The sequence below is a fragment of the Artibeus jamaicensis genome, unplaced genomic scaffold, assembly GCF_021234435.1.
Source record: "Artibeus jamaicensis isolate MK-2021 breed Jamaican fruit bat unplaced genomic scaffold, CSHL_Jam_final scaffold_286, whole genome shotgun sequence".
Lineage (NCBI taxonomy): Eukaryota > Metazoa > Chordata > Mammalia > Chiroptera > Phyllostomidae > Artibeus > Artibeus jamaicensis.
This window is the reverse complement of record NW_026522034.1, coordinates 2884717-3021154: the sequence shown is the minus strand read 5'-3', so window position 1 is coordinate 3021154 and position 136438 is coordinate 2884717. Positions and strand designations below refer to the sequence as shown.

Genomic DNA, 136438 nt, shown 5'->3' with positions numbered 1-136438 from the left:
CCTTTCTGACCACGCCCCCACAAACAGCGTCACAACCCAGCGACCTGGGAGTCCGAGGCTCCGCTCCTCACACTTAAAGGGCTCAAACAGACCAAAAATGGCTCAAGAAGATCTCAAAGCCCCAGAGCCTATAAATCTAAGCCATGAAGAAATAGCAAAACTCTCAGACGCAGTTTAAAACACTGGTGTAGATGATTTAAACAACACTGGTGATCAGGATCCTCACAGAACTGGTTGATTATAGCCACAAATTAGAGAAACGTATGAAGGCTAAACTAATTGAAATGAATGGAATTGCGCAGGAAACCAATAGTGATGAAAAGGAAACTGGGACTCAAATCAGTGGAGTGGACCAGAAGAAAGCAAATAATGGCCAAACAGAAAAGAGTCAAGAACCAAGAATTCAAAGAAATGAGAGTCTGAGGAACCTCCAGGACATCTTTAAACACTCCAACATCCGAATTATAGGGGTACCAGGAGGGGGAAAGGCACAGCCACCAGTGGAAAAATTATTTGAACAAATAATAAAGGAGAATTTCCCCAATCTGGCAAAGGCAATAGACTTCCAGGAAATCCAGAAAGCTCAGAGAGTCCCAAAGAAGTTGGACCCAAGAAGGAACACACCAAGGCACATCATAATTACATTAGCCAAGATTAAAATGAAGAGAATCCTAGAAGCAGCAAGAGCTAAGGGGACAGTCACCTACAAAGGAGTTCCCATCAGACTGTCAGCAGATTTCTCAAAAGAGACCTTACAGGCAAGAAGGGGCTGGAAAGAGGTATTCCAAGTCATGAAATCCAAAGATCTACAACCAAGATTGCTCTATCTAGCAAAACTTTCATTTAGAATGGAAGGACAGGTAAAGTCTTCTCAGATAAGATCAAATTCAAGGAGTTCATCATCACCAAGCCCTTATTATATGAAATGTTAAAGGGACTTACCTAAGAAAAAGAAGTTAAAGAAACATGAACAGTGAAAGGACAGCAAACTCACAGTTATTAACAACCACACCTAAAACAAAAGCAAACTAAAAGGACAGCTAGATCAGGAGTGGAAACATAGAAATGAAGATCTCAAGGAGGGTTAGCAACAGGGGAGTGGAAGGAGGAGAAGGGGGGAGAAGGTACAGAAAATAAGTAGCATAGAGAGTAGATAGAAAATAGATGGGGGGCAAGAATAGTATGGGAAATATAGAATCTAAAGAACTTGAGACACATGGACATAAACTAAAGGGGGGTTAGTGGTGGGGACGGGGGGTAGGGTGGAGGGGAATAGAACAACTGTAATGGCATAATCAATAAAAAATAAATTAAAAAAATTAAAAAATAAAATAAAATAAAATAGTAGGTATAAATCCAACTATATCAATATACTATTAAAGGTGAGTCTGATCAAAAGGCAGAGATGGCCATACTGGATGAAAAAAACAAGATCCACTCTGCTGACTACAAGAGACACTTTATATTCAAAGATACAAATTGATTATGCATTCACTGGTTGAATCTTGTATGTGCCCTCACTGGGGATTGAACCTACACTCTTGGCATATCAGGTTGATGCTCTGACCAACTGAGCTACCCGACTAGGGCCACTTTATAGTGATAGAAGGGCCAATCCATTAGGAAGATTTAACTATTATAAACATATATGTGCCTGAAACCCGAGTACCTGCATACATTAAGCACAAACTAACAGTTGAAGGGATAAATAGACAAGTCAGCAATAATAGTCAAGAACTTTAATGTTCCACTTAAAATAATGGATAGAACAAGTAGGTAGAGGATCAACAATAAAACAAGGGTTGAACAACAAACACTATAAAACTAAATAGGGCTAACAGACATTTAAGAAACTCCCCACTCAAACAGAAAAATATATATTATTTTCAAATTCACATGAAACATTCTCTGATATAAACCATATGCTAGGACATAAAATAAACCTCAATAAATGTTAAAGAATTTAAATTGTGGGAAGTATTTTCTCTTACCACAATAGAAGGCAATTAGAAACTAATGACAGAAAGTTGAGAATTTTACAAATACATGGAAAATAAGAACATATTCCTAAAAAACTGGGAACCAAAAGAGAAATCACAAGGGAAATTAGAGGTGGTTCCAGTCAAGATGGTGGCTTAGCTAAATGTGATACTTGAAACGTCCCACAACCGCATCAAAATTACAGCTAAACTACAAAATAACCATTATTCAGAACTGCCTGAAATCTAGCTAAACAGAGTTCTACAACCTATGATGTAAAGAAGCCACATCCACACTAGTAGAGGGTTGGAGACATGGAACAGGCTGGTCCCACACCCCCATGTGGCAAATAAAAATTAGGTGGGATATCTCAAATGCAGAAGTCCCTCCCTGAGAAGAAAAGGGTACCCTGCCCCACCCCAGGTTCTGCAGCCCAGGAAGAGAAGTCCTCATAACTTCTGAGCTGGAAAAACTGGTGTGGATTGTGGCTGAATGAGACAGAGCTCCAAGCATTCCTCTTAAAGGGCCAATGCATGGAATTACTTGGAATCACTCCTGAGCTCCAGCGCTAAAGCACCAGGGACATATAGGAAAGAACTGAGTTTTCTGACAGCCAGGTAAAAGCTAGAAGGGAAGCTTTCTCCAAGAGAGAAGTGTTGGCAGAGGCCATTGTTTCTTTTCTGGGCCCTTTCCTGAAGAGTTGACAGAAGAACACCATATCTGAGTCTCCATCAACCTGTTCCACTCAACTTGTGAGCCCAAACCAAAGTCTTTCTAGTGGTTTTCCCATAGAAATGGCCTGTCTTGGCTCATGCTTCAGACTTTAAAAAATCTCCCAAACAAGCAGCATCTGGCCTTGGCATGCAGTATACCTCTCACTAAGTGGCCCCAGGCCCGGCACTAGCAAGCAGCTGGCCTTGGTTAACAGCTTGGCCTCCCCTGGGCACCTCCAAGCCCAGCACAAGTAGCAGCCATCCACAGATCACTTTGTAACTCATGCTGGGTGGCCCTTGGCATGGCACAGATGGTGGCTAACCTTGGTCTGTACCTTCAGGGGGGGCCCCGGAACCAGCACATTTGGTGCACAGCTTCGTACCATGTCATAGAATCATGCAACCACCTCCACAAGGGACACACTCTAGGGGAGGACTCAGCAGGCACCACAGCCCCGTTGAAATAAATTCTGCTCTGTGGAGTTGGCCCCTGCACAGCTGATCCTTCATGGTGGTTGCACTCAGCCCTTTTAGCCAGTTGGCCTGGGGGTAGATTCCTCTCACTGACATACCAAAAGCAGTAGAGGCTCAATTACAACAGAAGAGTACACAGCTCACATGGAGGGCTGCACCTGGACTGATCAGCTTGTGTGATCAGGAAGCCTGTGTGACTAGACCCTACTACACAAGGGCACTCTACCTAGCTTGGGAGTATAGCAGCTCTACCTAATTCATAGAAACAAACACAAGGAGGCTGCCAAAATGAAGAGAACATGTCCAAATGAAGGAACAGAACAAAACTCCAGAAAAAAGAAACAAACAAACAAAATGGAGAGTCAATCTACTAGATGCAGAGTTCAAAGCATTGGTTATAAAGATGCCCAATGAACTTATGGGAAGAGTAGAGGAACTTAGTGAGAACTGAAGTTCTCAAAAATGAGGTAGGAAACATAAAAATGAAGGTAGAGGGAGTTCCGGCCAAGATGGATGCATGAGCAGAAATGCTTCACTTCCTCACAAACCAAAAGAAGATAACAGCCAATTTAAAAACAAAGAACAACCAGAACTGCCAGAAAACATTAGCATGGAAGTCCAACAACCAGGGAATTAAAGAAACATTAATCCAGATTGTAGGAGGGGCAGAGACGGGCAGCTGGGGTGGAGAGGACCCATGGCAAGGCTAGGAGGCTGGAGGACCAGGGCAGGCGAGGCAGTGGACTAGCAGACTGAGTGAGGGATCCCACATTCACATGCAGGGAAGCCAAGAAGAATAATATGGGAGTGAGACAGACCATGAAACCCAGGGTTTCAGCACAGGAAACTAAAGACTCAAAATCCAGGGACTTCTGCCAAGATGGAGGTGTAGGTGGAAGCACTGTACCTCCTCCCACAACCAAGTTTAAAAACAACAAAGTTTTAGCAACAAAAACGCAGCCAAAACCACAGAAAATTGAACTATACTGAAGTCTGACAACAATGAACCCTTCAGCAAAACCTGTAAGAGGGGCAGAGCCAGCAGCAGAGCGAGGTCGGGCAGGAAAGATCCACCGGACGACACGGGCGCACGACCCAGGTGTGCCAGCAGCCGTAGGCAGATCCCAGGTGTGGAGAAGCGGGTGAATCCACTGAGGGTGCAAGGCGGCAGACTCACTGAGGGCTGACCACGGTCACACATTTGCGCACAGATACACTGGTGAAGGAGGGAGCGGTGAGACAGACCGTGCAGGCCCCAGTGGCAAGAAGCGGCAGAGGGGACTGCCATTGTCCCTCTCTGACCCTGCGCCCACCTACAGCGTCACAAACCAGCGACCTGGGTGGCCCTGCCCTGGTAAACAACTAAGGCTCTGCTCCTCATACCTAACAGTCACAAACAGATAAAAACATGGCTCAGGAACAACTGAGAGCCCCAGAGCCGATAAATCTAAGCCATGAAAAAATAGCCAAACTTTCAGATGCACAGTTCAAAACACAGGTGATCAGGATGCTCACAGAACTGGTTGATTTTAGTCACAAATTAGAGGAACATATGAAGGCTAAACTAATTGAAATGAAGGGAAATGCACAGGAAACCAATAGTAATGGAAAGGAGACTGGGACTCAAATCAAAGGAGTGGACCAGAAAGAGGAAAAAAATGACCAAACAGAAAAGAATGTAGAAACAAGAATTCAAAAAAATGAGGAGAGTCTTAGGAACCTCCAGGACATCTTTAAACATTCCAACATCCAAATTATAGGGGTACCAGAAGGGGAAGAGGAACAGCAACAAGTGGAAAACTTATTTGAACAAATAATAAAGGAGAATTTTCCCAATCTGGCAAAGGCAATAGACTTCCAGGAAATCCAGGAAGCTCAGAGAGTACCAAAGAAGTTGGACCCAAGAAGGAACACACCAAGGCACATCATAATTACATTAGCCAAGATTAAAATAAAGGAGAGAGTCCTAGAAGCAGCAAGAGACTTCTGCCAAGATGGAGGCATAGGTGGATGTGCCGTGCCTTCTCCCACAACCAAGATTAGAGAAAACTAAATATTAGCAACAGAAAACATAGCCAGAACACGGAAAATTGAACTTTTCGGAAGTCCTTTAACAACAAATTCTTCAGCCTGACCGGTAAGGGGCGAAACCAGCGGCTGTCGGAGCAGGGTTGCACAGGAGGACTCGGCCAGACACACTCAGGCCCGCGGAATCCAGACGCAGGGTCAGACCTAGTGAGCGACCCAGCGAGCAACCAGGCGAGCGACCTCGGGGGAGACAGTCGGGCCGGGGCTGCGTGTTGACTGAGGTCGCGCATTTGTGCGAGGGTGGACAGGCGAGGAAGTGGGCGGTTGGACCAGGCCGGCAGGTCCCCACGGCAAGCGGCTGTGGAGGGCGCCGCCATTTCCCTGCTCTGACCCCACCTCCACATACAGCGTCATAACCCAGCGACTCTGAGTGGCCCGGCCCAGGTGAACCACCTACGGCACTGCTCCTCCGCACCCAGCTGTGAGAAGCAGCAGAGGGGTCGCCATTTCCCCGCTCTGGCCACGCCCCCACATACAGCGTCACAACCCAGCGACCTGGGAATCCAAGCTGCCGGCTTCTCACACTTAAAGGGCCAGAACAGACCAAGAATGGCGCAGGAGGATCTCAGAGCCCCAGAAATAAATCTAAGCGATGAAGAAATAGCAAAACTCACAGACGCACAGTTTAAAAAATTGGTGATCAGGATCCTCACAGAACTGGTTGATTATACGGACAAATTAGACAAATATATGAAGGCGAAACTCATTGAAATGAATGGAATTGCACAGGACACCAATAGCAATGAAAAGGAAACTGGGACTCAAATCAATGGAGTGGACCAGAAGAAAGCAAATAATGGCCAAACAGAAAAGAGTCAAGAACCAAGAATTCAAAGAAATGAGGAGAGTCTTAGGAACCTCCAGGACATCTTTAAATGCTCCAACATCCGAATTATAGGGGTACCAGAAGGGGGGAAAGGCACAGCCACCAGTGGAAAACTTATTTGAACAAATAATAAAGGAGAATTTCCCCAATCTGGCAAAGGAAATAGACTTCCAGGAAATCCAGGAAGCTCAGAGAGTACCAAAGAAGTTGGACCCAAGAAGAAACACACCAAGGCACATCGTAATTACATTAGCCAAGATTAAAATGAAGGAGAGAATCCTAGAAGCAGCAAGAGCTAAGGGGACAGTCACCTACAAAGGAGTGCCCATCAGACTGCCAGCAGATTTCTCAAAAGAGACCTTACAGGCAAGAAGGGGCTGGAAAGAAGTATTGCAAGTCATGAAATCCGAAGACCTACATCCAAGATTGCTCTATCCAGCAAAGCTTTCATTTAGAATGGAAAGGCAGATAAAGTGCTTCTCAGATAAGATCAAATTCAAGGGGTTCATCATCACCAAGCCCTTATTATATGAAATGTTAAAGGGACTTACCTAAGAAAAAGAAGATAAAAAAGATGAACAGTGAAAGGACAGCAAACTCACAGTTATTAACAACCACACCTAAAACAAAAACAAACTAAGAGGATAGCTAAATCAGGAGCAAAACCATAGAAATGAAAATCACATGGAGGGTTAGCAACAGGGGAGTGGGAGGAGAAGGGGGGAGAAGGTACAGAAAATAAGTAGCATAGATGGTAGGTAGAAAATAGATAGGGGGGTAGGGCAAGAATAGTAGGGGAGACATAGAATCTAAAGAACTTGAAACATGTGGTCATAAACTTCAGGGGGGAACGGTGGGGGAGGGGATGTGCAGGGTGGAGGGGAATGAAAGGGGGGAATAGAACAACTGTAATGGCATAATTAATAAAATATATTTTTAAGGGTGGGGGGGTGGGATGGGAGAAATAGATTAAAAAATGTACTTGAAAAGTAACTAAATAAAATTTATTATAAAAAAATATATATATTTTAAAAAGAAATAAAAATAAACTTAATTGGAAAAAAAAACCAGGCTGTAAAAAAATCTGTGGGTGTTGTGGTGGTGGGAGAAACTTCCATCCTCAGGAGAGTTCCTTGGAGAGACCCACAGGGTCCTAAAACATACACAAACCCACCCACCTGTGAATCAGCAACTCAAAGGGCACACTCTGCTTGTGGGGAGTGAGGGAAGTGGAGGGAAGTGACAGAAAACTTGTGGGATGAGAGCAGAGCAAGTGGCATTGTTCTCTGACCCCTCCCCCATAGACAGTGCCACAATGCAGCAAAGAGGGTCGCCCTGCCCTGGTGAACTTCTAAGACTCTGCCCCTTACCATGTAACAGGTGTGCCAAGACAAAGAAATATGGCCCAAATGAAAGAACAGATCAAAAGTCCAGAAAAAGGACTAAGTGATGAGGAGAGAGCCAACATATCAGGTGCAGAGTTCAAAACACTGGTAATCAGGATGTTCACAGAAGTGATTGAGCTCAGTTGCATAATGAAGGAAGAAATGAAAGCTATACAAAGTGAAATAAAGGAAAAAACACAGGGAACCAGCAGTGAAGGGAAGGAAACCAGGATTCAAATCAACAATTTGGATCAGAAGGAAGAAATAAATACCCAGCTGGAATAGAATTAGGAAACAAGAATTCAAAAAAATGAGGAGAGGCTTAGGAAGTTCTGGGACAACTTTAAAAATGCTCCAACATCCAAATCATGGGAGTGCTAGAAGGATATGAGCAAGAAATTTAAAACTTACATGAAAGAATAGTGAAGAAGAAGTTTTCCAATCTGGTGAAGGATATAGGATTCCAGAAAGTACAGGAAGCTCAGAGTCCCAAAGATATTGGACCCAAGGAGTAACACACTAAGACACATCATAATTAAGTTACCCAAGACTAAAGATGAGAGGATCTTAAAAGCAAAAAGAGAAAAGGAGACAGTTACATACAAAGGAGTGCCCATAAGACTAAAAGCTGATTTCTCAAGAGAAATCTTGTAGGCAAGAATCGGCTGGAAAGAAGTATTTGAAGTCATGAAAGGCAAAGACCTACATCCAAGATTAATCTATTCAGCAAAGCTATCATTTAGAATGGAAGGGCAGATAAAACGCTTCCCAGATAAGGTCAAGTTAAAGGAGTTCATCATCACCAATCCCTTATTTTATGAAATGTTCAAGGAACTTATCTAAGAAAAAGAAGATGATAAAAAATATGAACAGTAAAATGTTGACAAACTCACAACTATCAACAACTGAACCTAAAAAACAAAAACTAAGCAAACAACCATAACAGCAACAGAATCAAAGTAGTGACAATCACATGGAGGGTTATTGGTGGGGAGGGAGAGGGGGAGAGTAGGGGAAAAGATACAGGGAATAAGAAACATAGTTGGTAGGCACAAAATAGACAGGGGAGAGAGGTTAAGAATAGTATGGGAAATGGAGAAGCCAAAGAACTTACACGTACAACCCATTGACATGAACTATGGTGGGGGATGCTTGATGGAGGGGTGGTGCAGGGAAGAGGGGGATAAAGGGGAGAAAAAATGGGACAACTGTAATAGCATAATCAATAAAATATACTTTAAAAAAATGAAGGTAGAAAACATAAAAAATACCAGTCAGAAATGAAAAATACACTAACTAAAATGAATAATACACTACAGAGCATCAACGGTGGAGTAGATGAAGCAGAGGATAAAATGAAATTTAGAAGATAAGGAAGCTGAAAACATCCAAGTAGAAAAGCAAAAATAATAAAGAATCCAAAAAGAAAGAGGATAGTATAAAAAGCCTCTGTGACAACTTCAAGCATACCACATTTGCATCATGTGGTGCTGAAAGAAGAGAGAGATCAAGGAATTAAAAACCTATGTGAAAAAAAATAATGACAGAAAATTTCCCTAACCTGATGAAGGAAATAGACACACATGTCTAGGAAGTGCAGAGAGTCTCAAACAAGATGAACTCAAAGAGCTTCAACTAAGACCCATCATAATTATAATGCTAAAGGTTAAAGATAAAGAAAGAATCTTAAAAGCAGCGAGATAAAAGAAATTAGTTACCTATAAGGGAGCTCCCATAAGATTGTCAGCTGATTTCTCAACAGAAACTTTGCAGGTCAAAGGGAGTAGCAAGAAATATTCAAAATGATGAAAAGCAAGGACCTACAACTAAGATTACTCTACTCAGCAAAGCCATCATTTAGAATTGAAGGACAGAGAGAGATTCCCAGGCAAGAAAAACTACTGAAACTGATTTAAGATGAATAGAGGATATGAATAGACCTATAATGATAAAGAAATTGAATTAGTAATTTTTAAACTTCCCACAAGAAGAACCCAGGCCCAGATTTCCCTGGTGTATTTGACCAAACATTTGAAAAAAATCCAAAATTTTCACACAGCCTTCCAAAAAGATAAGTGGGAAAACATCCCAACTCATTTTATGAGGTCAGTATTACCCAAAGTCCATACCATACAAAGACATCACAAGAAAATAAAAATTGTTAACCAATGTATCTTTTGAATATAGATGCAAAAAAAAAATTGCCGTTGATATATTGGAAAGAGTCCTGCAACATGAAAAAGATTTTGAATTTCTACCAGAAATGCAAAATTGGCTCACATACTGCCCACCCCCCCCCAAAAAAAAAATCAATCACTTTAATGTACCATCTAATGGGAAAAGAATAGTTTTCTCAGCAAATGGTTCTGGTTCAACCTGTGAAGAATGAAGTTGAATACTTACCTCACACCACAAACATTAACTCAAAATGAATACCTAAGAGTAAAAGCTATCAGTAACAGCCCTAGATGGTGTGCCTCAGTGGATTGAGTGCTGGCCTGTGAACCAAAGGGTCATTGGTTCAATTCCCAGTAAGGGTACATGCCTGGGGTGTAGGCCAGGCCTCCAGTAGGTGGCACTCAAGAGGCAACCACACACTGATGTTTCTCTCCCTCTGTTTTTCCCTCCCTTTCCCTCTCTCTTAAAATAAATAAATGAAATTAAAAAAAAAAACTATCAATAACAAACTTTTAGAAGAAAATATAGAGTAAAACTCATGACACTAGAATTTGGTAAAGGATTATTACATATGATACTAAAGCATGAGCAACAAAACAAAAAGTAAATACATTGGACTTCATCAAAATTGAAAATCTTTTTGCTTCAAAGAATACTATATTCATTTCCCACGACTGCCATAACAAATACCACAAACTGGGTATTTGTTATGGCATAACAAATACCACAAACATAAAACAACAGAAACTTATTGTCTCACATTCTGGAGGCTAGAAGTCCAAAATCAAGATGTTGACAGAATCATACCCCTTCTGAACTGTACAGAAGAGAGTCCTTCCTTGCCACTTCTAGATTGTGGTGGTAGCTACCAATTCTTGGAATTCTTAGGCTTGCAGTGGTATAATTCCAATCTCTGCCTCTATCATCATGTGTTGCCCTCCATGTGTGTCTTCGCATCAGCTTTTTATAAAAACATGAGTTATATTGCATTAAGGCCCACTTTACTCCACTTTGATTTGAGCTTAACTAATTATATCTGCAAAAATCCTATTTCCAAAAAGGTCACATTTTAAGGTACTTGGAGGTTTGGACTTCAACTTATCTTTTTCTTTAAAAAAATGAGTGACCTATTCTGTAACTTAAAAAAATTTTAATTACACTTGATATTCAATATTAAATTGGTTTCAGATATATAGCACAGTGTTAGAAAATTACAGGGTGGTGCAAAAGTAGGTTTATAGTTGTCTGTATGAAAAATAATAAAATAATAAATAATAATTGAAGAATAAACTGTATTTCGTGTACTCACAACTGTAAGCCTACTTTTATCCCACCCTGTATATAATCTGCAAAGTGATCCCCCTGATAAGTCTTGCACCAACCTAACACCATACATAGTTACTACAATATTACTATATTTCCTAAACTCTATTTTATATCCCCATGACTATTTTGTAACTGCCAATGTGTACTTCCTAACACTTTCACTTTTTTAACTCAGCCCCCCAGCCCCATTCCCACCTGGTAACCACCAGTTTGTTCTCTGAGTCTGTTTCTGTTCTGCATGGCTTTTTTTGTTGTTGTTGTTCTTTAGATTCCACATAAAAGTGAAATCATATGGTATCTCTAGGTCCATATCTCTAGGTCCACCCATGCTGTTGAAAATGGTAATTCTTTTTATGGCTGAGTAATGTTCCATTGTATGTTTTTATCACATCTTCTTCATCCATTCCTCTTTTGATTGATGCATTTAACCCATTTACATTTAAAGTAATTATTGATAGATATATAGTTATTTTTTAAATTGTTTCATTGTTTTTATAGTTCTCTGTTCCTTTTTATTCTCTTGCTCTCTTCTCTTGTAGATGGCTTTCTATAGCATTGTGTTTGGATTCCTTTCTGTTTATTTTTATATTTTGTAGATATTGGATTTGTGATTAACATGTGCTTAATATATACAAAACTATATTTATAGCAGTCTATTTTAAGTTGATGACTGCCTGAGTTTGAACACATTCTAAAATTATTACCATTTTTAGGCACCCACTCCATGTTCATATTTTGTCTTTTTTTTTTTTTACTTCTTGTTTGTGCACATCCTTTCATTTACTGTTGTAATTACACATGATCTTCCTACTTTTGCCTTTTAACCTCTCTACTCACTGTAGTGTTGGTTGATCCTCTGCTTTTATTAGGTCTTTGCCATCGTCAGTGAGAATATTTTTTTCTATGTGATATTTTCTTTTTTTAAGTATATTTTATTGCTTATGCTATTATAGTTTTTCCAATTTTTTCCCATTTATCACCCTTCCGCCCTGCATCCCAACCCTCCAGCATTCCCCCACCTTAGTTCACGTCCATGGATTGTATATATAAGTTCCTTGAGTTTTCTGTTTCCTATATCATTTTTGACCTCTCCCCATCTGTTTTATACCTACCAATTATGCTTCTTTTTCTCTGTACTTTTTCCCTCCTATTCCTCCCTTTCCCCTCCCCACTGAAAATCCTCCATGTGATATCCATTTCTCTGATTCTGTTCCTGTTCTAGTTGTCTACTTAGTTTTTGTTTTCATTGTTTTTCTTTCTTTTATTTTCTTAGGTTCATTTGTTGATAGTTGTCATTTTAGTGTTCATATTTTTTATCTTCCTTTTCTTAGATAAATCCCTTTAACATTTCATATAATAAGGGCTTGGTGATGATGAACTCCTTTAACTTGGCCTTATCTGAGAAGCACTTTATCTGCCCTTCCATTCTAAATGAAAGCTTTGCTGGATAGAGCAATCTTGGATGTGGGTCCTTGCCTTTCATGACTTTGAATACTTCTTCCCAGCCCCTTCTTGCTTGTAAGGTTTCTTTTGAGAAATCAGCTGATAGCCTTATGGGAACTTCTTTGTAGGTAATTCTTTCCTTTCCTCTTCCTGTTTTTAAGATTTTCTTTGTCTTTAATCTTGGGTAATGTAATTATGATGTGCCTTGGTGTGTTCCTCTTTGGGTCCAACTTCTTTGGGACTCTCTGAGCTTCCTGGATTTCCTGGAAGTCTATTTCCTTTGCCAGATTGAGGAAGTTCTCCTTCATTATTTGTTCAAATAAGTTTTCCGCTGGTGGCTGTTTCTCTTCCCCTTCTGGTACCCCTATGATTCTAATGTTGGAATGTTTAAAGATGTCCTGGAGGTTCCTAAGTCTCCTCATTTTTTTTTAAATTCTTGTTTCTTCATTCTTTTCTGTTTGGTTGTGTCTTTCTTCCTTCTGGTCCACTCCCTTGATTTGAGTCCCAGTTTTCTTCCCACCCCTATTGGTTTCCTGTACATTTTCCTTTATTTCATTTAGTGTAGCCTTCATTTTTTCATCTAGTTTGCAACCAAATTCAACCAATTCTGTGAGCATCCTGATCACCAGTGTTTTGAACTGTGCATCTGGGTTCTAGCCCAGGGAAATAAAGCCTCAAAACCTGTGGCTGCAAAAACCTGTGAGGATTGCAGCTGCAAAGAAACTCCCAGCCTCACAGGAGAGTTCACTGGACAGACCCACAGGGTCCTAGAACGTGCACAAATCCAATTTCTGTTATTCAGTTCCTGTTCTAGTTGTTTACTTAGTTTGTGTTTGTTTTTAGGTTCAGCTGCTGATAATTGTGAGTTTGTTATTTTGCTGTTCATATTTTTGATCATCTTCTTTTTCTTAGATAAGTCCCTTTAACATTTCATTTGATGAGGGCTTGGTGATGATGAAATTCTTTAACTTGAGCTCTCTGGGAAGCACTTTATCTGCCCTTCCATTCTAAATGATAGCTTTGCTGGATAGCGTATTCTTGAATGTAGGTCCTTGCCTTTCATGACCTTGAATACTTCTTTCCAGCCCCTTCTTGTCTGCAAAGTTTCTTTGGAGAAATCAGCTGATAATCTTATGGGAACTGCTTTGTAGGTAACTGTCTCCTTTTCTCTTGCTGCTTTTTAAAAAAATATTTCAATTATTTATTTTTAGAGAGAAGGGAAGGGAGGGAGAAAGGGAGAGAAACAGCAATGTGTGGTTGCCTCTCATGTGCCCCCTTCTGGGGACCTGGCCTGCAACCCAGGCCTGTGTCCTGACTGGGAGTCGAACTGGCAACCATTTGCTTCTCAGGCCCACGCTTAATCCACTGAGCTATACCAACCAGTACCCTCTCTTGCTGCTTTTAATATTCTCTCCTTATCTTTAATCTTGGGTAATGTACTTATAATGTACCTTGGTGTGTGCTTCCTTGGCTCCAAGTTCTTTGGGCCTCTCTGGGCTTCCTGTACTTCCTGGAAGTCTATTTCCTTTGCCAGATTGGGGAAGTTCTCCTTTATTATTTTTTCAAATCACTTTTCAATTTCTTGCTTTCCTCTTCTCCTTCTGGCACCCTTATGATTCAGGGTGCCAAAATCAGGGTGGTTTCTTTAATTATGTAGTTATGAAAGCTGTCCTGGAGGTTCCTAAGCCTCTCATTTTTTTTTTTTTTTTTTAGTTCTTGTTTCTTCATTCTGTTCTGGTTGAATGTTTATTTCTTCCTTCTGCACCAAATCTTTTATTTGGTTTCTTTCCCTTCAGGGGAAGGAACTGTTGGTTCCGGTATATTTTTCTTTATTCCACTTTGGGTAGCCTTCACTTCTTCCTCTATTTTGCAATCATGCTCAGCCATTTCTGTGAGCATCCTGATTTCCACTGTTTTGAACTCTGCATCTGATAGGTTGGCTGTCTCTCATTGCTTAGTTCTGTTTTTGGAGCTTTGATGTGTTCTTTCATTTGGGCCATGTTTTTTGGTCTCAGTATGCCTATTACATTGTAAGCAGCAGAGTGTTAGATATTTGCCAGAGTGGGGCAACCCAGGTTGCTGCACTTTGACACTGTATGTCAGGGAAGGATCCATGAGGGAACAATTCTGCTTGCTCAGCTCTATGTTAGCTGCTAGTCACTTTTCCCACTATCTGCAAGCAAATTGTGCTTTCCGGTGCTGATTCTTAGGTGGGAGGGTTTGTGTACGTTCTAGGACACTATGAGTCTCTCCAGCAAATTCTCCTGTGAGGCTGAGAGTTTTTCTCATAGCCACCACAGCCAATACAGGTTTTTTTAAGGCAGAGGTTTTGAGGCTTTCTTTTCCCTGTGCTAGAACCCTGGTTTGTATGCTCTGTCTTGCTCCTCAGCTTTTCCTCCTGGTTTATCCGCATGGAAATGTGGGACTTCTCCATCCACCACCTGCCACCTCGCCTGCTCTGGTCCTCCAGCTGCCACCTTGCCAAGAATCCTCTATACCCTGGCTGCCCATTGCCACCCCTCCTACCAGTCTGAGTGAATGTTTCTTTTTTAACTCCTTGATTGTCAGACTTCCATACAGGTTGATTCTGTGGCAGTTCTGATTATGTCTTTGTTTTTAATTTGTTGTTGTCCTTTTGGCTGTGCGAGGAGGCAAAACATATCTACCTATGCCTCCATCTTGGCTGGAAGTTGCTGGTTCATTCTTTTCCTACTAAAAAGAGCCAGGTACAAAGTACTGAGGATCACTTTGGTATAAACGCAGAATGTAGAAAAGGAAGTGTAAGTATTGGCCACAATGGTTGTCTTTGGAGAAGAACTAGCTATAGGCTGAGATTTTGGAATGAGATGAAGGCTTATTCACTCCATCTGTTTTACAGTGGTTCTCCAACTTTTGGGTTTTGAGAATCCTTTATACTCCTAAAACTCATTGAGGACCACAAAGCACATTTGTTAATGAGGGCTATTAGAAACTAAAACTAAGAAATTTAAGAAATATTTATATCTTAATTTATTATAAGTAACTATAATAAACCAGTTGCATGTTAATATAAAGAACATATGTTTATGAAAAGTAACCATTTTATAGCAAATAAAGAAAACTAACCATATTTTCCAAAATAAAAATAAATTAGTGAAAAACATGGCTTTGTTTTGCATTTTTGAAAATTTCTGCACTTCTGCCAAGATGGAGGTGTAGGTGGAAACACCTTGTGTCCATGCACAACCAAATCTAAAAACAACAAAGTTTTAACAACAATAAATGCAACCAAACCACACCAAATCGATGGAGTCCAAAAACAACGAAATGCTCAACTAAACCGATAAGAGGGGCGAAGCCAGCAGCGGAGCGGGTTGGCCAAAAAGATCCCCGACTGGGTGGTGCACAAGCAGCCGAAGGCGCGGATCCCAGGTGCTGGCTAGCTACGGGCGGGCACAGGGAAGAGGCACGGCTGGCTGTTCTGTGGTCGGTCGAGCATTTGCGTGCAGATAAACCAGTGAATGGAGAGCACTGAGACCGCATGGCGCAGGGCAACAGGCTTGCATATTTCCGCTCAGATAAACAGGCGGGGGCGAATAGTGGGACGGACTGGGTGAGTGGAGAGGACCGCCATTGCTCCCTCTCTGACCCCGCCCCCACATACAGTGTCACAGTCCAGTGACCTGGGTGTCCCCGCCCTGGTAAACAACTAAGGCTCCTCTCCTCATACCTAACAGGCACAAACAGATAAAAACATGGCTCAAGAACAACTCAGAGCCCCAGAGCTGATAAATCTAAGCCATGAAAAAATAGCCAAACTTTCAGATGCATAGTTCAAAACACTGGTGATCAGGATCCTCACAGAACTGGTTGATTATAGCCACAAATTAGAGGAACATATGAAGACTAAACTAATTGAAATTAATTGTAATGCATTCATTACCATTCACAGGAAACCAATAGTAATGGAAAGGAGACTGGGACTCAAATCAAGGGAGTAGACCAGAAGGAAGGAAAAAATAACCAAACAGAAAAGAATGAAGAATGAAGAATGCAAAAAAATGAGGAGAGTCTTAGGAACCTCCAGGACATCTTTAAATGTTCCAACATCCAAATTATAGGGGTACCAGAAGGGGAAGAGGAACAGTCACGAGTGGAAACCTTATTTGAACAAATAATAAAAGAGAACTTCCCCAATCTGCCAAAGGAAATAGACTTCCAGGAAGTCCAGGAAGCCCAGAGAGCCCCAAAGAAGTTGGACCCAAGAAGGAACACACCAAGGCACATCATCATTGTATTAGCCAAGATTAAAATGAAGGAGAGAATCCTAGAAGCAGCAAGAGCTAAGGGGACAGTCACCTACAAAGGAGTGCCCATCAGACTGTCAGCTGATTTCTCAAAAGAGACCTTACAGGCAAGAAGGGGCTGGAAAGAGGTATTCCAAGTCTTGAAAACCAAAGATCTACAACCAAGATTGCTCTATCCAGCAAAGTTTTCATTTAGAATGGAAGGACAGGTAAAGTGCTTCTCAGATAAGACCAAATTCAAGGAGTTCATCATCACCAAGCCCTTATTATATGAAATGTTAAAGGGACTTACCTAAGAAAAAGAAGTTAAAAAAACATGAACAGTGAAAGGACAGCAAACTCACAGTTATTAAGAACCACACCTAAACAAAAACAAATTAAGAGGACAGCTAGATCAGGAGTGAACCATAGAAATGAAGATCAAGTGGAGGGTTAGCAACAGGGGAGTGGGAGAAGGAGAAGAGGGGAGAAGGTACAGAAAATAAGTAGCATAGACAGTAGATAGAAAATAGATAGGGGGAGGGTAAGAATAGTAGGGGAAATACAGAATCTAAAGAACCTGAGACATGTGTTCATGAACTAAAGGGGGGAATGATGGGGAGGGGTGTGCAGGGTGGAGGGGAATGGGGGGGAATAGAACAAATGTAATGGCATAATCAATTAAAAAATGTCAAAAAAAGAAAATTTCTTTAATGTCTGGCTTGATAGAAAACACCTTGATTATTGAAGGGAAAATGAAAAAATAAATAGAATCAAGCTGCTAAATCACTAAAATTTAGTATGCTTAACCATGAGGAAATGTTTCTACTCCTCCTTTAACTAGCCTGGAAACTTAAACTTTTGAACTCTCCAGTTATGCCTCAGGATATACATATGAATTTTGTAGATAACCCTCTTATTACTCCCTGAAAGACTTCAGAAAGAATGTTCAGGTATCCAGACTGCCTGACATCCATTATCCAAACCACTAACTGGGGTTCCTACAATTCAATTTTGACACTAACTACTTGGAGTTAGAACAGACCCCACAGGATAAGGACTTAGTCCCATTGATAGGGGACTCAAGACTTGGAAAATTTTAGCTTAAGGTAAAAAGTTATAAGTCCAGCAAGTAATGTGTATGGTAAAGCTTTCGTTTCAGAAACTACAGATAAGGCCTGTCCTGGCTCCTGGGAATACAGCTGACCTCCTGGGGCACTGCTACAGATGACCACCTGGGGACAAGTAGAAGCATGCAGGCCTTTGTGTTCCAGGGAGAGACAGATGACCACCCTCCCCTGGGAACAGCTAACTGCCCAGGACAGGAATATTGCAGTTTCTTTTACCTAGTCCTTCCTGAATCTCAAAACCCTCACTGCACCTTGTTTATTACCCCCCACCCCCACCCCGATATAGAAAGTCTGGCTTGGAAAGAGAAGACAAGATGGTCTGTTAGGGTACAAACCCACCATCTTCTCAGATCGTCGGCCATTTAAATAAAGTGCCCATAAAGATTCAATCGCTGTCATTGCTCATTGGGTTTGGTAGTGACAGGCAGCCTGAATGCTGGTGTCTTTTCTGGTTTTGTCACAGGTGGGCACAGGTAACCAGGTTCTTGGTGGTCAGAACAAAGAATTGAACCGAACACCCAGAGTTTATAGCAGAGAATGTGGGAGCAGGCCAACTCCAAGTAGAGATTGACCTCATGGGCTGGAGGGACTCTATTCTTATAGGGCGGATTCTTCCTGGCTAGTTTTGGCAGGCTTTTCCTGTGACAAGTAGTTGTAAAGCTACTGCACATGTGGTCTCCCATGGTTTTCCCGGATTGGCCACCAGAGAAGGGGGTCCCACAATGTTACCTAGTTGACCCTCCTTCTCCTGGGGTCCCCCTGTACTAGGTTCACCTTTCCTTTCACCAGAGAATTATAGTTCTCCATGTTAGAGATTGGTGAAAAGGAAAGGAATTACTTATTCAAGTTATAAAGACTTAAGAGTAATGACTTAATGTCTTCATCAAAATCCAAAAGTCCCTTAAAACACCCACAAACACACACAGTCCTTCTTTCCCCCTTTGCCCAGTACAAGGTACCATATCTCAGGAAAGGAAATAGAAAGCTGTGTGGTGGTTCTCCGCTAAAGCTGCATGATGATTCTTCTCATGGCTGCGGGAGGAGGGGTCCCCCCACTCTGGCCAAAGCCATGTGTTCTCTCTGCTAAAGCTACATGGTGATTCTCTCTCACATGGCTGCGAGAGTCCCCATTCTGGCCAAAAGCACATGGTTCTCTCTTCAATGGCTGCTGTGTCTGCGTTTAAATCTCCGGGCCAGTCTTCCTCTGCAGTTCCATTTCCAACTCCTCCTACAATTGACTATACCCGCCAGGACTCCCATATCCTCCCAGCTTTACTGGGCTTCCATAGTGAGTCTGGGCAGGCGTGGCCCCATGGCATGGAGCCAGCTGTCTCCAAGCTCTCACGCAGGTGCTGTAACAGGGGCTGGGGAGGTACTGCCCAGTTACATCTTGAGTGGAAGTCATTCACCTCTCCCTGGCTCAAAGCACGGGCCACAGCCATTTAACATATCTATGAAACCAGTTAAAGGTTATAGATATGTTAAATGACCATGTCAGAGATAATATCTGTAAACCTGTTGCTATGCAAAACAACTCAATGGCCCTGCTCCATCTATCCCATCCCCCCAGCTCAGACTTGTGGGGGTGAGGACATCCCATATTTGTTAGTATTTCCTGGACACCCTGAGTTCTGGACCCCACTGCAAATTCTTCTTTTGGGGGTCCCATGGCTGCACCCTCCTACAGTTTCACCATGAAGCTGCCCCCCACTTCAGATGCCAGTCTCAAGTTCCAGGTATTTCTGACTCATCAGCTCTAAATCCGGTATTCCCATTACACCCTTTTCAGTTTTGATAATTTGCTAGAATAGCTCACATAACTCTGGGAACCAGTTACATTTATTGGCTTATTACACTGGATAAAATAAAAGATACAGATGAACAGCCAGATGAAGAGGTACACAGGGCAAGGTCTGGAAGTGTGTCGAGTACAAGAGCTTTTATCCCCATGGAGCTGGGTTGGGCCATCTCCAGTACATGGATATTTTCACCAAACCAGAAACTCTCTGAACACTTTCGCTTAGGGTTTTCTATGGAGGTTTTCATTATGCGAGCATTATTGATTAAACTATTGGCTACTGGTGATTAAATCAATCTCCAGTCCATCTCCCTTCACAGAGGTGGAGGATGGGACCAAAAGTTCTGTCCTGACTGGTTCCTCTGGCAACCAGGTCCGTTCCTTCTAAAGTCACCTCATCAGCATAAACTCAGGTAAAGCTGAAAGGGGCTTGTTATGAATAACAAAAGACATTCCGTTGACCCTACCACGCAGGAATTTTCAAGGGTTTTAGGGGCTCAAGAACTCGGAGGAAGGACTTCTGCCAAGATGGAGGCATAGGTGGATAAGCCGTGCCTTCTCACACAACCAAGTTTAGAGACAACTAAATATTAGCAACAGAAAACACAGCCAGAACCCAGAAAATTGAACTTTTCGGAAGTCTGTTAACAACAAATTCTTCAGCCTGTAAGGGGCGAAACCAGCAGCTGGTGGAGCGGGGTTGCAAGGAAAACTCGGTCAGATGGACTCAGGCGCACAGAATCCAGGCACAGGGTTGGACCTAGTGAGCGACCGAGCGAGCGACCAAGCGAGCAACCGCGGGGAAGCAGCGAGGGAGCAGGGCTGCGGGTTGACTGTGGTCGCACATTGGTGCGCGGATAGACAAGCGAGGGAGTGGGTGATTGGACCGGGACCCAGCCAGTCCCCAAGGCAAGCAGCAGCAGAGGGCGCCACCATTTCCCTGCTCTAACCCCACCTCCACATACAGCGTCATAACCCAGCGACTCTGACTGGCCTGGCCCAGGTGAACCACCTAAGCCTCTGCTCCTCACCCAGCTGTGAGAAACAGCAGAGGGGACCGCCATTTCCCCGCTGTGACCACGCCCCCACATATAGTGTCACAACCCAGCGACCTGGGAGTCCAAGGCTCTGCTCCTCACACTTAAAGGGCGCGAACAGACCAAAAATGGCTCAAGAAGATCTCAAAGCCCCAGAGCCGATAAATCTAAGCAATGAAGAAGTAGCAAAACTCTTAGATGCACAGTTTAAAACACTGGTCATCAGGATCCTCACAGAACTGGTTGATTATAGCCACAAATTAGACAAATGTATGAAGGCGAAACTAATTGAAATGAATGGAATTGCACAGGACACCAATAGCAATGAAAAGGAAACGGGGACTCAAATCAATGGAGTGGACCAGAAGAAAGCAAATAATGGCCAAACAGAAAAGAGTCAAGAACCAAGAATTCAAAGAAATGAGGAGAGTCTTAGGAACCTCCAGGACATCTTTAAACGCTCCAACATCCGAATTATAGGGGTACCAGAAGGGGGAAAGGCACAGCCACCAGTGGAAAACTTATTTGAACAAATAATAAAGGAGAATTTCCCCAATCTGGCAAAGGAAATAGACTTCCAGGAAGTCCAGGAAGCTCAGAGAGTACCAAAGAAGTTGGACCCAAGAAGGAACACACCAAGGCACATCATAATTACATTAGCCAAAATTAAAATGAAGGAGAGAATCCTAGAAGCAGCAAGAGCTAAGGGGACAGTCACCTACAAAGGAGTTCCCATCAGACTGTCAGCAGATTTCTCAAAAGAGACCTTACAGGCAAGAAGGGGCTGGAAAGAGGTATTCCAAGTCATGAAATCCAAAGACCTACAACCAAGATTGCTCTATCTAGCAAAACTTTCATTTAGAATGGAAGGACGGGTAAAGTCTTCTCAGATAAGACCAAATTCAAGGAGTTCATCATCACCAAGCCCTTATTATATGAAATGTTAAAGGGACTTACCTAAGAAAAAGAAGTTAAAGAAACACGAACAGTGAAAGGACAGCAAACTCACAGTTATTAACAACCACACCTAAAACAAAAGCAAACTAAAAGGACAGCTAGATCAGGAGTGGAAACATAGAAATGAAGGTCTCAAGGAGGGTTAGCAACAGGGGAGTGGGAGATGGAGAAAGGGGGAGAAGGTACAGAAAATAAGTAGCATAGACAGTAGATAGAAAATAGAAGGGGAGGCAAGAATAGCATGGGAAATATAGAATCTAAAGAACTTGAGACACATGGACATAAACTAAAGGGGGGTAATGGTGGGGATGGGGGCGTAGGGTGGAGGGGAATGAAGGGGGGAATAGAACAACTGTAACATCATAATCAATAAAAAAAATTAAAAAAAAAAGAACTCGGAGGAAGACCAAATACATATTTCTTATTATATCAAAATATTGCAACTAGGAAGCTGTTGAGCGTATAGTGGTGGATGCAAGTGTTCCAAAATTCTAACTTTTGCCTGAAAACTCAAATGTTTGTTTTTCATGGAGTGACAGGTTCACTTCATTTATATTTGAGAAAATATTGTCCAAATATCAGAGTCTGAATCACCATTTTTAGTTTTTCTTTCAAGTAAAATGGAATTCCATAAAAAAGGGAGCTAATTCTGCCGGCACCTCAGAGACACACACAAATGCTTTTTCTGAGACAACAAACATCCTTTGGTACCAGCAGAAGTTCTGCTCCCTCTTTCACACAGAATGTTAAAAACAAATGTATTACTGATGAAAGGAGAAGTCCTAGGAGACTTTGACTCACCTAGCACCCCCGCTGGGAAAGCAGATAGCTGGATAGTCAGTAGGGCTGGGACTAGCACCCCCGCTGATAGAACAATTATCACATTCTGCTTCTGTATTCCACGTTTGCCACGTAGACAGGAAGACCCATAATCTATATATTCCCCAAGAATCCTTTGTTCGGGGCTCAGAATTTGGAGACTGACTCCTCTGGGCCTGTGCACATTAAGGAATAAACCTCGTACTCCAGAATCCCTCGGTGTCTGTTCGCTTCATTTTCCCGTAACACTGACAGATTGAAAATTAATAAAAGTAATGCTTTTTACTGCTCCATCAAGGACACTCATCAGGTAAACTTTTTTAAAAATTGCAAATAGATGTCAATAAAGAATACAATGACTATGTGTACAGTTTGGTGTGTCAAGGACACATAAAACACTTCTTCTCCCCTTTTAGGTTCAGAATCTGGGCAACTGAATTAAACTAACAAAAGGTAGATTAACATGAGAAAAGATACACAATTTTTATTAATATTTGCATGCATGTTCACAGAAAGAAGTGAAACTCAAAGAAGTTGTTATACTTAGGATGTCTTATATGACATTCTAACGGAGTAAGGGGGTTTGAGCTTTGAGGGACAATAAACTGTGGGAAAGTGGAAATAAATGAGGGAAGTAATGGAAGATAAGGGTTGTTTTAGTAAGATCTATTTGTGCAGGCTTATCTTGTTGTTCACTCTCCATCTGCAGTGGTAAGAGTTGCTCTCTCTTCCTATTACTGGGGGAAACATCTTTGTGAAGGGAAATTGATAACGAGAAGGCAAAGAACTCTTCCTGAATCTCTTGATTCTCAGTTGCCTTCAGGTCAAAATAGTCCTTATGCCAAAGAGGCCTACTTTAAGGGGACATCCCTTCAGGGGATCCCTTTCTGATCCCTTCAGGTGCCACCACCTTAATTTGCTAATAGTTTTATCTACCATTATTTATGAATTATCAGTCAAATGATAACATAGTGAAAATGCAATTAACATCTTCATGTTACTATAAAAATAATTTTGATCCTATAGATGATCTTCTGAAAATATATGAGAGACCTTGAGGACCCACAGGCCACACCCTGAACACTGCCTTTTGATACGGTGTTTCTTGCTTGTTTACCTTTCACTTCAACAAAGGTATCACTTATTTTTATCCTATACCCCTGCTCCCACCAGCATTCCCCCACCCTTAGTTCAAGTCCATGGGTCATACATATAAATTCTTTAGCTTCTCCATTTCCTATACTATTCTTAACCTCCTCCTGTCTATTTTGTACCTACCATTTATGCTTCTTATTCCCTGTACCTTTTCCCCCATTCTTTCCCCACCCCCGCGCCATTAGTTCCCACTAATAGCCCTCTATGTGATCTCTATTTCTATGAATCTGTTCCTATTCCAGTTAGTTGCTTAGTTGGGTTTTTTGTTATTCTAAGTGTGGTTGTTAATAATTGTGAGTTTGCTATTATTTTACTGTGCACGTTTTTTATCTTCTTTTCTTAGATAAATCCCTTTAACATTTTACGTAATAAGGGTGTGGTGATGGTGAACTCCTTTAACTTGACCTTATCTGAGAAGCACTTTATCTGCCCTTCCATTCTAAATGATAGCTTTGCTTGATAGAGCAATCTTGGATTTGGTCCTTGCCTTTCATGACTTTTACTGCTTCTTTCCAGCCCCTTCTTGCATGCAAGGTCTCTTTTGAGGAATCAGCGGATAGCTTTATGGGAACTCCTTTGTAGGTAATGGTCTCCTTTTCTCTTGTTGCTTTTAATATTTTCTCCTTATCCTTAATCTTGGGTGATGTACTTATGATGTGCCTTGGTGTGTGCTTCCTTGGCTCCAAGTTCTTTGGGACTCTTTGAGCTTCCTGGACTTCCTGGAAGTCTATTTCCTTTGCCAGATTGGGGTAGTTCCCCTTCATTATTTTTTCAAATAACTTTTTAATTTCTTGCTGTTGTTCTTCTCCTTCTGTCACCCTTATGATTCAGACATTGAAAGCTGTCCTGGAGGTCCCTAAGCCTCTCCTCTTTTTTTTTTTTTTTTTTTTGAATTCTTGTTTCTTCATTCTGTTCTGGTTGAATGTTTATTTCTTCCTTCTGCACCAAATCTTTTATTTGGTTTCCTTCCCTTCACTGTTGGTTCCCGGTATATTTTTCTTTATTCCACTTTGGGTAGCCTTCACTTCTTCCTCTATTTTGCAACCATACTCAGCCATTTCTGCGAGTATCCTGATTACCACTGTTTTGAACTCTGCATCTGATAGGTTGGCTGTCTCTCCATTGCTTAGTTCTATTTTTGGAGCTTTGATGTGTTCTTTCATTTGAGGCATGTTTTTGGGGGCTCAGCATGTCTATTACATTGTAAGAGACAGAGTGTTAGGTATTTGCCAGAGTGGGGCAACCCAGGTTGCTGCACTTTGACACTGTATGTCAGGGAAGGATCCATGAGGGAACAATTCTGCTTGCTCAGCTCTATGTTAGCTGCTAGTCACTTCTCCCACTACCCACAACCATATTGGGCCCTTCTGGTGCTGATTCCCTGGTGGGTGAGTTTATGTACATTTTATGACCCTGTGAGTCTCTCCACTGAACTCTCCTGTGAGGCTGGGAGTTTATCCCACCGCCACAACTCCCACAGGTTTTTTGAGCCAGAGTTTTGAGGCTTTCTTTTTCCTGTGCTGGAGCCCTGGGTTGTGCAGTCTGTCTTGCACCCCAGTCATTCCTTCCAGTTTATCTTCATGCAAATGTGGGGCCACACAGTCCACCATCTGCTACCTCACTGCAGGTCCTCTCCACCCCAGCTGCCTGTCTCCACCCCTCCTACCAGTCTGAGTGAATGTTTCTTCTTTAACTCCTTGGTTGTTGGACTTCCATACAGTTAGATTTTCTGGAAGTTCTGGTTATTTTTTGTTTTTAAATTTGTTGTTCTTCCTTTGGTTGTGGGAGGAAGCAAAGTGTATCTACCTGCACCTCTATCTTGGCCAGTTGTTATTTTAAAGCATTCCTTCCATGGCTCCCACTGTGAGGATAAAGCACACGGTGGGGCAAAAGTAGGTTTACAGGTGTGAGTATGAAAAACAGAGTTTTTCTTGTATTATTATTTATTAATAAATGTGTTATTTTCCATGTGAGCAAGTGTAATCCTACTTTCGCCCCACCCTGTATAAACACTTTGGCACAAGATCTAAAGCCCTATTTGACTGGCCTCTGACTCATAGGCTCCTGTAGATCCCCCCTCATATCAGAACACAGCCATGCAAAAGAAATTTCTTGGAATTCTTGGAATGTCTTGGAATGTGTTACTTTCCTCCTGTCCAGCTCCATTTTCTCCCAAGTATTCTTTAATCTGCAGTTCCACAATCATCCCCCAATTCCTCTAAGATAAGGCTGGTGCCACAGTGGCCAGTGAATGGCCGTGGATGCCCAAGTGGGATAGGATGGAGTGGCATCAGTTAAGCATCTTCCCGAGCCTAGTCAGCCATAGGATCTCTGGTGTCAGTGCTAAAAATCTGAGCAAAGGAACGGGTCAGGTGCCTGGGGGAGGGGAAGCCTGTTGGGAACTCTGGAGCACAGTGGAGGAAGTCCATTCCTTCCTGTGCCAAGGTCCTGACTCTGTGCTTTAAGGGGTAGTTGTTGGGGATGGTCTTTGTGAGAGGCCACAAGGGAACCTAATGGGACTGGCCTAGGGCAGCGAAATAAAATATAGAATGTCAAGTTAAAATCAAATTTCAGGTAAACAATGAATTTTTTTGTATAAGGATATCCCAAATATTGCATGGAACATACAGGGTCCAGCAGAACCCTGTATGTCCCATGTGTGGTTGTTCTGGTAATAATATGGGTATAATAATTTATAGTTTTAATTTGAATATTTCATTTAAGTGTCATATGGTGTGCTTGAGTGTGATATTGTTATGTTACAGAGCTACACACTTATGATTTTGTAATAAAAGACTTTGTGAAAAGAAGGGGTGTTATTTGTGCCGGACCCTGTACTTAGGCTAAAAAAATCTACTAAGTGTTTTTCTGAAATTCAAGTTTAACTAGGAGTCCTGTATTTTTATTAGTTAAATTTGGCAACCCCAGGCTGACCATTACTATTCAGTGCCTCAAGCAAAGTAAGCCCATGTCCTCTGTCTTTACTGGACCCAGTCCTTGTTGCCTTGATGGGAAGCTTAAAGAGCTTAATGAAATGAATCCTTTCAGTCCCAAAGCTGCCCAGAACCAGGAGACAGAGGCAAACTGGGCTGGAATTGCCTGGTAAAGCAATGCCTTTGGATAACTACTCCTGCAAAAGGGGATTCTCCCTTACAGCTTGGGCCTTCTCAGGGTGCCTACAGGGACACACCCCTTTCCTTAACATGTTTCTTCTCCCCACCCTCCTCTTAGTCCTCTCTCTAACTTTCTAGGGCTGGTGTCTCTGCAAACTCGGCCCCCACAGGACTGGCCATCACTCCCCAGAGAGCACCGAAACCTGGTACTAGCCTCCCGGAGGACCAGGGTGTCCGGCATCCCCAGGTGTGGTGGTCTTTGACCTGAGGTTGGGAGTTCGCTCTCCACCAGCCACAGCTGTCTTGGGTTTTCTCCTTTTAAGGACCTGAGGCAAACTCTTTTCCCTGTAGGAGGCCTTTCTTTCTTCCAAAGATTGCAGAGTGAGGCTGGGGGGTATACCTTCCAACTTGCTTGAGACCCTGATTTTCCTTCTATTAACATGACCTTGACTGTCTTCCCTGTGGAAAGAACAGCACGCACATTATGCTGAAGATGCCTCTTTCTCCTTCAGGCTGGCATTCCCAGGATCGCCGCAGAAATTGAAAATGCCTCCTGCTGAAACATTTGATTGAATGGTGCAAATCCGCCCTCTCCTCTAGCCCAGGCTCCTCTCTGAGAAGAAGGCCATAGCAGAAGAGGTTTGGACAGGGCAGTTCCAGCTGTGGGCCAGTGCCTGGAAGAGGCTGTGTAGAGACCGACCTGAGACCAGTTAAACTGCCCCAGGCTGTAAAGTCAGCCTGAGGAAACATGTTGGACACTGGTCTGGAGAAATAGCAGCCATCAAAAACCAGCACAGGTCTGCCCCTGTGGAGGCAGGGATGGTATATTCTGAAAGGGTGATGCGTTCTTCTACGGAAGGAGAGCTGAGGCTGGTTTGAGGCCATGCGGTCACTGTTGCTGAGTGTGGAGGGGTGAGCAGAGGTTGTAGGGCCAGCCCTAGTCCCAACCCACCCATTCACAGCTGAAGAGTGAGTGAGGCCCAGAAGAAAGTTGAGTTGCCCAAGGTCGCACAGTGAGTGGGTCAGGCCTAGAACCCAGGCATCTGGGCTCTCAGTCAGCATAGGAGGCTTCGTGGCCATGTGGCTGACTCCCTCTGTTCCTGGAGGGAAGAGTGGGACTTCCTGGTGAGTCCTGTGCCGGAAAGAACTCTGAGTGGCTAATTCAAATATCCCTTTCTTCAGAGCCAGTGACCCTTGCTGCTGCTGTTGCGTTCACAAGGTTAGTGCTCAAAGATTGGCTAAGAGGTCTGGCTGGATGCCTCCTGGTTTACATAGACCAGTTTCCCACAGGTGTGGGCACCCAGATCAGAGGGATCTGGAAGGCACCAGGCTGCCACCGCCTTGTCACGTGTAGGCCTGGGGACGGAGTCCACCTGAAGGCTGCTCCCCATGGCTGGAGCTCCTTCCCTTCTGTGGCGTATTGTATATTTCAAAGCAATATGTCCCAGTCCCTGTGCGCTTCTTACAATGTACTTTGACACTTGTCCCTTTGAGAGGTGGAACCCATGTACCCTGCCCTCTTGTTTGAGCAGCCTGTGAGTACAGCAGAAATGATGCTATATGATTTCTGCTTCATCCTTCTAGGGACTCCTATTCTTGGACCCCAGCTTCCTGAGGTTAGAACATCCAGGTCTACACCAGCCAGCATGCAAATCAGCAACTGTTGAACTGACTTTTACCCAGCCGCTATCTGACTGCCACCACATGAGACCCCAAAAGAAACTCATCCCGCTGACCCTGGTTGAACTACAGAACCATGAAGTGTCATAAAACAACTGTTCTTATTTTATGTCACTAAGTGGTAGGATGGTTTGCTGTACAATAGTGACTGAAATGCATCCTGGCATAGGCTCCTCCCCAGCCCTGCCCTACTGTTCTCCCTGTCTTCGCACAGAAGTCAGTCACAGGGCAAGGCCAGGCCCTCCCCCTCACACCGCACTGATGCCAAGGCCTTGGCTTGGAGACACTTGATTGAGCATTTCTTAGAAATATAATCTGTATAGCTTTGTTTTAAAACAAAACTGTAACAGCTTTAGACTAAAAGGGGAGGCCTAGGGAACCAGAACTAGAAGGACCCAGCCTTGACCCAGCCTTGATGCGTGAGGTCAGCACTCAGTGGGCTGTAGGCCAGCCAGGAGCCCAGTCCTGCTGGAGCTCACCAAACCGGCTGCCAGAGACTCACTTATCTCCTTAGCTCCCTACCACTCTTCATGGGAGCCCCATGTCCACCCACGAAGGGGGGTCTTTTATAACCAGCCGGCCTTGAGAGAGGTGGTCTGCTCCTCATCACTCTCTTTTGTTCTGTGTAGGTTTCCTGGCCCGTTATCAGGGGAGCCTTTGGTTTCTCTCTCTCCCACTGTCTCCCTTCTGGGTTTCAAAGCTGCCCTCCTAGCAGCTCCTGGCCTGAGCTGGTGCCTTACCCTGCAGAGACTAGACAGCAGGAACAGAGAGCTTTCCCTCCTGTTCGTTTCCTAACTGCAGATTCCACTCTCCTGAAATTGCCTGTCCCTTGCCCACCAGCCTCGGCTCTTAGTAGGACTGTCTGGGTTTCACCTGTGGCTTCTCCAGACACAGACAAAGGAATGGCAAGAGGGAGGGCCCCACAAATCTAGGCAAATCTAGTCCGCCTAGATTTGGGGATTTCACGGAGCAGCCATTTTTATTTTAATTAGGAAAACCAACATAGTTTTCTCTCTTTACTTTTGTGTGTTTATTTATTTGCCAAACACGTTACAAAAAACAACTTATTTTATTTCTTAAGAGAGAAAGAATGTTCTGAATGCTCCCCTCCCAGGAGCATGCCCACGCCTTTCCCTTCCCCCAACACGCGTGCATCCCCTAAACTCTAAGGGTTCCCACAAGACTTGCAACCAGAGGAGCAGAGGGCAGTGGCCCCTGGTCCCCAGCTAACACCCTGAAGATGTCTCCAAGGTCCCTCTTCTCTGACTTTTCAGTGATCTGACAGAAGCCGTGCCTTGGCTCACTTAGAATAAAAGGGGAGGCCTAGGGAGCCAGGCCTAGAATAACCTCACGTTATTCTACAGAGAAGAGCACCACCTGGGCTGCCTCCTGTTGCTTCCTCTGTTTTAGGCCCTTCCTTGTTTCACTGCCCTCAGCTTTAGTAAACGTCATCTCAAAACCAAAATGAAGGAGGGGGGAAGAAGTAAAGGATGTTTTATCTGCCAGTGATGGGAAGGCTCTCAGAGTAAAATGATGCGATCCCACTCTCAGCCCACCCTGCCTCCTGCACAAAAGCACAACCAGCAGCCTGACGCGGTCCCTGGGGTCTGGGGAAACCTTGTCTGGGCCGCTCCAGCCCCTGGACAGGTATTAAGGCCCAGGTCTGAGGAACGGAGGCTCTGGGGATTCCACAGGGCTGCCAGGTCCCAGCACGCACTGGGCTGTGTGACAGCCGCCACCGTTGCTCGTGATGCTCACGCCCATCCTCCATACAAGCTCAGGGGTCCCCTCCTGTGGGCAAGGCGGTCTTCATGGGTATGTGATCTGCATGGTCACACAGGGCCCCAGCTCGGGGCCAGGGGAGAAGGGCCCGGTGCTTGCTTCGGTGCTCTGCTACTTCCTCCTGCCGTCTGGAAATCTGAACAAGGGGCCTGCACCTCCATTTTGCACTGGGCCATACAAATTATGTGGCCGGTCCTGCCTACCTGACATCTTCCTGCTGTCCCCCTCACCCTAAGCTGAGTCCATTGCCTCCCCCAGGCTCGCACAGCCCCTGCGCTCACTCCCCTCCCATTGCTCTGCACTGAGGGCCACTCCTCACTGACCTGTCTCCCCACTAGACCATGATCCCCTGAGGGCTGGGTCACAGTGTACGTGTGCCCCACCCTGTACTTAGCACACAGGAGGGGTGTTGGAATGAGTAGCCCAGGTGGGTGAAAGCCCGGCCAAGCTCCCTACCTCATTCTGGCCAGAGCTGGGCTTCAACCCATTTCTCTTGCTTTGGAGCAAAGACAGTCCTCCCTGCCTTCTTGCTCTCCTGACCAGTGGCTAGAGGCCAAAACCAACCCAGACTAAAGCCAAACATAAATTTGTTTTTCTTACCAAGTACCCAAGTGAATATATTTTGTTTTTCCCAAAGGTACTCTACCATTTTCTAGAGAAGTTAAAGCCAACTAATCCAGAACGTCAGAGCATCCTCAACTATCTGGTGGAGTTGGGGGTTAGAACCGAAATCTGATCTCAGGAGGCCTGGAGGTCCTGCTGGGTCATGAGAGACTCAAACTGGATCTCAGGCATGAGAAAGTGAAGATCTGGGGTCAGTCCACACTCTTGTATGTGTGCAGGTGTGGGGAGTGGAAAATGCTGAGGCTCAACTTGACAGGAGCAAGGAAAGGAAGGGTTTGACTCATGTCAGTTCTGCCAAATCCACCACACAGCCTTTCATCCATCCATCCACTCATCCATCTATCCACTCATCTATCCACTCATCCATCCATCCATCCACTCATCCATCTATCCATCCATCCATCCACTCATCCATCTATCCACTCATCTATCCACTCATCCATCCATCCATCCACTCACTCATCCATCCATTCATCCATCCACTCATCCATCCATCCACTCATCCATCTATCCATCCATCCACTCATCCATCCATCCATCCACTCATCCACCCATCCATGCACATCATGTGCTGCGTGTAAGAGAGACTGACAGTGCCTTATCCTGGGGTCCTCCACCTCTGACAGGTTCCAATCTTCTTGATGCTTAGGTTTCTCCTCTTTGGAACAAAGAGGGGAAACACGCTGTTGGTGCCCTCTTGGCTCCCTGTACTGAACGGAGGTTCCACATAAACACCCTCCGGGCTCCCACTGTCTTTAATGGCAGCCTTCTCCTTGCTCTGGGACCCAGGCCCAAATGCAGAAGCTGGATCAGAGCCTGTGATTATCGGAGTGTGCAACAGTGTCACAAGCACCCTCATCCCTAAATGGTCCTTAAGACAGGGTTGTGTTATAGTCTTTCTTATAAGTGGGCTGAGTGATCGCTTGGCAAACTGCCTACAGAGCAACCCAGCACCAAGGAATAGACAAGAGTCATGTGAGGTAACTATGCTATTTACTTAGCTTTTATTAAGTGCAGGTTCACTCAAGGTAGGACATTAACAGACATTAATATTCTACCCACTCTAACAATTTAGGAGGAATATAATACACGGCAATCAATAGGGGATAACGAACCCAAGTCCCAGAGTCTCAGCCATTGGGTCCAGGAGACAGCACGGTGGGCAAGGGAGCTGTCAGCGTCTTGCAAGGCAGTCTTGAGGAGCTGGGCTGGCAGTGGGGCAAAGTCCCTGGTTCAGCAGGGACTCTGGCAGCCGGGCTGCTGTGAGATCAGCGTGACCTGGAGCAGCACCTCCGTGTGTGAAGCCCGGCTGTCTCAGCAGCGGAGCGAGCTCCCCCCTTCTTATGCCTGTGAGGGTCATGTACTCCACCCTTCTAAGTCTCTCCATAAATGTCTTGAGACACTTGATAAGTTGTCAGGGAATTCCCAGGTGCCTTATCCTGGGGTCCTCCACCTCTACAGACATGTCTGTTCAGGTCATGTGTGCAAATATCTCGAACACCCCACCCTACCAGGCATGACTTAGGTGGTTTCCTTCTTGAACCAGACTCCCCTGCACATGCTCTAAGCATGGCTGATGTGGCGGCTATCTTGTTTGGCAGGACTGATGTTGTTTTATACAGTCCTGTATAAAAATAAACCACTTTCTTTTACACCAGCATCTGCCTCTCGAGTATTGGCTTTTGTAGCAGCAGGCAGCTAGTCCTGCGTTCAGTTACGACACCCCTCTCAGCAGCTTCCCTTCCTGTCAGAGCCTCAGTCTCCCCTTTGTGCAGTGGGTGCAGCAGACACCCAGGCCCCCTCCCTTCAGTCTGGCCACTAGGGCTCCATCCTTCATCTCCCGCCCCAGCCCTCATCCCACGCAAATGTCTGAGAGGCCGATTTGCATTACATTTTGCCTGTTTGCCTGGCGTCTCCTCTTTCCTTTTAGAGCCTGCAGGGAGCTCCTCCTTCTGGCCCCAAGGAGTTCTACTCCCCCTCCTCCACCTGCCTGCCTGAGGTCTAGTTTAGTCAGCCCTTCTCCCTGGAGGCTAGGCTGGGAGCACAGTAAGGCCAGCAGGGCACCTACAGCAAAAAACAACTTAAGGCAGCACACACTCTTAGGTGCCAACTGTGTGCGTGCAAGACCCTGAGAGTGAGTGCCTCCTTAATTTGGCTTCCTAGGTGCCTTACTTGCCTTACTCTGCTGAGAGTGTTCTGGCCTCTGGGGTCTGAAATCAAATGTCATCTAATATGCCTGTCCCTGAGCTGACATAGACTCCCCCTTTCCCTGGTGCTGAAGCTCTTGAAGGGGAAGCTAGAAGAGGTAAGAAGGACTCAGGTGGGTGGGACTGTAAAATCAAGGATCAGAGGGGAAAATCCAAGGAACAAAAACCAGGCTGAAAAAACCGCAAACCACGCTGAAGGAACTGGAAGGGCGACCTGCTGCAGAGGGAACCCAGCAGTCCAGGCCGTGATCACAAATTCTGAGGTGAAACCAGAACCCTGAGCTGAACTTGACCCCACCATGGCCTATCCAGGGGATTACCTTGCCTTTTCCAGAGAGATCTAACGAGCTCTTGGAAAGGCCACGTTACCGAACGAGAGGTCCAAGGGAGGGGCAATACAATATTTGGCCCACCTAGGGATGCCCAAAACTGCTATACAACAGGGACCCCTCCCAAAAACAAAATACTAATATCTACTGGGCCCTTCTGTCCGCCGCCAATTGGAAAGACATCTCTCAATGCCAGAGATTTGTGAAAAGGAAACAAAATGTTTATTTAATGCTATTTAGGCTTAATGCCACTACTAAAATATCAAAATCCTTTAGGATATACACCTACACCCACACAGCGCTCCCTTCTCCCACTGTCCCAACTCTGGGTACCATAAATCAGGAAAAGAGCACACGTCTGTGTTGCAGGTCGCTGGCACCGTCAGCTGTGTCACTGTGCAGGATCTCGAGTTAATCCAAAGTACTGTGGTACCCTCTCATGGTCCACTGGCAAGAGTCCTTTGTATCCAGTTCCAGTCAAAGTCTCTCTTGCTTTCCAGGCCACGCGGCCAAAGGGGGCACCCCAAAGCCGCGTGGACCTCTTCTACCGAAGCTGCAGGGGTTCACACTCCACCAAAAGCATGTGGCTTTCTTCTTCACCTGGCTGCAGGGATCTCCATTCTGGCAAAGCTGCGTGGTTTTCCCTTTCACCTGGGCAGTTCTCCCCTCATGTCCCAGAGCCCATCTTTTCCAAGCGCTCACACAGGCCTTCTCACTCAGGAGCGCAGCCCCTCGTTACATCCTGAGTCCCAGCCACTCCTTTCTCCCTGGCTCCAAACTTGGCCACCGCTATTTAACATATCTATGAAACCAGTTAAAGGTTATAGATATGTTAAATAATCATTCCAGAGGTTAGCTGCAAAACTGTTGCTATGCAAAACAGTTCTCAATGGCCCTGCTCCATTCATTTCTTCCCCTTGGGGGGAGGGGGGAGGACATCTTATATGTCTCTCCAATATTCCTATACACTTTGAATTCTGGACACCATTCCAAATCTTTTTTTGGGGTCCCCACCCTTGGCTGCACCCTGTATCAGCCAGGCAGAAGCAGGTGGGTTAAACATCAGCTCCCTGATAGGAATTAGCTGTGAAAATTAGCACTGTTGCGAGACCAAGACTGACAAGGCCGTAAAGGGTTCTCTCTGCATACACGTGGGTGAGGTGGGGTTCAGTGGGCGTGAGTCCCCATCTCCACGCGTAGGTCTCAGTACCAGGGTGGGCACTGCTGCGACCATGCCCCCTCGGCCCTGCTCATTCTCCACTTTGCAGATAGCTTTGTAGGGCTTGGGCCCTGAGGCTTCAGTCCTACTCCCAAAGCTCATCCCAAGCCTGGAACCCACTCTGCCCGAGTCATTGTTTGTGGCCTTGGGAGTGTTTTCTTGAGTCTAGCTGATGGGTGTGTACCCCTGATCACTGGCATCTTCTACTGTCTGGGTGGGGGTGGTCTGCAGGCCCCAGTAGGCAGGACAGAGGTAAACCAAGGCAGGGTGAGTATCCTCCTATGTCTGGGGAAAGCAGAGCCAAAGCTGGGTGTGGGCATGTGTGTGGGAGGAGATGGTCCTGGATTATTCCAGGCTGGGCCTTCTGCATTCCCTGCCCGTCTGGGAGGCCTGAGCTCAATGGCCAAACACCCCAGGGCAGCTAGCAGGCAGGGCATGTTTTCAGGAGGTCTTTTCTCCTTCCATTAGGAAAAGGTAGCAACAACTTAGTTGGCTGTTGGTCCTGAGTGAGCCTCACCTTCCGGAATGTGATCCCGAACTCTAGCCTCCCCTGTCTCTCCTCCCACCTCTCCCAGGGCTCAGGAACGCCCAGGAGGGTCTACATCCAGTTACCACCTGACACTTGTCAGACCTCTGGTAGTCTGGCCTCTAGCCTTGGCTTGTGTCCCTCCAGTGACAGGGAGCTCATTGACCTCCAGTGAATATGAGGTGATGAAAAACCAGAACTGACTTTGGAGACTGGGGAGGCTGGGAGGACCTGACCATGAACCAGAACTGGTAGGGCAGACCCCACACCACCGGCCCCATAGCTCTGACGGTGAAGGGGAGCCGAATACGCCACCCCAGAGTGTGGTTTGTATTTGTTTGTTTCAGAGAGAGGGGAAGGGAGGAAGAGAGGGGGAGAAACATCAACAGGTTGCCCCTCACACGTGCCCCTGCCAGGGATTGAACCTGCGACCTAGGTATGTGCCCTGACTGGGAATCAAGCCCTTGGGTCTATGGGACAATGCTTAACCAACTGAGCCACACCGGCCAGGGCAGAATGAACCACTTTGGCATGTGGATTATTTTGAACTGAAGACAGTTGGGGCCCAGCAGACTCAAGAAGAGCTTTTAAAATCCCCTTAACGGCCTAAAAGAATTTAGTTAGGGGGCCAGTACCAGGAAGAGAGCTATTGGCAGAAGTAACTTCTTGTACCTTATCTGTAAGGCAAGCCTTATCTGTATGGCAGGGCAAACATTTCTTTACCGAACATCTGCTCTTTTCACCTTCCTTGTCTCCCTCCCCTCTGAAGCGCCAGGCCCTGGCCCCCTTCTCCTTGGCTCAGGATGCTACATAAGCCTCAACTACCTGACTGTGGGGTTCTCATATTTTTATTGGACTCCCATAGTACAAAACTTGTTTTTCTCCTGTTAATCTGTGTTAATGTCCATCTAGTTACTAGATCAGCCAGAACACCTAAAAGGAAAGAAGGAAAAGTTTTCTGCCTCTGCAACAGCCTCTGGGGCCGTGCTGGCCAATGGAGTGAGTTCCAGGGAGAGAGGTTCCAGCTCAAAAAAAAGAAGGACCTCTCTCAGCAGAGCTAGGGGCCAGTGATATGCTTTTGGGAGCGAATGAGCTTTCTGCCAGTGAGGCAGTGCAAGTAGACTAACCCATCAGCAGGGCAGGGCTGTGAGTTTTTGGAAGGGCCCAGAGGGGCCCCAGCTGAGGAGACAGGACCCTACTCTGGGAGGATGGCCACGAAGGATATCGTTTCCCCAGATCCTGGCTGGCCTGTCTGACGGAGGGCCAGGAACTGGAGGGATGGGGCAGGGGTCCTGGCATGGCCCGGATATCCCACTCTCAGGACAGGCCTCTCATCTGGCCATCGGCAGTAGGCCCTTGGCTTGCTCTTCCCCCAGCTCTATTTCTGTTTCAGCCCCTGTCATCTGACTTCTCAATCTTACAACAAGGTGAAGGCAGGACTGGTATCTACAGTCCCCTCAGACTCTTCTGGGCTGAGCCTCACCTCCGTCTAGTGCCTCTTGGACTGAGGTGAGTAAAGAGCGTCCATTTTCAAAGCCCGCACCTGCTGCTCAGGTGAGGTGTCTGGGGTCTGACCAACAGACCTGGCCCCTCTCGTGCTGCGGCCTCACCTTCCCCTGGGAGAACTGCTTCATAACCAGGCTCCAGAAGGGCACGGCTGCTTCCTGCACAGGCACTGGGCGGGAATGGGGTTCTGTGATCAGCGGAGCTTGTGCGTGCCAGAAGAGATCTTCCTGTGTCCTGTCCTATAGGTGAGGCCACTCTGGATTTAACTCAGCAGGGGCCTCTTATAAGTTGCAAATCAACCCCGCCTGCCCCAGCCCCTACTCCCTGGCCTCCCTTCCCCTCCTGCCTGACCGCTGGCTGGATCTCAGCAGTCACAGGGGCTTGGAGCTGGTCAGGCTCCTGCCCCAGCTTCATCCCCAGGAAAAGTCCCTCCCCTCTAGCAGCCTTAGTTTCCCCACTTGAACCATCTCCAAGAGCTTATCTGAAGTCAACTGTTGGCTAGGCCAAGGGGTGGAGTGGAGTCAGGGTGGGGAAGTCTTGAAGGCCAGAGGAAGCAGGAAGCAGTGTCTGCCTTAGGGCTGGTGTCCCAGCGATGTGGCCGGCCATCTTCTGAGTCAAGGGCGACAGGTGATGGGCCTGGGGTGGAAGCGAGGTTGGGGACAGCTTGTGCTAATGGCATATGAAGGTCAGGATGGTGGGTATGATATGCAGAGAATTTAAAAATAATCAGATAGAATAAAGTCTATCAGCTTTTTATTCTCACCACTTGCTGGCAGTTCTAAACCATGTCAGTGATAAAATACTGCTCTGAAAAAGCCTTTTATTAGCCAAAGTTCTAAACAATTGCACAATTATTGTTGAACTTTTATGGTAAATAAAATAAGCTTCAAATTAGTACCCTCTTACTGCTTATTCACGAGGAAATATCATACTCTACATGAACTTGTATTCAGATAGTGCTGCTACCTACGTGCAGAGAGAGCCACAGAGCGCGTTCTGTTTGTCGTTCCCAACCGTCCCCCTGTGCTCTCAGGGCCACTCCCGTCCCTGTCCTTGTGGCACCTGTTCCTCTGTTTACACAGCGGGCTCTACACATACACAGAGAGGGCAGTGATTGTAAAGACAAACGGAACTTGAATACTTCAGTGCTGCCACCCTGTGTGACAACTTAGAGATTTTATTCGTGTTTAAGCCTTAAAATAGTTGGATAGGAACTTTATTTCTTTACAAAACACATTTATGTCATCTCACGACTGCTACAGTGTGGTCATGTAGCAGAGAGCAGCTTTCCAGATCAGCGTAGCCTCCGCTCCCCTCCCCCACCCCAGCTTCATTCGCTTGTGCGTGAGGCTCCCAGGGCGGCCTGCTGTCAGGCGGTTACACAACACAGGAGGGGCTGGGGGAGGTGGTGGACTGGTTCCAGCTTAGCCCTGAGCAAGGCTGATAAGGAGCAGGGCCCTCCGTGCCCCAACCTCAGCCAAGGAGGTCAACCTGGAAGAATGTCTAGAAAACCAACAGCTGCCCTCTGGCCGTGGCCTACGTCTCCTGTCCAAACCCCCCCACCCCCGCCCCTGTAATGACTGGAGAGGTTCAAAACATGCCACCGTGTTATAAGGATTATTGTGAACTGAAGATATTTGAGAATTGACAGATGCAGGAAGAGGTTTTTGCTGAACTTCCCCTTATCTGCCTAAAAACAGAGCCTCCAAAAAGAATTCAAATGTCATAAATCCTCTCCCTGGGAGTTTCACAACCAGAGAAGTTTGACTCCCTCCACGTGAGCCCAGGATAAGAAATCGCCTAAACTGATGTCGCAAACTAACATGTCTCCCATCCGCTCTCCTAACGGCTTATTTATCTTTCCTCAGAGTCATTTGTTTTCCCATCAGTGTCCTTTTCCTCCTTCCCTTATTAAGATGGTACATAATATCTGATAAGGGCTAAATCTTCAAAATATTTTAAAAACTCATGCAGTCCTGGTTGGTGTGGCTCAGTGGATTGAGAGCTGGCCTGTGAACCAAAGGGTCGCCGGTTCGATTCCCAGTCAGGGCACATGCCTGGGTTGCAGACCAGGTCCCCAGTAGGGGACACATGAGAGGCAACCACACATTGATGTTTCTCTCCCTCTCCTTCCCTTCCCCTGTCTCTAAAAATAAATAAATAAAATCTTTACCAAAAAAATAAACAACCAACACGTGCTGATGACATGGAGAAAAGGGAAGCCTTGTGCACTGCTGCTGGGAATGCAAACTGGTGCGGCCGTGTGGGAAACAATGCAACTACCTTATGACCCAGTGATTCCAATTCTGGGACTATATCTGAGAGTGTGTGAGCCCATCAGTTCACTCTTTAGTAGCCAAGATTTAGAAAAGCCAAAGTGCTCCTCAGTGGATGAGTGGGTGAAAGGCTGTGGGCTGTTTACACAGTAAAACACTGCTTGGCTGTAAGAAGGAAGGAAATTTTAGCACTCGTGACAGCACGGATCAACCTAGGGAGTATCATGCTAAGTGAAGCCAGTCAGGGAAAGACAAATACCATATGATCTCACTTATATGAAGAATGTAATGAACACTATAAAAACCAAACAAAATAGAAAAAAAAAGAATGTCTCCTGTTATGCTTGTCGAATTCCTTTGATTATACCTGAGTTTATGCTAATGAGGTGGCTCAGGTAGAACCCATAGATAATCTCAGGATGGGACTGGACACCAGAAAGACCAAAGACTTGACCAAAGGGTGGGGCTTTTCAGCTCCACCCCCAAAAACCACCCTCACCTCTAGTGATGAGAGTGGAAGACCTGAAAGTTGGATTATAAAAACTCCTCCACAGTGAGGCTCAGAGACCTTCCCAGTTGGTTTACACATCAAGGCGCTCGGAGGGCAGGGCAGAGGGACAGGCGAGCTCCGTGCCCACCCGCCCCCGCCCCACATCTTGCCCTGTGCGTCTCGTCCATTAGGCTGTTTGTTTGTATTTTGTAGGATAAACCAGTAAACACAGGTGAAGTATTTTTCTTAGGTCTGTGTTGCGTTCTAGCAGATTACCGAACTTGGGGGAGGGGCTGTGGGGATCCCCGAGTCTGCAGGCAGTGCAGCAGAAGTGCGGGCCGTGGCCCAGACGCTCCCTTTTCAACTGGTGTCTGAAGCGGGAGCAGTCCTGGGGGGCAGAGCCCTCTCACTCACAGGATCTGACCTTAACTCCAGGTAGATCGTGTCGGAACTGAATTAAGTCGTCGGACACCCAGCTGGTGTTGGAAAGTTAGTTGTTGGTGTGGAAAACAAACCTCCTCGCAGGAACGAATTATGGAAAGAATTCCTCGCTGCAGAGTACAACAACCCTCAGCTTTCTCAGCAACGTGCACAATACATTTGAAATAAAGGGCAAATCTCTGGCAGGAGGCTCTGAGTATTGCTATGAAGAGCTTTAAGTCAGACATGAGGCAGAATAACGTGCATTCCAGGTAGCACTGTGGGCAAGAGAGAGAACCCACACCTGCAAACCGGACCCCCCCCATCCACCTACAGCTTCCGGTGCAGTGACTCCTGCCCCAGAGGAACGTGCATGTGTGGTCGTGAATTTGGAAACTGTTGTCTACATGGATGGGAATGTGAGCTATGAGATCTTTTATGTTGTAAATCCTGTTATAAATTTGAATAATTTGGAAATGTTATACCCTGGGTCCTCTGAAAAAAAGATCGATGCAAGAATTAACGTAGTCCCCATTACTTGTGGTTTCCCTTCTAGCAGCCTAGTGACCCTTGGCTAACCAAGATCTAAAACTGTTAAATGAAAAAGTCCAGATATAAATAATTCATGAATTTTAAATTGCACAGTTATTTCACTTAGCAGAATGCCCTCTTGCTCCATCCATGCTATTGCAAAAGGAGATTTCCTTCTTTTTTTCACAGCCAAGTAGTATTCCACTGTGTAAATGTACCACAGCTTTTTTATCCACTCATCTACTGATTGGCACTCGGGCTGCTTCCAAATCTTTGTAATTATAAATAACACTGCAATGAACATAGGGGTTCTTTATGTTCATATATTCTTTAAAAAGAATATACTGTTTAGAATTTCTTTGGATATATTCCCCAAGTGAAATCATTGGGTCAGAGAGCAGCTCCACTTTTAATTTTTTGAGGAAACTCCACACTATTTTCCACAGTGGCTGCACCAGTCTGCATTCCCACCAACAGTGCACTCGGGTTCCCTTTTCTCCACATCCTCACCAGCACTTGTTATGTGTTGATTTATTGACCATAGTCATTATGACATTTGTGAGGTGATATCTCATTGTGGTTTTCATTTATATTTCTCTGATGATTAGTGATGTTTAGCATCTTTTCACATATCTATTGGCCATCTGTATGTCCTCTTTGGAAAAGTATCTATTTGGGTCCTTTGCCAATTTTTAAAAATATTTTATTTATCTATTTTTATTTTTTATTTTTTAAATATTTTCTTTATTTATTTTTCGAGAGAGGGGAAGGGAAGGAGAAAGAGTGGGAGAGAAACATCAATGTGTGGTTGCCTTTCATGCGTCCCCTGCCGGGAACTGGCCTGCAACCCAGGCATGTGCCCTGACTGGGAATCGAACCGCGATACTCTGGTTCGCAGGCCCGCACTCAATCCACTGAGCTACGCCAGCCAGGGCTATTTATTTATTTTTAGAGAGAGGGGAAGGGAGGGAGAAAGAGAGGGAGAGAAACACTGATGTGTGAGAGAAACATTGATTGGTTGCCTCCTGTGCATACCCTAGCAATCAGGCACGTGCCCTGAGTGGGAATCAAACCATCGACCTTTTGCTTTACAGTGTGATGCCCAGGCAAGTGAGCCACACCAGTCAGAGCCTTTGCCCATTTTTCAATTGGATTGTCTGTTTTCTTGGTGTCGGGTTATATCAGCTTTTTATACATTTTGGAAATTAACCATTTATCAGATGTATCATTGGTGAATATGCTCTCCCATACAGTGGGTTGTATTTTCATTTTGTTGATGATTTCCCTTGCTGTGCAAAAAACTTTTTAGTTTGGTATAGTCCCATTAGTTTATTTTTTCTTGTTTCCCTTGGATGAGGAGATGAGAAAAAAATATTGCTATGAGAAATGTCCGAGATTTTACTGCCTATGTTTTCTTCTAGGATTTTTATGGGTTTGACTCTAACATTGAATGAAGTCTTTAATCCATTCTGAGTTTATTCTTGTGTATGTTGTAAAAAGGTGGTCTAGTGTCATTGTTTTGCACATATCTGTCCAATTTTCCCACTACTGTTTTGAATAGGTTGTCTATACCCCACATATGTTCTTGCATCCTCTTGTCAAATATTAATTGACCATTTGAGCGCGGGTCTATCTCTGGACTCTCTATTCTGTTTTTATGCCAGTACTGTGCTGTTTGGATCGCCATGGCCACGTGGTATGGTTTGATATCCATGTAGCACAATTCCTCCAACTTCGTTCTTTCTCATGATTGCTGAGGCTATGTGGTGTCTTTTGTGGTTCCATAAACATTTTTGGAATATTTGGTCTAGTTCTGTGAGATATGCCATTGGTGTTTTAATAGGAATTGCGTTGAATCTATAGATTGCTTTGGGTAACAGGGAAATTTTAACGATGCTAATTCTTCCTACCCATGAGCGTGGTATGTGCATCCACTTACTTGTATCTTCTTCAGTTTCTTTCTTTAGTGTCCTACAATTATGCTAAGTGAAATAAAACAGTTGAAGAAGGAAAAATACCATACGATTTCACTTGTTTGTGGAATCTAATGAACAAAATAAACTAACAAACAAAATAGAAACAGACTCATAGATACAGAAACACACTGACAGCTGTCAGAGGGGAGGGAGATTGAAAGGCCGGATGAGAAAGGTGAAGGAAGTAAGGAAGGAAGGAAGAAGAAAGGAAGGGAGGAAGGAAGGAAGGAAGGAAGGAAGGAAGGAAGGAAGGAAGGAAGGAAGGAAGGAAGGGAGGAAGGGAGGAAGGGAGGAAGGGAGGGAGGAAGGAAGAACAGACGCAGATCACAGTGTGGTGCTCACCGGAGGGAAAGGAGGGCAGGGGCGGTGGAAGGGGAGATAAATATAATGGAAGGAGACTCGACTTTGGGTGGTGTGTGCAGATGGTATGTTATAGAATTGTACACTTGTAACCTGTATGGTTTTACTAACCTAAGTCACCCTAATACATTCAATTTTTAAAAACTGTGCACAGTTCCAAGTAGAGTGATGACACACATCATGCTGCTCCACCCCTCCCAGGACGCGGAGCATCCCACGTCCACGCTGCACGCGCCGCCTGCCTGCAGCCACTCAGCAGCCTTCGCTGTGCCCAGGTCGGTGCTGGGGCACCACAGCGCCATATTCCAGTCACTCTTATTTACTAAACAATGGCCCCAGAGCACAAAAACAGTGATGCTGGCAATTTAGATATGCCACAGAGAAGCCTTTGAGTGAAAAGGTAAGTACAGTACAGTAAGGTATTTTGAGAGAGAGACCACATACATACAGCTTTTATTATAGTATGTTGTTATTTTATTATTAGTTATTATTGTTAATCTCTTACTGTGCCTAATTTATAAATTAAACTTTATCATAGGTACGTGTATACAGGGAAAAAAAAAAACAACAGTATGCTGGTGTGTGGAACTCGGTGGTCTGACTCATTCCTGGGTCCCTGGTGTACAGCAGGTGGTGTGAGGGAATGTGAATTCGCCTGCTGGGCCTTGGCTGGACCTATGCGGGCGGGACTAACTTGGTTTCAGGCATCCATTGCGATGTATCCCCTTCAGATAAAGGATGAATTATGTCCTTTATGTGCGAGGTGCCAGCCCAGGTCAGTGAAGGTAAAGAAAAGAAAAGTAAGGCCAGAAAAGGTGAAATGCAATGTATCAAATGTGCCAGCTACAACGTCAAAAGCCTTCAAGTGTCGCTCTGGGTGGGGGTGTGGCCAGAGGAATGCACCTCGGAGCAGTCCAAGAAGGGGAAAAGGAGGGAGAATTTATCTGCCCAGTGGCTTCCTGTCTTCTGTTTCCAACTGGCCAAGTTTCACTCCAGGAAACGAACTTACCCATGCTTTGGGGTTCATCAACCCCAAGGTTTCTGTCCTCAGATGCTATTCTGGCTGTGTTCCAAAATGACTTGGAAGCCAATAGAATTAATGTAATGCATTCAGAACAGGTCGACACACAATTTCTGCATTCGTGAAACGAGAGGGCTGGCCGAGGGCTCCCATCCCTTCCCCTTATGGCACCTGCTCCACTTCTGACTGTCTCTCAGAGAGGAAGGCTCCGGGGCACACCGCAGCCTAATCACACTGCCACTGATGCTGCCTGTGGTCACGTCCCCACAAGCTATTCTCACAGCGGCCCAGTAGGTGAAGTCACATTCCCCCACACCACCTGCTGTACACCAGGGACCCAGAAATGAGTTGGACCCTGTTTTATGCAATTGCTAATAATAGTAATAGCCACCTATTACCATCTTTTATTGTAGTACCAGCTTTGTGTCTGACATAAAACCATACACATGCATTTTGTTTGATTCTGGCTACAACCTTGAAGCTGTGCGTCATTTGCACCTTTACAGATGGAGAAATGGAGTTCGGATATGCTCTGGGACTGGCCTAAGATCGCCAGAGTAAGGTGGGCCTGGTTTAGACTCAAAACACTGTAGCTGAATTTCTATGAGGAAGCCAATGAACAAACATGCTAGAGGGACGTACATTGTTCCTTAATCGGACAAGTTTTCTCGATCTTTCACAAAAGTGGTTTGCGGCCAGTGCACCCACGCACTCTCCAGGCTACGGTTCCTGGGCAGCTTCCTGTCTAGATAGCTGTGTGCTCCGGGGAGCACTGGCCGGGGCAGAGGCCCCTCCCCTGTCGTGAGCGCAGCCTGCTGCCTCCTAGGCTGAGTCCCGGCTCCCACAGTAGCTCATCATCCAGACAGAGCCCAGGGAAACGGAGAGTGGGGGTCCTCCCGTCCTTTGCCCATACTTTATGGCCTCTTCCCTAGTGAGACACCTCTCCTGCAGCTGCCAGAGCCTCAGCCACTCCTGAAAAATTAAAAAACAATTTCACCCTGGCCTGGCCTAGATGCCTGGGACACTACGGTCATTTCTCTCAAGGGAACAACCATTCTTGATAAGTAGAATTACTGTTTTTTAAGCCAAGAAGCTACTGTTATAAAGTTGCTAAAACTGGGTCAACATTTGGCTCCAATCCCTAGGATAAATATCAGTATGGAGAAAACTTGCCGTTGTAGATGCTCTGTAGAGTGATGAATGCAACCCGTTACACGCTGTGCAGCTCGGCAGTGAATTGGGGGTTGGAAAATGTTATCTCTCACTCGTTTAGAAGCAAGAAACACATTGTTAGGTAGTATTTCCTTGGGGTTTTTTTAGAGAGAAAGGAAGGGAGGAAGACATCAATCGGTTGCCTCTAGCACACCCCCAACTGGGGACCTGGCCTGCATCCCGGGTATGTGCCCTGAGTGGGAATATGGAATCGAACCAGAGACCTTCTGGTTTGCAGGCCACTGCTCAATCCACTGAGCCACACCAGCCAGGGCAGTGGTGTTTTCAAAGAGAGAAAAGTGGCACAAGGCAAATATAAACTGAGAGATGATACTGCTGATTAGTGATAAATGTTCCAGGACAAGGCTCTATTCTGTAGCTGTTTAAGAAGTTTTTGTTAAGTTGCAATGTCCTGTAAATGCTTCCCCCAATTTAAATATTTCTCAGGGTGTTGGTGGAAGGGTAGTGCTGTGGAATGAGTCTCTTTGACCTTTCCTGCCCCCAGGATCTTCAGGTATCTCTGATATGAAGACTGAAGTTCCTCAGGGAGGATATTATGGGGCCACTCTTCTCTGGCTTGGACGACACATACTGTTAGGGCCAGCTTTCTGGGTCTGGGAACAGGGTGGCCCTGTCCTCAGAAGGGCCCTGAGTTTTGTTTAATGCACTGGGATGAATTAGAATTTTATCACTTAATTTGTGACTTGTAAGTAAAGTCCAGTGGGCTTGGAGCCTCTTGCTCCCAGTGTGGTCTTGGTCTTACCTCTCTGCTTCCTTGGTACAAGTTCTTGGCTGCCAGCTCCCTCATCTTCTGACATCAGATTCACCTGATCTCCTCCTCCCCACCCTGCAGAGTGTTAGGTCGAATAAATAGCAAAGCAAGGCAGGGAGGAGGAGGGAGACACTCTCACCGGCTAACTCAGCAGTCCTGAGCCTCGCCAGATAAGATTGCCAGGTGTTCCAACATCACAAACACCATGTTAGCCCTGGAGGAGGGGAACCCTTGAAGTTCTATGTATCTTTTCCACTCACTATCTGGGAAAGGAAGCCTTTGAAACTGTGTATTCATCCCAAGGGTTATAAGGGGGAGAGGGGGGGGTCCACAGCACCCAGAGAAGAAGGTCCATAAAACAACTTTGGTTAATTGTCTGTTTCCAGTCACTATCAGTTTTACAAGGAGGTCCCTAGTGCTTACAGAAAGAGCCCATTAATAACCTTGGGTAATGCCTCAACTTTAATTAACTGCCTCCTGTCACGAATGTTTTACAAGATAGACAAGTGTGGTCTGGAGCAAGATAAGAGTTCTGGGCTAACAACCCCCGCACCACCTTTACCCACCAATCAATATGCAACGTCCTCATCCCCATCCCACCAACCATACAGGTCTTCAAGACAAAGGACCTGATGCTCTTGCCTCCCCTGCTTTTGCAGCCCTTGCTTTTGGCCATCCAAGCCTATGCCTTTCACCCCCACCTTGGCAAGGCCCAGTCTCTTCCATGAGATTTATCTCTAATAAATCCTGCTTGCATGCTAATAGACTTGCTGATCTGTAATTTTTTTCTTTTAAAAATATACTTTATTGATTATGCCATTACAGTTGTTCTATTCCCCCCTCATTCCCCTCCACCCTGCACACCCCCTCCTCCACCATTCCCCCCCTTTAGTTTATGACCACATGTCTCAAGTTCTTTAGATACTATATTTCCCCTACTATTCTTCCCCTTTTCCTATTTTCTACCTATCATCTGTGCTACTTATTTTATGTACCTTCTCCCGCCTTCTCCTTCTCCCACTCCCCTGTTGCTAACCCTCCATGTGATCTTCATTTCTATGGTTCTGCTCCTGACCTAGCTGTCCTCTTAGTTTGCTTTTGTTTTAGGTGTGGTTCTTAATAACTCTGAGTTTGCTGTCCTTTCACTGTGCATCTTTTTTATCTTCTTTTTCTTAGATAAGTCCCTTTAACATTTCATATAATAAGGGCTTGGTGATGATTAATTCCTTGAATTTGATCTTATCTGAGATCTGATAAGGACTTTATCTGCCCTTCCATTCTAAATGAAAGCTTTGCTGCATAGAGCAATCTTGGATATAGATTGGATTTCATGACTTGGAATACTTCTTTCCAGCCCCTTCTTGCCTGCAAGGTCTCTTTTGAGAAATCCTCTGACAGTCTGATGGGAACTCCTTTGTAGGTTACTGTCCCCTTATCTCTTGCTGCTTCTAGGATTCTCTCCTTCATTTAAATCTTGGCTAATGTAATTATGATATGCCTTGGTGTGTTCCTTCTTGGGTCCAACTTCTTTGGGACTCTCTGAGCTTCCTGTATTTCCTAGAAGTCTATTGCTTTTGCAGATTGGGGAAGTTCTCCTTTATTATTGGTTCAAATAACTTTTCCACCTGTTCCTCTTCCTCTTCCCCTTCTGGTACCCCTATAATTCGGATGTTGGAACATTTAAAGATGTCCTGGAGTTTCCTAAGCCTCTCTCATTCTTTTGAATTCTTGTTTCTTCATTCTTTTCTGTTTTGTCATTTTTTTCCTTCCTTCTGGTCCACTCCCTTGATTTGAGTCCCAGCTTCCTTTCCATCACTATTGGTTTCCTGTGTATTTCCCTTCATTTCAATTAGTTTAGCCTTCATTTGTTCCTCTAATTTGTGACTAAAATCAACCAGTTCTGTGAGGATCCTGATCACCAGTGTTTTGAACTGTGCATCTGATAGGTTGGCTATCTCTTGGTCGCTTAGAGTTATTGGCTCTGGGGCTTTGAGTTCTTCTTGAGCCATAATGTTTTGGTCTGTTTGCGCCTGTTACTTATGAGGGACAGAGCCCTAGATGTTCACCAGGGTGGGGCAACTCAGGTGGCTGGGTTGTGATGCTGTATGTGGGGGCGGGGTCAAAGAGGGGTAATGGCGGTCCCCTCTGCTGCTTCCCGCCGCTGGGGCCTGCACAGTCTGTCTCACTACTCGCTCCTTTACCTGGTTTATCTGCGCGTGAATGTGTGATCGCAGTCAGCCTGCCGCCTTGCACCCCCACTGGGTCTGCCCATCACAACCCCATGCCTGGGATCTGCCAACCACGGCCCACATGCCTTGGTCAGTCTGGCTGAGTTTTCCTGAGCAACCCCGCTCTGCCAGTCGCTGCCTCTGCCCCTCTTACCTGTCTGGCTGAACAGTTCGTTGTTGTCGGACTTCCATATAGTTCAATTTTCTGTGTTTGGGTTGCATTTTTGTTACTAAAACTTTGTTGTCTTTAAACTTGGTTGTGCAAGGAGGTACAGTGTTTCCACCTAGGCCTCCATCTTGGCCGGAAGTCTGATTTGTAATTCTTTACTGCATTGGCAAGAAGAACAGAGTTTCTCCCGTAACACAACCACTGGCCATCTTTCCCTTGACTGGCAGCAAATGTGGCATGTTCAGCGGGGCAACTTGGACAGAGCAAGCCCCTCTCCCACTCCCATCTGGATGCTGAGCATATCCTGGCGTGTAGGTTGGGACTGCAGGCCTGTGGGAATAGAGTGAGCCCCATATGTGCACGCCAAGTCTTGGGGCTTGTCCACCCCTGCCCCAACCCTACATGTCAGGTTCTGCACTTGCCCTGAGAGTATTTGGGATCACTTTGCAGGAAGGAGTGTGACATGAAATAAATAAAACGAGGCACTTTTTCTTTCCACCAATAACTGAACACAGCCTCTCCCAGGTTGGAGCAGAAATACCAAAGTGAAACATCAAAGATGTCTCACTGGAGCAGAGTGGAGCTGCTCAGGGCAGAGCAGGCCAGCCCAGAGCAGAGCAAACCTGTCTGGCCGGCTAGCCTGAGAGGAACATGGCCCCAGGGCCACCCAACCCCAGGGCCACCTCACTCAGCGCTGTTTTCATGGCTGTGTTGTAACTAATTGAGCTGTTCCACAGCCACACTGTATCACCAGTGAGCTGTTTTGCACTTAAAGTTTCCTTCTTCATCACACATTCTATAAATAAATAAATAAATAAAACATCATCACAGAATAAGAGAATAATCCAGAATCAAGGAAACAGCTGCCCCCTGCTCTTCAAACAAGGGACCCTGTGATTTCATTCTGCACTGGGCCTGGCCAGTTCTGTAGCCAGTCCTATCTGCAGTGCCCTGCTGGAGCCAGCTCACTGGCTCTTGACTCCGCACTCAGTCACATCATGGCAAAAGCTTGAAAGGGCCACATGGTAATTTTAACGACACAGAAATCAGGCAAATGCTGCAAAATAAGACTTTCTTTTAGGGCTAATTGTTAAACATTTGCCAGCATGTTATTGTGCAGAGTAGTCAATAACACCGGAAACTCCTTACTCTCGTTATTTTTATTGGCTAAACTGAGCAGGCCCAAACTGCTAGGGGTCCAGTGCAGAGCCGTGTTAGTAAGGCTAGGGAAGGAAGCAGTTACTAAGTTCCAGGCACTGAACCAAACCACTTCGCCATCATTTCAGGGATGAGGAAACTAGTTCAAAGAGGTAATGAGACTCATCCAAGACCACACAGCAGCACGTCTGCTGAGCTCACATTTGGACCCACAGTCTTGACTCTTAGAAGAGGCTCTTTTTTGAAAAATTAAATGTATTGATTTTGGAGAGAGAAGGGAGTGGGGAGAGAGGGACAGAGAGAAACATCGATCTGTTGTTCCACTTATTTTTGCATTCACTGGTTCCTTCTTGTATGTGCTCTGACCTGATCGAACCCACAACCCTAGCCCATCGGGACGATGCTCTAACCAATGGAGCCACGGAGCCAGGGCAGAAGAGGCTCTTTCGGCCACGTGTCCCTTGTCTCTGCACAGTGCCTAGCACAGGGTTCTGAACTTCAGGAACAAATTGGGACAATGGGGCTCAGGAGGAGTAGGCAGAGGGTGGGAACTGGGGGGAACTGGAGGAAAGAACCCAGGAGCCCTAACCCTGTACTTTTGTCTCCTTCCTGGATCTTCACAGCCTGAGACAGCAGGGTGGAAAAATGGGCAGCAGGACAGCACATTCCAGCAGCCACTGACTAAATCAGAAGCACAAATATTTGCTAAGCCCAGGGGTGTCCCAGACATGCCTGCAGGGTTGGGGGGGGGCAGTGCATAGGTTTCTTCCTCTGGGGCCAGGGAATTAGGGGAGGGAGAAGCCCCTCCAAGAGGTTTCCCCTGACACCAGTCTGTTTGTCACATTTATATGTGAGCCTCTCACACACTCAAGATGTAAAGCCCAGTCACAAAGCACCTTCTCAGTTATACACAGAACAGGGAGCTGACCCCATTTCACACATGAGGAAACTGAACCCCACAGAACAAAAGAACATGCCCAAGGGCTGGGAAATGGGGGCCTGAAATGGAGGCAGGACCAAAAAGCTTAGTTTCGACATCAACGGTACTTGATCCTGCATCTGGTCTGTTATTTATTTATTTATATTGAGAAAGGGGAAGGGAGGGAGAAAGAGCGGGAGAGAAACATCACAAGCCCCCAAGGGGGGACCTGGCCATCAAGCCAGTTTTCAGTTCGCAGGCCAGGGCTCAGCCCACTGAGCCGCACCAGCCAGGGTCATCTGTTGGCCAGACCTGCCGCGCCCTCCCTTCTTACAGCTCCCCCAGGCTGTTTTCTCCCCAAGGCACCTTTCCATCTTTTTACCTCCCAGCTCAGGTGGCCCTCCCCACCCCACACCCTCTCCAAATCTAGACCCTTCAGTCTTGCCTAGCTCAGACCTGACCTGCTCTTGCTCACAGGGCTCTTGCCCTCTCAGGAGTGAAAGTGTGAGTGACTGGGAAGCAGGGGTTTGAGTTCTGTCCCCCGGGGTGACCTGGGGCTATCCTGATCTCTGTTGGTCTCAGATCCCTTATCTGGACTCAGCTCAACGGCCTCCCAGGGTACTGAGACTCTAGAAGAAAAAACTCTTGACAGTGGGCACAGGGCACAGCATTGTCCGAACCGCTGTGCTCCATTCAGACCAGTTGTCATCCCGCCACACACTGTTTTGACTTCTGCCTCTCCCCTGGGGTTGGGAAGCCTGTGTCTGGCCTGAGGCTCAGCCAGGATGAGTATAGGCCCCCGGCTCTCCTCCACTGGCTCCGTGAGAAGCCCGGATGGGGTGAGGAAATGCAGAGATTGGAGGTTACCTTAAGCCCGGGCCCCCAGGCAGTTCTGCTCTTCAACCCTCTAGAGCCCAGCTGGCAAACACAAGGCCCTCGCAGAATCTGGCCCTCTACCTTGTTTTATCCCCCTGGCACCTTGCTTCTACCCCCCCACAGTGCCCAGCTCCTTCCCCCCAGTTAAGGAGTAGTTACATTTATACAGTAGTAAAATTACATTGGGCCCTTTGAAGGCAACCATGGAGGCTGATGTGGCCCCAGAGGAAAATGAGTTTAAATGGTGTTTTGAGTTGCTTTGGGGGACCAAGTCCTTTCGGACTCACCCCTTGGCACTGCCCCTGCTTTGGGTCATAAAACGTCTATGGTTGAAAAAGGACCAGTACCGGAGTACCAGCCGTGCCTTGAGACCCCTGAAGAGCTCCTGACCCTCGGATCCTGGGAACCCTGTCAGCCGGCCCAGAGCGAGAGAGAGGCGGGAGGCTCAGCGGGAGGGGCAGGGCCGGGAAGGTGGTGGCTAGGGCTCCCCTTCTGTCACCTTACCCCTACGTAAACAGGCCGGGGCTCTGGGGGCTTCTCCTGCAAGCCGGGCGCTGAGTTACATCAGGGTTCCCGGGAGCTTCCTGCCCCGGCGGCCAGGTCCCCGCGGTCTTCACCTGATGCCTTGGCCAAGGAGCAGAGGCTGGCCAGGCACCTCCCTCCCCAGGCCACTGGGACAGGAAGGTCTCCAAGATTTCTCCGGAGGCCCCTGGGACTTGGTTGGAGCCGGTTCGATCGAGAGTGGGAGCCGTAACACAGCCACGCAGGAAAGGCCCCTCCCACCCGGGGGAGGAGATCTCCCAGAGCCCTGACCGGGTGGCAGAGGTGGACTGGAAGTCCGACCCGGGCTCTCCATTCTGGAGGGGTGGTGAGTGCTCGCAAAGGTTGTCCCCCAAACGCTGGCTCTCCCTCCCGAGGCCTCGGAGAAGACACCGCCTTGCAGAGCAAGCAGGACCTTGTACAGTGCGCAAGCAGCCCCTCCCCCCACGCTCTGTGGGACACCGACCCTCTGGGCGAAAGGAAACACAGTTCCTGCCTGCTCCCGCCCTGCACCAGCGGGTTGGAAAAGGTATTGAGAAACGCAGCCAGGAGGGCGATTTCCGCTCAAGATGACAGCTTCCACCCTACAGGTTGCTTGCAGGAAGCTGAGCACCCTGTGCCTGGGAGACCCTCAGAGTGCAAGCCAACACTGGTCAGAGAGGCAGCTGGGACCTCCAGGGCTGTGCAGCCTAGGACTCCAGGATCTGGTGATTCTGCACCTGCGCAATCCAGTACGATGGCCACTGTTGGGCACTCGAAATGTAGTGTGAGGACGTCCTCCTAATGCCAGAGTTGGCATAGAGATTATTTTAAACTGGAGACATTTGAGATTTAACAAATGCGGAGAAAAGACTCCTGGGAGCTTCCCTTATCTGACGAAAGGCAGCAACTCCTAGGAAATGAGGCTGCCATGAATGCCCTCTCCAGGGGAGTTTTAATGCTTGAAGAAGAAAAACCATTCCTCCTTTACAGACAAACATTATCCCAAGTCTTATCTTAAGTCTGTGCACTCACCAGGCCATTTGTCTTCCTAAAAAAATCTATTTGTTTTCTTCATAGAAACCATTTCTTTCCCCTCCCTTTTCCTAATTTAGGAATGTAAGCCTTTGACTTTAATAATTAAATGAGCCAGCTACTTCCTTTGTTGATTCTTGTATACATATGAAATACACTTTTTTCTCCTGTTAATCAGTCTTTTGTCAGTTTAATTCACAGGCCCCAGTAACTGAATCTAAAAGAAAAAGGTTTTTTCCTCCCCTACAGTAGCTAGTGGTTGTTGGTATGTGCAAGAAACATACAATACACACAGGATTTCAAAGACTTAAAATGAAAGATAATAACTTCATATTTGACTACATGTGAAATAATATTTTAAATAAATTGGGTTAAATGAAATGTATTACTACAATTAATTTCATTTGTTTCGTGTCTACTAAAATTTTTATATATATTTTATTGATTATGCTATTACAGTTGTCCCATTCTTTTCTCCCCTTTATTCCCTTCCACCCTGTATCCCCTTCGGACCAACATTCCCCACCCCCTTAGTTCAGATCCATGGTCGTACATATGAATTCTTTGGCTCCTACATTTCCCATACTATTCTCGCCCTCCCCGTCTATTTTCTACCTACCATTTATGCTTCTTATTCCCTGCACCTTTTCCCCCATTCTGTCCCTCCTCATCCCTGCTGATAACCCTCCATGTGATCTCCATTTCCATGATTCTGTTCCAGTTGTTTGCTTAGTTTGTTTGTTTTTTAGGTTCAGTTGTTGATAGTTGTGAGTTTGTTGTCATTTTAGTGTCCATATTTTTTCTTATCTTCTTTTGTTCAGACAAGTCCCTTTAACACTTCATATAATAAGGGCTTGGTGATCATGAACTCCTTTAACTTGACCTTCTCTGGGTAGCACTTTATCTGCCCTTCTACTCAAAATGATAGCTTTGCTGGATAGAGCAATCTTGGATGTAGGTCCTTGCCTTTCATGATTTGGAATACTTCTTTCCAGCCCCTTCTTGCCTGCAAGGTTTCTTTTGAGAAGTCAGCTGATAGCTTTATGGGGAATCCTTGGTAGGTAATTGTCTCCTTTTTTCTTGTTGCTTTTAAGATTCTCTCCTTATCTTTAATCTTGAATAATGTAATTATGATGTGTTGTGATGTGTTCCTCCTTGGGTCCAAGTTCTTTGAACTCTCTGGGCTTCCTGGACTTTCTGGAAGTCTATTTCCTTTGCCAGATTGGGGAAGTTCTCCTTCGTTATGTTTTCAAATAAGTTTTCAATTTCTTGCTCTTTCTCTTCTCCTTCTGGCACCCTTATGATTTGGATGTTTGAAGGTTTAAAGTTGTCCCGAAGGTTCCTAAGCCTCTCCTCACTTACTTGAATTCTTGTTTCTTCATTCTGTTCTGGTTGAATGTTTATTTCTTCCTTCTGGTCCAAACCATTGATTTGAGTCCCATTGATTTGAACCATCTCTGTTGGTTCCCTGTACATTTTTCCTTATTTCACTTTGTATAGCTTTCAATTTTTCCTCTATTTTGTGACCATACTCAATCATTGCTGTAAGCATCCTGATTACTGGTGTTTTGAATTCTGCATCGGATAGGTTGGCTATCTCTCCGTTTCTTGGTTGTAATTTTTCTGAAGTTTTGATCTGTTCTTTCATTTGAACCTTTTTTTTTTGGGGGGGGTCTCCCAGGGTCTGTTAGGTGATAAGGGGTGGAGCCTTAGATATTCCCCAGGGCGAGGCAACTCGCATCACTCACTGCATTGTGGTGCTGTGGGGAGGGGGGCGGGGAGGGGTCAGAGAGGGAACGATGCTGCTTGCTCAGCTCTAGGCTGGCTTTCAGTCACTTCTCCCACCACCCACAAGGGAACTGGGCCCTTCTGGTGCTGATTCCCAGTGGGTGGTTTTTTGTACATTCTAGGACCCTGTGGAAACTCTCCTGTGAGGCTGGGAGTTTCTCCCACCACAGCCACAACCCCCACACGTTTTTTCATTCAGGGGTTTTGAGTCTTTAGTTCCTGCACTTGAACCCTACCTGGGTTGCAAAGTCTGTCTTATGCTCCAGTTGTTCCTCCCGGTTCATCTGCAGGAGAATGTGGGACCGCCTGCTCCACCAGCCACCACCTTGCCCCCAGTCCTCTCCACCCTGGCCGCCTGTCTCCGTCGCTCCTACTGGTCTGGATGAATGTTTCTTCTTTAACTCCTTGGTTGTCAGACTTTGATTTTTCTGGCAGTTCTGGTTATTTTTTGTTCTTAAACTTGTTGTTGTCCTTCTTTCGTTGTGCAAGGAGGCAAAGTGTATCTCCCTGCACCTCCATCTTAGCCAGAAGTCTTGTGTCTACTAAAAAATTAAAATAAAAAAGAAACGTATGGTAGCCCTGGCCATAGAATATCATCCTGATATGCTTAGGTTGCAGTTTTGATCTCTGGTCAGGGCACATACAAGAAGCATCCAATAAATGCATCAATAAGTGGAACAATAAGTCAATGTTTTCTCTCTTGCTCTAAAAATCAATAAAAATGTAAAAAAATTTAAAGCAGCAAAGGATTTAGCAATTTTGTCTGGGAATTATTTTTCTTTTGTAATAAACTAATAAAAATAAATAAAATAAAAAATAAAATGTGCCTGGTGTTATATGCCTATTGGATAGAACTACTAAATGTCAGGTGACTTTGTATCTTTGGCTTTATTTCTACCAGGCAACATCCACGCAGCTCTATTAACTGAATGCTCTGTGCCAGGTCTTGAGCAGCTTGGCCACTTGCAGGTGGAGAAGGAGGAGGCACTGTGCCAGCCCTTGGGACGCTGCCCAGCCCCTCCTGGCTTCCAGCTCAGCCTGGCTGAGTTCTCCTGAAGTCCTGCTTCCCCTCCCCCACAGGACACTCAGGCCAGAAGAAGGCTGGGCTGGGGGTTTTGGAGCTTCCTATGGCTCTGGCACTCAAGTCACTCATCCTCTGCCACCTCCCGTTCCCTAGGATCTGCTTAATTAGAAGATGCTCCTGAAAATCATTCAGGGATACAGGCTGGAGTCTGGGAAAGAAAGCTATCCCAGGCTCAAAATTAAACCAAACAAAACAACAAAAATCTTCTGCAACTGGTGTTTCTGATGAACTGAGCCAATACATGGCCATTTGGAAGGATGGCCCTGGTTGGTATGATGCAGGTTTAACTCACACAGCTGTTACAAAAATGACATAAACAACTATATCTAACATACCTTTTCCTTCTCTTATATAAACTTGCTCAAAATATCTAACATTCTTACTATGCTTACTGTATGCCAGACACTGTACTAACAGCTTACATCAATTCATTCATTTCCCATGAATTCAATTGGATTTCAGGCACAACAATAACAACCCTATGAGGTAAGTGCTACTACTATCCATTGTCCATGGGTGAGAAAACAGAGGCACAGAGAGGTTAAGTAAACTTGCTCAAGGTCACACAGCAAGAAAGGAGCAAAACTGGGAATGAAACCAGATAGCCTGGCTTTAGTGTTTATGCTCCAAATCACTTCATTACACAGCTTCGCCCAAAGTTCTGAAGGAAGCTATTATGTTGTTCTCCTTGACTGGTTCCTTTGCTAACCAGCTTATGATAAACCTGCGACATGTGCTCACAACTAAAATATGTCTGAGATTGGCTTTAACATTAAAAATGGTGAGGTGAGAATATGACCAAACGCATGGGGAGAAGAAAAAAATCCCAGAATATATTTTCTCGTCATTCTTTGTCCATTTCTCTGTGTGGGTGGGCAAGGGGGCATGTCTACACGTAGGTACAGCTTGTTAAAAAATCAACTGCTGCTGAAGGTTGTTGTGGCCTGGGTTGATAGGTACCTGGGAGGGATCAGAAATGTGGACACACATCTGGTCTGCAGGGGTGGGGTGGAGGGCAAAATTGCTACAAATGTGAATGGAAACAAGCATTTCAGATGAGGGTGGGGGCTGGAATCCAAGAAGAAGATCGAGGTATGGCAGGACAGGAAATAGCTGATGGCCAGTGTTTAATTTTGTGCATCGTTTGTGCTGAGCTGGAATGATGTTCTTCATCCTGACCTTAGGCCACAACCTAACCCCAACACTGCTTTGTGCCAGTCAGCTAAGGGGCTAAAGGGCTGGGGATTAAGGAGGTGAGTATTAGGTTTCTAGCTTGGGAAGGAGTGGGCCTGGAGGCCGTGGGCACAGGGCAAACTACTGGGTGGGAAGTCTGCCCGGAGAAACGGAAGTCACTCAGCCATCCTCAAAGTTACTGGTGGAGGGAGTGGTCAGTGGGTTCCTGCCAGCTGCAGGTTAGGGAATGAACAGGGTATCCAGCCAAAATGGCATCTAGTTCCTGAAATCCAGCACCGCTCACGAGTCAGGCTCTCTGTGGTGCCTCTTCCCAGTCCATGCGGGCTGGCAGCAGCCATGCATGGAACCTCTGCTGAAAGCTGAAGACTTGAGGCCCTTTTGAAACTGGAACAGTTGGCATTCATGCTGCCTATCAGTACCAGAACCAGTAAGTAGAAGCAAGGATTGAATCTTTATGGGTACTTCCTTCAGATGCCAGTGATGTGAGAAAACAGATGGTGGGTTTTTTGCTCTAAAAACCTTTTTAACGTCTCAGCTCAAGCCAATCTTTTTATAAGGAGCAGAAAAGGGTAAGGGGTTTGGAAAAAGGTTAATCAGATAAGAGCTGTAGTCCAGCGGTGACTTTCCTGGTATTTCTTTATCTGCTGATCAACAATTCCTTATCTGCGTCATAGATGTCCCCTCCCTGGAACACACTGGCTCAGATACCAGCTCAATCCCTTGCAGACCCCCTGGGCACAAAGGTTGAACTGCTTGTTGACCTTCTGGAGTCCTATAGGTCATGAATTCCAGTTCCCAGAACAACAAACTTCCACATGCATTAATCGCTTAAGCATGTCAACTATAACTGAAGCTAAAATCTTTAACTTTGGAGTTCTCCTATCGCCTTGGGCATCAGATACTTGGGTCCCACCCATAGTATAAACCTGGGCGGCTGCTCTAGATTTTCCTGAGTCGGAGAAAGCCCCACTGGGCCTCTGTAGGGCTCATCCTGAGTCCTGACGCCGCCTCTGCAAATGTGTCCAGTAGGCGGGACCCAAAAAACAAGGAGGTGGGGCCCATAATTGGGGTCCCAAGTGACATGACATGAGAGATAGAGGATCTGAGTTTGCTAATTAGGGTTTATTTTTGAAAGAAGTTAAAGCAGCCCTGGCTGGTGTGGCTCAATGGACTGAGTACTGGCCCATGAACCAAAAGGTTGCCAGTCTGATTCCCAGTCAGGACACATGCCTGGGTTGTGGGCCAGGTCCCCAGTGAGGGGCATGTGAGAGGCAACCAATCAATGTATCTCTTGAAAAAAAAGAAGTTAGAGCAGACTCAAGAGTTTGTGCATTTGTTTACCTATTCATTCCTACTGTTTATGAAACAGGGTGCAGCCCAGAGGGGGGCCCCAAATAGGGATTTGGAGTAGGGTCCAGAATTCAAGGTGTCCAGGAAATACTAGAAAGACATATAAGATGTCCTCACCCCTTCCCCCCACAGGTGTGAGTTGGGGGAAGGGACATGGAGCAGGAACACGCACAGCTTGTTTTGTACAAGAACAGCTTTGCAGCTAACCTCTGGCATGGTCATTTAACATATCTACAACCTTTAACTGGTTGCATAGATATGTTAAATAGCTGTGGCCAAGCTTTGAGCCAGGGGGATGGAAGGGACTTCCACCCAAGATATAACTGGGGGGCAGGTCCCCCTAGTTACAGCACCTGGGTGAGAGCTTGGAGAAGACTGGCTCCAGGACATGGGGCCACACTTGCCCAGACTCGTGATGGCAGCCCAGTAACCTTGGAATAATACAGGAATGCTGGCAGGTGTAACTGACTGTAGGAGGAGTCGGCACTGGGGCTGCAGAAGAAAATTGGTACAGGGATTTAAACACAGACATGGCACCCGTTGAGAGGAGAACCACACAGTTTTGGCAGAGTGGGGACCCCCGCAGCTTTGGTAGGAGAAGACTGCGGATTTGGGGTGCTCCCTTTGGCCACGTGGCCTAGGAAGCAGGACTTTGCCTGGAAGAAGGGTGCAAAGACTTTTGTTGGTGGGCCATGAGAAGGTGCCACATGACTTTGGATTAGTTGGAGATCCTGCCTGGACAGCAACACAGATGATGGTGCCAAGAGCCTGAATCCTGGACATCTACTTCTTTTCCTGAGATACGGTCCCCAGACTAGGGCAGAGGGAGAAGGAAGGACTGTGGGCATCTGTGGGTATCCTAAAGGACTTTGATATTTTAATGAAGACATTAGGTCACTACTTTAAGTCTGTCTAGCTTTAAATAAACATTTCCTTTTCACAAATCTATGGCATTGAGAGATGTCTTTCCTCTGGCGGCGGACAAGCGAACCTAGTGCGGGGTCCTTTCGGTTATGGGTGTATTGTACAATAGTATATTGTACCCCGCTTGGCCTTGTTCTGTAATATTTATACTGACATGTACACCCAATATATTGGTTTTCTAATTTAGTCTCATGACATACTATTGACTTCAAAATGTGTAAGCCTTTAGAGAATTTTTATAAGAGTTTACATGAGCCAAGCTGATGACATGCTGGAAAGCAAGATCTCAAATACTCAGGTGAATGACAGTTCTGCAGTTCTTATTATACATTCGGAATTCAGGAGGGAATGTAAGGAATATTACATGAAGGGGAGAGAAAGCAAGGTGGGGGGAAATCTCTGTGATGGAGGTACAAGACAGTTAACAAGATCATGTGCTTTCCTGAGGGTGGTTACACCACTGAGGGGTTTGAAAACAAGGATTACTCCTGGCATTTCAGAGGCATTTTCACCTAGATGCACAGGAACAATGAACAGGGCTTATTCAGGGCGAAGATAAACCTTTTTGTGGGCCGGGAGTGTGACTATTCACCATGACCTGCCCAGTTAGGAATTTATGATCAGAGCAACCTGTGAAGTTACTTTCCATAGGACCTTTTTATATCCACACTGGAAAATGCAAATAGGCCATACTTCTCTGAGAAATAAAGAGGTCTGTTCATGAACAGAACACATGAACAGAAGTGGGCTCCAGGGAGCTGGGCAAGCCTTTCATGTCCAAGCCCCGGTCTACTTCTTGGGTTTGCCAGCATTGCCTACCACCCCCCACAGCCCCATAGATGGCTGAGCAGTGGGCACAAGTTTCCCCAGTTTGTAAAAGCATTTTACCCTTGCTCCTTCTGGAAACAAAGAGGGACTATGGCCACAGGCAAGGCTCAGACTGTGGTCAGCACACAGCACCCTCTGTGTGGGTCACAGGAAGCCCCTGTGGACTTCCGGAGGGCACCTCTCAGAAGATTATCATGAACAAGGAAGATCATGCCAGAGTAGTGGGGGCTACTCTGATTGCCTACTAGAGACAAGAAGGCATGGAGTTTCAGCATCCCTTTCTCTTAATTGAACAAACACATCTCAAAGCCTTTGTCTCTAATATCAGAATTGTCCTGGTACATTTCCTGGTTGTTGTCTCAGAATCAGATAGGAATGGGGCAAGAACGGGGTCTGGGAGGTGGGCTGGGCCTGGGGCGCCATATGAGGGCTGGGAGCCAGAGGCTTAAAAACAGATGTTATTGGAAGTGACACCAGAAAAGACATGGGAGTTCAGGCTGCCTGTCACTACCAAGCTACAGGTAAGGCTCAGGCTGTGGTTAGCACACAGTACCCTCTGTGTGGGTCACAGGAGGGCCCTGTGGACTTCTGGAGGGTGCCACTCAGAGACAGAAATTGAATCTTTATGGGTGCTTTATTCAGATGGCTGGCGATCTGAGACATCAGATGGAGTGTTCATACCCTAAGAGACCATCTTGTCTTTTCTTTCCAGGCCAAGGTTTTTATAGCAGGGAATAAACAAGGTGTAGTGAGGGGTTTTGAATTCAGGGGAAAATTAATTGGATTAAAAAAAACACTTCAGCATTCTTGCCTTGGGTGGTGGTCTTAAGCTGTGTCCTGGGCGGAGGTCATCTCACCCTGGAGTACAATGGCTCAATAGCATCTTGAGTTGCTTGCGGTCCTCCTGAGGAACAAAGGTGGAACTGCTTATGGTCTCCTGGAGTCAGGGTGGGTCGTACCTTCAGTTCCTGGAATAAAAGCTTTCACACGCATTGATTGCTAAACTTATTAGCTATTACTTAAACTAAGATTTTCCACCTCTGAGGTCCCCTATCAGAAGGACTTGCTTGCCCTCTGGCATTGAGCCTTTGGAAGAAGGAAAGACTGGAGAGGTGGTTTTGGCTTTCTGGCATTCCCACCCTGACTCACAGAATTTCTCTTCCAGGGTAGGGAAAACAGACTTCAATCCTACACTTTCTCAAGAGCTTCTGAGGAAGGGGGAGGAACACAGACTCCCTGGATGCAGACTGCCTGGCAGGGCCCTTCAAGTGCATTGGAACACTGGGCACTTAACGCTTACCATGAACGTGGGCCAGGATCACCACCCTTCAGTCAAGGACTCTGGAGCTCATAGAAGTAAAGGACCTTGCCCTGAGTGGCAAGTTGGGATTTGGGCCTGGACTAAGTGTCTGATGCCTTTTTTTTTTTTTTTTCACCAGAGCATCCTAAGAAGGCAGTGCTTGTCTCAAGGAAGGAGGCATTAACAGGGGACTTGTTGCCAGGACAGTGAGGCAGCAGTGAGACTGTTCTGGACTGAGCTGGAGACTCACTCGGGAAGCAGGCCCTGCCCCCACCAAACCTCTCCCCAGCTGCAGGCCATTCGCTTCTCCTGCACCTGGAGCCTCAGTCCCATGACTGATCACATTCCCAAGTTGCCTCGGTCTGTGGGCCTTGGCTGGCGGGCAGGCTGACGTCCTGTCCATCTGGGTCCCTTGCACCTTCATACCGGTTACCCAGGCCCGACATGCTCTCCTTCTCCCCAAACCTGAGCAGGCCTTGGTAGGGCCCACACTCCCATTAAGACCTCTCCCTGGGCCAGTGCAGCTCTGAGTCGTGGGGGAGGAGGGTCGGCAAGAGGTGGTTTCCCTCGATGCTCCCTTCCTGCCCCATGGCCTGGGTGCTACTGCCTCCTGTCTCTACCCCCTAAGCACTATTGCTCACCCCGCACCCAGCCTCCTGTAACCCCTTCTGGAAACTGGGGCTGTTATAATTATTGTCCTGTTGTTAAAGGTGGGAAAAGTGAGCCTGGTCAGGGAATGCGCTGGCCTGCCCCTTACCCAGAGCCACTCCACTTGCTGTGGTTCCACATACTCTTTGACACTCTCATGTCTTTTGCAAGAGGTCTTCTTTGTCCCCACTTGCCACAGGCTGCCCCATCCTCTCTCCCCACTCAGCTCCCTGATCTGACCCCAAATTTTTTGTTTCTTTCCCTAGGGTACCTTGGGGACTTGGCTGTCCTACACTTCCCCTTGTCCTGCCCGTGTCCCTGATATCCCAGCCAGCCAGGAGTCCCCAGATAAGCAGAGCTGCTGAGGAGGTGTGTGTGGGCACTCATATGCGGTCCCGGTGACTGCTAGAAGCCCTGTTCTAAGTGGGGCTCCTCTGCCTCCCAGTCCCTGAGGGATTTGTCAGTTGGCACTACCACCCTTTGCTGGAAAACCCATATCAGTGAGTGCTGAGGGGCACCTGTGGGTACAGGGCCTTGCAGCCTGGCCCCTTGGCCTGCCTGGACTTGCCCAGCCACAGGCCATGAAGTCATGGAGACCACCTGAAACCCCTTCCCAGGGGAGCTATGCAAAGGCAGGCAGGCCTTACGAGGTGCTAATTACCCAGCTAATTGGAGCCAAGTGAGTTACAGATGGCCTGGCTGACGGGAGGTAGGGACTGCGTGAGGGGAGGGGGTGGCTGGCAGAGGGTCCAGAGCAGGCAGTGGTTGTTCATACACGGTTGATTTACTAGGGCTGACCAGCTGCCTTCACAAGCATCCTGAGTGGCAGCACGTGATACGCACAGTCCTGTTCAGGCCCAGGGGCGTGCACCTGGTGAGCCCGGTCCCATGTCATCTACTCACCTGTTGGCTCAGTGCTGCTGCCACAGGAAGCTCAGCAGACTCAGTGCCCACAGACTCCATGCCCTGCACCCCTTTGACCCCCGAAGCAGCAAAGACGGCCTGAGGAGTGCAAGTTGCTGATGAAGTATGTCATATTTTAAATAACATTAAAGTTAGGAAGTATTCCATACCAGAAGAAATCAAGGACAAAAAGAAGGCTGTCATTTTTTGTTTCAATGTGGACAAAATGTGCATCACAGGAGAAGGCAAAGAGGTCTTGGTTGGAGATGTAGGTGGAACCGTAACCAACTCCTTCAAGCATTTTGGGAATGCTTCCTGAGAAAGACGGTTGCTATGCTTTATACGATGCAAGCTTTGAAACCAGGGAATTCAGAGAAATGAAATGATCTATGTGAGCTCCCAGGATGCAATCAAAAATAAATTTCAAGGCATAAAACATGAATGTCAAGCAAATAGGCCAGAAGACCTCAATTGGGCTTATGTTGCTAAAAAGCTAGGTAGGGCCTTAATTGCAGCTTTTGAAGGATGCCCTGCATAGATTATCATTCAGTGCCACAAATCAAAACCTTCCGTGTTTAATGTTACCCTTTAGCTATATAAGTAAAGCAAATCTGTTGAGGCCAGGGTCTCACTGAGGCGGAGCTATCTTGTCATCTATTAGAGCAAACTAAACATTCTATAAAAATGTGCAAACAGCCCTAGATAAATATAAAGTCTAAAGTTTTTTTTATTTAAAAATATGTTTATTGATTTTAGAGGTGAGGAAGGAAGAAAGAGAGAGAAACATCAACTGGTTCACTCCCATATGCTCCAACCGGTGATGGAACCCACAACCTAGGTATGTGCCCTGACCAGGAATCGAACCCTCAACCTTTGTGTGTGTGTGTGTGTATACAGGACTATGCTCCAACCAACTGAGCTACACCAGACAGGGCTGTCTAAAATCTAAAGTTTTATTGATGTAAAATTAAATTCTTATTGCCCAAATGTCTGTTTTGATAAGTTGGCTTGTAAAGATTTTGCTAAGCTCCTGATTTTTATTTATTTTTTTAGAGAGAGGGGAAGGGAGGGAGAAAGAGAGAGAAACATCCATGTCAGAGAAAATCATTGATTGGTTTCCTCTCCTGTGTGCCCAGGCAGAGGACCGAACCTGCAAACCAATCATGTGCCCTGACCAGGAATCAAACTTTCGACTTTTCACTTTTCAGGATGACACCCAACTGAGTTCATGATTTTTAGTAAATGCAGTTCAGAAAACAGTACAAGGTCATATGAAGAGAACTACTGTATTTTTGTTAACCTCAGCAATTATTTTATTTCTTTAGCTTAGAAAACTGGTCATAATCTGGTAATAATCTTTGCCCAAATTCTTTATTCTCTCTCCAGCTAAACTGAACAATGGAAAAGAATTCTCACAACATGCACTAACACTAACATACTAAGTACAGTAAGGCTCAGCCCGGCAGTCTTTTCACTCCGCCACGTGTGTGACGGGGACTGCCCCAGCCTGGGGAGCCCTCACAGTCAGCGCTGACCTCACACAGCACTGCTCCCAGCACGCCTGCCTGCGGGACAGGAAACGGCTCCCCGCACCTGGGGTGAGCTCGCCACTCACTAGCTGGGAGACTGTTCTGAGGCTGACCTTGCATTTGGGGAATCACCATGTGTCCTCAGGAGAATATGCAATGTCTTATAAGGACTAATTATAATGCAAATGAGGGCTTCATCATAATACACTTTGTTCATGAAAATGATAAAACAGTACATTGATAAGCTGGGACACTCGTGAGAGCTTTAACTGTGTCTTCTTCAGAAATTAGTTGCTTCTGGCATATTGTGTGTGGAGGAACATGAGGTATATGTTTGCCCCGGGGCCTGGAAGAGCTTCTTAATTGCCTAGAGCAGTCTGTCAACTCTCTGTGAAATGGGAATCGGGTGTGACAAATGATGACACCCACGGGAAAGCTGCTATCTGATGACACTGGGAAGTGACTGGTGTTAACATCAGGGACACCCACACTTTCAACAATAAAGATATGTACATGCAGTTGAACTCAGAAGTAGTTGAATTGTCTTTGTGTAATACAGGAAGTGTTTTTAACTTAAAAAAAAAAAGCAACCTGGTCTCCTCCGCACCTTGGCCCTGGCCCTGGCCCAAAAGGCCTTGTGTTCTGAGATCACACTTGTCGGGAGGGCTCCCTGAGTGCTTGGCAGGCAGAGCGCTCTGCCCCGGGGGAGTACCAAGGAGGAGAAAGGCCTGCTGCTACGTCCTGGGGCCCCCAGGCCTGCTGCAGGCCAGGTAAACAGGAGTTGGGTGCCATTGGAGATAGCCTGTGAGAACAGGGGTGATGTCATTGAGCTGAGTTGTGGGGGGGTCTGGGGCTCACCCCATTCCAGCCCTATTTGGGCCCTTGGTCTGGACCCTGTCCTTCTGAGAACAGACCTGTGTGACCCCCCAAAGGGGCTGCAGAGTCCAGGGAGATGGACCTGTGCTGTGGGATGACAGAGGCCTCACAGACGGGGGTGGACTGACACCCAGACAGAGAGCAGCGGAGTTAGTGAGTTTCACTTCGCTGCAACCAGAAAGGAGACAGACAGCACCCTCTTCCCTCCTCCGTATCCCCTCTTCACAGCCTGCTCTGGAGCTAGGGGAGACTCTGGTCACCTACAGCCGGACCCCAGGCCTCAGCAAGGTAGAGTGTGGCTATCGCTCATATTGGCCCGCCCCAACTCTAGCCCTGTTGGCTGCCTGTGGCTTCTGGACACACTCTGTACTCTCCCTGGTCTCCAGGTTTTTATTTAAGCTGCCACCCCGCTAAGCATCTCTGCCCCTTTCTGACTAGTTAGGTCCTCTCCACTCTGCAGTCTTTGGTTCCATCTGCATCTCTGTGACCCGCCTGACCTCCTATAGCACCCACAGTCCCTGTTCCTGCTCCTCCACACTGCCCAGGGGGCCCAGGACCCAGACCCAGGTCGTTAGGAGAGAAAGCTGGGAGGCTAAACACTTCCCTTGATCGAATGCTTGTCCCCACTGTCCTCCTTTGCAGGACACTCTCAGAACTAGATGAGCTTATGGTGTGAAAAACCTTTGGTAGTAATCCTGGTTTAATAACATGATAATAATTGCTCCAATTTCCGGAGTCCCTACTTCTGAGCCAGGCCGTGTGCTAGGTACTTTTCACAGCAACCCTCCAGGGCCAGGGTTTTTATTATCTACTTTTCAGTACAGATGGAGGCTCAGAGAAGCCAAGCAACTAATCCAAAGGTACACAGCAATTAAGCGACAATCTGGGGACTCCCAAGTCACTACTCTCACAATGGAAGGAGAGTTATCATTATTTTTTTGCCAACCTGTCTCCTTCCCCCGGTTGTCCCTCCCTCCTTGCCTGTTATCCTCGGCCTGGTGAGCTTGCATCATTACTAGGGCCCAGGGGTCCAATTAGGGGCTCTCCCCAAGGGAACTGACTGAGGCAATCATGGTCCCCAGAGGGCATCCCTGCACCGAAGTTTTAATTAGCTGTCATTGCTCTTCCAGAAACTCTGGCCTGCCCGTGGCTGCTCCAGCCCCAGGCTGGCTTTGTGGCAGGCGGCAGGACCAGTATCCAACCCAGCAGCACAGCCCGAGACGCCTCGGCAGGGGAGGGACGTGTACCTGGGCCCCTGCCCACCACAGCTCCTTGGGTCCCCCTCAGCGTTCTCTCATTTAATCCATTAAATGGGTTGATAAATCAAACACATTCATATTTGTAAAGTACTGAAAACAGTGTCTGGTAAAGGCTATATGATTGTTAAATGAAAAAATCAAGTCAGCAGAGATGAGGAGCAAGGGGCAGGGCTGAGGCACAAGGCTATTCTTGAACATGAAGGCGCCATGTTTCTTGGTCACCTGGCAATGGGGGTGGCCCACGTGTGGGCGTCAGCACTGTGAGGTCTGCAGTCGTGCCCCCTGCAATGTGGGAAGCTTGAGGCTGAGTACACAGCAGGGCTCGGGAGGAGGCTGTGCCAGGTGCTGCACCAAGCACTTTTTCTCCCCTGAATTTTATCGATCGACTGAGAGACAGAGAGAGAGATGTTTCCCACCTATTTATGCAGTCATTGGTTGATTCTTTTATGTGCCCTGACTGGATATCCAACCTGTAGCCTTGGCTGATTGAGAGGATGCTCTACTAACCAACTGAACTACCTGGCCAGAGCTTTAAAAAATTTTTTTTTAATTTGTTTATTTTTCTTTCCTTTTTAAAATTCATCTTTCTATTTACCAAGCACTTTCTATACTGTACACTGCCTTACGGGACAAGGATCCCCATCCCATTCTAGAGTTGAGGCAACCCAGGCTTAGGCTGGTGACCAGCACGTCCAGGGTCACACAACCATCGATAAGCAAAGCAGGATTTAGACCCGAAGCCTAAGCCCTGTGCACTGGAAACCTGACTTCTCCTGGTCTGCAGCTCAAGCCACAGGGTGGCGGTCAGTAAGGTATCAGAGACACAGCCCAGTCTCTAACAAGAACAAAGTGTCCCTCTCTGCTACCACTCAGCCTCCCAGAAGCCTGCCGGTTCTGAGTGTGGGTGTTTGTGGGAGGGCCCTGGGGACCCCTTTCCTGGGCGGGGCCGTGAGTCTAAGCTGAGATAATGATAAGAAGGATCTGAGGCAGGGCCTCTCACCCCTCCTGGGAGCATGAGGCTTCTCTCTGCCCTGACCCTGGCCTCAGCTGGCCTGGCTGCACGCCTCCCCCTCATCAGCAGCTGCTGGTGCCAGCTCCAAGCCAGAGCTGAACCCTCTGACGCCATGCTCAGTAATCAGCTCTCAGTGTTGGAAACTGCAGTGGGTTGCTTCTGAGGGGACAGCAGCAACCCCCTGGCCCAGCCAACCGGCCTTAGGAAGGCTTCCACAGACAGTCTACCCCGTCTACCCGTGGGAGGAGGAGAGGGTGCTCCAGAATTGGTGGAAGAGGCTTGGACAGGGCCAGGAGGAGCTGGATTTGCAGATCCCCCCAAACATTTGAACTGGGGAACTGGGGGAAGGTAATTTCTAATGGAGGCCAAAGTCCAAGCAAAGCAAGACGGACAGAGCGCAGGAGTCAGGATTGTGGGTACAGGCTGTTAATGCCCAAATTCCCATCCCGGGAATAGCTGTGCTGCTGGTCCAGGGCATAGAGGCTGGGGGAGCAGGCCCCAGAGAGAGGCCCTGGATGGGGAAAGGAAAAGAGATGATGAGGGAGGCTGACCTAAGTCCAGGCCTAGGGTAGAGGGAGCAGCCTGCTGCAACACAGGGGAAAATGCATCAGCCTCTCCCCTTTGCATAGGGACTTCTCTTCTCCTCACAGGCCCAGCCCCAGGCTGGGGACCCCCAAGAATGTGTTTGCAGGCAGCATGAGGCATTCAGGTGGAGCGGAGCTTAGCCAGGTGTTTTTCTATCCTGGGTTGGGGGAAGGGACGAGATGGGGGAGGGAGGAGATGGGGAGGGAGAGGCAGTGTCAGAACAAGAAGGAAGCCTGTGCATAGGCTGGACAGGCCTTTAGGAGACCACGGCTGGCCCTGTCTAGGCCTCAGTTTTCCCACGTTGAAATGGGCTGGCAGCAGGCTGTTGCTGGTCTGAGTTTGGTGCTGTGGGTCCTGAGAGGCTGAAAGGGTGAGTGCAGGGGCTGTTGGGAGCTTTGGGAAGCAGAGGCCCCTTTCAGGTACTCATCACTGGGTCTGGGGAGGGTTTTCTGCCTTTCTTTTCTTTCCGTTGTGCAGAGTCGTCCTTCACCATGAACCCTGAACTCCATAACCAAGGTCTGACTCTCAGCCTTGGGCTGGACACTGGGGTCTCAATGCTCAGACAGACCCGGGTTCTGCCTCGGAGGAGGTCCCTCCACAGTCTAGTAGGGAGCCAGGCTTCTAATCAGGTAATTTTAGCATGAAGATGAGTTGCGTAATGCTATGAGGCCTCAGAAGAGATGACTAAATGCATTCTGGAGCTCTGGAAGACTTTCTGGAGGAAGGGGCCTAAGCTGAATCTTGAAGGCCAAAGGAAGTTAGCAAAGAAAGAGCTGGACAAACATACTCCAAAGCATAGAGGTGCAACTCAGCTCTGGCTGGCTCTGGGGACAGCAGTGGCAATAGGGAGAGAAGCAGAAGCCACAGTGGGGCACTGAGGAGCCCTGGGAGACTCCAAGCTGGGGGTGGGGTGACAGGGTCACCTACGGACATTGGAAAGACCTCTCTGGAGATAGGGAGGGAAAGTTTCCCACTGCGTCTAGTACCAAGCCATACCTCTCAGTGACTGGGCTCTTGGCACAGGCAGAATGGGGACCCCCTCTTGACTCAAGGCCCAGCCCCTATTCCTCAGGCTTCTGCAGCAGCCCTGTTCCCACACAGGCACGTATCACACTAGAGTTCCCCAGGGCTGTCTTCCATCTGCCTCTCTTACTGTGCTGGGAAACAGCAGCTGGGGCCCACTCACTGCCAGCATAAAGCCTGGGGGTCCTCAATATTTGGTGGGAGAAAAGATGGGAAGGACAGGCAACCCCTATTGGCTGTTCATTTTTTAAAGAGCTCCCCCCTTCCTTGTAGTTAGGTCCCCAAATTATTGCATAGGTTTTTCTTTTGTTTTGTTTTTCTGTAGCCAGTAGGCTGGCAGGCGCCATCCTCCAGGGAGGCCCGTCTCCCTCTTTATGCCTTTAAGACCTCCCTCTGAGAGGCCGATTTCCTCTGGAGGTGAGGTGGGGGGCTCTGCACTCTGCTGTCTGCTCACTATAGCAAGGCAACAGGTTACTGTGTCCCAGCCTTGCCTCCAGAAGGAAGGTGTGATTTGCCAGCACACCTGTGGAAGTGGCTCACCTCACTGCCATCAGATCCCATGACCCTGACCCACCCCTGGTTCTATGCAACCCACGTGCTCTGAGTCCGCACTGCCGGCCTCTGGCACGGCTTAGCCCTCAGGCTCTGTGTGCTTCCATAGCAGAGGGTTCCTGACCACCAGCTGCACCTGAGCCTTCTCTTGGAAGGGTTTGGGGGGAATCCAAACTACTCCATCTCTTGGTTATGTGGGCCAGATACTTCACCCCTCCTCCTTTAGAGCTACCACTGGTTGAGGGCTTACTATAAAGAAAGCTGTGAACTCACTGGATCCACACAAGCTCTGGGATATTGCCTTATCATGAGAAGTCTAAACTGAGAAGTCAAGGGGCTTGTCTAAGTTCACACAGCTCAGTAGGGCAAACCTCAGTTTATGTGTTTCAAACACCTATTGCATATGGTTGTATGAATTAATGGACATAACGTTTATCGAGTGACTGGCACAGGGCCATGCTCCAGGTGGGAGCTCCCTGCCTTGCCCACCCAACAACACTGAGCTGCTCCTCTGTTGGGAGGATGTAGAGGGGAGAGAGGCTGTCCAGGGGCCTTCTTGGGGGAGGCAATGTCTATGACTGGGTCTGAAAGGATTGGGGAGAGCACTGCTGTGCGTCTTGGGGAAAGGTGCCACGCCTCCCTGTTTCTCTGTCTGCAGGGTGCCTGCGGGCACCACATCTTCCTGCTCTGAGGTGGGCAGGAGCTCTTCCAGGGAAGGAAAGTTTTGTAAATAGCAGGCGTGGCCACATTAAGAAGCTGTTTGGGGAGCTGACCTTTCACCTTGCCTTCCCAGGAAGCCAGGAACAGTCATCTGTGTCTGGGGTGGGGTGGAAGAGGAATGTGTGGAGCCTGTGTGTACTTGGTGTGGTGTGAGTGTGAGACCCCCTTCCCAGACTCCTCTAAGCTACTCTTCTTTGTTAACTCTGCCCAGGAAGCCCACATAAGGACAGACTGTTTCTCCCAACCTCAATACTATTTCTCCTCTCTTACACCACAGCCTAATAAACACGTGGGGGCTCCCAGGACAGCCACGTTGTATTAATTACTTCCTGTCATCAAACAAAGGCTTGATAGCCACCTCTCTCCATAGGTTCTGCACAGGACCCTTGGGGTACAGAAGAAAGGGCAAGGTCAGGGCATTGAGAAAGTGACAGTCAGCTGACATGCTACAGAGCTTTTTACAGTTTATGAACTGTTTCCACACGGATTTTGTTTGACACTCACCTTACCCTACGAAGCAGATCTCACGGTTTTCATTTTGCAGATTAGGAAGCTGAGTCTCAGAGTTACAAAATGGCTGCCAAGTCCCCCACCCTGTGTCCTTTGTTTTATATTCCAATGTGTTTTAGTGACGCCGAAAAGGAATGGACAAGACACTGATTAAGTGACCTGCTGCCTTTGTGAGAGTCCTGAATTAAGACAGGACTTGGTGGGGTGAGTCTTATCAGATTCATCCTGGCCTAGGTACGACTCACTCAGGCTCAGAGGGATTGGCGAGAACACCAGGCCACCTGAGCACAAAACCTGAGAGTCCTGGACCTAAGAGCCGAGAACACTGCCCTCCTCCCACTCCTCAAATAGCAAGGTGAAGGTGGGTCAAGCCGTGGTGTGCTGGAGGAGGGGGAAAGGAGGGCGGAGTTGGTGAGGGGTGAGAGCAGGGAAGAGCAAACAGCTGTGACCTGAGGCTTGGCTGTGACTAGTAGCTGTCAGCACGTAGATACACTTTCCTGATGCTGAGTTGTGACCTTGGGAAAGCCCCAGCTATCTCTGAATCTCTGCTCCCCAGAGCTCTCCAGACTAGTCCTAAGGCCCCTCCAGCTCTCAACTAAGTGATACCCTCTCCTCTCCCCTCCTCTCCTCCCAGCTGACCTCCACTGCCTCTTCCTATTCCCACCTGTAGTGTCTAGCCCGTCCTCCTCACCTCCAACTGCTCCAACACCTTCCCGACTCTTGGAACCTGGGGCCTCAGGCCTGCACAGTCTTCTGACTCAGGCAGCCCTGACCTCTGGGACCTGAGCAGATGGACTGGGAGGTTTTGCCCCATGAACTTGCTCTCTGACCTTTGGCATGTACACCCCTCCTCCACTGTAGACACCTGTTTCCAGTTCTTAGGCAGCTCAGGAACTGACCAGGTTTCTTCAGAGAAGGCAGCAGCACTGAGGGGCTTCTCACCCCAAATCAGGTGGCCCAGAGAGTTGGGGTTGGGAACAGCCCTTTCACCCCTCCAGCCTCTTTCTTGGCAATATACTATTCCTGGCTGGAAATACTCACCCCACCCCATCTCTCAGGCTACACAGGCTCAGGCCCGTTTTATGGAGGGAGATTTGCCAAAAGAGTTCAGTTCACTCAGCACTCCCTACCTGTACCCTCATACCTGGCTCACTACAGGAATAGGAAAATCACCCCTTCCTCAGACAGGTGTGGTGTTCTAACAAGAGTTGAGATGCATCTGTCTGGAATTTGTCTTCACTGGCTACACTTAGACTAAGGAGCCCTTCTCCAGCTCCCTAAAGCCATTAGTACTGGCCAAGGGAGCCAGAGGACCTACTGTGTGCCAGATATTTCAATACAACCTCTTCTAAGGCTTACGACAATCCCACTATGACATAATTTCAGTTTTACTAAAATTATGGAAACTAAAGCTCAACGAGGTCAAGGGGCATGCACAGGGCCACGTAGCTAGAAAGTGACAAGGAACAAATAATCTAACGAAGTGGCTGAAGGAAGGCGTGCGTTGGGCGCGACCAGCACTGGTTCGTGGAGTATGGTGGGTACAGACGTGCACCGCGCCCACAGCCGGGTCCTCAGAGGGTTGGCCCACACAGGCCCTCCGCATCCTGGGCCCAGGGGAGCGCAGGCTCCTGGAAGCGCTGCCGGGCTCTGCCCCAACCGTGCTGGCCGCCCCGCCCCCGCTCCGCCCCCAGCCCTCCCCGACCCGGACTGCAGACAGCGCCCGGCGGCGGCGCGAACAGCAGCGAGGAGGTTGGCTCTAGGCTTGGAACTCACCGCGAGTTCCCGCACAGGGCCCAGCGGGACAAGGACCCACGGCTTTGGCAGCGCTGGAGGATGCGGCCGCAGCTCCGGGCAGCAGCAGCGGGCCGCCTGAAGCCCTGCAGGTAGGAGCTCGGCAGCCCGTCCGGCCTGGAAACTTGGGCCGAGTTTGCGGGAGGCGCGTGCGGAAGGGGTGGGCGGCGCTGCCCTAGGGCGCCCCTACCGGCCGGTCGGAGGAATGGGGAGCGCGGGCCCTGAGCCAAGGGTGGTGTGGTTCCTGGCTGCTACCAGCCCCTAGCTAAAGGGCTGCAGGTCCCGGGCCGCATCCTTGCCCCGACTCTCCCTGGACTTCGAGGCTCCTAGCACCGGCAGTGCTCTGGAGCTCCGGCGGGGCCCGGGTGCAGAGCTGGAGAGGAGGAACGGGGTGGGGGGGGCGAGCCCTCGGGCCTCCCGCGGGCCCTGGCTCTGGTGGACTGTCCGGGCGGAGCTATGTGAGGGGCGGCGGGGGTACTGGGCCTGGGGGGCAGAGGGCGCTGAGGCGCTGTGGGACCGTGGACGCGCCCTGTTGGGACTGGACGGCCCTGCGGTTTCCTCGCTGTGGCTTGACTCACCCTCTGGCCGCAGCCCAGACTGGCGGGATCGTCCCGAGGCGGTGGCTGCCAGGATTTTGTGGCCGGGTCGCCCCCTGCTCCGGGTCTCCCGCCAGTCTTTGGGTGTCAGTCGATGGTGCTCGATGCACGGGCCTGCGTGTGTGCACACACGTGTGCCGGTGTCCGAGAGGGGAGAACGCAGTTCTGGAGGGGAGTGTGTGCAGATGTGGGCCATGCACGTACTTGCAGGCACGGGTTTGCCTGCGTGGCGGCCGCCTGTATATCAGCTTGCTGTGGGTGCACGTGCGCCCCAGTGCCGCAGGGGAGGGCATGGGGGACACCCGGAAGCCCCAAAGCCAGGCGGCTGAAGGCCCCAGGTACCAGAGTTATGGGCAAGAAAGCGGCTTAAGGCCCATCCCGCGACCCTTGTCCCTCCACTGTAGTCTGGGCTGCCCAGGTTCGGTTCTAGGGATAGCAGTGTCCCAGAACCTCAGCTGGAGAAAAGTGTGAGAATACGGGGAGGGGGGCCCTATTTCAGTCTTTTGAGAGGCCAGATGCTGGCCACAGCTGGGCAGGATCACTCTCTTCCTGTTCTTTCCCAACGTCCATCCAGCCATCCAGAGACCGCCCTCTCCCCCCAGAGGTGGAAGAAGGAATTGGGCCACGGATCTGTTTGTCTCCCAGCCTAGGCCCTGGATGGCATAGCACTAGTTGGCTCTTCCAGACCCTGCCCTGGGCCTTGCTTGAGGTTCATCCTCCTAGCCCAGTTCCAGCCTCAGCCAGCAAACATCGCGGTGGCCCAAAGAGTGATGAGACCGTGCTCCCTGGAGTCCCATCTTTCTCAAAGCAGTTGTTTGCCAACTCAGTATGTATGTGTCAGGAAAGGAGGCTCCTGTCTTGAGTGAAGAGGGGCCTCACTTGAGGGAGCGGGCCTCCATCTCCTACTGATAGGAAGGTCCCCTCCATACACTTCATAGTCCTCTGGTGGCTCTCTGGAGACTCCGCTCTCCTAAAAGCAGCTGAGGGCCCCAGGGGTGGCCTCACCTCTCTAGGCTGGGTCCCTGGGGGGGATGTCTCAGGAAGTCTCTAGGGCAAAGGCACACAGTGGGCAGAGCCCAGGAGAGAAGGACTCCTGGGACTGGGAAGTGGGCATGAAGGAGGCCCCAGGGAACATTTGGGGGAGATGAGACTGAGCCAGCACTTATTTATTTAGTCCAGAGCTCCTGAGGGCAGGGTGGGGCTCAGTACCCCACAACTATATGACCTCTTTTAAGGGAAGAGAGACAGAAACAACAATTGGCTGTTTGTCTTATATATGCATTTATTGGTTGATTCTTATATGTACCCTGATCAGAAATCAAACCTACAACCTTGGCATATCAGGATGATGCTCTAACCAACTGAGCTGCCTGGCCAGGGCCATACAACCCTTTCTTGTGAAGCTGTATTCTCCCGGGATAGGGCACTGCTGTTGATACTGTGGTCCTGATCCCCCCTCCTGTCTTCTTTGCAACATCCCTTCCCTGGGCTGGTCTGAGGTATAATTTCTGGCCAGGAGATGAGCCAACTTTCTGAGAGTTCCACCTGGCTTCCTTGGGATAGGAGTGGGCACTGGCCCCCATACTACCTTCGGCTCTTCCTGTCCCCAAAATATGCTGGACTAACACTGAGCCTGTGATTGTCATTGGCTACCAGCCAGAAGGGAGGAGAGGGCTGGGAGAGGGGGCTGTTTTTGGCTTCTTGGTAATAGAAACCTGTGACACCTGGTTCATGGCCTAATCAGAGCAAGACTGAGCTGGTTTATTTTTTCTAAGCCACCTGTGGGTTTCGGGGAACAGGGTGCTGGAGGAGGCAGAGGGAGGTCACGTGGCCTTAGCAGACTAACCTCGTAACCCCTCATAGGTCTTTGAGTGCCTGCTGCCTTGAGGAAACCCATGCTTCACCTCTGTGGGCCTGGGTTCCAGTCTTTGCTCAGCTTTGCTTCTGGGCCTCAGTCTTTCTCTCACACTCAGTTTTAACATCAGTACAATGGGGGTAGTTGCAAACTAGCACTCTCCAGGCCCTGGAGGCTCCCTGCCTGGACATTCACACCCTCCCACCTCCCCACCTGTTTTTCTTGGTGCTCCCACCGTTTGCCTGCGAATAGCCAACTGCAGTTTAAGGACTGGGGTGGACACAGGCTCGCCTCTAACTTTTGGGACCTTCCTGCTGGTGCCACAGCGCCATCTGCTGGACAGCCTTGGTTCTCCTGTTGGGGGTGGAGCTAGGGTGGGAGGGAGTGTGGCTTGTGCAAAGCGATGCACCTGGCTACCTCTCCTTGGGGGTCACCTCTCCTGGGGGACCACCCTTCTGAAATAAATCCAGTATCTGTTTTGCTCTGGGCCTAGGAACCTGAGTTCCAGGCCTGGCTGTGCCATTTTTAAATAAGCCTGGCAGGTCAGATCTTGTGTGGAACATAAGTGACTCCAGCTTAAAGGTAATCTGCTGTCTTCACATCCGAGTGAACCCGGACCCTTGACCCCCGCCCCTCCCTCCAGGTCAGCTCTGGAATATGTGCACAGAGTTCTTGGCTAGTCACAGGATTTTCATTAGTTCTGTCTCCAGGGCGAGTCCCCCTCAATGTTACCTATTTCTAAACTTGCTCTGGCACCAGAGCCCCCTGGCACCTGATCCCTTTGATCACCCACACATTCTCACTGCTTAGGAGATAGAAGCACATGGTCTAGGGGGTGGGAGGTGCGGGGACCCATTTCGTCTTGCTGCTGTCCGGGACTGCTTTTCTGTACGGAAGTTCCCTATTAAATTCATTAACTGACAAGCCATGCTCATCTTCCTCGTTCTTTGGTCTAGGCTCCTTTGGTGAATCGGGGCTGCTCTTTCAAAACAGATCTAAAGAGTGTCACAGGCCCTGACTGGTGTGGCTCAGTGGGTTGGGCATTGTCCTACAAACCAAAAGGTTACCGGTTTGATTCCCAGTCAGGGCACACGCATAGGCTGTGGGCTCTGTCCCCAGTCGAGGTGCTTGCAGAAGCCAAGCAGTCAGTGTTTCGCTCCCTCTCTTTCTCCCTCCCTTCCTCTAGAAAGTAAAGATTAAAATAAATTAAAATATGAAAACAAATAAAATCTTAAAAAAAAATAGAATGTCACAGGAAACCTGCATTTGTAAACAATGCCCCATTCTGCATCTTGGCTGCAGTGGGCATCTTGCATTCACTCTGGGACTTGGACTAAGAGCTCGTCATGGGAGGTCAGAGCCTGCCTCTTATGCTGTATCTTTTCATCAGTTACTTGGGCTTGAATGGGTCTTGTATGTATATGGGGAGTGGGGAGTAGCCAACAAAGCGATCCTCAGACTGAAGTGTCTTCAAGGTCTGAAAGCCCAAGGAGGTTGTCTCGGGAGTCCCTGGAAGGAAAGTGGAACAGGGGGGCTCCTGGCGTGGAGGCGGGGGAGTGTGTGCGGGGCTGCCGCACTGCAACTCATTAACAAAGGGTTCTGCCGTTTAACATATGAAGTTGGGAACCTCCGCATTATATCATGCATTCATTCATTTATTCACAGAATCTTCATTGAGTATCTTCTAAGTGCCAAGTTCTTAGGTGTAGTGGTGAGTCAGGGAGAGCAGCCGCCCCTTGTCGCTTACCTGTCGCCTGTTCTTCTGATGGCCCATGTCTGTCTTCCTCTCTGTGCCAGGTCAGCAGTTGAGTAGCTGGGGCCCCGGAGGGCTTGAAGCCTTTTCACAGAGATGGCGGAGAAGCGGCCACAAGGCCCCCTGGGGCCCATGCTGTACGGCAAGCTACCCCGTCTGGAGGCCGACTCTGGACCCCGGCACAGCTTGGCTCCCTCTGCTGCTAACCAGGACCCCTGCAACTACAAGGGTGCCTACTTCTGCCCCATGGAGGGTGCTGCCAAAGCAGGCTCAGAGCGGTTGGCGTCCTGGACCCGGTACCCTCCTTTGTATCCTGCCAGCATGGCAGGACCCCCGCTTCGGGAAGAAAACCTGTTGGCCAACTGTCTGCTCTATCGCCCGCCAGCAGGAAGCTCTGAGAAGGTGCAGGACTCTGGCCCCGGTGAGCTCCTGCCCTTCAGCCCCCAGGCTCATTCCTACCCGTGCCCCCCGCTGGCGGCACCCAAACCCGTCTATCGCAGCCCTCTGTGTTACGGGCTCTCGGCTTGCCTGGGGGACGGGGCAGCGAAGAGGTCATTGGATGTTGATTGGACACTGATGGCTGGGCCCCTGTTACCCCCGGCCGACGCACCTTGTTCTCTGACCCTGGCTCCTGGCAAGGCTCAGTCCCTGGACGGCACCTTCTTGCGTGGCGTGTCAGTTGATGGATCTGGCAAAGACTCCTCAGGGGGCTTCTCCCCGTGCCAGGCATTCCTGGACAAGTATCAGACCATCCACAGCGCGGGCTTCCTGGCTTCCAAGTATACAGGTCCTTATTCTGGGGACCCCAAGCAGTCATTGTCTGAGGGCCCCCCCAGTCCTTGGACCCAGCTGGCCCAACCCTTGGGGCCAGCCTACCAGGACACAGTGCCTTCCCACTACCCACTCCCCCCACCTCCGCAGGCTCTGTCCTGCCCTCCAGTCTGTCACCACCCAGAGAAGCAGAGCAGCTACAGCTCGGTGCCCCCACTACAGCCTCTGGGAGCCCACAAGGGAGCTGGGTACCTGGCCGGTGGGCAGAATAGCCCCTACCTGAAGCACCAGACAGCCCAGACACCCTGCATGCCCCCAGTGGGGCTGGACACTTACTCCTATCCCTCTGTCCCCCTCCCAACACCCTCACCAGGCCTTAAGGTGGAGCCGCCTCTTGCTCCACGGTGCCCACTTGACTTTGCCCCCCAGTCGCTGGGCTTCCCTTATGCACGGGATGACCTTGTTCTCTATGGAGCATCCCCCGGGCTCAGAGGGACACCACCTTCCCAGAACAGTGTTCAGGCTGTGCCACAGCCCAGTGCTGTCCAGCAAGCGTGCCAGCCCATGAGTGCCAGTCAGCCGTGCCCAGAGCCTGTGACTGAAGTGCGGGAAACTCAGGAGACCATGTGGCTGCCAAGCTGCAGGAAAGAACAGCTCCAGCCCCAGCTCAAAGAGCACCCTAGGGCACCCATTGTCATTGGAGATAGTCCAGTTCCCCACACCCCACCAGCACTCCCATCCTGTGCGCAGGAGCACCGGTCTCTTCTAGAGAGCCAGGGCACGCTGTCCCCTGGCTCTCCGCCCATGCCCATTATCGACAACGTCTTCAGCCTGGCCCCCTACCGTGACTATTTAGATGTGCAGACACCCGGGGCCTCATCTGAGCCTGACCCGGCCCCAGCCCCCAAGGACAGCCACGACCAAGACTCCCGGGAGACGCCGCCTGCCCAGGAGGCCCCTGTGAGGGGGCCTTGCTCACTGAGGGAGGAGGTGGCGCTGGACTTGAGTGTGAAGAAACCCGTGGCACAGGCTCCTCCTGTCAAGGTCCCGGACCCTGCGGTGCACTCCGAGCTTCCCGTAGCCGTGGGTGTGCCGGGCGTGGGGAGCACAGTCTCAGAGCTGCCTGGGTTGCCAGTGACCGCAGAGGCCACCCCAAAGACCAACTTCCACAGCTCTGTGGCCTTCATGTTTCGAAAATTCAAGATCCTCCGGCCGGCACCCCTGCCTGCAGCCGTGGTCCCATCCATGCCCACCTCGGGCCCTGCCTCTGACCAGCCTGCACCCACCTCTACATCTATGCCCGTTGGACTACAGATTCTCACCCAGCCCTTGCCTGTGGCCTGCTTTGACCTGGCACTGCCCAGTTCTCCAGCTGTATCTGTGGCCGCCCCAGCCCCTACCATGGCTCCATCACCTGCTCCAGCCCAGGCTCCAACTCCAGCTTCTACCCCTGTCCCAGTGGACTCCCCAGAGCAGTACTTTGCAGGGCTGCACGAGTCCCTGTGTGATGCCATCTCGGGCTCAGTGGCCCACTCCCCACCCGAGAAGCTGCGCGAATGGCTGGAGACGGCTGGGCCGTGGGGCCAGGCAGCGTGGCAGGACGGCCAGGCTGTGCAGGGGCTGCTGGGCAGGCTGCTGTCCCAGCTGCAGCGCTTCGTGTGCACACAGCAGTGCCCCTTCCCCCACGTCGTGCGGGCGGGTGCCATCTTCGTGCCCATCCACCTGGTGAAGGAGCGGCTCTTCCCGAGGCTGCCGCCCGCTTCTGTGGACCACGTGCTGCAGGAGCATCGGGTGGAGCTGCGACCCACCACCCTGTCAGAGGAGCGGGCCCTGCGGGAGCGGGCCCTGCGGGGCTGCACCTCGCGCATGCTGAAGTTGCTGGCGCTGCGCCAGCTGCCCGACATATACCCTGACCTGCTGGGCCTGCAGTGGCGTGACTGTGTCCGCCGCCAGCTGGGTGAGCATGGGGCAACCCCAGTCGCCACCGAAAGCTGTGTGAGCGAGTGACAGGTGTGTGGGTTGTACGAGTGCTCACAGCCAGGGGCTGAGGGACTCCTCTGGAAAGGTCAGGGAGGCCCTGGAACCTGGGAGGGTGTGGGGATGGCTAGCCTTCCAGGATGGGCTCATGGACCCCCATCCTTCTTCACCCCCAGTGTCAGTGACAGCCTTTAGAGCCTCTTCTGTAAGCCACCGAGTGTGCCAACTTCTATGTCCGCGTGGAAATGCTTCCTTGGCCATCCTGGCGCTGCGTCCTCCTGGTCCCCCTCCCTCCTCTCCTGTTCCTCCTGTATTTGCTGCAGGCTTCTCTGGACTCTGGGACTCTGCCCAGGCCCTGTTTATTATCTGAAGTTATTTCCCCCCGTCTGTCTCTCCCAACCTCCCCACTTCTGAGCTCCAGCCCCACATTACCGACTGCATGCTGGACTTCTGCACCTGGCTGGTGTGTCTCTGACCCTGAAGTCCTCCCAGGCCACACTCCTGAGCTGTTCCCTAAGCTCATTCCCCATCCCAGAGAACAGTACCTCCTCTCATCCAGTGCCCCCTTCCCGAAACCCAGCGGGGGTGTTCGCCCCTCCCCCCCACGTTACTGCCTTCTGAATGCACAGTTTTCAGTCTTCCCAGGTATTTGCATTCATGGAAGTGTCCTGGTAAGTTGAGATCTTGTTTGGCAGTTTGCTTTTCCCAACTAACTTGTGCACATCACTGTCCAGCATGCTCTGTGCTGTTCAGAGCAGCCCCTGACCGGCTCCGGTGGCCCCACCTCACCCTGAGGGGGTGTGTGATCTTGTGGTGGGCACCATCTCATTTCTTCCTCCAGGACTTTGGTGATGGTGCCCATTGGTGTCCGTTGCTGCCTCTTCTGCCTCAGGAGACCTCAAGTCGAGGCCTGCTGTGTCTATAGAAGTGTTCCTCGCCCCTCCCCATCCCGACAGCCTTGCCCCAGGCCCTTACCTGGTCCAAGCTTCAGGTCGGGTAGAGAAGGGATAGAAGAAATGACGGGCAGGTGTGGGGCCTGGCATTTGGGTGATGAAACTGCTGACCCCTGAGCACTTAAGAAGTTGGGGCAGTTGACTCAGTGGGGCACACACAGTGTTAGTGGGAGTCTTCTATCCCGAGAGAGAGTGCGCTGTGTTGTGCGTTGTGCAGGGGCTGCCCGGCCCTACCTTCTCCCTGTACAGTTGGGCTCTCTGGGACCCAGAAATGGATAGGTCCATTTTTCCTGGGCTGCCTGCTGGACAGTGGGACCCAAGGCTCTTCACAGTCCCCTTCTGTTCTGACTGGGTCTGCAAGAGTTTGGCGCCTGCTGAGAAAATGACTGGGGCCCAGGTCCCTGCTGCCAGCTGGGTTTCAGTAGCCCTGTCCCCACTCCTTTCTTGAGCTTTGGGTCCTCCCCACAGCTTCGTGGTGCCGCCCTTCTGTGGTGCCCTTGGGACAGCGCTTCCCTGGCACCCTCTCCCTAGTGGCCGTGCTTTTGGTCAGGAGCGCCCTCCCATGCCCGCCGATGCTCCCTCTGGGCTCTGCTTGCAGGGCAGGCCCTGTGGGGCGTAGGCTCCTGCCCTAGTGGCAGTGTGGCAGAAGATGACAGCACTCTGAAGCGTGGCCCTCCTTCTCTCAGGCCCCTTTCCTCTTGTCCTTGCACCACACAGCCCCTCCCTGAGTAGCGCCCTCATCGGGGAGGGCTGTGGTGTTACCTGGGGGAAAGCATGCTCTCGCAGCTTAGTGGTTTGGCCAGTGGGCATGTGCAGGGAACAGGGTCATGGTTTCTGTGACCCTGCTGTGGTCATCCTGGCCTGGAACAGAACGGGGCCACTGGTCTAGATAGCTTGGGAGGCCAGGGTCTGGGGGTGTCGAGGTCTTTAGCATGACTGTGTGTTTATTTCCCAGGTGACTTTGACACAGAGGCTGGATATGTGCCGTCCTCAGAACCCACCATGGCCAGAGATGAGCCAGAGAGCCTCTCCCTGGCTCAGAAGTCACCCATCCCCAAGGCCAGGAAGCTGGGGAGGAAGCCGCCAACTCCTGGCCCGGAGAAAGCAGAGGCAGCCGCTGGGGGACGGTCCCACAGTGCCTCGCCTGCCCCTGATGCCGGCGCCAGCCCGGCCAGCCCCAGACTGAGGGCCCGCTGCCGAAGGCTGCTGGCAACTGCCTGGCTCAATGGCCTGGCCCTGCCCACTTGGGGCCACAAGACCTCAGGAGCAGCCCTGCCCTCATCCTGCCCACATCTGTTGAGCAGCCAGAGCCATCACCTGTAGCACCGGTGGCTGGTGCTTTTTGGACAGCTGCTGTTTGGTAATCACTCTCTCTACCCCTCCCTTCCGCTGGCCGGCTGCCCAGGAGAGGAGGGGATATGTCCTTGGAGTGCTTCTCACCTGGCCCTCTTCCCCAGGTCCCCGCTCCCCGGCCAGGCCAGGCTGTGAACCCCTGGACTTTTAACTTGAGGGCCTTTTTTAGAAGGACTACTTTCCATTTCATCCTTAGAGAAGACATGTGTGCTTTGGAGTTCCACCAACCAGGGCCCAGATCCTGGCTCCTTGCTGTGTGATTGGCAAGTCACTTCCTCCCGAGCCCTTAGTTCCTTGTTTGTAAAGCAACAACATAGCCTACCTCACAGGGTTGTGTGAGGGTGACTCCTGGCACGCCCGTCATGGTTCTCTCCCTGCTTCCCCAGGGCAAGGGCCCAGTTCCCAGCCAGGGCCTGGGCTAGGAGGCTGAGGCAGGCAGAGCCTCCGGAAAGTTTTTATGTATCACAGGACTTGGTTATCTTGGAGTGGTACAGTGAATGCCACACTTTCTAAAGTCATTCCCCAGGAAAGCCTAGAGTTACAGCCCCAGTGTTTGGGCTTGGGTCCTAAACCCCAGCCTGTAGCTCCCTGAGGGAGTCTGCCACCTCCCCACACCACCCCCATACCCCACCCCCACCCTCCTACCCCCGCTGCAGGAGTGCAGGGGTATAGCCTGGGGCTGGCAGCCTTGTTCTGGGCCTGCTGTTCTTACCCCTGGGAGGTCCCAGGCCTGTCCTAAATTGATGCCAGTGACTGCCCTGAACTACCAACCTCACCTAGTGCATTATCCCAAGACAGTTGTATGTCTGCTGGAAGCCGAGCATCTGCTGCGACTAGAAGGGTCAGGCTGAGAGACAGCTCATTGTTGAAAGGTCTCTGAAGATGCAGACTGAGGACTTTGTCTCCACAAGCTGGAGCTCTGTCAGCCAGGCCTGCTGTGGGTTACCTCCTTGCGGTGCTAAACTGAGCCGAGTCTGGCAAGCTGGGCACTTGGCCTGGTTAAGTTTGTAACAAGGCTGTGGTCCCGGGAGATACCGCCTGCCCAGGAGGCCCCTCTGAGGGTGCATTGCTCACCTAGGGAGGCGGTGGCACTGGACTTGAGTGTGAAGAAACTGTGGCAGAGGCTCCCCCTGTCAAGGTCCCCAGTCCTGTGGTGCACTCCGAGCTCCCTGTAGCCGTGGGTGTGCCGGGCGTGGTGTCCCCCCCACCCCCGCAGAGGCACCCTCGGAGGCAGGCCTTTAAACATTAAAGCATATGGGTTGGTTTGGGATCTGGGATTGGCTGTGTGTTGGGGGGTTGTAGATTTTCGTCTTCACCAGGTGATTAGCCTTTCGCCGGATTGCTGCAGCTGTCCCTGCTTCCAGCCCAGAAGGCTCTCCAGCAGGGTTGCCCCAGCTAGCTCTGGCCATGTGGGCTCTTGTCGCCTACCCACTGGGCAGCCACTTACCTGCTCAAGAAAGCCCCCTGAGACCCTTATAGGTCCTAGTGGTTGCCGATCTGTAGCCTGTGGCCTGGTGAGAAGTGCTGGTTTCCAGACCCAAGTGCACATGCCTCTCGGGACCAAGGATGTGTCCCCCAAGGTCTAAGTGGAACAGCACTGTTCCTCGCTCCCCATCCCAGTGGTTTATCCTGCAGAGGGACAGCCCCTCGCACACTTTAGTGGGGCTCTGTTTCCTGCAAAGGTTTGTTCTCAGGGCTGCTGAGATGGCTTCCTGGATGTGCTTTCCAGTCCACTTGCCCCAGGGGCCAGGCCCCTGAGGCTGGTCAGACGTGCCTGGCCTTGACTGTAATGGGTTTCGCTGAGCTCAGTCACACCATTCCTCCTGTGCATAACTACATTGTGGCTCCTATAGCCAGAGCCTGGCCTTGCGCTGGACCAGGGTTGGAGTGGCGGCACTTGCTCCTCGTAATGGACAGGCGGGAGATAGGCAACCCCAGTGCAGTGTGGTCTCCACAGTGACAACCTGGGGAAAGGGTGCTGAGGAAGCTCTGGAGGGGCCTCTCCTAGTCTGGGGGTAAGAACGTGTCATGGGTCCCAGAAGCCTCGCTGCCTGAAATGGGTGTTGAAGACCAGCAGGACGAGGTGGGTGAAAGCTGTTGTGAAGGGCAGTGTGAGTTGAACAGTGCGGAGGCTGCGGAGAGACGTGTTTGGGAAAGGGAGGTACCCTGGTTGGCGCTCAGGGAACCCGGCAGGAGGGGCGGGGCCAGAAGACAGGGTTCCAGTTCCAGCCTATTGCAGTTCACTCAGCCCTGGAACCTGGAGAACGGGATGTGGTCCATGTCTGTGGAAAACTCCAGTGTAGAAAGTTAGAGTTGAAGCTGCTTAGACAGGATTCGGACATGGGTGGAATTGCTCTGAATCTCCAGGCCAAGGGCAGCCTCACCCACCTCACTGCCAGGGTCATACTGGCTTTGGCAGTTTGTTAACTTATTTATTTTCTCTTTTCCTTCTCTTTTTCCTCCCCCTGCCCCTTTCCTTGCACACCTATTGTGCCCGTTCCCTGGCAGGCATACATTGAGCTGATGTTACCATGGTTACCGGGTGGGTTCTGAGCCTCGGCATCTGTCCACTTGTGTCCTACAGGACCATGATGATGCAGAGTCCGGGTTAGAGTCCTGCAGAGCTGGACGTGTTGGGAGGAGGCAGCTGCTCCCCATGGCACACCTCTGCCCCGGAAGCCCCAGTCGGAGGGCTCTGCTAAGGGAAGGGCTCTGACAGTGTCCTGGGGGCCCAGCCTAAGGTGGCAGGGCAGGAACAGAGCTGCCCAAGATTCCTGCCTGAGGGAGGCGGTGCCACAAGCCACTGCTTTCTCACCAAGGCCATTCCGTTCTTTGGTAAGAGTGCCGATGTCTAAGAGCCGAGGGCAAGGAAGGTGTGCTGCTGCTGTGCTCCCCACCCCTCACGTGCGTGGGCCCCACTCAGCCTTGGTTGAATGGGCCTCTCTGGCCCCACGGTTCCCCTATAATTGTCCCAGGCTCCTGGGCAGGGCTGCTCCCAGATGGGACTTCTCAAACAAAATCACCTGGAAGATGGTCTTCAGGGCCCAGGCATCTGAATTTTTAACGGAACTGCCAAAGTGATTCTGAGGTGTTCGGGGACCTATTTTGAGTGACTTGGACCATCCCTTCTCGGTTACAGATGGGAAAACAGAAGTCTAGGAGCATGCTGACGGTCACATTAAGTCAGGGGCTGTGTTAAGGCCCCAGCCAGTCCTGAGGGTTCTGGGCCAGCTGGGAGGCAGGAAATGAAACGTCTGCACCAGCTCCACCTCCACCACCCAGCCCAGGCCTGCCCTGCTGGGCTTGTTCTCTGCCTCAGGTGGCCTTGCTCGGCAACCTGTGGGCCTGTTGCCCTGAGCTAACGGGAGGAGGGTGGCGCTCAAGGCTCCAGCTTGAGCGAGGCCCTGCCTCCTGGCAGCCCCCCTTGGCACCCTGGCCCAGTACCAAAGGCTGTGGGGCCCAACCAGCTGGCTCGGCTGCCAGGAGTTAATCCCGAAGAGCTGAGTGAGACAACAGCTCTGGAGGGAGGAGGAGGGCAGGGCTGTGCCTGGGGTTGATTACCAACACCCTTGGTAACATCCAGGTGCTTCCTGCCCTGGCTCATTCCCACGGGTGTGTCCCTCGGCCCCTCAGGGCCCGGCCCAACTGACCTAACTGAATGTGTTTCTTCTGACCCCACAGTCCTCTGTAAGATGGAAGTGGTGCCTCCAGCCCATGGGGCAGCTCCAGCCCGGTCTGCCGCCCCTGAGGCCCAGCTGAGGAAGCCTGAGGCAAGTGGGTAGGAGGAAAGCTGTGGGGGGAGCTGCAGGCTGTGGGCACTGAGTCTACTGGCTGTTCTTCAGGCATGTCCCTAGTAGCTCCTCTGGTCCCCAACCCCAGGAGGAGCCCCTGGCCCAACCCTCCGGGGCTCCAGGGCAGGGTGGGCGTAGCACAGCCCCTTTTATCTCCTCCTGGGCTGGAGCTGGCAGGCAGATGGGGAGCTCCTTGGGCGCACCGCTGTCTCCGTAGGGACACCAGCCCCCCGACATTCTAGCCACTGCCCCTGCGAGGCTCCTGTATCATTGGAGGTATACACCTCACCTGACGTGACACCCCCTGTGTTTCTCTGGTCTGCTCATTGTGCCCCCAGCGCCCCCGCCTCTGTCCTGGAGAGACCCAACTCTCAAGCCCCAGTGTCTTCCTGGGGGCAGTGGGAAGGGGGTGTGCTCCTGGGAAGGGGGTGTTGAGACCCTGAGTCCCTTGGAAGGACCTGAAGAGGCCCCTGGTGGGCCTTAAGATTCCCAGGCCTGGTAGGGGGTCCCTTGCTTTCTCCAGTAGCCATGGGATAGTTATGTACGGACCCTTTTCTTCTCAGATGGGGCAGTGGGGCCAAGGCAGGCCCCTCTCCAAGCCCTCACTGTAGCTCCCAGCTCCTCTCCTACTTGAAGTTCAGAGCCTGGGATTCAAAGTAGGGCTGCTATTTGTCCTCAGATCCTACAAACCTCCCTGACCCAACTCTCACCCTGGCAGAGGGCCAGGGCTCTGCCAGTCCTTTGTCTGCTGAACTCGGTCCTTCTTCTTGAGTGTCCTCAAGTGAAGTCTAGGCTCCTATCCACCGTGAGTGGGCAAGATACCCTGGAGACTGCTCCTACTCAAGGGGACCTGGGTCCCCCCAAGACCTGGGCCCTGCCTGCCTGTTCATGATTCTTGGCACTTCCCCCATGTGGGAGAGCCAGGGTGGACCTGTCCAACCTTTCCTACCCTTGAGCTTGCCACCTGTAGCCCTCAGAACATTACCAGGACCCAGCTTACAGAGGCCAGGTCTTCCTTACCCCTGCCTACCACTACCCAGTGTCCTCAAGTCCCGCAGGTGGCAGGGGTCCCCGGCTACTACAGGACTGGTCCTCACTGGATCTGCCTGGTGCTTCTTCAACACTGACTCCAGCTCACTGGGTGTGGCGGTTCCCTGGCTTCTGGAGCCAAGTCCTTTCCAGCTGTTGCCATCGTGGAGCCTTCTTCCGCACCTGTGAGTGCTATTTCACCTGGAGTTAGCTTACCCCTCTCCCTGCCTCATGGGGACTGCTGGCCCCATACCCCTGGTCTCCTCCAGCGTTCTCAGGACTGGTGGGGAGCCTTCTCCTGGCTCAGCGGGTGCCACACTCTGTACAACAGGCTTTCTGAGAAGCCCCAGCAGGTAGCCCTGTTCTCTTGTAGCCCTCAGGCCCATCTGTGATGGGGGCTCCAACCCTCCAGCTGAGCCCACCCCTGCAAAGGAGGTGCTGAGGCTGCTGTACCTTGCTCACTGGCCTCCCTCCCAGGATCCCCTCTGGAGCCTGCTGTTGAGAACCTCAGGAAGACAGAGCCCAATCCCTTTTCCCCTTCTCCTATGGGGACTTTGTCTGTCATGGCCCCTGACTGCTGGGGGACCCATGCCAAGGCCCCGACCCACAGCCCCTTCCTTACTGACTACTGCCCTTTCCACAGGGTGGACCCTTAACTTCCTGGACAGAGGCATAATAACCCTCAAAATGTTCTTCTCAAGCAGATAGACTGCTTGGCACCAGGCTTTGGCTAGCTGGGCTGAGCTGGGCAGCAGGAGTGTCTCCAAGGCTACCTGGACAGCAGGACTCCCCCACAGTCCTGAGGAACCAATGCTCACAGCCCCTGCCATGTTCCTGCTGGGGGTGTCCCACCCCAAGACCCAGCTCCCCTCCCACCATGGCTGCTGAGAATCCCCCATCCTGACTCACCCTAGGGGTTGTAGAGACCACCGCAAGAGACCACAGACAGCTGGAAAGAGTGCCCAATGTTTCTGCACCCCATTATATGGAGCTAACTTTGGCAGGAGGGAACATGGACTGTGGGAAGACTGCAGGTCCCCCTTTCCCTGCCCGTGGTGGGCAGGCCCTCAGCTTGAGAGTCTAACCAGAGACGGAACTGCCCTAGTCCAGGCCCAGTTTTCCCTCAAGCAGAGCCCCCTGTATGTTTGTCTTCCCAGCGGGCCGCAGGCCCAGAGCCCCAGTGATGTCTGGGTGGCCTGTGTCCCATCCACTGTGCCCTCTGCCCCCGAAGGGAGTCTGGCTCTACTCCTGGCCTGGAACTTCGTATGAACCCTGAAAAAGAAGACACCTTTGTCCCACCAAGAAAAGCTCCTGGTGGCTAACTGCACTTAAATTAAAAAAAACAAAACCCAGAGCCTATCAGCCATTGCTACACAGGGGCCTCAAATAAAGTGCACCTCAGGGAGAGGTCTGCACTGAAATGCCTGCCTTCACTATTTCTGCCACCTGAGCCGGCCCTTACGGAGGAATTCTTAGAGTCCTATTTCAGCCAGTAGGACTGAGGCTTTCCCCATCCAAACTGAGCTGGGCAGCAGTGATCATTCTGAGTAGCTCCATTCTGAATAATCAGGAAAGTGTTTTTTGGACCAATCAAACTGTGAGGATTTGGACTCCTCATTTGCATGAGGACACACTAATCAGGGATGGGGGCAGGGACTTCTGTCTATGTAAGCCAGCTTCCCTCTGACTTTGGTAGTGCACGTTTCCTTTCCACCAAAGACTGAAGACTGTTTCCCTGACTGAGTTGGAACACTGAACATGTCTCCCTGGAGCAGAGCCGAGCAGATGAGCACAGGCCAGAGCAGAGTGGCACAGAACACAGCAAACACAGGCCAAAGCAGACCATCGAAGAACAGAGCGGAGCTGTGTAGCCGGACAGGGGCCTGGCTCCAGGGCTGCCTCACAGCTGTGCTGTTTTCACATTGGTGCTGTATCACAGTCAATCTATTTGCACTGAATAAAGTTTCATTCTTCACTGCACCCCAACTTGGAGACCCTCGTTGGTATTGAATTGGTGCAAAAACCCATGAGTTGACATTGGAGGATGGGTACCATGCTAGAGGCCTCAGGTCTGACCTCGGGCTCGAGGGCACACACAAAGAGCAACACATAGGTTAATAACTAACTTCTCAACTGAAACAACAGGAACCATGAGGTCGTACAATGTGCTAAAAGAAAATAACTGCAGATTCAAGTTTAATAAATAACAAAAATACTGTCAGAAAATAAGGCGAAACAGCCCTGGCTAGTGCAGCTCAGTGGACTGAGCGGTGGCCTGGGAATGAAGGGTCATCGGTTCAATTTCTGGTCAGGGTACATGCCTGGGTTATGGGATGGGTCCCTAGTTGGGGGCACACAAGAGGCAATCACACATTGCTGTTTCTCTTCCTTTCTCCCTCCCTCCCCCTCTTCCTAAAAATAAATTAAAACCTTTTTTTTAAAAAAATTTATTTATTTATCTTTACAGGGGAAGGGAAGGAGAGAAGAGGAGAAACATCAATGTATGGTTGCCTTTCGTGCATCCCCTGCTGGGAACTGGCCTGCAGGGAACCAGCCTGCAACCCAGGCATGTGCCCTGACTGGGAATCGAACTGCGATTGTCTGGTTCACAGGCCCTCACTCAATCCACTGAGCTACACCAGCCAGGGCCTAAAACCTTAAAAAAAGAAAATAAGGCAAAACAAAGATATTTTCAGACATATACAAGCTGAGAGAATACAAGCCTAGGAGCAGAGCTAAGAGGTATTTTTCATGGAGAAGGCAATCTGTGCAAGATGGAAGGTCAGATATGCTATAGGGAATATACATATAAATAGTCTATCTAAGTGTGTATTTTGACCTTCCTTTAAGTGGAAAATTTCTATCTATACAGGTGTAAAGAAAATAATATAGTAATCTCTCATTCATTTTGAATCATTACCAACATATAGACACTCTTGCTTTCTCTATACTCTTCATACCCTGCTTACACTAGATTATTTAAAATAAATCCCAAGCTTTGTTTAAAAAACATCTATTTTTAAAAAGTCAGTATGCATATGTTTTGTACAATAATTCCTTTTTTAACAGAAGCACAGGAGTATTATCAGACCTAAAAAGTAAAATTATCAATAATACCTTAGCCCTGGCTGGTGTAGTAGTGGATTGAGTAGAGGGTTTTCTTTCTTCTCTAAGATAATTTTTTTAAATGATCAAATGTCCAGTCAGCATTCAAAGTACCTAATTACTGTCTCATTTTGTAGATGGATATTCAAACCAAGAGTCTTAAAATATCCATTTATTGTATTTGATTAATGTGTTTCTTATGTCTGTTCTTTAAATAAAATTTAAAATAAAAAAAAAACCTCTTTTTACTTTGGAAATTTCAAATACAAATAAAAGTAGGGAAACTAATGTAATGAACCCAATGAGACAGAGGGTGGATAAAAAAGGCTTTATCCTTCAAATACCGGGGATCTGTTCTCTGATTGGCTATTGTTACTTCTGGTCACCAAGGTGCAGACAGAGACACTCAGCCATTGTTGCACCTCCTCCACTGCAGAAAGCCGTTCCACCTCTGGATGAAGTGACTTCCAGAAGATTTAGAGGATTTGTACCTTCTTTCTCCACTTATTTTTGGCTTTTCCCCTTTTAGGAGCCAGACATTTGAAAACAAATAGAAGATTAGAACATTCAACTTCATGCCCTGGCTGGTGTAGCTCAGTGGATTGAGCATGGGCCTGAAAACCAAACAGTCACCAGTTTGATCTCCAGTCAGGGTACATGTCTGGGTTGTGGGCCAGGCCCCCAATAGGGGGCGTGCAAGAGGCAACCACACATTGATGTTTCTCTTCCTCTATTTCTCCTTCCTTTCTCCTCTCTCTAAAAATAAATAAAATCTTTTTAAAAAACTTCATATACATTAGAAATGATAAAAAGTTACTGTGCATGCCCAAGGAAAGGCTTAGAAAGGATCTGAGAAGACAATTATGATTACACATTAGGCTGATTTTTGGCACAGAGATGGCCTATAAACTTTCTTTAAAAAACAAAATAAAGAAAAAAAATAATAGAAAAGCAAATCCAGAGAAGGTGAAAATCTGATTTCAAGTGATACCACACTATTATTCAAATATCCATTTTTAACAAAAGAAATTACAATGCGTACAAAGAAACAGGAAAGTATAGCCTTATCAGAACAAACCAAAAAATACGTCAGAAGAATCTGTCCCTATAAAAATCATAATGGCAAATATACTACACAAAGTCTTTGAAGTGACTGGACTTCTGGTCAAGATGGTGGCACAGACAGACATGGCTTACCTCTTCAAACAACCGGATCAAAATTACAACTAAAATACAGAAAACCATCACTCAGAACCAGCAGAAATTGAGTTGAATGGAAGTGTGACAACCATGGAATAAAAGAAACCACATCCACCCAGACTAGTAAGAGGGCCACAGACGTGGAATGGGTTGGTTCCTCAACCATGTGTGGGGGATAAAAACTGGGGAGGGATAACTTGGGAGCCTAGAGTCCCAGACCCACACCAGGCCCCCCAGACCAGGGTTCCAGTGCCAGGAAGATAAGTCCCCACAATTTCTGGCTGCAAAAACCAGCGAGGATTGAGTTGGTGGAAGAAACTGCTGAAGCCCAAAGCAGTTCCTCTTAAAGAACCCAGACACGGACTCATCTACTCAGACTCACTCCCTCTGAGCTCCAGCACCGGGGTAGCAGCTTGAAAGGCACCAGTGGTATACAGGGAGAAACTGAAGTGTGTGGCATCAGGGTGAGCAGAGGCCATCGTCCCTTTTCTAAACCATCCCCCTAGAGAGCCAGCAAGCCCGTGCCATATTTGAGACTTCATCAACTTGGCTAACACTGTTTGACCCACATTGGAGATCCCCAGAGACTCAGCCCCAACCAATTTATGGGCCCACCCAAGCTATTTTTCCATATGAATGGCTGGTCTTGGGTCATACTACACAAATTCCTAAATCCTCTCAAGCAAGCAACAGCTGGCCTCACTGAGCCTCAGGCCCAGCACTAGCAGCAGCCAGCCTAGATTCACAGCTTGGTTTCACTTAGGAATCTCCAAGCTCAGCACAAGTAGTAGCCATCTCAGATTGATTTATAGCTCAGGCAGGGTGGCCCTGGCAGAAACACAAGTAGGAGCTGATCTTGGCTAGCACACCCAGTGGATAGCTACAGACCACATTGGACTTCTACCACCTGGGCCCTGCACAGCTGAACCTCCACAGAGGGCAGAGGATGGTAGTCAATGGTCACAGCCAATCCTTGCAGCTGACTGACCTGGGTAAATCCCTCTCATTGATCTTTCAACAACAATCAAGGCTCAACTACAAGAGGAGAGTATACTCAGCCTACACAAAGAGCACACCTCAAGTGCCCAGCTTGAATAATAGGGGAGGCTGTGCCACTGGACCCTATAGAACACCTACTACATTAGGCCACACTACCAAGACATGGAGTCAAAGCAGCTCTACCTAATACACAGAAACAAACAGGGAGGCTGCCGAAATGAGGAGACAAAGAAACATAGCCCAAATGAAAGAACAGATCAATACTCCAGAAAAAGAGCTAAACAAAATGGAGATAAGCAATCTATCAGATGCAGAGTTTGAAACACTGGTTATAAGGATGCTCAAAAAACTTAGTGAGTAATTCAACAATATAGAAAAGATCCAGTCAGAAATGAAGGATACACTAATTGAAATAAAGAACGATTTGCCCTGGCTGGTGTAGCTCAGTGGATTGAGCGCGGGCCTGCGAACCAGATAATCACGGTTCGATTCCCAGTCAGGGCACATGCCGAGGTTGCAGGCAGGTTCCCTGCAGGCCAGTTCCCAGCAGGGGACGCACAAACGCAACCATACATTGATGTTTCTCTCCCTCTCTCCTTCCCTTCTCCTCTAAAGACAAATAAATAAAATCTTAAAAAAAAAAAAAGAAAGAAAGAAAGAACGATTTGCAGGGAAACAGTAGAGTGGATGAAACCAAGAATCAAATCAATGATTTGGAACATAAGGAAGCAAAAAAATAACCAATCAGAACAAGAAGAAAAAAATCTCCCCACCCCCCCAAAAAACCCAGAGGATAGTATAAGTAGCCTCTGGGACAACCTCAAGAGGCCCAACATTCTCATCATAGGGGTGCCAGAGGAAAAGACAAAGAGCAAGAAATTGGAAATTTATTTGAAAAAATAATGGAAGAAAACTTCCCTAACTTGGTGTAGGAAATAAACATGCAAGTCCAGGAGACACAGAGAGCCCAATAAAAAATGGGTGCAAAGAGGCCCACTCCAAAACATGTCATCATTAAAATGCCAAAGGTTAAAGATAAAGAGAATCTTAAATGCAGCAAGAGAAAAGCAGTTAATTACCTGCAGGGGCACCCCATAAGAATGTTAGCTGATTTCTCAAAAGAAACTTTGCAAGCTATATGGAACTGGCAAGAAGTATTCAAAGTCATGGAAAGCAGGGACCTACAGCCAAGATTGCTATACCCAGCAAAGATATCATTTAGAATCCGAGGGGAGATATAAAGTTCTTCCCAGACAAGGAAAAACTGAAGGGGTTAATCATCACCAAACCATTATTATATGAAAAGTTAAAGGGACTTATTTAAGAAAAGGAAGAAGATCAAAACGATGAACAATAAATGGCCAAAAAAACCCAAAAAACCCCATAGCTATCAACAATTGAATCTAAAAAACAAACTAAGCAAACAAGTAGAGAGAATATCATAGATTCAGAGTGTTTTGATGGTTGCCAGATGGGAGGGGGGGCTTGGGAAATGTGTGAAGAGGTGAAGGGATTAAGAAGTACAAATAGGTAGTTACAGAATAGCCACGGGGATGTGAAGTACAGTATTGGAAATGGAGTAGCCAAAGAACTTACACGCATGACCCATGGACATGAACAATAGTGTGGCGATTGTTTGAGGGAGTGCAAGAGTGCTGGGTTGAGGAAGGCAAAGGTGGAAAAATGAGGACAACTGTAATATCATGATCAATAAAACATAAATAAATAAATGTCACAGGGATGTAAAGTACAGCACAGGGAATTTAGTCAGTAACATTGTTATAACTATGTTTATAAGGTATATAAATGTCCAACTACCATGTTGTACACTTAAAAGTAATATTGTCAACTGTTGTTAAAAAAGGAAAAAGTTTTTTTTTAATTTGAAGATAGGTCAGTAATCATCAAGTCTGAAGAACAAAAAGAAAACAGATGAGGAGAAGTGAACAGAGCCTAAGGACCTTGTGGGATACCATCAAGCCAACCCACATATGCATCACGGAAGTTCAGAAGGGGAAGCAGGGGATGAAGGGACAGAGAGACCATTTGAGAAAATAATGGCTGAAAACTTTCCAAATTTGTCCCAATACATAAATATAAACACCCCAGAAGTTCAACAAACTCCACATAAGGTGAAATCATAGACCTACAAAGAAACACATTACAATCAAAATTGCAAAAACTAAAGACAAGGAGAGAATTTCTGAAGCAGCAAGCGAGAAGCAAATCATCACATAATAGGGATCCTCAATGAGATTTTCTGCAGATTTTCATCAGAAACTTTGGATGCCAGAAGATACTGGGACACTATATTAAAAACTTATGATTTGGAACATAAGGAAGCAAATGTATTAAAAGTACTAAAAGAAAAAGATGAATGGAGGTCTGGCGGGCATAACAGACATCCAGAGCAAGATTATGCAATGCCAAATGACCTCTTGGCTTCATACATGGAGGTGAGGACCCTGGAGGATACTTACTAATCAGAGACTGGAGAGCAAAATCTGGGATCACTTGGAGATGAAGGGACCCAGGTCAGAGGCTGGGGCATTATTTCAAGACTATCATAGAGGACCTGATGTCTCAGATCTTTGCAAGTTCTGTGGATAATGCCTGTCTTCCTGCTGATGTTTTCAGAGTCAAGTATGAGATGTAGTTGGCCATGAATCAGTCTTTGGAGTCAGTGGGCTCCAAAAGATCACTGATGACACCAATATCATTTAGCTAGAACTGGAGACAGAGACTGAGGTCTCAAGGAGGAGCTGTACTTCATAAAGAAGAATCACGATGAGGAAGTTAGTGGTCTATGATTGCCAACTCTGGGTTGACTGTGGAGTTGGATGCCCCAGATCTCAAGACCTCAGCAAGATCATGGTGGACATCTGGGCCCAGTAAGATTAGTTGGCTTGGGAGAACAGAGAAGAGCTAGACAAGTACTAATCTGAGTAGACTGAGGAGAACACCGCAGACCACTGAAATAGGCGCTGCTGAGACGACACTCACAGAACTGAGACATACAGTCCAGTCCTTAGAGACCGACCTGGACTCCATGGGGAATCTGAAGGCCAGTTTGGAGAAGAGCCCGAGGGAGGTGGAGACGTGCTATGCCATGCAGATGGAGCAGCTCAGCGGGATCCTGCTGCACCTAGAGTCAGGGCTGGCTCAGACCCAGGCAGAGGGGCAGCGCCAGGCCCAGGAGTATGAGGCCCTGCTGAATGAACATCAAGGTCAAGCTGGAGGCTGAGACTGCCATCTATCTTCACTTACTGGAAAAAGGGGAGGACTTTGGTCTTGGTGATGCCCTGGACAACAGTCATTCCATACAATCCATAAAAAAACAAAACAAAAGAAAAACTACCCTCAGAATTGTGAATGGCAAAGTAGTATCTGAGGTTAAGGAACCAAAGTTCTGAGGTGCTAAAGGAAACGGAAGTGGGGCAGGCTTTGGTGGGGCCAGGAGACCAATAAAAAGTTCAAAGAAAAAAGAGAAAGGAAGAAAAGAAAAAAGAAGGGAGATTATTACATTTATTAAAAAACAATTATTATTATAACTTTGATATGTGACTCCCAATCTTTTTTCTACATAATTTATTAAACTAATGCATTTAAAATAATTATTACTTTATATTTTGGGGCACACAATGTATGAAGATATAATTTTGTGACATAAACAACCAAAAAGGGTGTAGACAATTTGTAAAGGAAAAAGTTGCTTTGTGTTATTGAAGTTAGGTTGGTATAAATTCAAATTAAAGTGTTATAACTTTAAGATTTCAAATATAATCTTATGGTAATCACAAAGAAAATAGTTTTAAAATGTATACAAAAGGGAATGAGAAAAGAATGTAACATTTCATTACAAAAAATCAACTAAATACAAAAGACAACAGGATTACAGGGAATGAGGGGCAAAAAATAGGGCGTATAGAAAGCAAATAGCATAATGACAGAAGGAAGTCCTTCCTTATCAGTAATTACTTCAAATGTAAATGGTTAAACTCTATAATTAAATGATAAATATCAGAATGGGTAAAAACACATGATCCGACTATATGCTATCTACAAGAGACCCATCTGAGATCCAAAGACACAAATAGGTTGAAGCGAGAGGATGGAAAAAGATATTCTCTGCAAATAGTAACAAAAGGAGATTTGGGGGTGAATATACTAATAGTAACCAAATAGACTTTAAATCAAAAAAGGTTATGAAAGACAAAGAAGGACATTATACATTCATAAAAGTTTCAATACAGCAAGAAGATAAAAACATCTATAATATTTATGCAACTAATGACAGACCTCCAAAATATATGAAGCAAAAACTGGCTGAATTGAAGGGAGAAATAGACAGTTCTGCAGTAATAGTGGGAGGCTTCAATACCCCACTCACAATAATAAATAGAACAAGCAAACAGAAGATAGTTAGGAAATAAGAGGACTTACACAATATAATAAAGCAACTAGCTCTAACAGGCATATACAAAAAACTCTACCCAACAACAAAATATATGTTCTTCTCAAATGCACATGGGACATTTTCAGGATAAACCATTTGTTAGGGCACAAACTAAGCCTCAATATATTAAAAAAGCTACATGACATACAAATTATCTTATTTGATCATAACAGGATAAATTTAAAAATCAATAACAAAAGGAAAACTGGAAAAGTCATAAAATTGTGAAAATTAAATGACACACTTTTATTTATTTTTTTAAGTGGATACATCCTCAAGATTTTATTGTCACATAATAAAACCAAATAAAGCCCTAGCTAGTGTAGCTCAGTGGATTGAGCACAGGCCAGCGAACCAGAGAATTGTGGTTTGATTCCCAGTCAGGGCACATGCCTGGGCTGCAGGCCAGATTCCAGCAGGGGACCCACGAGAGGCAACCATACACTGATATTTCTCTCCCTCCCTCTTAAAAAAAATAAAATAAAACAAAACCAAATATGAAGTTTAGAACTGGATCACTTGGCCCTTTATCTTCTGATCTCCTCCCAGTGCAAAATGCTTGCATCTCTTAATAGCCAGCATTCTCTTAGATCTGCAGTTGGGCTCAATGCATTCAGCCTCAGTACAATCTTCTTTGTAGTTTTAGCCTTTTTCTGGAAAATCAGATTAGTCTGCCCACCACAGCCACTCTGCTTCCTGTCATAACACCACTTTCGCTGTGCTTACAGAGAATTCTTGCCCTTCTTGTACCATGTTGCTTTGTGGGTTTGATCCTTGCCACACTTCTTACAGAAAGTCCAGGCAGTTTTAGGAACGTTCACCATGTTTGCGAGAGCACTATCAGCATAGAAAGTTAAACAACACACTTTTAAACAACCAATGGATCAAAGAAGAAATCACAAAGGGAATTAGAAAACACTTAGAGAAGAGTGAAAATAAAAAACAACATAACAAAACTTAAGGGATTTGGTGAAAGTGGAGCTAAGGGGGAATTTGTGGCTATAAAGACTTACATTAAAAAAACAAGAAAGATCTCCAATCAAAAACCTAACTTCACATCTTAAGGGACCAGAAAAATGAGAAGAAACTAAGCCCAAAGCTAGAAGAAAGAAGAAAAATAAAAAAGATTAGAACTAAGATAAATTAAATAGAAAATAGAAATACAGAGAAAAATGAGTAAAACCAAAGTTGGCTCTTCAAAAAAAAAAAATCAACAAGCCCTGGCTGGTGTGGCTGAGTTGACTTGAGTGCTGGCCTGTGAACCAAAGGGTCTCCAGTTCGGAGGCCCTGGGCACAGGCCTGGGTTGCCAGCCAGGTCCCCAGTGGGGGGCACGCTAGAGGCAACCACACATTGATGTTTCTCTCCCTCTCCGTCTCTAAAAAGAAATAAATAAAACCTTTTAAAAAATCAACAAAATTGACAATACTTTTGCTAGGTAGACTAAGAAAAAAAAGAAAGAAGACTCAAATTATTAAAGTCAGAAATGAAAGTGAGCACAGTCCTACCAATTCTATAGAAACAGAAGATTATAAGGATGGAGGAGGAGCAGACAGACAGTGCTATGATGAATCTATGGCAAAAACCATAGATGAAATGAAAAAATTCCTAGACTTCCGGCCAAGATGGAGGTGTAGGTAGACACACTGTGCCTCCTCAAACAACCAAAATAAGGACAACAATTCAGAAACAAAGTAACAACCAAAACTGAAAGAAAACTGAACTGTATGTAAAGAGTTAAAATTGACACATTCATCCAGACCAGTAGGCAGGGCGGAGTTGGGCAACTGAGCAGAGAGGGGTCACGACACAGGAAGCAGTGACACAGGGCGTGCAAGGCACCCCAGACATGCAAGGCACCCTGGGTGCGCAAGGTGGCACCAGGCAGACCCTGGGCACCCAGGCGGTGGCTGGCAGACCCTGGGCATGGGGTGGCAAGGGGCGGACCCAGTGAGGCGGCGATTGAGAAGTGGGGCACCATGCACAAGGGGGCTGGCTGACTGCTGGTGATTGAGAAGTGGGGCACCATGCACAAGGGGGCTGGCTGACTGCATCGGTCCCACATTCCAACGCAGATAAGTGGGGAGTAAGAAACCCAGGGTCCTAGCACCAGAAAACAAAGCCTCAAAACACCGATTGAAAACACTTGTGGGGGTTGAGGCACAGGGAGAGACTCCCACCCTCACAGGAAAGTTCGCTGGGGAGACCCACAGGGTACTAGAATGCACACAAGCTCGCGCGCGCGCGCACACACACGGGAATCAGCATCAGAAAGGCCCAGTTTGCTTGGGGGAAGCAGCAGAAGGGACTGAGGTGCAACAGAGAGCGGAGCAAAGCACCATTTTTTTCCCTCTTGGACCCCACCCCCACATACAGCGTCACAACCCAGCGATTTGGGTTGCCCCACCCTGGTGAGCACCTAAGGCTCTGTCCCTCACACATAACGGGTGCGACCTAACCAAAAAATTATGGCTCAAGCAGCAGAACAGCTCAAAGCCCCAGAGCCAATACTTCTAAGCGACAAAGAGATAGCTAACCTATCAGATGCACAGTTCAAAACACTGGTGATCAGGATGCTCATGGAACTGGTTGATTTTAGTCACAAATTAGAGGAACATATGAAGGCAAAACTAATTGAAATGAAGGGAAATGCACAGAAAACCAATAGTGATAAAAAGGAAACTGGGACTCAGATCAAGGGAGTGAACCAGAAGGAAGAAAAAAAATGGCCGAACAGGAAAATATTAAGAAACAAGAACTCAAAAAAATGAGGAGAGACTTAGGAACCTCCAGGACATCTTTAAACACTCCAACATCCGAATTATAGGGGTTCTAGAGGGAGGAAAGGAACAGCCACCAGTGGAAAACTTATTTGAACAAGTAATAAAGGAGAACTTCCCTAATCTGGCAAAGGCAATAGACTTCCAGGAAATCCAGGAAGCACAGAGTCCCAAAGAAGTTGGACCCAAGGAGGAACACACCAAGGCACATCATCATTACATTAGCCGAGATTAAAATGAAGGAGAGAATCCTACAAGCAGCAAGAGATAAGAGGACAGTCACCTACACAGGAGTTCCCATCAGACTGTCAGCGGATTTCTCAAAAGAGACCTTACAGGCAAGAAGGGGCTGGAAAGAAGTATTCCAAGTCATGAAATCCAAAGACCTACATCCAAGATTGCTCTATCCAGCAAAACTTTCATTTAGAATGGAAGGACAGATAAAGTGCTTCTCAGATAAGATCAAATTCAAGGAGTTCATCATCACCAAGCCCTTATTATATGAAATGTTAAAGGGACTTATCTAAGAAAAAGATAAAAAATATGAACACTGAAAGGACAGCAAACTCACAGTTATTAACAACCACACCTAAACCAAAAGCAAACTAAAAGGACAGCTAGATCAGCAGTGGAAACATAGAAATGAAGATCTCATGGAGGGTTAGCAACAGGGGAGTGGGAGGAGGAGAAGGGGGGAGAAGGTACAGAAAAAGTAGCATAGATGGTAGGTAGAAAATGGATGGGGGGGCAAGAATAGTAAGGGAAATATAGAATCGAAAGAACTTGAGATACATGGTCATAAACTAAAGAGGGGAATGGTGGGGGCGGGGAGTGCAGGGCGGAAGGTAATGAAGGGGGGGAATAGAACAACTGTAATGGCATAATCAATAAAATAAAAAAAAGAAAAAAATCAGCTGACAGTCTTATGGGAACTCCTTTGTAGGTAACTATCTGCTTTCAGATTTTGTCTTTACTTTTAACCTTTGGCATTTTAATTATGATGTTTTGGTGTGGTCCTCTTTGGGTCCATCTTGTTTGGGACTCTCTGTGCATCTTGAACTTGTATGTTCATTTCCTTCACAAAATTAGGGAAGTTTTCTTTCATTATTTAAAAAAATGTTTTCAGTTGCTTGCTCTTTAATATGACATTAAAAGGACATGCTGCCCTATCTGGTGTGGCTCAGTTGGTTGAGCACCATCCTGTAAACTGAAAGTTTTCGTGTTTGATTCCCTGTTGGTTGGTGAAGGCGCATCCTCAGTTATTGTTCAGTCTATGGTCCACAGGAATGTACAAAGGGCGACCAATCCATGTTTCTGTCTTACGTCAATGTTTCTCTCCCTTCCTCTCTCTCCCTTCCCCTCTTTCTAACATCAATAAGCATGTCCTCTAGTGAGGATTTTAAAAAAGAAAAATGAAAGTTAAAAAGACAAGCCACTCGCCCTTTTGCCTTATTTCCAAATTTAAATCATTTAATTGTTAAAGTTTCATATTTGGTGTTTTGTTGTTCAAATAGTCTATCAATTTAAAGCAGTTTTCACCTATTCCTAATTTACCTTTTTTCTCCTTTTTAATAAAAATGGTTTTCCAATTCTATCAACTTTAAGCTCTTGGTATAATGAAATACACGATTTTAAAATTTATTCTTTCAGGGGGAAGGGAAGCAGAAAGAGAGAAACATCAACATGTGAGCGAAACATCAATATGCTGTGTCTGGGCACACACCGCAGCGGGGATGGGGGGGTGGGGTCCAGGGGACTCATGCAACTCAGGCACATGCACTGACTGGGAATCCAACCAGCCAACTTTCATTTTGCAGGACGATGCCCAGGCAGCTGAGCGAGGCACGGGGTGCTAGGCAGTCAGAGCCCACCCTTATATTCTTTTTTTTCTTATATTCTTAAAATAAAACTTCCTTGAGCATGGTGTATTTTAATATGACTGACTTCAACATGCTGGTGTTTATGATTCTTAAAAAGCTCTTTATAAATGAGATCATCGCTTCCCAGCCTTTTGGCTAAGATCAAGTGTATAAATAAGATCAATTTTAGCATAAATTGGGAAACTTTCCAGCTTTCTCCTTCTAGAGCAATTTAATTGTTATGGGCTTTATCTGTCCTTTGAAAGCTTAAAAGCCTGCAGCAACAGAGCCAGCTGGGTTCAGCGTATGGAGCTGAGGCCAGACACACACTGAAGAGAGGTCTCAAACTGTTCCATTTCTTGACTGGTTATTAGCCTATTCTCTTGCGTATTTTTGCTGTTGCTGCTGGTTTGGGAGGTTTTGTTGTTGTTGCTTTACCTTGTCATGGGAATATTGGAAACTTGGTTTCCCTAGACCATCTCTTTGCTGAAACTCACCAGTAAGCAAACTAATGCAATTTAAAACAACATTTTTCTGTAGCTCAGTGGATTGAGCGCAGGCCTGTGAACCACAGGATTGCGGCTCGATTCCCAGTCAGGGCACATGCCTGGGCTGCAGGCCAGTTCCCAGCGGGGGATGCAGGAGAAGCAACCATACATTGATATTTCTCTCCCTCTCTCCTTTACTTCCCCTCTAAAGATAAATAATAAATAAAATCTTTTTAAAAAACCCACCTGGCTGGTGTAGCTCAGTGGATTGAGCACAGGCCTGCGAACCAGAGGATAACGGTTCAATTCCCAGTCAGGGCACATGCCTGGGTTGCAGGCTGGTTCCCTGCAGGCCAGTTCCCAGCAGGGGGCGCATAAAAGGCAACCATACATTGATGTTTCGTTCCCTCTCTCCTTCCCCTCTAAAGATAAATAAATAAAATCTTAAAAAATAAAAAAAATATAAATAAAAACATGTTTCCCTCCCATTTTATCGGGCAAATTTAAAATAAGACATCTAATGTTGGTGAGGCCTTCGCTAGGCAACTAAGGGGGTTCATCAAAAGGAAAGAAAATACCCAGGCACTTGAGATATCCTGGGCACTAATAATGCTGTTATCTTATGTGGGTACAGGTGACCTGGTGAGTACAGTTTATAAAAATTCATTAAGCTTTGTACTGATACTATGTATAGTTTTCCATATGTGTATTATATTGTAATAACTTTTTAAAAACATGGCTTTCTGTCCTGACTTGTGGAGCTCAGTAGATTGAGCAACCAGCTAAGAACTAAAAGGTCACAGGTTCAAGTCCCAGTCAGGGAGCATGCCTGGGTTGCAGACCAGGTTGAGGAGTGCAAGAGACAATCTCTCTCCTGCACTGATGTTTCTCTCCCCACAAAAATAAAAAATTTTAAATATTTAAAATAAAAAACATTCGCCACAGCCCACAGCTATGTATAATGGCTGTACTTACCTGTGACCTGAGGTCCCTTTTAAGGCAATTACACCCGGCTCCAGGGCTCCTGATCCCTTCACTCGAAAAAATTAAATGGCTTCTGCTCCCTATTTTCTAGTGTTTCTGGGTCCCTCCGTTAAAATGGAGGTGGCGCCCATCATTTTCCGGGAGGGTTTCCTGGGAGACCGAAAACGAACCCCAGCATTTCACCCGGTGGAAGCTCCGCGTCTGAAAAGCTGCCCCGCCCCCCACGGAGGCCCGCCAGAGTCACGTGACCCCCGCCTCAGCTGACCCCAAGAGACCGGAAGAAGAAAGTCCCTGGGCCGGGCTTCCTGGCGCTATGGTGAGTTTTCGGGGGCGCGAGGCAGGGTGCTGGGCGGGAAGGGCAGTGTCCGCCAGGTCTCGTGGACTGCCCCAGTGTGAGGGTGGGGCGCGGGCCGGAGGAGATGGGGCGGCCGCGCTGCCTCCTCTGCAAACACCTCGGGTGCAGTCGTGCGGGCCGAGAGGCTGCCACGGAGAAGACCCCGACCTCCGCCGGCAACCGTTTGGGCAGGACCGGCCGGTTGCGTGCGAGTCCCGGTTGCGTGCGAGTCCCGAGCGATACCTTCACGAGAAGGAAGGGCCCCCACCCCGCGGGACGCGTCTTGCGCTCTTCGGGAGCGGTAGTCCTCCCAGGCCTTCCCTGGTTCCAACAGGACCTCCCAGAGGTGCCCACTTCCAGCCCTCCTGTGGGACTTGGGCAAGAACTTGCTTAGAATTGGGCTCAGTCTAATCATTCTTAACTGTTAAGAAGGCCCTCTCTTCCCAGAGACAGAAAGGAGTAGGTTTGGGGTCGGTACCAACGACGCATCCATCCATTCATTCCTGCAGCAGATTTTGAGTGCATACCCTATACCATGCACCGCGCCGGGCACTGAGACTTGAGCTACATAAGGGAAGGGCAAAATTGGAGACTACATTTGGCAGTCATAATTCAGACTTAAGAGGGAGGAGACCTAACTGTACCGTAAGCATGGTATTAGGAAAGGATCCTGAGGGCCCTGGGGCAGGAAGGAGAGCTGGCTCCCTGCATTGCAGTTTGTGTACCAGGAGTTAGAAGTCAGGAGGTCAGTGCTATAGAGAGCATGGCTTCCTAGGAATGGATGCATTTTCCCCAGTTGGAAGAGTATAAACTGGAGGTTAGTGAAAGATGAGGCTGGATAGGTAAGCAAAGACCAAAGCTTAGTGGGCCTTGACAAGCACGTAAAGGAGTCTGAACTTTAAGAAGAGGGCACCGGAAAGCTAGGAAGATCTTTTGGCTAAGAGGAGCAGAGAGCTGAGGCTGGGGCATCAGACCCCCCAGGAGATGGTGGTGACCTGAGTTAGGGTGGAGAAAGTGAAGCTAGAAGCTGGGGGAGTCAGCAGGGCTCAGGCACTAAATGCAGAAGGAAAAGAAAAGAAGGTGTCTGGGTTTGGTTCCTAGGTAGTTGTGCTCAGTGGGGCGGGAAACCCAGTAGGGCAAGCAGGTGTCAGTGGGAAGAGCATCAGTTTTGTCAGGTTTGTTCCCAGCCCTGGTAGATGTGTGGAAAGATGGACATGTATGTTGCTGTGGGCTAGAGTTTTGCCAGGCAAACAGGACAAAGGATAACCTATCAGGGCAATGGAGGACACTGGCAAGATGTGATTGACAGAGTGAGTTTGCCTTCTAACAGAGGAGAGAATAAATAATAAAATGTGATATGTGCTGTGATAATTGCTGTGGAGATCAAGGAAGAAGCATTATTATTTATTCTCAAGGAGAGAATAAATAATAAAATGTGATATGTGCTGTGATAATTGCTGTGGAGATCAAGGAAGAAGCATTATTATTTATTCTCAAGGAGAGAATAAATAATAAAATGTGATATGTGCTGTGATAATTGCTGTGGAGATCAAGGAAGAAGCTAGAGCATGATAGTAAAGAGTGGTTTTATTTTTTTAACATCTTCATTGAGAGATATGTGCAAATATACAGTTCAGTATATTTTGACACGTATGTGCTCATGAAAGCATTACCAGGATCAAGATAGTGAACACGTCTACTGGCCCCTGAAATTTCATACAAGAGGCTATTTTAGAAAGTATAGTCAGAGAAGGCTCATCAGAAGAGGTGTCATTTGAACAGAGATCTGAATAAAGTGAGAGGTCAAGCAAGCCACAAGGACGATGGGAATGTGCCTGGTGTGACAGGAACAGCAGGAAGGCCAGTGTGGCTGGAGCCAGGGAAGAAAAAGTGGTGAGAGAGGTCACTGGCTGCGAGGCCAGGGACTTTGTATTGTTTCATGGGATCTATCACAGAGGAGGCACTCAGTCGATATTTGCCAAAGAGTTCAACTCCTTGGATAGGCGTCAGAACTAGGACCGGTGGGAGGGTGGGTTGGGGAGAGAGTTCTCTAAACAGCCTGGTATCAGGAAGATTGAGTGGCCAGAAGGTATCCATCTTGAACAGGGAGCAGGGGTCCCTGAGGAACAGTAGTGTGGGAGACACTTGGCCACACCTCAGTCCTCCCTCCAGCCTGACTGCTTGCTTTCCTCTTGTGCAGAGGTTCCGGTTCTGCGGTGATCTGGACTGTCCCGACTGGGTCCTGGCGGAGATCAGCACACTTGCCAAGATTGTTGAGTGCACAGGGTCTTCTTGGGGGTGGAGAAGACAGAGGGATTGTGGGTGGGGGCTCTGGGACTGGAGGGAGGGTGGTGAGGTCACTCTGGGGCCTGGGCCTCAGCGCTCTCAGCTCGTCCTAGCATGTTGTGTGACTGATCACATGGCTGACCCTCTCTGAGCAGGCCCTCCAGCATGGAGGGGTGAGGTGGGCCAGTCTGGCTGATGTAAGGCCTTCCCCTCCAGTCCTCTGTGAAGTTGAGGCTACTGTGCAGCCAGGTGCTGAAGGAGCTTCTGGGACAGGGGATTGATGTGAGTGCCTGGCCCAGCAATGCTTTGTCCTGCAACCCAATGACCCCTACTGTCCTGAGAGTGCCCCAGACCAGGGAGGTGGGTGATTAGCCTTATGCCCTCCCTGGATACTTCCCATTCTTACCACAAAATCTGGATTGTGGAGGTAGGGAGGGGTAGTGAGCAGGGGTCTGGCACCCACCCCTAAGGGCCTCCTTCTCCCACAGTACGAGAAAGTCCTGAAGCTCACTGCCGATGCCAGATTTGGTGAGTACCCCAGACTCCACAGACCTTTGGGCAACTCTGGCTCCTTGGCCTGAGGCGTGGTCCAGAGGCACCCCCACCCAGCATCCTGCCCTGACCCACCTCTGCAGAGGAACCTGAGGAGAAGAAATTGACGGTCCTGCCCCCAGAGTCCTCTGCCAGCAGTAGCAATGCTCATTGCTCAGGGAGGCCTGGGGGCTGTGAACTGAAGATAGTACGGCAACAAAGGTGGCTGGGGCCACAGTGACACCCCTACCCCATCCCTGGATCTCCCCAGAGTCGGGTGATGTGAAGGCCATGGTGGCAGTACTGAGTTTCATCCTCTCCAGTGCGGCCAAGCATAGTGTGGATGGCGAGTCCTTGTCCAGTGAATTGCAGCAACTGGGGCTACCTAAAGGTATGGGAACCTGGGAAGGCCAAGGGCTGCAGGGCAGCAAGCCAGCCTGTGTGACCCTGAGATGCACCCTGCCCTCTCTGGGCCAGGAGCCTGAGACCTGCCCTCTGAGCAGCCCCAGTGCCCACCTACTGCTCAGGGGACCTCCATTCTGCCCCTAGAGCACGCAGCCTGCCTGTGTCGCTGTTACGAGGAGAAGCAAAGCTCCCTGCAGGAGCACCTGCGGGCCTGCAGCCTGCGTGGTGAGTGTTGAGTCAGCCAAGGTGAGGTCTGGGGTCCAGTCTGGAACGTGTATATAGTATTGGAGATACTGTCCTCAGAAGAGGACATGGTCACATGTCACTGGCACAGAGCCGGCACTCTTGACTTTAGTCTGGTTTCTTTCCTCTGAGATCTGCTGTGGATAATCTGAGCTCCCAATTACTGAGTACTTCCTTTGGATCAGAGGTCAAAGGAATAAGAGCTTCTCAAAGGCCACACAGCCTTGAAGAGTTGAGGGCTGAGTAGGGGGTGGGCTGAGAACTGTCTGGCCTTGAGCCTGAGAGAACCCCGCCCCGTCTTGCAGTGAACCGGCTGGCAGGTGCAGGCTGGCGGGTAGACTACATCCTGCGCTCCAGCCTCCTGCAGTCTGTGGAAGAGCCCATGGTGCGCCTGAGGCTGGAAGTGGCAGTTGCCCCAGATGCCCCGGCCCAGGTTGTTGCCCTGTCCCTCTCAGCAGACAAGTTCCAGGTCCTCCTGGCAGGTAAGGCTCAGCTGTACCTAGAGGGCTTAGGGGCTCTCCCAGATGCCACCTGACTGCTGCCCAACTCCCTGCCTTTTGCCCTTTAGAACTGAAGCAGGCCCAGACCCTGATGAGCTCCCTGGGTTGAGGACAAGAGTGTTTGTGGCCCGCATGGAGCTGCCCTACCCATGTTGGGTAGCTGTCCTCTGAACTTCTTTTCATGACCCCAGGTCCAGGACCCTGGAGGCCTGGCCCCCTGGATCTCTGGCTTTCCAGGTTCCCATCTTGAGAATTCAGCATAAGGGTCCTGAGGACTTTTCCAATATTGTCTTTTCCCCATGAAAGATACTTGTTGATGGTTTTTCTGAGTAGGAAGAATAAACAAATGTAAAGGAGTGTGTGCCTAGGTTTCTTTTAGGTTCACATCAAAGGCTTTCATGAGAGAGACCCAAGTAACATGGACTTCCCTGCTCCCTGGCCCAACACTCATCCTCTCTTTTCAAGGTGATTGAAGCAGGTCAGTGGTGAGGCACACAGAGGACCAAAATGGAACAACAGCTTGTCTGTAGAGGGGAAAGTCAGAGTTTTAGCTCCCAGTCCTCTGGTGCTCGTGGCTGTGCCCTCTCTGTTGGTCCTTAGGCTGGCAGCAAGCAGTGGCCCCAATGCCAGGTGCCCCAAGTAGAGAAAGGAGAGGACCTTGTCTCCCTGCTGTCTTCTGTAAGAAGAGGGAATGGCCCCTGCCTGAACCACTCATTTGGCATGAATGGTTATGGACTGAATGTGCCCCCCACCTCAAATTCATGTGTCAAAGCCCTAACTCCCAGTGAGATGGTTTTGGAGATGGGGTCTTTGGGAGGTGATTATGTTTACATGAGGTTAAGAGAGTGGGACCCTAATGAGGTGCCTCTTTTAATTCCTTATAAGAAGAGAAAGACACGGACACTCTCCACAAGCATGTACCAAGGAAAGGGCTCCAGAAAACACAGTAAGAAGGCAGGAGAGGACTCTCACCAGGAACCAAATCTGGTAGCTCCTTGATCTTAGACTTAGATGTCTGTCGTTAGAGCCACCCACTTTATGATACATTGTTAAAGCAGCCTGAGTAGAGTAGAACAAGTGGCCTCCAAGGACTGACTTAAACCAACCAGGGCTCCTTGTGGAAGAGACTAATTCCAAGGCTGGGAGAGGGAGAATACAAGGGGAACATAGAATATCTTAGGAAACAGTCAAAGAATAATGAATCATTTCAAAGGGAGCCAACTGGCCAAAGACTGGACCATTTAGGCATCAAAAGGGTAAGGACAGACTCTTCCTGACTCTGCTTTTGAACTGAGGGAGCAGATGTGCTTTACCTGATGCTTCCATTGGGTGCATCTGCAGTCCTTGGACTGAAATGTAAGAGAAGGGAGACTGGCTAGGATTCTCAGGACTCCAGTAACACAGCAAAGTATTCCTTAGATTTCCTTTTTGCTTCATGTATCCTGGGCTAGAGAAGTAGTAACCTGGAAATGCCAACCCACAGGCATAAATTACATACATACATACATACATACATACACATCCAATAAAGTCTGCTCTCTGTAGCCAAAGGACCAGGAAAGAGGTGGCACAGCAAGACAGCAACCTTGTGCAAGTAACCTCTGTGCTTCGGCCGCACACACGGGCAGCTCCTCCACACAGCAGCAGAGACTGCGTAGGGCACAGACCCCCAGGCAGTTAGGAGGCAGCCTCCCCTCCCCACTGGCACTGTGTCAGAGGAGGCCTGCTTAAGAGACGATTAAGATCCAGAGTCTCATAATACCCAAAATGTGCAGGATTCAATTAAAATATTCATATTCATCATACCAAGAATCAAGAAAATCTCATATGAGAAAAGAGCCAATGCCAACACTAATACGATTCAGATACTAGAATTCTGTGTTGATTTTTAAAACAACTGTCATGAAAACGCTTTAAGTCTCAGCAAAGAAATAGAAGATACAAAGAACCAGATAGAAATTTTAGAACTGAAAGCTACAATAACCAAGGTAAATCTCAATGGATGTGCTTAACAGTAGAAGAAAGGTTGATAGAAATTACCCAAGTTGAACAACAGAGAAAATAGCTTGGAAAACAAACAACAAAACAAAAGCACCTCAGAGAACTGTAGGGTTATAACAAAATATCTGATATTTGTGTCACCACAGAGTCCAAGAAGGTGAAGAGAAAGATGGTGGGACAGAAAAAGTATTGAAAGAAAGAATGGCTAAAAAAGGGGCAGGGGTTACTATAGAATTAACAAGCAGAATAGACCCCCACATAGGTCAGAAGCAAATAAATCCATGCCATAATCAAACTTCTGAAAACTAAGGAAAAGACAATTTTGAAAGCAGCAAAAGAGAAATGACATCTTACCTACAGGGGGGAAACCACGAGAATAACAGTGAATTTCTCATCAGAAATCACAGAGGCCAGAAGGACGAAGCACAGCTTTTTCAGGCCCTGAAAGAAAATCATCAGTCCAGAATTCTATATTCAGTGAAAATTAACTCAAGAATGAAAGGAGAGCCCTGGCTGCTGTGGCTCAGGGAATTGAGCACGGGCCTGTGAAGCAAAGGGTGGTTCCCAGTCAGGGCACATGCCTGGGCTGTGGGCCAGGTCCCCGGTAGGGGGCATGTGAGAGGCGGCCACACATTGATATTTCTCTTCCTTCTTTCCTTCCCCTTTCTCTAAAAATAAAATCTTTTTTAAAAAGGGAAATCAAGACATTCTCAGATTAAGGATAAATAATATAATTTGTTACCAGAGACCTAACCTAAAAACAAAGGAGCTTAAAGGAGGATCACTAAAGAGAAGGGAAATAATAAATGAAGGAGTCCTGGAAACAGTAAGAATACAGGCACAATAAACCTCCCTTTCTCATGTATATTTTATTTTTGACAGTTGAAGCAAAACTATAATAATATTAGATGTGGATCTCAATGTATATACCAGGAATATTTCAGGTTATTATAAACGGGAGATGGTAAGGGAGGTAAGGTTTCTACACTGCAGTCAAATTGACAAAATGTGGTTATGTGTATAATGTAGGTCCTTAATGTCGTCAGTAGGTTCTGTAACTTTAAGTGAAACAGTATATAACAAAACCAATTTTCCCATAGGCTAATTGATATAAATAAGAGTTAAGTTCCTACAGCATCTCATCTGTTATATGTGGAAGGACCATTTCAAAAGCTGTATGCTACAGTGTAATACACTAAAAAACAATTTGGATGCAGTAACTGGAATTCTAAAAAAATGTTCAAGTAGCCCACAGGAAGGCAAAAAAGAAAAAAACGGAATAAAGACAAAGAGTGGGGCAGGTAGAAGAGTCGTGAAAGTGCTAGATCTCATCAACTGTGTAGTATTAGCTTCACTTCCCAGGTAGTTTTGCCTCTTCTGTGTTACCGCAGAATCCCACATGCGCTTCTTTCATTGCTGTTGTAACACAACACTGTAATTGTGTATTTAATCATTTGTCTCTTACCAGCCTGAGTTTTTTAAGGATGGGAATTGTGTTCCGTGTTCAAATAGCCCCAGTGCCTAATAAAGTACTCTCAGTGAAGAGGGCGGGGGAGAGGAGATAAGGGCTGCAATGGATTTAAAGATGCTGAAAGTAAAAAAAGAAACGTGAGGCTGGTTCCTCACCCATGTGTGGGGGATAAAAATTCGGGAGGGATCTCTCTGGAGTGAGGAGTCCCAGGCCCACACCAGGGCCCCCAGCCCAGGGTTCCAGTGCCAGGAAGGCAAATCCCCACAAGTGGCTGCAAAACCCAGAGGGGAGTGCTCGCTTCAGCAGCACATGTACTGAAATTGGAACAATACAGAGATGGGCGTGGCCTCTGCACAAGGATGACACGCAAATTTATGAAGTGTTCCACTGGGAAAAAAAAAAAGCCAGAGGGTGTTGAGTAGGTGGGAAAAAACTGCTGGAGCCCCAGGCAGTTCCTCTGAAAGAACCCACACCCAGACTCACCTACTCAGACTCACTCCCTCTGAGCTCCAGCACTGGGGGAGCAGCTTGGAAAGTGCTAGTGGTATACAGAGAGCAACTGAAGTGTCTGGCATCAAGGTAAGCAGAGGCCATTGTTCCTTTTCTGAACCCTCCACCCACAAAGCCAGCAGGCTGGTGCCATATCTGAGACTCCATCACCTGGTTAACACTTTCCGGTCCACCTTGGAGAACCCAGAGGCTCTGCTCCACCTAAGTTACTGGCCCACCCAAGCTGCTTTTCCGTATGAATGGTTGGTTGTGGCCTCACAAATTCCTAAATTGTCTCAAACAAGTGACAGCTGGCTTCAGTGAGCCCCAGGCCTGGCAGCCAGCCTCGATTCACAGAATGGCTTCACTTACGAATTCGCCAAGCCCAGCATAACCAGCAGCCACCTCAGATTGCTTTATAGCTCAGGCTCAGGGCAACCTCAGGTGGGGGCTGAACTTGGCCTGCACCACCTGGGAAACCCCATGGCCAGCACATTAGACAGTTACAGGCCATGTGGGAGCACCACCATCCTGCCCCTGCACAGCTGAACCTCCACAGAGGTCAGAGGCTGGTAGTCAGTGGGCACAGTCAGTCCTTGCAGCTGACTGGCCTGAGTAAATTCCTCCCATTGATCTGCCAATAGCAACCAAGGCTCAACTACAAGAGGAGGGTGTACTCAGCCCGCACAAAGGCTGCACCTGGAGTGCCCAGCTTGGGTGATAAGGGAGGTTGTGCCACTGGATCCTACAGGACACCTAACTATATTAGGCCACACTACTAAGACATAGAGTCAAAGCAGTTCTACTAATACATGTAAACCCAGGGAGGCTGTCAAAATGAGGAGACAAAGAAACACGGCCCAGGCCCTGGCTGGTGTAGCTCAATGGATTGAGTGCGGGTCTGCGAACCAGAGTATTGCGGTTCGATTCCCAGTCAGGGCACATGCCTGGGTTGCAGGTCAGTTCCTGGCAGGGCCACACAAGAGGCAACCATACATTGATCTTTCCCTCTCTCCTTCCCTTCCCCTCTAAAGATAAATAAAATCTTAGAGAAAAAAAAAAAAGAAAGAAAGAAACATGGCCCAAGTGAAAGAGCAAATCAAAACTCCAGAAAAAGGGCTAAACAAAATGGAGGTAAGCAGTCTGTCAGATGCAGAGTTCAAAACACTGGTTATAAGGATGCTCAAGGAACTTAGTGAGGACCTCAGCAGCATAAAAAAGATCCAGTCAGAAATGAAGGATACACTAATTGAAATAAAGAACAACTTGCAGGGAAACAGCAAAGTGGATGAAGCCGAGAATCAAATCAATGATTTGGAACATATGGAAGACAGACAACTGGAACTTCAAGAGGTCCAACATTCATATCATAGGGGTACCAGAAGGAGAAGAGAAAGAGCAAGAATTTGGAAATCTATTTGAAAAAATAATGAAATAAAACTTCCCTAGCTTGGTATAGGAAATAGACATGCAAGTCCAGAAAGCACAGAGAGTGCCAAACAAAATGGATACAAAGAGGCCCACTCCAAAATGCATCATAACTAAAATGCCAAAGGTTAAAGATACAGAGAGCATCTTAAAAGCAGCAAGAGAAATTATCTACAGGATCATCCCCATAAAACTGTCAGCTGATTTCTCAAAAGAAACTTTGCAGGCTAGAAGGGATTGGTGGGAAATATTCAGTCACAAAAAGCATGGACCTATGGTCAACATTGCTCTACCCAGAAAAGATATCATTCAGAATCAAAGGGAAGATAGAGAACTTCCTAGACAAGAAAAAACTCAAGGAGTTCATTGTCACCAAATCGTTATTATATGAAATGTTGAAGGGACTTATTTAAGAAAAAGATCAAAACTCTGAACAATAAAATCACACAAAACCACAAATTTATTAACAATTGAATTTAAAAAACAAACAAACAAACAAACAAACAAACAAACAAACAAACTAAGCCTTGGTTGGTGTGACTCAGTGGATTGAGTGCTGGCCTGTGAACCAGAGGGTTGCCAGTTCAATTCCCAGTCAGAGTACATGCCTGGGTTGCAGGCCAGGTGCCTGGTTGGGGGCATACAAGAGGCCACTGGTTGATGTAGCTCTCACACATCAGTGTTTCTCCTCTCTCCCTCATTTCCCATTTTTCTAAAAATAAACAAAATGTTAAAAAAAAAAACCAAAGCAAACAAGAAGAACAGACAGAATAATGGACATGGAGAGTGTTTTGATGGTTGCCAGATGTGAGTAGGGTGTAAGGGGAATGTGTGAAGAGGTGAGGGGATTAAGAAGTGCAAATAGGTAGTTACAGAATAGCCATGGGGATGGAAAGTACCACATAAGAAATGGAGTAGCCAAAAAAACTTATATGCGTGACCCATGGACATGAACAATGGTGGGGGGATTGCCTGAGGGAATAAGGGGTGATGGGTAGAGGGGGGAAGAGGGGAGAAAATCAGGACAACTGTAATAGCATAATCAATAAAATATAATTTAAAAAATCTGAGTCCCTAAAAATTTATGCCTCTCCCCACAAAAGCCCCAAATCAATCCTAATTTGTTACCATTGGATGTTTTTATTGCATCGAATTCTTAGTCTAAAAATTAATCATTAAAAGGAAGGAATTCAGCCCTTGCTTGTGTAGCTCAGTGCATTGAGCATGGGCTGCAAACCAAAGGGTCGCCAGTTCGATTCCCATTCAGGGCACATGCCTGGGTTGCAGGCCAGGTCCCCAGTGGGGGGGCCATGTGAGAGGCAACCACATACTGATGTTTCTCTCCCTCCCTTTCTCCCTCCCTTCCCTTCTGTCTAAAATTAAATAAATGAAATCTTAAAAAAAAAAAAAAGGGAAGGAATTCAGGATTTATCCTTAGTATTTCAGGATAACCAAATAGTCAACAAGGTAAAGCTCTTTACAGAAGAATTCCAACTGATGTAGAAGGAGTGAAAGAATAAGAAAAGAACCATTTTGTGACTCCCAGTGAAATACTTGGTTGAGGCAGGATTGTCAAGGATGCTAAAATCATATGATAAAGGTGAATGTGATGTAAAACTGGGTATTTGTGTGGTGCCAAACAATCACCTCAAACAACCCATTGCCCCTTGGCTGGTAAGCAAACACTCTGGCATGTCTACATAGTGGAATACTACTCAGCAATGAAAAGGATTGAATGATAAGCATAACAATCTGGATGAATCTCAAATGCATTGTACTAAGAGAAAGAAACCAGAATCAATGTATGTGAACTATAATTGAAAAAAAATCAAACCACTAAGTTGTATGCCTGGAGCCAATACAAAATAATATTAAAAGTAAACTGTAACTGAAAAATTTAAAAAAAAAACGAAAACAGGTATCAAGTACGCGCAACATTTTATAATGGTTTGCTTTATAAGTGTTTGCATGGACAGACTGCCTCTGCATCATGAATTAATGTTCTAGAGTACTATTCAAGTAAGTTATACTTCTTTAATTGATAAATCAATATCTTATTATACTGATTTTTTAAAAAAGATACACAAAGAAATCAGACTCAAATGACTACATACCGAGGATTTCATTTATATGGTGTTATGGAGAAGGCAAAAGTGTGGGACAGAAAGCAGATCCAGTGGTTGCCAGACCGTAGGGTGAAAGTGTAGATTACAAAGCTGCAATGGCAAGTTTTTTTTGGGGGGGGGATGGAAATGTATTATCTCTTGATCGTGGTGATGGTTCCATGAGAGTATGTATTTATCAAAACTTGCATTCTAAAAGGTGAATTTTACTGTATATATATTATACCTTAATTTCAACAAAAAGTGACCTACCAGAAATCACCTCCATAGATTACTTAGTGGCCAGAAGGTGTAAAATATCCCTTTACTACACAGAGGTCTGGCTGTCATGGCCTCATCTGTGATCGATTTCAGCCTCACTAAAGTGGGCCAATCAGCTATTGGGTGCCTCCTACTCTTAATGTGGTGGAGTCTGCAGTACAGAGCAGCATCTAGGAGATGTCCTTGAATATATATGTAGCTGAGCCTTTGGATCTGACTCCCAGTGTGCAGGAAAAACTAGACAGAGGAACAAGGCTGAAGAATGTTTGAGGAAACATTCAGAAAATCCCAGAATGCAATGGGACATCTTAAAGAACACCTGGCCTGGACTCTTCAGAAAGATCAGTGTCATGGACACAAAGAAAAGGGAGTGAGATGGGAGGGTGAGGAGGGTGATTTCATCTAGGTTAAAAGTGATTAGAAAGAGACATACAGACCAAGCTCTGTGCAGCGGCAGTATTGCAGTCAATGAGGTTTACCCGAAATGTGATCACTGCTAAGTGAAAACTGTCCCTAAGGCCCTGCCACGACAGCTTGAAATATGTAGGCACTGGTAATTTTTGACAGTCCCTGTGGATGCTGAGGGGAAAAAAGGGCATATAAATCTTGATTGGACTCTGCCTTGAACAAAAAGACATTTTGGGGACCAGTTTGAATGTGGACTAGCTGTTAGATGATATGAAGAAGTTATTGTTAAATTTATTAGGTATGATAAGGCACAGATTTTCAGCCACTGTGTAGCAGCTCACTGTTGTGCTGCGAGAATCTTTACAACATGCAACACCTGACTCTTTAGTCAGGGCACTGCCTCTTTTCCCTGAGATTGTCAAGTAAAAAAATGACAACAGCCTACAAACAATAGTCTTCAGATGCATGAATCTAGCACCAGATGAATGAATAAACAATTTTTATTCACCTGGTATGAATAAATAAAGATTGTATCTATTTTTTGTCAGGTAGGAAAAAATAAATTTTTGGTGTGCCGCAGAATTTTTAGTAATTTAGTTTATGTGTGCCAGAGATCAAAGGGTTGAAAATCTCTGGATAAAGGTATTGTGGCTTTGTAGGAAATTGCTTTTTAGAGCTGCATGCTGAAGTATTAGGAATGAAATGACATAATTTAATTTACTTTAAAATACTTCTGCCAAAACAAATGAATTAATAGATGAAGGGGGGATGAGGTAGAGGTCCTAGTATGAAGGGGGAAAGTCATGTTTATGGGTCAAGCACACAGGAGGAAATGCAAACTCCTTACAGAAATCCTTGAGGTTTGATCTGAACTTGCTTGTGTCTGTCCTCACCTCCAAACAGTCTCGGCTACACTCCAGCCTACACAGGCCTTTCTTCAATGAGCCAATCAGTTCCGTTCTTCCAGGCCTTTGCACTGGCCATCCCTTCCACCTGCCATATTATCTTTATTTTATTTTTATAGCACCATGTTAAGAGTTTATTATAAATTTGATTCACAGGCCACAAGGAAATAAAAGGACTATGTAAAGTCATTTGGGAAATAGGGCGCTGAGGAGGGCAAAGGTGAGTCTAGGGCGTTGGTGGGCACCCACTGGGGAGGGGGGCCGTAGAAGGGAAACTAAACAATCTGTGAGGTTCCAGCATAACAAATGAACAGGTCTATGATAAAGTGGGCCTGAGGAACTGGGCCCGCACCTCTATAGAGCTACTTCCATAACTCTGTGGCCAGGAGTCCGAGAAGTCCTTGAATCTATGGGAGAGGGGTCTGCATTCCTGGAGGGAACCTGCCCACTGAAGTCCCTCATCCAGGGAGGATCCCCAGTGGGGGACCCATGAGAGGCCTCATACCAGGAAGTGGGACCATCATGCCCAAAAGGGGTGCCCCTCAAGGGCCCATAGGTGGGTGAGGACACCTGTGGCTAAGTGGGTTGAGATCCCTGCAATACTAGTTGCGGTAGCAGCTGCAACAATGCCTCTATTTCTGTGGGGTAATCATCTGTTGGGATGACCCACCAACCCCAGCAAGTCCTGCAGGCGCCTGAGACCGGGGAACACCAGCTGGGGATTCCTCTGCCAGCAGCCCTGCCCATCATCCCTGGGCTCCCAGCTGCTCCATCATGTGGAACTCCGTCAATACCAGTGTCTTTGGGAGGAGGTCCCGCTACTGTAACTGAGACATGGTTCTCCCCTGGTCTCCCCTCCAAGCTGCTGTAGACCAGGGACTCGTTTCTCTTTTCTCTTTCGCTTGAGTTCTTTGGCTTGATGTTCCTGAATTCATCACAGTCACACTGGATCAAATTCATATGCTAGTTGAAAGCCTCGAAGGTGCCCATAAAGACACCACCATCCTGCAGGATGCGCCTCATCCTGTAGTGGGTGTGGGCAGCATCTTGGCTTGTCCGCAGCCATGGTGGAGGTTTTGATGACTCCACGTCCCCTGGCATGTTGTCTTGTACCCCCTGTTTGCTGGATACTTATGAGGTCTCAGCCTGAATGTCCCTGAAGAGAGACCCTCCCCCACAAAACCATCTGATGTGGGTTCTGCTTCTCGCCTGTTTATTTGTCGCTTGGCTGCACTTCTCACCCACAGGTGGTAGAGATGTTTCTGTTTGTAAGTTATGCCTGTGTGTTGATATTTAGGGCCCCCACTGGGTCCCCAGGGCCTTCGTTCATCGTGCACCTGCGCGCTCCCTCCACACATCTGGCAGGAGCCTCTACTTTGAGACCCCGCTGCTGTTTTAGTCAGGGAGTACCGACCCTGCCACCGGCCGGGTGACTTCCCCAGCCACAGAGACAGCTGTGACACGGGACCTCAGAACCGACCTTGGATCCCGCGGTGCCACCCTCCCGAACAGGTGACTGCCCCAAAGCCTTTCGCACACGCCGAACCACCCCAGCTCGTGGATCCCACCCCAAGACCTCGGCTTGCCGCCCGAGGAACTACATTTCCCAGCGGGCGCCGGAGCAGGAACCACAGCTGGGGCACGATTGGCCCGCAGCCTCAACTCCGTAGTGGCTGCGGGTCGGCGGAGAAGGGTGCGGGGAGCGGGTACGTGGGAGGAGGACGGCACGCGGGGTGTGTACCGCAGACCGAAGAGAGGATGAGATTTAGGGGCCGTGGAGAAAAAGGGAGCCAGAGTGTACCGAGGACAGGCAGCAGGGGTGAGTGGTGGGGATGCGGGGGAGACGGCCAGAGAGTGCCGGTCCTTAGCGGAACTGGGATCTCGGACCTTTTCCCGCAGTTGGAATCCTCTCGGGTGCCGGGTCCTGGACGGCGGGAAGGTGGGTGAAGGGAAAGCGGGTCTCTCCTGGTTAAACTCCCTGATGCCCGACCACGCCTGCGGCTTCGATCCCCCCACCGCGTTGGCAAGAAGGGGAAAATGCAAGCTCCCCTTCCCCGCTGGGGGCCAGGGATTGGAAGAGGTGGAGTAGGTCCCCCTCTGTCCCTGGCACTGACCTGGGAGTGTCCTGTTCTGCCCTGGTGACCGTCTTACTGGCGACCTGTCTTCCTCCCTCGCAGCTGCGGGGACCTGGCTCCAGCCCAGACCGACCTCGAGGCACGTGCCTCCTCTCCTGCCTGTCTTCGCTCCGCTCCGCTCCGTCCTAAACTCGTCCTAACTGCCTGCTGAGCCTCTGAGCGTTAATTTCCCCAGATCCCCAGGTGGGGTCGGGCTCATTCCCTCGGCGATTGTGGCAACAGATAAGGTCGGTTCTGAGTGGTGGGGTGGCAAACACAATGGGCTTCCACTGGGGAGGAGGTGTAGGTTGAGGTGGACAACAGGCGATAAGACGGTTTCAGATTTGGGAATGCCATGAAGAAAACATGTGTCTGGGGGAGGTGGGGAGGCCAGTTTGGAAGGGTGGTCAGCATTCCCAGAATGAAGGGACAGCAGGGGCAAAGTGTGGGACTGGAAAAGCAGCATGCTTGGGGCAAGTGATTGAGGGGGAGCCAGGAACCAGGTGACAGCTGGTCCCAGGAAGGATCTGGACTTTATTCTAAGAGCTGCAAGTGTTCATGGGTGACCATCACGAAAGGCGTTAACAAACAAGACTGGAGCTCCCCAGTGCTCTGGGCTTCCCCAGCATTTTCAGGTGGGGACCAAAGGCTCTGGCCAGGCCAGCAGCATTTCCTGCAAAACCTACCAGTCCAGCATCTCTGATTCTCAGATTCTCCTCTGCAAAACAGGGGTGATAAATCCTACCTCACAAGGTGCACACCTGATCCAACTTGCAGTTCTCTTCCCCTCACAGGGCCTGCCCACTCCTGGCACAGAATGCCCGAGGGCCCTGAGCTGCACTTGGCCAGCCACTTCGTGAATGAGGCATGCCGGGGGCTGGTGTTTGGCGGGGCTGTGGAGAAGTCGCCTGTCAGCCGCAACCCTGAGGTGCCCTTTGAGAGCAGTGCCTACTGTATCTCAGCCTCAGCCCGGGGCAAGGAGCTTCGCCTGACACTGAGCCCCCTGCCTGGGGCCCAGCCCTCACGGGAGGCAATGGCCCTCATCTTCCGCTTTGGTATGTCTGGGTCCTTCCAGCTGGCACCCAGCAATGCGCTACCACCCCACGCCCATCTGCGCTTTTACACAGCTCCTCCTGGCCCCAGACTGGCCCTCTGCTTTGTGGACATCCGCCGCTTTGGGCACTGGGACCTCGGGGGCAAGTGGCAGCCAGGCCGTGGGCCATGTGTCTTGCTGGAGTATGAGCAGTTCAGGTAGGTAGGGCCAGCCCTAGGGGTGATGAGCACAGCCCTGGGCCTGACTCTCTTAGTGCCTTGTGGGTCAATGAGGGGCAAATCCCAGCCCCTTCTGAGCCTCAGTCCCTTCCTCTATAGACCAAGACACTATACTTCTCTGGGGACAGCTCTCTGAGCTAATGGATATGGAAAACCAAAATTGTTATGGGAGGTGGGAGCAAGAGGTGAACAGGAAGGCATGCCCCAAGGACGTAGCCAGTTGCTGTGGGAACTGAGGCAGGATCAGCACCCCACATTGCTTCTAGGTACCCTCAGGAGGCTAAGCAGAAAGGTGGAGGGGCTTTAACAGGAAAGAAGGGAGGCTGAGCAGGAAGGAAGGGTTTCAAGATGGTAGAATGGGGACTGCCAATAGACATGGTTTGAGTCAAGTTTTGTGGTCTTTCACATTTGCCTGCAGTAGGGGTAACAGTCTTACCTAGTTGTGATGCATGTCACCTAAGACGGCAGCCACCTCCCTTCCTCCAAAGAGGAAATGTATATGTCTGTTTGTGCCAGACCCCGTTCTAGGTGTTGGGGACACAGCAGTGATTGAGGTGGATGTGGACCTTGCTCCCACTGAGCCGAAGTTCAGGCAGGGTGTGGGGGAACAAGGAAACAACTAGATGAATTCATATAGACACATTCTTGAAAAACCCAAGAGGGACAGAATGACTTGGCTAGGGAGTGGGGGGCAGGGGGCATTAGGAAAGGCCACTCCAGGAGGAGACATTTGAGCTGAGGCCTGCCTGAGACCCAGCCATGCAAAGCTCTAGAGGAAAAGCATTCCAACTGACCAGAATCACAGGCACGAAGGTCTGGAGCCCATTTGGTGGACCCTCCCTTCCCTGGGGACAGCCCTCCTTGGCCTGGCCCTTAGAGACCGGGTTGCCCACTGAGGTGGGTCAGGCCATGTCTGGCACCACAGAAGGCAGTTGACTCCTGGCCTTCTCAGGCATGACCGACCCCCGAGGGCGCATCCAGGATACATCTGTGGTCCTGCACTCCCCCACCGTGCCTCTCCTGGGGGGTCAGGCCACAGGTCAACTGTGTCAGCAGGCTCTGAAGTCCCTCTCAAACAGTGAGCATCTCAGTGCGTCCTTGGTCCTATAGCTGGGGAGCCTGGGAGGGATCCGCTCCCCTCACGGAGCTGGCCACCAAGGCTAGCCTTCTACTCTTACATTTATCCCAAAATACTATATTCTGGTCCCCTATTTCCTATGCTTCTCAGGCCCATCACTGAGTAAGCCTTGCCATGACCCTTTCCCACACACAAAAATAAGATGCGTTTTCTCTTCCCAGTGGTGAGGAATGACCCATGGCCCTGAAGGTAGGGTGGGGGCTGCTGACGGGGCCAGTAGCCAGGTCTTGCTCCCGCACACCTGCTGCACAGAGCTGTTACTAGCCTCTTCAGAAATTTCAGGTCTTGATAAGAGCAGATCCTTCAATGTTAACTCTTCATGTCTAACCATCCAAAATTCCTGGACAGGGATCTCCAGGCTGCAGGCATATCTGAGGTCCTGTGATCACCTTGCTCTCAAAAGTGTCTGGAGCCTGAGTTACTCTGGTGGCATACGCACAACAGATACAGCCTTGTGTGTGTCCCCTTGAACTTGTTGCTTTTGATTGGAACTTTCCACCTTTTGTAATGAATTAAAATCCCATATTGTTCTCATTTAACAGATAGGAAAACTGAGGTTCCCATGGCTAAAATAGCACCGAGACTGGGAAAAGGGAACCAGGACTCCTAATTTCCTTCCTTTGCACCTAGGAACAGGTTCTCCTGGCTCCTCTCCCCTATCCCATGGTGAGGTGCGTGGTGGTGGTGGGGATGAAAGGGCAGAACAGGCCTCACGTGCCCAGGCTGTGTCCCTCCAGGGAGAATGTATTACGAAACCTAGAGGACAAGGTCTTTGACCGGCCCATATGTGAGGCCCTCTTGGACCAGAGGTTCTTCAATGGCATTGGCAACTATCTGCGTGCAGAGATTCTATACAGGTTAGCAGGCAGGCCATGGGTATGAGGGTAGCCTGGGTGCCCACATTCCCCATTGCTTACCATGGCTCCCCTTCCCCCCGCCCACTGCAGGCTGAAGATACCCCCCTTTGAGAAGGCCCGCACTGTTCTAGAGGCGTTGAAGCAGCACAGGCCGGTGAGGGGTGGAGGGGAGGGAGGTATACTCACATTATCAGTGAGGGCTGACAGGGTATGGGCTGAGTCTTAGTTAACTGTCTCTAATGTAACCCATAGAGGTCCTTCGTTTGCTTTTCCTTCTCTGCCATGTGTGTGTGTGTGTGTGCACGTGCACACACTGGGTAGGAGGAGGATGAACCATATGAGCCCTACAAGCTCAGGTCTGCTCCCAGTGGGGTCAGCTGTTTTCTGGGTGTCCTTACCCCATGCTGACCGCCAGACTCTGTCCCTGCCTTTTCTCCAGAGCCCAGAGCTGACCCTGAGCCAGAAGATCAAGGCGAAGCTGCAGAACCCAGATCTGCTGGAGCTGTGCCATTCAGTGCCCAAGGAAGTGGTCCAGCTGGGTAAGGCCTGGGAAGCAGATAGCCAACTACCTCTGCCTTGGCATATTCTATAGCCCCCAGGGCAGTTGCTGCCCTTCTAGGCCTGGTTCCTTGCCTGAGGAAGTCGTTGCTAAATGGCCCAGGCCTCCTCACTTGTCAGGTATCCGTGTCCTCTAAGATGCCCATGAGACAGGCAGTGCAAGGATTGTTAACCCCTCTCCAGGATGGGCAAGCCATGGCCCAGAGTGGGGAAGACACCAGTCTGAGGTCACACAGAGCTGGAGGACAGTGAGCCTTGGCTCCTGACTCAGTCCATCAAGTTCCCCCTCCCCTTAGCCTGAGTCTGACCTCTGACCTCTGCCTGGCTCCTCTGTCCACAGGGGGCAAGGGCTACGGACAGGAGAGTGGGGAGGATGACTTTGCAGCCTTTCGAGCTTGGCTGCAGTGCTATGGCATGGCGGGCATGAGCTCCCTACGGGACCGGCACGGCCGCACCATCTGGTTCCAGGTTTGGGTCCTAATGCTCACTCAGGCAGAGATCCCAAAGAGGCACGTGTGGTAGAGACCTGGGGTCACAGGTGGGCAGGAGATGGGGTCTGTATCTAGGCCCCCACGTGTCACAATGTCCCTGTGACGTATTGTACATGACAAAATTCTAAGCCTTCCCTATGCTATGCTTCCCCTGTCCTATGAGTCCCAGGCTCTTAGCTAGTGGAGTAGCCCAAGGCAGGGTGACTTTGATGTCGGCTCTGACCTGGCAGGGAGGGGGCAGGCTTCTTAGGGGAGGAACCCCGCTGATCTGGAAAGAGGTGTGAGACCTGCCTCTCCAAGGAAAAACAACCCCTGCCCCAACCAGGCTGATTGTGGAATCCTCCCTGTTCCACTTTAGGGGGATCCTGGACCTTTAGCACCCAGAGGTAAGCTATTCCTAATGTAATAAGCTAAGAGAACAGAATGGGTATTACCTACAAGGGTTGCAGCAGTCCCCAGTCCCCACTGCAAACTGGGAGTCACCCCAGGGTAGAAAAGTGGGAGTCTGGAGAAAGGGCCCAAGGCTGTAGGACCTCGCAACCCCAGCATCAGTGTCCTTCAGGGGTCAAGTCCCGTAAGAAGAAATCCAAGGGATCACAGCCAGGTCCTGAGGACAGAATGGAGGTATGACTCCCTGCTCCTAACTCCTTCCTGCCCTGGCTGCACCCAGGGCCAGCTTTTGGACAGCTGCCTTCCACTGACTTTGCGGGTGTGGGGGCGCTGCACAATGGTGGGTCCTAACCAACCTCTGAACTGCTCTCTGAGCACCTCAGGGACCCGTGTCTCCTCCACCCAGGACCCTCCACCCCAGAGCAAGGCTCCTTCCAGGGCACAAAAGGCACGAAGAGGACGAAGAGGACTTCCTAAGCAAACTACAGCCCATCAACCTGAGGGGACCAGTCTCCAACAGGACCAAAAAGTCCCCCCAGTCACTGGGAAAGGAAAGAAAACAGGGCGACGGGCAAACTCAGGTGGGCCTTCCTCAGCACCCTCCTCTGGGGATGGAAGGGGCACCACCAAAAGGAGCTGTCCAGAAGGGTGATGGTACATGCAGGTAGGAGTTACAGGTGGACAACGGTGGGAGGAAGGCTGCTGGGGTAGTCCTCAACCTGGGGTCGGAGCTGCCACCTCACCTGTCCTCCCTCCAGGTCGCTGCAGACTTCAAAAGATCAAGAGTGACACCCCATCTTTGGAGCCTGAGAGGACTTCAGCCTCTTAGCTGCATATATACCTTCCCGCTGCCTTGCCCTGGACCAAGGGGACCTGTGTGGCTTCCTAGAGGCAGGGAGTAGTTGCAGGGGCCTGGATGCCTGTGTCCTGTGTTTGTTCCCTACACAACTATGATTTTAAAATTTAATTCCCACTGTCCCCATTTTTTAAGCTCATGTAAAAAATGCTGTATTTTAAAATATATATGAATTGATAAACTTCTTGGGTTGGCTACAGAAGGCTTGGGATGGCCAAGTTAGGAGCACCTGTTGCCTGGCCCTGAGTCCAAGAGGGCTACATCCCCAGCACAGCGGACTGGGCCCCATGCCAGTCCTCAGGCCCTGGCTGTCAGAGGACAGTCTGCACCAACAGTCCCGCACAGGTGGTGCAGAGAACCTGGCCCAAGGCTAGGCTCCATAGCTCCTCCCGTCCTGGATTCTTCAGGGCTTGTGGCTACCCTCCAACTTGGCCCTGACTAGTCAGTGCTTCCCCCCCTAGTGGGGCTAGCTGGGACCCACCCAGCCCCAAGGCCCTCTACCTGCTGTTACCATGAGGAACTTATCTAATGCTCTTAGCTTGTGGTCGTGGAATCCCCACAAATCCCCCAGGGGCTGCAACCCAGACTCTGCACACACAGGTGTTACCTTAGATTTTGCCCTCGCCCCCAAATGTCTGGGGAAAAGCCTTCTCACAAACAGGATGGGCCCTTAAAAGGAAACAGCAGGAGTTACCAGCAGGGGTCCTGAAACAAGGATTTAATGTTTAAGAGGTCACACATCGTTCTTCAGGCAACCACCAAAGCTTTCCACAAATAGCCTCCACCCTCAGGGTCTCAGTTCAGGGGTAGGTTGCAGTACTAGCAACAGAGACTGTACTTGGAAAGGAGAAAAGGTGAGCTTCAGGCGGGAGTCCCTAAGGGGCAGGTGGCCAGCAGGGTCTGGGCGCTCCAAGAGGTCGCAGCTGTAGAACAGGAGGGACTATGAGGACTCCCTTGAGGACCTGGTAAGGGCAGGACTCCCACTCCCATCCCACTCACAGGACAGCTTCCTGAACTGGCAATGACGTGTGCAGCCAGCAATCCACATGGCTGCCATGGGCCTCGTACATCCTGAGCACCAGCGTGCAGCCCTGGGTTTCAGCCTGGGGTGGAAAGGGGATGTTGGGTAGGGCCAAGGTTGGAAGCGGCCAGGCCCCCCCCCCCCCCCCCCCCGCCTCATGTAATGCCTTCTTGACGGTCTCCAGCACCACGGCGGGGGAGGACACAGTGAAGGCACTCCACGGAGACACAGGCGCCCGGCCTGGGGTGGGCAGCACCAACAGAGGGAAGTTAAGGCTGTAGGCTGCCTGGATAACACCAGCATCCTGGAAAGAGCCTGGGCAAGGGCCGAAAAGGAATGTGTGGTGCAAAAGGGGGTAGAGGTGCAGGGCAGCAGTTTTCCCCTCCCCACCAACAGTTGGAGAAACTTAGGTTTGGAGGAAAGCAGAGAAGGGGTGAGGCAGCACTCACCTGTGTGTGGCATCAGTGCATATGTGAACTCATGGCGCCCCATGTCAGCAGTGGCATCGGGGGCCTTAGGAGCCCGCAAGCTGCAGAAGGGTGGGAATGGACCAGGCTGGAATTCTGGCCCTGTAAGGCCTTCCCCAAGGCTGGTTCCTGCCCCAAGGCTGATTCCTGCCCCAAGGCTGGGCACACCACTCACAGTGATAGGCTGAGGACGCTGCCCCGAACTGAAGAGCCATACTTGCAGTCATTGAGTAGGGACAGCCCAAAGCCATGTTCTGATAGGTCTATCCAGCGGTGGGTCCACACCTGAAGGGCACATCCCAGACCCATTTGGTGGCCCTTCCTCCTTTTGCTTTAGTCACTGAAGTGAAGGCAAGCCCTAGAACCTCAGGATTCAATGCCAGCTCTCACAATAGGAGGCACTGAATGCACCACCCAAACTGTCTATGCCTCAGTTGCTCATCTGTGAAATGGGGACAATTAGTATTTAACCCACTAAATGGACACAAGTATCCAACTAAAAGCATCTGGCACAATGCCTGGCACACTTCGGGAACTAGCAAATACTGTTCCTCCTCCTCCTCACCACCCCCTTCCGTACCAGTCTCTCCCCAGCTGGGGACAGTCCAAACCCCCGCACCCTGCCCACGTCAGACCTCAAACCGTGCCCAGTCCCAAGAGGTGTTGTAGTGGGTGGGTCGCTGCAAGTGCCCGAACTGGACCTCGTAGGTGGCCTGGGGGCTCCGCACACGGGCAGGGAACTCCACCTTCAGGAATTTGTGGGCTTCGTGCCAGTGTACCTGGGGTGGGGGTCAAGACGGAGGGGAAGGAGAGACACAAGGCCTGGGGCTGGCACCTCCTTACCAGCCACACTTTTGGGAAGGTAGTCACCATCCTACCCCCATGCTACCTCCGTGTGGAAGCGGACGTAAGGGCAGCCAGCATCCAGTACAACCTCCTGGCTGAGCCGACTGTTGGGGCTGATCTGTAGCAGGAACCAGGCACTGCCCCGCAGGCCACCCTCAGTGCCCACTGCCAGGGTCCCTGCCTGGCCCAGCACTGGCTTCCTAGAGGGTAGATGTGTGAGGCTCTAAGCTGGGGCCGGCTGATGGAGGGCCCAGTAGGCCTGTACATCCCACCTCCCCCACATCCTGCCAACCCGCACCGTGTCTCCAGGTGGTAATCCATGACATCCCATGCATCCCAATACAGAGGGACATCATCAAACAGCACAAACTGGTTCCCCACGGCACCCTCGGCAATAGCCTCCCTGGAAGGAGATGGTGATTGGCGCTTTAGAACTGTATGATTTTGGTCTCTCCAGATGCTCATGGTGGGGTGGGGGCAGGGTGAGTAGAGCCAGGGCCAAGGGTCCAAGGGTCTCCCCAGCCCAGCCTGCTTTGCTCCATGAGTGGGTCCCAGCCGAGAGCCACTGGTAGGCTGCTGTGGCCAGAGGACAGAGGGAGCAGGGTCTGGGATCTCCCTGCCAGATCCTGGGAGAGGGCAGTGGGGGGTTGGCACCTGCTAGAAGCCACCAGCACCAGGGATGTCAGGCGGCCAGTTGGGTCCAGCTTCACCCGGATGATGCCATTGTCCAGAGTCACAGAACCGTCAGTCTTGGCAGAAGGGGGCCTTGACATAATTGGCAGGGGCTTCCCACAACCAACAGCCCCCCACCTCAGCCCCATCTCACCACTTGCTCTAGTCTGGAGAGCTCTGAACCCCATGTTGTTAAGAATGTTCCAGGGGAGCCCTGACCCAGCTGGACACGCCAGCACTCACCTCTTGCACAACAAACACAGGCTGCTGGGGCAGCGGGGGCTGCAGTGAAGTGGGGGCTGGAGCAGGAGCATAACCCATGCTGGGCACTGTCACCAGGGCTGGGGATGAGATCTGGGCATCAGTGTAGCCTCCTTGAACTTTCAGGAGCCTCTCTTTGGGATTCAGGGTTACTACTACTGCTATTCTCCAGCCTGAATCATCCCAGGGCAGAGATCCCCAGGGGAGTATCCCTGACCCTTGGTCTGGCCTCCTTCCCTCCTGCAGCAGCAACAACCGCTCTCCCCAGCTCATACCTAGGCTGTGGGCTCCGCCAGGCCTGGGCAGGGCCAAAACTTCAGTGCGCTTCCAGGGCAGTGTGTTGACAATGAGGAGTCCCTCAGGACCTGGTTCCCCAGCACACAGAGCTGCAGCTGCAGCACTAAGCAGTGTGTTGCCGTGGGAACGGATATCTGAGGAGAAATTAGGTGGTCACTAGTGGGCAATGGCAGAGGCTTCCCATAACCAACTGGGATGATCTGAGTGACCTATAGGTGACACTCTGGGCTCAGCCCCGGGTATTGAAGATAACAGTGGGAATGTTAGCCTAACCTTCATAGTGGGACATGGCTTCCTCGGCCACTAGCTGAATGCAGCTTCCAGTCACCACATCGTGGAACTGGTTCAGGAGCAGAAGCCTGCAGGGGTCAAAGGGCAGGAATGGGGAAGGCCAGGAGGGTGGGAAGAATGAAGGCTGGGAGGAGCAGTCACCGAGGTTTCTGGGTGGAGTCAGATAGGTGACAGGCAGAGCCAGGCTGACCTCCAGAGGCCCTGCAGCTGGGCTGCTGGGTACACAAACTGGGTGCTGCGGACCAGGGCCAGGCTGCTGAGCAGCTCCACGTCGTGCAGGATGCGTTCACACTCCCGGTTCCCCTTCTTGATCTGAGTTGAGCCCAGCAAGGCAAAAAGAATGAGTCTGGAACCTGCCCACGCATCCCAGAACACATTCCAAAGCCCCCCATGGCTCAGAACACCTGATGTCCTGACTCAGAACCCTATCTAATGGCTCCCCAGGACCTCCTGGATAAAGCCTCTTGTGGGTGACATGTCCCAAATGCCTCCTCCCTCAGTGCAAGCCTCTTTCAGACTCCTGATCAATGCGGCTCTTGCACTCCTCTCAGCTCCTCCTTGAAGCACAAGCCTCCTCCCCCAGATCTGGGTGGGCTCTGTCCTGTTTCTTTTACTGGCTCTACAGAGCACAAGCACGCGCTCCTTGCTCTGCTGAGTGACTGGTTCCTGACCTGGGCGTGGGTGGTGTAGGTGCCATTATGCAGCTCCAGGAAGAGCTCCCCGACCCATGTGCACAGCCGCTCTGAGTCGCTCTCCAGCATTGAAAAGAGTCGCCCCGGAGAAGACAGCTGCACCCTGGGGGAGACTGCAAGCCTGGGTCTCCCAGCCTTGGGGGGACCACATGGCTCAGCCTTCATCCATGTCAGAACAGACAAGAGACCCAGTCCCTGAAGAAAGGGGCCGCCCCCAGAATGCTGTCTACATAAAACCAACTCTAGAAACCCCAGGAGAGTTTCTCTCTCCAGTGAGTTTAAGCTCCTTCCCACCCTCAGCTTTCACCCTACCTCACCCCCAAGTTAGAAGTTCCATGTTCCATGGGAAGGAGCCCATGGAACAAGACTGGAGCGGGACTGGTCTAATGGATGGGTGGGGTCAAATGTTTGACAAGGAAGGGCTCAAGTTAAGGGCTGATGGAGCAGCTCCGTGAAGGTGCTGATGGGCCAGGCCTGACCTGGGCAGCCCATCTGTATTGTACAGACGCTTCAAGCGGTCCACCATGGTCTGGGTGGGGCCACCGCCCCCATCCCCAAAGCCAAAGAGGAAGGCACTGTGGTTGGTCCGCCCCTTGTCCCGGTTTTTGGCCACCGTCTTCAGCACCTGGATAGGCAGGGGCAGGGCAGCATAGTTCAGTCTAGGACAGGACACCTAGCTTCTCCAAACTACTTCCCTGGCCTCACCTTGGCCACCAGGAACCCTCTTACCTCCTCCACACTGCCCTCCATCCCATATGAGTCACCAGGTGGGAAGTGAGCCAGCACACGGGAGCCATCCAGCCCTTCCCAGAAAAAGGTATGGTGCTGTGGGCAGGCAAAGAAGAGAGGCTAGTGTTCCCTTGGAGGAGGCACACCCTCTGTGGGTGGGGGCTGAGTGGTCTGTCCAGGACCCCCGAATAAGCCTGGGGAAGAGATGAATGGGCTAGGTGGGACCCAAACCCACTCTAACGTTACCCCCTGGGGTCTGCTCACCGGAAAGGAGTTCACCAAGTTCCAGCTCAGTTTCTGGGTCAGGAAGTGCCTGATGCCACAGCTGCGCATGATCTGAGGAAGCTGTGCTGAGTAGCCAAACGTGTCTGGCAGCCAGAACTGCGGGAAAAGGGCCTCTGGGGCATGAGATTCAGGGCTCCTGGCAGAGTGGCCCCAGCCTCAGCCCCTCATCTCTCCACATCAAGCTCTGACCCAATCTGCCTGAGGTGATCGCAGGGCCCAGCCTACCTCAGAGCACATCTTCCCAAATTCCTGCAGGAAGAAGTTCTGGCCCTGCAGGAACTGCCTCACCATGGCCTCTCCACTGGGAATGTTCCCATCCTGGCAGTGAGGGAAGAGGGGAGAGCTCATGCCGACCCCACCCCATCAGAAGCCACGGCTCTGACCCAGGGGTTACAGCTAGCACCCAGGAAGTGTGTAGCTCCTGGTTTCAGACCCGTCTATCTGCTGGAGGGGGAGCTTCTGGGCTTGGTCATGAAGACAGCCTGTCACCTTGCTTGAGACCCTCCTCCCTCTTCGAGCCCCAGGCCGCTGCCACAGATGGGTTGTGAAGGACCCAGAGAAAGCTGAGGGAAGCCTTCGGCTGACGGTGTGCAGACTGCACTTACCATCTCCACCCAGGTGCCCCCTACAGGCACAAACTGCCCATGGCAGGCGAACTCCTGTAGCCGGGCATACAGGCCAGGGTAGTGGTTCTTCACCCACTCCAGCTGCTGTGCCTGGGAGGGAGATGGGACAGGGGCTGTTGCAGGAGTGACAAGAACCCCACCCAGGTCCAAGAATCTGGGATCCAGACGAAGGTGGGGAAAAGCCCTGCCCCTCAGGCTGAGGAGGCCCTTAGAACCTCAATATTGGACCTACTGGGTTTCCAGTGTCCCCACACGGCTGTCCCCCTGACCTGGGAGCAGACAAAGATGAACTCAGGGTTCCGCTCCATGAGCTGCACAGCTGTTACCCAGCTCCGAGCACACTTCCGCACTGTCTCCTTGAAGGGCCAAAGCCAGGCTAGATAGGGAGAAAGAACAGCAAGGTCCTCAGCTCCACACAGATCTCTGGCCTCACCCCTTGCCCCAGCACTCTGACCAGGCCCAGTATGGGCCTCTAGGATCTTCTTAGCTCTCCTCCTGTCTCAGGCCCCTTTCCCTGAAAAGTCCTGTTACATCCCTCCTGAGCTAGCAGTTCAAATCACTCCTACTAGGTGGGGTGACTAGGTAAGGCAGTAAGGAGTGGGATGGGAAGGCCATGAGGGCTATTAGGTCAACTTCAGAGGTCAGGAAATAAAGGACTCAGAGATTTAGACACCTGCAGTGAGGGTACTTCAAGAAGCGGCAAGTTAACCCTATCCCTAACACATATTGATGGGTATCCCAGGATAGAGGGCACAGCTCCCCAAGATGAGCCTTGCCTGGTCAGCCATCCAACATGAACACTAGAGCCTCTCCTTACCTCTAAGCCTCAGTTCCTTCCTCACCAGGCAGAGGCCCCACCCTCCATCTCATACCTCGGCAAAGCAGGGAAAGCCCTTGTTCTGAGTTCTGGAAACTTTAGGTGTATCAGAGTCAACACCTTGGGAAGCTTGTTTAAAATGTGTATTTTCTAAAAGCCTCAGACACTGCAAACTTATGAGGTTCAGAACTGAATCCTTGACCCTCCCCAGTAAACCTCCCCTGCGCTTGAGCCTCTGTCTCTACACCACTATTTCCACACCACTCTTCTCTTACCAACTTGGGCACCCTGTCAAACTTACTCATTTTCACTCAGCTGGGTTAAGTGCCTCCCTCCATCACGGTCTCAACTATGTCTATTTTGTGATCATCAGTCTCTAAAATCCTTCCCTCTAGTACCTAGCACGGGTTCACATGGGGCATCAGATTTTGTTGAAAAAATAAATGGGAAGCTACACCTAGCAAAGCCCACAGTCCAGTCCCCTTGCCCCATTTCACAAAGGGAAAAGACTGAAGCCTAAGAAAGAGGGGCAAGAACTGGCTGAAGATCACACAGTGCTTCCAGGGCACATCTAGGGCTTCAAGGTCTCTCCTGCATCCCCTAGCCAACCCGGCCAACTGCCCCCCTACCTGTATCAATGTGGCAGTGCCCCATGGCATGGATGGTATGTTGGCTTTCACCTCCATGTTGACCAAAGAACCTGGAGGCTAAGTCCTGGGCGGTTGGAAAGGTTTCAGGCTCCGCAGGGTCACAAATGTTCACAATCTGGTTGGCTGTATACAGTGCCTGGAAGCTGCGCTGGTTGTCTTCCCCGAGGCCCTGCAGCAGGGTTCTGCCTCTCAATCCCAGCTCAAGCAAGCCGGAGTCTCCAGAACTAGGCCCTGCTGTTCTCCCAAGGGTTCTCAGCAGAGCTCTTCCCTATCTCCAACTCTTTGACCCAGACAGTTTCTCTACTCAGCAGTTTCCCTTCTCTCCTTTACATCAACTTTAGAGCAGGCAGAAACACTCTCCCTATTGTGCATTTCCAGAGTCCTAAACATCTGACTCAAGAAACAACCTGCCTGGAGTTCTAGAGTGATGAGGTAGGTGGGGTATCAAGTACCTTGGCCACGCCCAACAGCAGCTCCAAATCCAGCAGGAGTTTGTAGACATCCCGGTGGAACAAGGCCAGCTCGGCCCTGCTCACCTGGAACATCTTCTCTGGGTCTGGGGCTGCAATCATGGAGCCCTTCCCGGCCCCCAGGAGCCCATTGCAGGCAACTTCCACATACAGGATCAGGCTACCAGAATGTGGAAAGGCAGTCTCAGGCCAAGGGACTGGCAGAGGACTCTGAGGGCTTGGGAGGGAGGACGGAGGGGGCATCCAGATGACTCCTTCCCATTCACCTCCATGATCCCATATGTCAAGTTTGTGTGAAAAGGGTCACAGTAGAAGCATGAACCTGCACCCATGTGATGGTGAGAGCCCTATTATGACTGGCGAAAACCAAGCCGCTCAGTATAGAACTGTGTGAATCATGTTGCTGTTTAGCTTTTTGTTCCCAAAGCTGTCTTTACAAAGCACTACCTTGGTCTCAGAAATGTCTTTGCATATTAAAAATCAGTTGGGATCTCCCAGAGCGAAGACCCATCAGCCAGTTCAGGGAGGGCCATTCTTTGGAGCAGCATACTGGGCTACAGGGCTGTCCTACTCAGTCTTCAGAGAGCAAACACGGTTTCTTTGGGGAAGCCCTCCCTGACCACCCCACCCCTTCATAAGTCTGAAACAGAGTTCTCGGATTGAGCTCCCAGTGTTTTCTCCCAGAACCCTCATCAGTTTTGCAATTGTATGAGTATGCATGAGCCCCCTTGCTGAAGAGGACCACATTATTCACCACCACAGGCCCAGTGTCTAGAAGCATTAGACACACAGTGTTCAATAAATATTGTAACACAATCATAAAGTCTAAGAGTTTTTAATGATGTCATAAATGTCCATTTTCTAATACCAAGTGAAAAAATTCAGGACACAAAATATCAGAGAGATAAACTCAACTAGTAAAAACTCAACTAGTAAACATTTTTTATAGCCAGAAAAAAAAAATCCTGTTTTTACAAAGCAAACTTTGAGATGGTTGCGGTGGAGGTGGGTGTGTTCCAGGATCATTCTGGGCCTTAGCTCCCACCAATGTGTCCTCCCCCCTGGTGTCCCCTCCTGCATAGTCTTGGTCAACCAGAGCACAGGGATTTACTCACCTCCGGGGATCTCCTTCCCCCAGCTTATCAGTCAGGACATAGCTGGTCTTATCCCCTTCTTTGGTCAAACCCTGGTGGAAGTAGAGTGAAGGAGACAGGGCACAGGTTTTTGGAGAGTTCAGGTGAAGTATAAGCTGAGGGAGTCCAAGACACTCCACCTGGTCTCCATCCAGCTTTGGCTTCTTTCTCCTAGGCAAGGTCACGAATGATAAATCAGGGACCCCTGGTAGCAGGTGGCCTGACCCCCATGGCAATCAGCACCATGACCACCACATGGCACCAGCAGAAAAGCCCCTGGTTTTATGGGAAGGGTCCTGGGCAGGCATCAGGAGACCTGGGTGTGGCTTCTGGTGGCCTCTGTAACCCCTAATAAGTATGTTAAGGGAAATTCTGTAAAGTCAGGGGCAGGTCTGCCTCACTCCCTATTATATTCCCAGAGCTTAAAATAGGGCATGGCCCAGAGAAGGCATTCAGGAGACGTCTGCTGAACCACTGGATGGATGGAGGGAGGGTTTTGCCATACAAGTAGGACAACAATCCTACCCTGAGACTGAAAGTCCAATTGGAATGAAGGCTGTGCAAACCAAGCAAGTGAACTAACCTCTACACATCTCAGCTTCTTAATCTGTAAATAGTCATTAAAGACCCAAATATGATTATAAAGATATTGTTAGGTGCATAAAGAAGATACTTAGTAGTGTTAAGTTGTATTTGGAGAATTGGAATGGGGTGGTAGGGAGAGATCCATTACTTCAGAGGAAAAGAACTTAAGTTCTTACTTTATATTATTCAGAACTATTTGAAAATAACTATTTTCAGCCCAGAATGAGAAGGTGGCAGGGTTGGTTTACCACTAATTATGTTGCAATTCGAAAGCAATTCATTTAACTTAGCCAGTGTGAGAGGGACCCAAGCAGCAACCCCCCCAAGTCGGGAAACACTGATACCATCCTGCAGGCTGAGCCACTTGGCTATGGCTTCTCCAGAGATCAGCACTAAAATGTGGCCACGACTGTCCCTAGGGCAAGGTTCCTTACCTGAACTGGTTCCCCATCACGCCACACCAGGCCTTCTCCATCACTTTCCCAGCGAAGGTGAACTTCCTGACCCACCCATGCCTCTGGGATGGTCAGCTCCACCCGGAACCAACAAGTCCACCACCTGCAAGAGAGCCAGTTAGGTGGGCCTCAGGGTGGAAGCCCTATTCTTCTGAAATAGTACTTCCTTGGGTTAAGTAAGGGTCGGTAAGGGCTTGAGACTTTCTCTATGCATTACAAAGTATTCAGATTTGATCCACAATTAAGGAGCAAGGTGTGTGCAGCAAGGTGATGGAAGGAGGCAGAGTCATCAAAGGTTGGTGATCCATCTTCGAGTGCCTTTCTTAAAGGGAGTCGAAGGACTGGGAGAAATGAGAAAAGGAACTGTTCCACGCTAAGGGACCATGGAGATCTTCCCAGCAGAGGGTGCAGCTCTGCCCCAAGTCCTAAGACAGAGGGCTGACGGTGGAGGTGTGGCTATTAGGAGTGAACCAGCCCAGAGGGGTACCTTCCCTTTGGCCTGCCGGCCACGCCCTGCCTCTGGGCATTACCCACGTGGGTCCGAAGCTGTCGCCGACCTGCGCAGGGCGGAAGTCCTGCTGGACTGCCTCCTGGTAAGACAGCCTCTCAGGCGTCAGGAAGCTAGAGAGCGAAGCCACTGGGCAGCTGTCCCCGAAGAGCCTAAGCAAGAGGGGCCGGTGGGCTCGCGCCGGAGGCCAACTTCCCGCTTACCCACCAGCGGCCCACCAGCGAAAGGGTTTTCCCAAAACACAGCTTTCCCTCCCTCTCCCCTAGCCCTGTCTGCAGAAGGCAGGCATTTTCTCCCTCAGTTTGGGTGGCCGCAGCTTGGGTTTATCCCCAGAAAGGAAGGCTGAGGCACGCGGAAGGAGCCCGCAAGCGCCCAGAGCGAGGGGGCCACACCTGCCGCGGAGGTTGCAGTCGGTAAAGTAGACTGGCGACACGAATTTCTCCACCCGCTCCAGCGTAGTGCGCCAGTGCTTCAGAAACGGTGCCGCCGCCATTGCCACATACCCAGTACTCTTCCCGGAAGGTCTCGGGTGCTGCCAGCGCGGACCGGAACCAAAGGCTCCAGCATCCAAAAGGTGACTTCCAGCACGGACCCTTGTTTTTGTAACACCGCGCTCTTAGAAGCCCTGGTGCTCTGAACCTCGAGCAGAGTACTATTAAGAAGCACTTCCGGGTCTCTTCTCTATCTCTTCCGGGCTAGTGGGCCACTTAGCAAATCCCTAAATAAAATGGCAAGTTTGACGTTTACATTCTCCGAAAGTCCTGGCAAAGCAGAAGCAGGTCACTCAGCCTAAGCAGCCACAGGTGGGAAGCCCCTGGCCCTCCAGTTATCAGTCAGGCCTCTGGCTCCCTCAAAAACCTAGAGAGAACTGGGGTGCCAGGAATAGACCTGGGGTGAATTAGGGAGGGCTTTGTACCTCATCTTCCTCTACTACCTATTTTATGTTTTACAGCTAACTATTGGTCACTATCAGAAACTCTGGATTTTGATTTGAGATGCCATGTTAGTCATAGCATTGAAGATGCTAATAAAATACTGTATTCCACCACACAGGACTAAAGAGTTCAGAGAAGCCATAATGCCAGAGACACTTCTAACTTCATCTTCACGTTACCTTTTTTCCTCCTAGGATTGCGCAAATTCTTGTCTATAAAATCATTAGTAAAAAAATATATATACACAGCATTAGCCCTGATATTTTAATAGAAATACTAACCAGCTCATATTTACATTTCAAATGCAAATTGCAAGGAAAGGTGACTAAGTACACAAAACCAAACATAACTGAAAATTAATAAAACCTGCCAGCTCTAATACTGGGTTTAGAGATGGGAGCTCGAGTGTCAAAAGTGGAATAAAAATGCTGCTTGTGAAAATCCTAACTGTAGGTGACATTCCCCCTTCTTTCTGGTTGAACTGGTGGGTTGAATTTTTCTCCTGAACTGGCCTGAAAACTCTATTCCTGACCTGCAAGCAGGTACTCTGGACATAACACTGCAGGAACAGCAAGAACTGGGGCCCCATCATTTTCTCCCATAATCCCAAGTCAGCAGGATCTTTCATGAGTAAGCAGAGGGGAACAGGTGAGTTATTCCTGGAAAAACCTGAAGATCTCTCCTCCTCAATCAGTATGTATCACTCCATCTCCAAGTGAGGGACCACCCCAGCTTCACCCTAGAATCTCCTCCCACAAGGCTCTTTTCATATCCTACATTTCTGGGTTTATAGTCTTCTGTCATTCCTCCTTCCATACACACACAAACAAAAAAGAAGTCTACCATGTATCTGAAACCAAAGTCCAGAAACCAAAGATTTGTGGGGTTTTTTTTCGGGGGGGGCGGGGATAAGAAGTAAACAAAACCACACAAAACACTGATTACTCTCCTCGATTTCTGGAGGGATTTCACTGTTTGCTGGAGGAAAGTCCACCATTAGTCCAGGCTGACCACATATAAAAATCCTAGTCACTCATGTTTAAATGTCTCCCAGTTTAAATTTATGTTAATTCAATATATATATCCCATTTGCAGTTAGTATTAAGTGTACCAAATCTTATCCCTCCCAACCCCAATGATGTGCCACACACCTCATACACACTTCTTTCAAGTACTAGTTTGGTTTTTTGTTGTTCACTCCCATTTTCAATAAGGGTAAGAAAAAAATAGAGGAATAGAAACTATACAGCTAGACAACTTACCCAAATACCACATATTTCCAAATAGTT

The 136438-nt window shown here is 48.8% G+C and overlaps 4 protein-coding genes, 1 non-coding gene and 4 pseudogenes across 20 annotated transcripts; 6 read left to right on the top strand and 3 right to left on the bottom strand.

Moving 5' to 3' along the window:
* Positions 1–62328: 62328 nt before the first annotated feature.
* On the top strand, positions 62329–63079 carry LOC119038362 (destrin-like; annotated as a pseudogene).
* Positions 63080–72285: 9206 nt separating this feature from the next.
* Positions 72286–88765, top strand: CUNH15orf39 (chromosome unknown C15orf39 homolog). Of its 5 annotated transcripts, none has more exons than XR_008390007.1 (4): positions 72286–72493; positions 76650–79333; positions 81262–84494; positions 85341–88765. XR_008390007.1 is itself a non-coding variant. In XM_037130913.2 (3 exons), the coding sequence occupies exons 2-3, from the start codon at positions 76702–76704 to the stop codon at positions 81627–81629; spliced, it is 3000 nt and encodes a 999-aa protein (XP_036986808.2). In that variant the 5' UTR covers positions 72286–72493; positions 76650–76701; the 3' UTR covers positions 81630–88765. The 5 variants fall into 5 exon arrangements, 2 of the variants coding, with proteins under 2 accessions (XP_036986808.2, XP_036986817.2); XR_008390009.1 differs by having other exon boundaries at positions 81262–86664; positions 87637–88765; XR_008390008.1 differs by having other exon boundaries at positions 81262–86664; positions 87123–88765.
* Positions 88766–96557: 7792 nt separating this feature from the next.
* On the bottom strand, positions 96558–97332 carry LOC119038443 (60S ribosomal protein L36a-like; annotated as a pseudogene).
* Positions 97333–102611: 5279 nt separating this feature from the next.
* COMMD4 (COMM domain containing 4) lies at positions 102612–107004 on the top strand. 2 transcript variants are annotated; one of them, XM_037130930.2, is made up of 8 exons: positions 102612–102664; positions 104883–104954; positions 105185–105250; positions 105457–105496; positions 105771–105890; positions 106049–106129; positions 106453–106629; positions 106716–107004. In XM_037130930.2, the coding sequence occupies exons 1-8, from the start codon at positions 102662–102664 to the stop codon at positions 106754–106756; spliced, it is 600 nt and encodes a 199-aa protein (XP_036986825.1). In that variant the 5' UTR covers positions 102612–102661; the 3' UTR covers positions 106757–107004. The 2 variants fall into 2 exon arrangements, with proteins under 2 accessions (XP_036986825.1, XP_053512859.1); XM_053656884.1 differs by lacking the exon at positions 102612–102664 and adding an exon at positions 102697–103028.
* Positions 107005–110409: 3405 nt separating this feature from the next.
* Positions 110410–110513, top strand: LOC119038769 (U6 spliceosomal RNA). The gene has a single exon (XR_005080483.2). It is a non-coding gene; the product is annotated as a U6 spliceosomal RNA (small nuclear RNA).
* A 4346-nt stretch (positions 110514–114859) lies between these two features.
* LOC119038757 (uncharacterized) lies at positions 114860–115008 on the top strand (annotated as a pseudogene).
* A 741-nt stretch (positions 115009–115749) lies between these two features.
* Positions 115750–117013, bottom strand: LOC119038396 (small nuclear ribonucleoprotein-associated protein B-like; annotated as a pseudogene).
* Positions 117014–117037: 24 nt separating this feature from the next.
* Positions 117038–123590, top strand: NEIL1 (nei like DNA glycosylase 1). Of its 7 annotated transcripts, none has more exons than XM_037130965.2 (11): positions 117038–117245; positions 117633–117672; positions 117911–118095; positions 118642–119098; positions 120995–121114; positions 121205–121268; positions 121554–121653; positions 122013–122140; positions 122726–122787; positions 122960–123134; positions 123312–123590. In XM_037130965.2, the coding sequence occupies exons 4-11, from the start codon at positions 118665–118667 to the stop codon at positions 123453–123455; spliced, it is 1227 nt and encodes a 408-aa protein (XP_036986860.2). In that variant the 5' UTR covers positions 117038–117245; positions 117633–117672; positions 117911–118095; positions 118642–118664; the 3' UTR covers positions 123456–123590. The 7 variants fall into 7 exon arrangements, with proteins under 7 accessions (XP_036986860.2, XP_053512868.1, XP_053512869.1 ...); XM_053656893.1 differs by lacking the exons at positions 117038–117245; positions 117633–117672 and adding exons at positions 117280–117552; positions 122522–122549 and having other exon boundaries at positions 122960–123217; positions 123312–123393; XM_037130956.2 differs by lacking the exon at positions 117038–117245 and adding an exon at positions 117285–117552.
* Positions 123591–124112: 522 nt separating this feature from the next.
* Positions 124113–135126, bottom strand: MAN2C1 (mannosidase alpha class 2C member 1). Of its 5 annotated transcripts, none has more exons than XM_037130996.2 (26): positions 134607–135126; positions 134241–134366; positions 133686–133809; positions 132649–132719; positions 131516–131693; positions 131043–131232; positions 129866–129972; positions 129576–129686; positions 129196–129288; positions 128950–129066; positions 128686–128781; positions 128436–128581; positions 127936–128059; positions 127455–127576; positions 127247–127332; positions 126952–127107; positions 126645–126769; positions 126398–126528; positions 126042–126146; positions 125787–125943; positions 125533–125676; positions 125073–125182; positions 124880–124959; positions 124597–124745; positions 124409–124512; positions 124113–124332 (listed from the first exon to the last, which is right to left on the bottom strand). In XM_037130996.2, the coding sequence occupies exons 1-26, from the start codon at positions 134705–134707 to the stop codon at positions 124197–124199; spliced, it is 3189 nt and encodes a 1062-aa protein (XP_036986891.2). In that variant the 5' UTR covers positions 134708–135126; the 3' UTR covers positions 124113–124196. The 5 variants fall into 5 exon arrangements, with proteins under 5 accessions (XP_036986891.2, XP_036986899.2, XP_053512864.1 ...); XM_037131004.2 differs by having other exon boundaries at positions 126398–126492; positions 126659–126756; positions 134607–135119; XM_053656889.1 differs by lacking the exon at positions 129196–129288 and having other exon boundaries at positions 126398–126492; positions 126659–126756; positions 134607–135121.
* Positions 135127–136438: the final 1312 nt, after the last annotated feature.

Bases quoted from the DNA above. Each gene is read 5' to 3' on its own strand.
- NEIL1 (XM_037130965.2), top strand. From the start codon at position 118,665: ATGCCCGAGGGCCCTGAGCTGCACTTGGCCAGCCACTTCGTGAATGAG. The intron at 119,099-120,994 runs GTAGGTAGGGCC...GTGTCCCTCCAG, and splicing joins CTGGAGTATGAGCAGTTCAG to GGAGAATGTATTACGAAACC. The intron at 121,115-121,204 runs GTTAGCAGGCAG...CGCCCACTGCAG, and splicing joins CGTGCAGAGATTCTATACAG to GCTGAAGATACCCCCCTTTG.
- COMMD4 (XM_053656884.1), top strand. From the start codon at position 102,768: ATGGGGCGGCCGCGCTGCCTCCTCTGCAAACACCTCGGGTGCAGTCGT. The intron at 103,029-104,882 runs GTGCCCACTTCC...CCTCTTGTGCAG, and splicing joins TCCAACAGGACCTCCCAGAG to AGGTTCCGGTTCTGCGGTGA. The intron at 105,891-106,048 runs GTATGGGAACCT...TTCTGCCCCTAG, and splicing joins GCAACTGGGGCTACCTAAAG to AGCACGCAGCCTGCCTGTGT.
- MAN2C1 (XM_037130996.2), bottom strand. From the start codon at position 134,707: ATGGCGGCGGCACCGTTTCTGAAGCACTGGCGCACTACGCTGGAGCGG. The intron at 131,694-132,648 runs GTGAGTAAATCC...ACATTCTGGTAG, and splicing joins GGGGAAGGAGATCCCCGGAG to CCTGATCCTGTATGTGGAAG. The intron at 124,513-124,596 runs GCATTACATGAG...TTTCCACCCCAG, and splicing joins TGCTGGAGACCGTCAAGAAG to GCTGAAACCCAGGGCTGCAC.
- CUNH15orf39 (XM_037130913.2), top strand. From the start codon at position 76,702: ATGGCGGAGAAGCGGCCACAAGGCCCCCTGGGGCCCATGCTGTACGGC. The intron at 79,334-81,261 runs GTGAGCATGGGG...TTTATTTCCCAG, and splicing joins CTGTGTCCGCCGCCAGCTGG to GTGACTTTGACACAGAGGCT.